The sequence below is a fragment of the Spinacia oleracea genome, chromosome 5 (genome assembly GCF_020520425.1).
Source record: "Spinacia oleracea cultivar Varoflay chromosome 5, BTI_SOV_V1, whole genome shotgun sequence".
In the NCBI taxonomy this organism is placed as follows: Eukaryota; Viridiplantae; Streptophyta; class Magnoliopsida; order Caryophyllales; family Amaranthaceae; genus Spinacia; species Spinacia oleracea.
Window position 1 is genome coordinate 36,322,525 of NC_079491.1, and position 128,269 is coordinate 36,450,793.

At 36.9% G+C, this 128,269-nt stretch overlaps 3 protein-coding genes and 1 long non-coding RNA gene across 6 annotated transcripts; 2 read left to right on the forward strand and 2 right to left on the reverse strand.

The window, feature by feature from the left end:
• Positions 1 to 27,569: 27,569 nt before the first annotated feature.
• Positions 27,570 to 30,277, forward strand: LOC130460687 (uncharacterized). The gene is made up of 4 exons (XR_008920671.1): positions 27,570 to 28,371; positions 28,466 to 28,529; positions 29,772 to 29,850; positions 30,143 to 30,277. It is a non-coding gene; the product is annotated as an uncharacterized lncRNA (long non-coding RNA).
• A 126-nt stretch (positions 30,278 to 30,403) lies between these two features.
• LOC110804975 (ras-related protein RABC2a) lies at positions 30,404 to 36,104 on the forward strand. Its single transcript, XM_022010572.2, has 6 exons — positions 30,404 to 30,913; positions 31,719 to 31,787; positions 32,016 to 32,081; positions 32,989 to 33,110; positions 33,601 to 33,729; positions 35,664 to 36,104. Exons 1-6 carry the CDS (start codon positions 30,760 to 30,762, stop codon positions 35,772 to 35,774), a joined length of 651 nt encoding a protein of 216 aa, XP_021866264.1. The 5' UTR covers positions 30,404 to 30,759; the 3' UTR covers positions 35,775 to 36,104.
• A 504-nt stretch (positions 36,105 to 36,608) lies between these two features.
• Positions 36,609 to 68,645, reverse strand: LOC110804970 (uncharacterized). Of its 3 annotated transcripts, none has more exons than XM_022010567.2 (18): positions 68,433 to 68,645; positions 68,049 to 68,241; positions 64,479 to 64,614; positions 63,906 to 64,057; positions 58,037 to 58,120; positions 57,891 to 57,953; positions 55,156 to 55,296; positions 54,866 to 55,069; positions 54,235 to 54,348; positions 50,782 to 50,831; positions 43,756 to 43,918; positions 43,510 to 43,629; positions 42,259 to 42,378; positions 42,044 to 42,142; positions 39,176 to 39,265; positions 38,814 to 38,898; positions 37,090 to 37,220; positions 36,609 to 37,001 (listed from the first exon to the last, which is right to left on the reverse strand). In XM_022010567.2, exons 2-18 carry the CDS (start codon positions 68,163 to 68,165, stop codon positions 36,852 to 36,854), a joined length of 2,019 nt encoding a protein of 672 aa, XP_021866259.1. In that variant the 5' UTR covers positions 68,166 to 68,241; positions 68,433 to 68,645; the 3' UTR covers positions 36,609 to 36,851. The 3 variants fall into 3 exon arrangements, 2 of the variants coding, with proteins under 2 accessions (XP_021866259.1, XP_021866258.1); XM_022010566.2 differs by having other exon boundaries at positions 68,049 to 68,258; positions 68,433 to 68,642; XR_008920670.1 differs by lacking the exon at positions 36,609 to 37,001 and adding an exon at positions 40,226 to 40,251 and having other exon boundaries at positions 37,103 to 37,220.
• Positions 68,646 to 73,368: 4,723 nt separating this feature from the next.
• LOC110804976 (uncharacterized) lies at positions 73,369 to 79,984 on the reverse strand. The gene is made up of 6 exons (XM_022010573.2): positions 79,751 to 79,984; positions 74,426 to 74,517; positions 74,260 to 74,338; positions 74,058 to 74,152; positions 73,782 to 73,877; positions 73,369 to 73,693 (listed from the first exon to the last, which is right to left on the reverse strand). Exons 1-6 carry the CDS (start codon positions 79,929 to 79,931, stop codon positions 73,616 to 73,618), a joined length of 621 nt encoding a protein of 206 aa, XP_021866265.1. The 5' UTR covers positions 79,932 to 79,984; the 3' UTR covers positions 73,369 to 73,615.
• Between the last annotated feature and the right edge of the window lie 48,285 nt (positions 79,985 to 128,269).

Below are 128,269 nucleotides of genomic sequence, written 5' to 3' on the forward strand. Positions count from 1 at the left end.
TTAATGTCATAAAAATTCATGCTTTATTAAATAAACAAATCCGAAAATTCATTCTTTAATAATTAAAACAAACCTAATGAATCACAACACACAAATCCTCAAACCACGGTATTCATAACCGGTTCCCAGCATTTTAATTACTCAAAACAATATTAATATAATAATTTAAAATACGGAATTTAAATAGAATAGGTAAGGAAGAAGAGAATTATACCAATCCGGCCTATAGCACGGAACAATCACGAATTAGGGTGATTGGGCGAAAAGAGATTGGAAAACGAACACGAACAATCGACACACACACACGCACAATCGACGTGCGTGCGCGCGGGCGAGGGGCAGGCTCAGCAACGCGCTGGGGCGCGCGGGATGGATGGGCGAGGGCGCGAGCGCTGGGCGCTGTGCGCGAGAGGGAGAGAGAGAGCAGGGGTGTGCGGTGCACACGAGCAACAACAACACAACAGCTATACGTGCTGGCTGGGCGGGCTGCGAGAGAAAGAGCGAGAGACAAGGGGTGTGGGCTCTGGGCGCGCGCGAAGAGGGAGCGAGGGCGAGAGCGAGTGCTGGGGCGTGAGGCCGAGCAGCACGAGGCACAGCCGCACGAGCACGGGCTGCGTGCGTGCGGGCGTGCGGACGAGAGGAAAAGAGAGGAGAGGAGTGTTGGGCAAGAAATAAAAAAGGGGCTTTATGAAATTTTAGGGGTTTATTTAATGATGGGGAGTCCTATTTATAGGCTCCCTAATCCCTTGATGGGCTAGGCTTAGGACTTTTAAGTTGGGCTTAGGAATTAAATGAATTGGGCTAGCTTAGGACTTGAATTAAATACTTTTGATTGGGCTCGTTTAATAAAACGAATTGGACTTTTTATTCAAAACCCGAAGCTTTAAAAATCATTTGCAACTCATTTAATTTCCCGACTCAAGAATTAAATTCGTTTCGTAATTAATTAAAATAAAAAATATTCTAATTAATTAAATACATTAAATACATTTAAATATTATTTAAATGCTAATAAATCATAAAATGCTTTATAAATATAATAAAATATATTTATAAATATTATAAAAAATACGAGGTATTACAGTCTACCCTCCTTAAAAGAAGTTTCGTCCCGAAACTTGGGTTCGGAAATCCAAAATTCAACTCAACTTGAGACTTTCTGAGACTTTTTAATACGTTCCTTTACAAAAGTTTTAAGTTGTTGTACTCTTTACATGATTAAACAGGACAATAATAAGTGCAAATTCAATAGAAAGCACTAAATTAAGTATAAAATAGGGGAAAACAAGGTAAAAAGCGCGAAATTCTACCGCACTCTACCCCCCTTAAAAGACACGAGTTACGACCCTATAACTCAACTAACCTCGGGAAAAAGCTCGGGATATTTCTTTCTCATTTCGTCCTCCGCTTCCCAAGTGGCTTCCTCAGATTCTTGATTAGACCATAACACTTTGACAATTTTCACATCTTTAGTACGCGTACTACGCACTTTGCTATCAAGGATTTTGACAGGTCTTTCCTCAAAGGTTAGACTTTGGTCTAATTCTATGGTCTCCGGTTGCAACACATGCGATTTATCCGGGATATATTTCCTTAATTGAGATATGTGGAACACATTATGCACTCTATGCAAGTCCATAGGCAAGGCTAGTCTATAAGCTACCTTTCCGATTCTCTCTAAGATCTCATATGGGCCTATGTACTTAGGGCTTAACTTCCCTTTCTTCCCAAATCTCATGACACCTTTCATTGGTGACACTTTAAGCAACACTTTATCACCTATGTTGAACTCTTCATCCCTACGTTTCAAGTCTGCATAACTCTTTTGGCGATCCTGCGCCGCTTGAATCTTTGATTGGATGGTTCGGATTTGGTTCATGGTGTCCTCTATCATTTGAGGTCCCAATACTACGGTTTCACTAATATCGTTCCAACAAAGTGGACTTCTACACTTTCGTCCATACAAAGCCTCAAACGGTGCCATTCCAATGCTAGCATGATAGCTATTGTTATAGGAAAACTCAATCAAATCTAGGCTATCTTCCCAACTTCCTTGGAAATCAATAACGCATGCTCGAAGCATGTCCTCCAGGGTTTGGATAGTCCTTTCAGTTTGGCCATCCGTGGCTGGGTGGAAGGCTGTACTCATTTTCAATGTCGTACCAAAGCTCTTCTGCACACTTTTCCAGAAATTCGAAAGAAACCTTGAATCTCTATCTGATACGATATCCTTAGGAACTCCATGTAACCTCACCACATTCTTAATGTAGGCTTTAGCAAGTTGTTCCATTTTCCAGGTTTCCTTCATTGGTATAAACACTGCTGACTTGGTCAACCTATCTACCACAACCCAAATTGCATCATTCCTAGTCTTTGACTTAGGTAAACAAGTGACAAAGTCCAAAGAAATACAGTCCCATTTCCAGCTTGGAATCTCTAAAGGTTGGACCTTCCGTTGAGGTCTCCTGTGCTCAATTTTAACCTTCTGACAAGTCAAACATCTAGCCACAAATTCAGCCACTTCGTTCTTCATCCTTGGCCACCAATAGACCTTTTTCAAGTCCTTATACAACTTATGGCGTATTATGCCCTTCTTTCATCAATCTCTCTTTCAGTTCTCCACACTTTTGAGGCACGCACCACCTGCCTTTGTACCTCAAACTTCCATCATCATGGATTCGGAATTCTAATTCCTTACCTTGCGAAATCTTTTCCTTGATTCGCTCCAACTTTACATCACCAACTTGGTTCTCTCTAATCTTATCAAATATTGACGGCTGGATGGTTAAGGCATTCATTATTCCCACAAGGCTTTCACCACTTACTATTTCAAGGTTCAAACGCTGCATGTCCTTACACAGCTCGTTAGCAACTACTAACGCATTGACACTATGACTTGATTTCCTACTCAAGGCATCCGCAAGTACATTGGCTTTTCCCTCATGGTACTGGATATCCAAATCATAGTCCTTAATTAACTCCAACCACCTTCGTTGGCGCATATTCAAATCCTTCTGTGTGAAGATGTACTTCAAACTCTTGTGGTCCGTAAATATCCTACACTTCACACCATAAAGATAGTGTCTCCATATCTTCAATGCAAATACTGTAGCCGCTAGTTCTAAATCATGGGTAGGGTAATTGGATTCATATGGCTTCAATTGCCTTGACGTATACGCAATAACTTTCCCGTTTTGCATCAATACACACCCCAAACCATTCTTAGAGGAATCACTATACACATCGTATGCACCACTCTCATCTGGTAAGGTTAACACTGGCGCGGTTGTCAATCGCGTCTTTAAGGCTTGGAATGCTTCTTCACACTGGTCACTCCATTCGAACTTGGTTTCCTTCTTCATCAAGGTAGTCATGGGCTTGGCCATCCTAGAGAAGTCTTGAACAAATCGTCTATAATAGCCAGCTAATCCCAGAAAACTACGAATGTCAGTCACACTCTTGGGTGTAGGCCATTCACTGACAGGTTTGATCTTGGCAGGGTCGACTGCCACTCCTTCTTTTGACACAAAATGTCCCAAAAATGCAACTCTTTCTAACCAAAACTCACATTTTGAGAATTTGGCATATAACTGGTTATCTCTCAGGGTACTCAACACCGATCTCAAGTGTTCCGAGTGATCTTCTTCACTCTTCGAATACACTAGGACGTCATCTATGAAAACCACTACGAACTTGCCCAAATAGGCATGGAATACATGGTTCATTAAGTCCATAAATATTGCAGGGGCATTGGTTAACCCAAAAGGCATAACAGTGAACTCATAATGTCCGTATCTAGTTCTGAATGCGGTCTTTGGTATGTCATGGTCAGTGATTCTCAATTGATGATAACCCGAACGCAAATCGATCTTTGAAAAGATTTCTGCTCCTTTTAGTTGGTCAAATAGGTCTTCTATCCTAGGTAATGGATATTTGTTCTTGATTGTGACCTTATTGAGCTCCCTGTAGTCTATACAGAGCCTCATACTTCCATCCTTTTTCTTCACAAACAACACTGGTGCTCCCCAAGGCGATGCACTGGGCCTAATATAACCTTTCTTCAATAGATCCTCTAGTTGGCCTTTTAACTCATTCATTTCTGCTGGAGCCATTCTATAAGGTGCTTTTGAAATAGGGGCGGTTCCAGGCACTAAATCTATGGTAAAGTCAATAGGTCGATTGGGAGGCATCCCCGGGATCTTTTCTGGAAATACATCAAGGAATTCATTGACTACTGCAATATCCTCAGGCTGATCCTTGGTCACATGCTCTAGGTTCCTCACATTACATAAGAAGGCTGGGTTCCCTTTACTGACTAGCTTCACGAGTTCCATTGCCGTGATGATTCCTATGATCTTAGGCTTACCAAAACGACGATATGACACTACTTTGCCTAGGTTAGACCTCAAGTGAACCTTCTGCTTCTCACAATCTATTTTGGCTTTGAACTTGGCCAACCAATCCATTCCTAGAATTACATCTAGCTCTCCTAACTCGAATTCGATTAGGTTAGATAAGAATACGGTCTTGGCTATGGTCATAGGCACATCTCTATGGATTTTGGTACACTTCACTATACTACCAGTAGGTATGACTATAGGTACTTCAATCGATTCAGGCTCTTTCAACCCTAATTTCCCCAAAGCATCTACTGATATAAAAGAATAAGTCGCACCAGAATCAAATAGAACTTTAACTGACACGGAATTAATAGAAAAAGTACCCGCTATGACGTCAGAGGAAGTCTCCGCTTCTTGCCTAGATATCACATTCAACTTTCCTTGGGCAACTCCTTTGTTATAGCCACCTCCGTTGGAGTTCCCATTGTTGTTTCGGTTCCCATTCTGCTGTTGGTTCCCTCCAGGCTTTCCATGGTTCTGGTGATTGCCATTGCTATTGCCATTGTTACCACTTTGGTAGTTCCTTTGATTTCCACCTCCATTTCCCCCATTCCTGTTCTGATTATTCCGGTTATTGCCTTGGTGGTTACCTTGGTTAGGCTTTCCATTCTTTGAATAGCATTCATACTCCCTATGGCCTAACTTCTGACAGAATCTACAAGTCACCAAGTTCCCATCATAATCCTTTCCAGGGTGATTCATGTTACAGCGCCTACACTCGTAGGTCCGTACTCCATTCCTTCCAGACTGATTTCCACCACCTTGGTTGTTGCGATTACTACCATTGTTAGCCCTAAACTGGAAATTCCCATTTCCTTTGTGCTTCTTAAAATTCCCCTGATTCTGATGGTTATTTCCTTGATTTGAGTTTCCACCATCCTTTCTCTTTTCAGCACTACCATTCTTCCTTTGCTGTAACCCATACAGGTGAGCAGCTTTTCCGTACAGGGTGTCTAATGAGGTAAAGGTCTCTCCAGACAACAACAGCTGTAAGTCCATGGTCAAACCATTCTCAAATCTTTGAGCCCTGAGCTCTTCCGTTGCCACCACTTCAGGTGCAAACCTAGACAGCTCTATAAACTTAGAATAGTATTCCGTCACAGACAAACTTCCCATTTTGAGTTCAATGAACTCCTGCGCCTTTTGCTTCTTCAGGTAGGGTGGGTAAAACTTGTTCCTTAGTGCAGTTTTGAATGCTTCCCATCCAAAGTTAGGTGTGGCTCTAAGGGTATTTTCACATCGTTGCCACCACAGATCAGCTTCACCTCTCAAGTAGTACACAACACTATTCACCCTAAGGTTTTCGGGGCAATTCACAGCTACAATGAGTTTATCAAACTCTCTCAACCAGTTCTCCAACACACTTGGTTCAATCTCTCCGCTATAGAGTGGAGGCTTGCTTTGAGCTATTTTCTTAAACATTTCCCCAACCGGGTCATGCATTGGGTTTGCTCTGGTTTGAGCTAGGTCACGAACTACCTCTGCTAGTTGTCTAACCACTTCAGAAATCTCTTGGTTAGCCATATCCCTTCTCCTGAATAAATAAAAAGGCTAACTTCAATATTGGTTGGACACGACATTACTAAGGTACTGGTCCTACAACGAACCTACTCACAACAATAACACACTTAGGCGCCACCTAGGGGAAGAGTTGGTGCCACTTTCGGGCCTTCTCACCCCACTATTCGATGCAAGTAAATTTAGATGGTTGCTACTAAACCACCTTGCACATAAAATTTCATTGAAGAAATAACAAATAATCCCTTTACGATACCCACACGACTTAGAATTGAGAATTAAACTTAAAGGATAACGAAAAAGAAAATTCTATTCTTTTATTAAACTCCAATGAATAAGTCTTACATCCACTAATGCCATAACATTTATTCTCCAACTATAATAGACTAAAACCATAAATAGTAGCTTTGCCACTTTATTACTTCAACGGAAAGAAAGAAACAAAAGAAATAAAACTAAGGATTACATTTCTCTAGAGACTAACGTCATCTCGACGATCATTTCTTTCCTTGTATTGCTCTGGAGTAAAGTCTTGATCATTAGGATCATCCAAGTCTTCTTCCGGATCTGAGTCTTCATCCATAGCCTCATTATTTTGTTGTGGTTCACTATCCACCACATTATTCTCTTCAAGCTCATCTTCAGATCCACTGGATATCTCAATGGTTGGTTCAGGAACTATAAGGTTAGGGTTCTCAATCTCTACCACATCATCATCACTATCCTCCTCCACATCACTAGCTTGCTCATCATGGATCATATCATCCTCACCATCACTTTCTATTCCTCCATAGCCCATACCTAGACCCGCAGAATACTTTCCATCCTCATAGCTATTTTCCGCAATCTCTAGTATAGTAGCAAGAACCTCAGAATCATACTTCCACCTAGCATCACTAGTCCCATATTTGTACCAATTAGGGGTACCATCACTATAATGCATGTCACTGAACCTATTCTTGAGGTCTATGTAAGGGTTCTTATGGGGTAAACAACGTATAATCATACTAGCCATCATATCTTTGTGCCTAAGGTGGGGCATGTTCTTGGTCGAAGCCAAATAGTCACAAGCAAACAAGATCTTCTGAACATACGTGCGAGGAGTCTCATTATCCATCTTCTCTAAGTATCCTAAACTGGTGAACTTAGAAGGTAGCATCCTTAATTCCTGAAAATTCACAACTCAAAAGTCTTACTAACGCGTTTCCATAGAAATTCCAACCCCAAAAGGATACAATAAATAGTTCGTGGAGCCATACAATTTCAATGCACAAATATATGCTCAACATGAAATATGATGCAATTAATCACATAAAGCAAGATAAAACATGGTTAAAACATATACATGGCACTTAATAATCACATTGTCACATAATATGCATTCTTAGACTAATATGCCCTTCTTAGTCTACCCATTTCTCACTTGAAAATAATATTAATTTTCGAAATTAATTAAGAAATAACTCCTAACTTTGTTGAAATTATTTAAATTAAAATCGAAAATTAATAAGAATTATTGATTAATTAAATAAATAAATAAATAAATAAATTTCGGATAAATAATTAAAAGGAAAATTCCGAAAATTTTAAACATAAATTCGAAATAATATTCGAATAAAATAAATAAATAAATAAATAAATGATTAAAATAATTCGGATAATTAAATAAATTAATTTCCGAAATTAAGAAATAAATTCGAATTTAATTCGAAATTTTCGAATAAATAAATAAATAAAAAAATCGGAAAGATTAATTAAGTTAAATAATAATTCAAACTTTTCAAGTTATTTCAAATGACCCAAAATAATTGGTATTTGACCTTTAAAATATTGAGTACTCAAAATAATACGTTTTGACTTTAGGAAAATAATTTTCGAAAATCCTAAAGTTCTGCAATCGTAGTTTAAGGATTTACCACTTTGCACTATTAATTAATGCAAAGCAGCTCTCAAACTAGAGCTCTGCAAATACCACTTTGTAGTATGACTTACTACAAAGTAGCCTTAAGCTCTGATACCACTTTGTAACACCCTAATAATTCCTTGTTTTTATAAAATCATTTTCCAACTTAAAATAAAGGAATTACTAAAGTATTACTGCCATCGTGATAACGGATAAGGCTATTACCAGAATTACGCAGCGGAATTAAATGTCAACTAACTTTTAAAAACCATAATTAATAAAATATCGAGGCCTCCTACAATCTGGAACCATAATGGCCCAAAACCCAAAATATAAATAATTTAAATATTTCAAACATAATTAAAATAAAGTTAAATAAAATAGTTTCAAAGAACGAAAACATGCAAATCTCTCAATCATCACAAGCCACATGATTCCGATCGTACTTGATCTACCAACCTGCTATATTAATCTAATCCTCAACAATGCAAGTGCAAATGATGGATCATCATAGGGTCATTAAGGCAAAGGCCATGACCGGAAACACACAAAGCACGTAGTCAGCAAAAGCTGAGTACTTACAAGCATAGAGTAATGAAACTAAAGCATGCATCACTCACGAAATACTAATCAACATGCAAAAGCCATATAATAACAAATCAAACAATCATGAGATACAAGACTCGACTCTTGACTCGACTCTTGACTCACAATTTAATTAGAATAAGCTTCGAACGGGCCAAAAGAATAATCCACAAAGGGAAAAGGTGATGGGAGCCAACCAAACACCAAATATAATAATAATAAAATCGGGCCATACCGAGTGTCGGGCCATACCGACGGAATTCCTGCGCATAATATAAATGAAACAACGTCTTGTATCATTAGTAGGAGTACGAGCTTTCCGGCAAGACTCCCCCCATTGTTCATACTCAAGGTATATACGTTCCAAGAGTTTTGAAGCTTGTTCCGGTTGCACTTTACGTTTATTAATATTTTAATAAAGGCGAACTCTAGACTCGACAACATGCATACATACAATTAATAAACGACAACCAAAACAATCTTATTTTAATGTTTTATGACTTGTGATCAACCAAGCAAGACACTTGTGATATTACTACCATGTTCCTCCTCACCAAAGTGAGTCTCCACATCATGCATATTAACATGAGGGTTGTGCCCTTGCACGACAAATCCTAATTCATTTCATACATAATATTCCCAACTGAACCCTACATGTGCGGTGGCTTACGTGAGCTAACCCTTCACATGTGGTAAAATAAATAGTACAACGAGGTACAAATAAATGGCTCAAAGTATGCTAGACATCCCGTACAATAGCATACAATTAATTAATCCATCCCTTGCATGTGAATTGAACCATACATGCATAAATATTGAACAACATGATTGACAATGAAATCCATACTCATAATAATTCCAACATGCTTGTTCAACAATTAATTCAATAAATCCAACATCACAAAACACATGCTCGTTCACCAAAATAAACATGATTTCACATAACGTAATTCACATCCTCAACAATCATGTATTGTCATTGACAAAAAGGTGTGGTTGCCCTAGACTTGTACGTACCTTGAATACCTAAGCGTAGGGGCCACTTTGCAATAACGAGCACTCAACTAGAAATCACCTCCTATCATCAAAATAATGAAACTTAAATTATTTCCATGTTCATTAAATTTCCAGCAACTTTATAAAAATTAAAACTTCCTTTAGAATTTTGAATTCAATCGTTTTTCAATAATAAAGTCGTCTCAATTTGCAAAATCAATCCCTAGTACAAAAACATACTTTTTCCGCCTTTAAAATCAATAAAAATCGACACTTTAAACCTTTATTAAAATCTGAAAATATAATTGATTATCATAATTAAAATCATCACCTAATTATGCTAATCAATTGACTCATTAGGTTTAGGTTAAAACCCTAACTTGAAAATCCCAATAACACTAGTTTAATGTCATAAAAATTCATGCTTTATGAAATAAACAAATCTGAAAATTCATTCTTTAATAATTAAAACAAACCTAATGAATCACAACACACAAATCCTCAAACCACGATATTCATAACTGGTTCCCAGCATTTTAATTACTCAAAACAATATTAATATAATAATTTAAAATACGGAATTTAAATAGAATAGGTAAGGAAGAAGAGAATTATACCAATCCGGCCTATAGCACGGAACAATCACGAATTAGGGTGATTGGGCGAAAAGAGATTGGAAAACGAACACGAACAATCGACACACACACACGCACAATCGACGTGCGTGCGCGCGGGCGAGGGGCAGGCTCAGCAGCGCGCTGGGGCGCGCGGGACGGATGGGCGAGGGCGCGAGCGCTGGGCGCTGTGCGCGAGAGGGAGAGAGAGAGAGAGAGAGAGCAGGGGTGTGCGGTGCACACGAGCAACAACAACACAGCAGCACAGCACCAGCAGCTATGCGTGCTGGCTGGGCGGGCTGCGAGAGAAAGAGCGAGAGACAAGGGGTGTGGGCTCTGGGCGCGCGCGAAGATTGAGCGAGGGCGAGAGCGAGTGCTGGGGCGTGAGGCCGAGCAGCACGAGGCACAGCCGCACGAGCACGGGCTGCATGCGTGCGGGCGTGCGGACGAGAGGAAAAGAGAGGAGAGGAGTGTTGGGCAAGAAATAAAAAAGGGGCTTTATGAAATTTTAGGGGTTTATTTAATGATGGGGAGTCCTATTTATAGGCTCCATAATCCCTTGATGGGCTAGGCTTAGGAATTTTAAGTTGGACTTAGGAATTAAATGAATTGGGCTAGCTTAGGACTTGAATTAAATACTTTTGATTGGGCTCGTTTAATAAAACGAATTGGACTTTTTATTTAAAACCCGAAGCTTTAAAAATCATTTGCAACTCATTTAATTTCCCAACTCAAGAATTAAATTCGTTTCGTAATTAATTAAAATAATAAATATTCTAATTAATTAAATACATTAAATACATTTAAATATTATTTAAATGCTAATAAATCGTAAAATGCTTTATAAATATAATAAAATATATTTATAAATATTATAAAAATACGAGGTATTACAACGAGCCTCTTATTATTTTCATAATCTAAATTGCATGAACATAGTTAAATTTTACAAATTTGCAAAGAATTAAAGGGGTGATTAATTTTCGTAATTAATTGCAAATTGCGTTTATTTAATTATATGTACGCAGTTTTTCGGTAGTTTCTTCGTTACTCATCCAAATCGAGTGATTTTTGTGTCAATTCCGCATGTAAAAGGCATTCTAAAATTTTGACAAAAATATTCTTTTTCGGCCGAACCCAGAATTCCCAAATTCGAAGCTTAACTATGACTTTTCAGAGGTTTTAGTTTTTCGAACGCAAAAGTTTGTAGATTTAAGATGTTAAATTAAGTATTTGCGATTCATGTTGATAAATCTTGAGTTTTTTATTGACCTACAGTATATGTTTAACAATTATGAATGCCTAGACTTGTTAATTATACAACCTAATTTGTAATTATGATTAATTTGTTGAAATTCGAATAATTTAGAATTGATTTGTTTTTCATAATTAATTAATAATTTAATTAGGTATCCATGATTAAAATCCACCATAAAAATTGTTAATTTATGTTAAATTTTTAATTTTTATGACCTAGATTTGAATCCATGTTAATTGGAAATTAATTGATTAATAAATTTTCGATTTTTCGCCCTAAAATTATGAAATTAATATGTTTTATTAATTTGTCATTAATTTTGAATTAAAAATTTTAAATTTTTATGAAAACGCTCATGAATGTTGCACGCACAAAGCAATGGAAGCTACGTGTTACCCTTTAGGGGTGTTGTATAGTGCGGGCACGCGACGACGAGCAAGGGAGCTCGTCGCCCATGCGGTACGAATGCAGCGAGCAACCTAGCGCATGGCGCACGCACGAGGCAAGGGAGCCTGTGCGTGTGTGCTGTGTGCTATGGGCGATGGGCGAAGGGCGATGGCGTGGCACATGAAGAGGCGCGCGCGCGAGGGCGAGAGCTGGGTCGCCCAGCGATCGCTGCTTCGCGCACCAACACGCGAGGCCTCGAGGGCTTGCTTGCGCGCGAGCGAGCGAGCAGTCCTTCCGTAGCTGCTGTGATGCATTCAGGCAAGCAGGCTGCGCGCAAGCGTGGCTTGGCTTGCTGCGTTTGCGTGTGGTTGCTGCTGCGATGTGCCATGGGCCAGCGATTGGTCATGCACTCGACGGGCTTGGGCGCAAGCCCAAGTGCTCGTCGTGTTACGATTGTCGCGTTTTAAATTTTAATTTGAGATTTTCAGTTCGAGTAATTTTAATTAATTTTAAAATTAATAATTTAAATTGTTTTCTCGGGATTTAATTTTGATTATTATAATTATTATAAATTTTAATTTATACTAATTATTTTACTAAAATTAAACCTTGAATTAATTTAAATTCGTTATATTCAACTGAAATAAATTAAATAAGTGGATTCAATTATAAATTTATATGTGTTTTAAATTTTAATTAAATTTGTATGTTTCCGGTTAGACTAGAAATACATTTTTATGTTTGAAATTAGTAAAGCATATGAATTTATTGGTTTAAGTGGGAGCAATTTTAGTCATAAACTCTTGATTAGGTCTACAAATCCTTTAAGGTTAAACAACTTGATTAAAATTAATAAGGACTGAATAATTGGTAGATTATTGGTGCCCTTAATTAATTGCTGCAAATATTTATGTGATGCATACAATGTGTTTTAACTAACCAATTATGTGGGCCATTCATGATAATGAATGGATGAATGGTATATATATTGTATATGTACTGTTTTGCAGGTTATGAAGTGACTAGTATGGCCCAAATAGGATAGAAAATATGGTCTGCGTACCATTAATTTGAATGTAATTGGTCTAAAGCACCAAATTTGTTTTTCAATTCAAATATGGTCTGCGTACCATCAAATAGTTGTAATTAGTTAAATTATAGCTTATCCTACTTGAAGAAAATGGCGCATCCCACGGTGAAATTCAAGACAGAGTTTCAAATCCATTTTCAAGACGGACTTTGAAGTTGAAGCTTCAAGATGAAGTCGGGCCATACTAGATCACATTTATCTTATGCATGCTTTAAGTTCTTTATTGCTTTTAAATATGTCTTAAATATGCATGAGATTGTGGCTTGATTATGTTGCATGATTAAGGATTTTAGTTCACTTAAAATCTAACCAACATAGTAAGAGCCTTAAGTTCCAAACTTAAAAATTGAGTTAAAAGGTGCCATGCCAAAATAACACTTACTTGGATATCCTTTACATCGATCTTAGTAATAGTTTTCCGCCATAGCGAGGTGTTACTTATCGATACTAAAGGGGTAAGGTACACAAATAATTGTGAGTACAAGTTAGTTTTGGTGAAACTCAACGATATAAGTAAGGAGTCCTTTTATGTCGTGGCAAAATCGATAGGTTTACCTAATAAGTTCTTAGACGTACCTATCAACCAAGAGTAGTTTCTAGACTATTAGAAAAAGGCTTTTGCTTACCTAAAATGTTTTAGAATTGAGTCAAAATACATAATGTGCTTAATTCTTCAATGGTTTTAGGGTCTTGGAATCATTTTATTCACACCTGCCGGAACATTAAATTCGAATAAAATGCTAATAACTTGTTTAAATTGCATGAATGCTTTAATTTTCAAGTTATTACTCATGATAAATGTTTAGACTTTGCATGCTTCAATGTATGTTTTAATTATTGTTTATAATTAAATATCTTGCACTGCAGTAAACCCTTTTAGAAAGGTAACAGTAAATTTCCTCGATTGGTAGTGAATCCAAGAACGATTCATGGAAATGAGAGAAAATGAGCAATTTAAAATGTACGTTTCTTATAGAGACTTTTATGGTTGTTTTCGTGTATCAAAAGCGAATGGCAAACCAATTGGTGCTTGTGAATTCAAAATACACTGTAGTTTTGAGATCATAAAGCATTGAGCTTAAACGCTCAGCTTTACCAATGGTTAACAACCTAACATCTTTGTCCATTTAATTCTCGAATGAGTCTAGTCCCTAGACATTCGAATAGATCGATGCTTAGAGAACTTTAGAAGCTTCTGGTAAGATCATCTAGTTGAAACAAAATATTCAACATAAATTAAAATGGTAAGAACCTTGTTGGAGTGACATTGGACATGTCTAAACAAAATATAAAAGTCAACACTAAAGAATACAATTCTTAAGACTATAAGAAAGGGTACAAAAACAAGGAACAAATGAAAGAAATTTTACGATTTCGTTTCTACCTATAAGTTTATGTTTAAAGAGAAGTGACCTAGCAATCAAACTTCCTTGGTATCATATACCGCTTGAGGTTCTTACTTCGGTAATAACTCAAACTATGGAAGCTAAGCTACACTAATGGCCTACAAGTGGGAAATGAAGCATGGCAATGCTACATTAGTTGTAGGGTCATCTAGTTTGTTTTAAGTCCTTTCAAAGGCTGGAACTTAATGGCTATTTTGTTCCACAATCAGCATACCTAAATTTCTGTTTTCAAACACAGAAAGACTCACATTCAGAAGAACAAAAACAATGTTTGTTTGTTTGTTTGAATGAAATGGTCATTTACGGGTTGAGTCAATATGCTTGATTAAAACAAACAACTCTTTAACAATAAAAACTTTACTAGGTTCAAATCAAACCTTTGATTTGAGTTCCACTAAACTTTGGCATTGTTTCTTAGACCATATAAACAAGTTAACATTCATAAGCTCTATTTTGATGGACTTTTGAAAGTTGATTGATTTCTAGATCAATTCAAGACAAGCTAGTCTTACTTGTTGAAAGTAACAAAAGATATGAACTATTGTTAGAACGCCTAGACGATAGAGTTCAAACCTAAAGAAAGGTTTTATGACTTTATTATTTCACATAGATTTGAGTGAATATAGGTTTATTTACTCAAATGTGATATAAGTTTGAATCTGTTTGACTAGTTCAAAGATTCAGAAGTATAAAATCCACTTGGCAAGAAATCATAAAGATCTAAGTTAGATCGTGTCGATGATTACTTTAAGACCAAATATGATCAATGATTGTGTGTTGTAATTTCACGATCTAGCTCCATAAGATATGGCATATCTAAGTTGGAATGATCGAAGTCAATTAGTACTTGATTCGATCAATGATGAATCATAAAGAACTTTCCTATAATTTCTAAAAACAAAATGCTCAACTACCACCAAACTAAACCAAATTCGTCAAAGCTATTGAAAAGTAATTTCAGAATATCTTTTCATAATATATATCTAGAGAGTTGCTAAACTCAGTGGGAGCTTAGTGTTTGTCATTCGACAAACTAAGGCCGAAGTATAGATATATGTTTCATTGTGATTTATTCAAATGAGACACAAGGTATTGTTTCTACCACGAATTTTTGAGAACATAATGTTTGTTTGCTCGAAATAATGTCCTTTTGGAGATTCGTTTCCAAAATGACAAGTGGGAGAAAATAGACCTCGAAAGTCTTCGAGGCGAACAACAAACATAAAACGGACATTCCGGAGGCTTTTCGAAGTGCTTCAGAAAATCCGAACTTATTCTTTAAGGACTTTAGAAGTGGCTTTAAAGAATAGACATCTCTTAGAGGACTTACAAGTGCTTCAAGGAGAATAGAATATTCAAAGGACTCTCAAAGTGCCTGTTGATATTCTATTGTTTGATGTTCTATGCCCAAGTGGGCATAGAGTTCAAGTCACTGAAACTATGAGATTCTTCTGTTAGATAGTGAAGAAACATAGAGTTCAGGTCAATGAAACTATGAGATTCTTCTATTAGATAGTAAAGAAACCTACAACTTGCAATCGAACTATTATCACGTAGATTAATGAGTTTGTGACTTGTAAGAAAGCTTTGACGAAACCCAGATTCCCTAAAATGGTTAGAGGCCATATATAGACTTAATGTTTAATTGGTTAAAGGCCATAAAAACATACTCAATGTTTTGATGACAAAATTAATTTTTTTGTTGATTTGCAAGAATGGTTTACACCAATTGGTTGCAAATTGGTTTTAAGGATAAAAACCATCAAACACAAAGCTAGATTAGTTGCTAAAGGTTACAAGAAAATTCACGGCGTGGATTGTGTTGAAACCTCATGCATAATCGTAATGCTCAAGTCTATAATTCAAGCAATGATTGGATATTGGTAAATATGGCAATTGGATGAAAAAACGTATTCCTCAATCAAATGTTGGAATAAACTATGTACATGGTATGTCATAGGATTTATGGATCCAAATAAATGCTTGAAAAGGAAAGCTAGCTTATGAAATCTAAGTACAGATTTAAGCAAGCAATTGGGAATTGGAACTATATTTTAGTGTAACTAATAAGTATTTTAGTTTCATAAAATATACATGATTCTTATGGATATATAAGAAGTTTAGTGGGAGCACATAAAAACTTAATAGGTCCTATGTGTATCACACACATATCTCTCTATTGTGAAATAAAATTCAAATGCTAATAACTTAGGTTTGAAATTATTCATCAATGACGGACCAAGGCGAAACTTAGTGCATACTGGGTATTAAGATCCATTCACAAAGATCTTATGATATTGTTTTAGATTAAATAATGACATTTACAAAATAAAACACGAAAGACTCCATTGGAGATATTCGACCCATGTGAATAAATCTAAGTAATGAATGTTTGAACTATGTATAAGCATTTACTAAGTTAAACATCAAAGGATCCAAGTGAGATTCTTAAACCTATATTATATGTCAAATAATTTAGCTGGATTCAGTATCTGCTGAAATTGAATGAGCTAAAGTTACATGAATAGAATTCAATTGAGAATAATTCTGCAAAAGAATTTATCATGTATGATATAATATGAGGATCGCCAAAAATGTACCGTATGGCTTTAGGCATAACGAACATATACCAATCTCTATTGATCTAAGTGAAGATCAACTAGATTGAGATCAAGAAAAACTTATGGTACTTGAAAATGTACATAGGAATAGTTCTTGATTCAAGGAAATAAAGATATGCTAAATATTGATGCTACACGCATAAACACTGGCAAAGGATCAAGCAAGATTCCTTTGGAGTTAACCATTGACAAGGACGAGCTAAAGAGCATCGTGTTTTGAAATGGCAACATGGATTGGAGACCGTGAGTTGTTGCGTGGGAAATTAAAAATAATAATTTCTATGTTCCAAGATATAGTTGGAAAGTCTTCCCCATATCTGTGAACTGCTTGGATAAGTAAATCCAAACAAAGCATCACTAGCAACCTAAACAGTTGAAGTAAAAGTACTTATTGCCTAAGAAGCAATAAAACAGGGTTGTTTTAAAGAGTTCTTCACTGAACTTGTGTAGATCACCTGTCTGCTGACTTGATGGTTCTTCATTACAAAATGCGTAGAACCACTATCGAAGTAAGAAAGACTAGATCACATAATAAACAAACTCAAACGATCTTATCATTCTATCTCGAAGAACATTCGATGAAAAGGATATTAAAATTGGCAAAGCATGATAACTAAACCTATGCAACAAGTGAGAAACAACACTCACGTTGTAGCACTGGAAATCAAGCACAGCTTTGAATTCCATGAACTGTTTTAAAGATGGGTTTGAGGCCCATGGTTGTAAAACATTGGGGTTGAACATTTATCATATATGAAATGTATTTTCATATTCTATTTAATCTTGGTTTAGTATTAAATGATGAGTCCCTTCAATTTGACGATATATTCAAGATAGACTGTTAGGACCAGTCCTGTGACTAAGAAATGTCTATCAAGTGAACTTGAATGTCAAAAGTTGAAAATGGTCCCTGGTCGGAGTTTTCTATAAAGATGGACGCATAGAAAACGTTAGACGACTAGAATGCAAGATGACTAGTAGTTCTGTTTCTTGAACTATGTGGACATGGCAATGTCATAATCATTTGCATAGATACTTACTTTGGGAAGACTAGTATCGGACAGACCTATGAAACTTTACTGTAAGAGATGAAAATCTGTCATAAGTAAATTTCATTAAAATTATTAGACACTAAATCCTCAATACCTGATTTATTTGGGATTACTTGTTTGAGAACTGGTTACTTTGACGTTGACCAACCGTCGCACCGTAAAAGGAGGCTATAAAGGCAACGCTCAGGTAATCACCTATCAAACGAAGTCTAATCTCAAGGTCGCAAGATTGGGATTGTCCTCCCATAAATCGGGAGGAGATGCTTAAAAGTTGTACAAGGCCACTCGGAGAGCTAGAAACTGTAAAATGCATGGCCGTGCTCGGATGAATCATAGGCTATGATTATCTGTTTATTTGATCAGTTGAACTCTGAAACCGAGAAACACCTCTGGACATAATAACGATGACAACTCTTACCTTATGTTCAAGAGCAAGCATCGAGCGACAAAGGAATTAGGTAATGCACACTTGTCCCTAAGGACAAGTGGGAGACTGAAGGAAATAATTCCCTTGGTTCAAGTATGCATATAATATTAAGTCTAATAAATGCGGTTCAGTATTAATTAACAAGTTAATAATTCAGTGAGATCAAGTGAGCTGAATGCCTAGCTAGAGGGCGCTTCAGTTCAAGTGGAATTAATAATATTAATCCACAGCTTACTCTTGACTGAACCCGTAGGGTCACACAAATAGTACGTAAACGGATCAAGTATTTAATGGCATTAAATACTCCATCTATGGATATTCGGAATCGACGGATCTTGTTTTCAGTGGGAGCTGAGATCGTCAAAGGCAAGAAATGAATACTCCGGAAACGATGATATTGCCGGAAACGGAAATATGGATCGTATCGAAAATATAAATATTATCCAAGTCGTAGATGTTGCCGGAAACGGAAACATGGTACGTATCGGAAAATATTATTGGAAATGGAAATATTGTCGGAATCGGAAATATTGCCGGAAACGAAAATATTGTCAGAATCGGAAATATTATCGGAATCGGAAAATAATTCCGGAAATGGAAATATTAAATATTTGTTCGAAACGGAAATTAATTCCGGAATCGGAAATATTAAATATTGTTCGTATCGGAAATGAATTCCGGAACCGGGAATTTAATCGGAAGCGCATCGTACGAATTAGCATCGGACGAGGCTTGCTAGACGAAGGCCCCGCACGAAGCCAGGCCCACGCCCAGCAAGCCGAGCGCCCAACACGAAGGCCACAAGCCTCGCCAGGCCTAGCGCAAGGCCAGGCCCAACAAGGCTGCTAGCGCGCGCGCTGAGCGTGCTCGTGGGCTGCGAGGCAGCGCTCATGCGTGTGGGCCGCAAGGCCTGCGCGGTGCGTGCTTCCCTCGTGGTCGTGCGACGCTCGTGTTCGTAACGAATCCTAATCCTATCGGAATTCGTGCATTGATTAAATCCTAATCCTAAAAGATTAAATTTATTATTTAGAGTTCTAACAAGATTCTAATGAATAAATCCATATCCTAGTAGGATTATAATTCCTTTCCATAAACTCTATAAATAGGTGCCTAGGGTCACATATTTTACATCGAGATTATTGAAGTATTCAAGGTAAGATTTTAAGCAAAAATCAGCCAAACACTTGCACCCAAATAGCCGAAAATCTAAGAACCTTAAGGGCGATTCTAGTTGGTCAATCTTAAGGCGGATCCGGACGTGATGTGTACTATCTACGGAGGGACGACACTTGGAGTCCTAAAAACTTGTTCTTGTTTGGTTCGGGCGTAGCTAGGGAGGGCACGCTACAAAGTGTATGCATCTAAATTATGGTATATGATTATGTGTAAATAATATGTTTCCTGGCATTATGGTTTTTCCGCATGATTTATGTTTATTCATATGTATCATAACCTAACACCGAGGGCCAAGCATGCGGAGCATGGCAAGGACAAGGCCCAATCGAAGAGGGACGGTCGTGACGGAGGTAAGTCGTTTAGGCCTTTGAAATGTTATCTTTGCGAAGGTGAACATTTTGCAAGGAACTGCCCCGTCCGACAAAAGTTGGAGAAGATGAGTGCCATGGTCGGCACTACGGAGTAGGAGCCAACTGCCGAGAGAAGGCTAGGGGCGATGCAAGTGGACGAGGAGGTCCAGCTCTCCAACTTGAGGCTCCGTAATGTTGGGGTCGTGGACAGCAGGCCGCGGGACATGGTCGTGCCACGGGAGATGGAACCCACAACAACGAAGGGAGCGGGCATCAAGTCGGGTGGAAACTTGATGGTCGTACATGGAGAAGTGAACGAGGAACCGTGTCGGGTGCTCGTTGATACAGGGGCAACCCACAATTTTCTTGCGCGGGGAGCAGCCAAGAAGTTAGGGGTGAAGTTCACTCGGGTCTGCGGCGAGATGAAGGCCGTGAATTCAAAGGCAACGCCAGTGTATGGCAAGGCATGGGATGTCCCAATCTGCTTGGGGAAGTGGAGGGGGAAGGTCGACTTTATGGTGGTCGACATGGATGATGAGGACGCGGTGCTAGGCATGGAGTTCCTAGGCCTGGTCCTACCATTTTGAGTGAGTGATGGGGTGTTGACCATCACACACAAGGATCGTGAGGTGGACATTAGGCTCGCACGGGACAAGGAGGAATGTCCAAGGATTTCTTGCTTGAAGGCTCGTGCAACGGCAACCAAGGGGCGTCGAAGGAAAAGGGACGTGTGGTTCGGGTCGTGGGCACGAGAGATAGCTGATCGTGTGAGGATCCGGGGGAGGATTAAGGAAGGTAGGCATGGTGCCTATCATATGGGCGAGGTGCCCAAGGTTGGGGTCGTGCAGCGACAAAGTATTGGACGAGGTGCATGGTACGGGTCGTGTGCACGCACAACGGGACGTCTTGACGAGGGAGTCAAGAACTTAGGTGGGGGAGAATGTCACGGGTGGCCTCCCACACCATCGCATGTGGCAGCATGCAAGGCAACAAGCATCGCAAGGCAACGCGGTGCACCGCCAAGGGTGGCGGCAAGGTCGTTGGACACCATCAGGCAACGTGATGGTCCATCGGATAGTGGGTCGTTTGGGGGACCAAACGATATCCAAATGGGATGAAACTTGGGGGTCCCATTTTTGTTGGCCCAATGAAGACAATGGTCGGTTCATATTTTGGGTTTGAGGCCCAGAAGGCCCGGTTTTGCAGCAGGTATGCACGGTTGTGCACCGGAAGGTTCTAGAGTGCTCCGGATGGGTCTTGGACACTCTATCTTGGTTGTTTCTTGAAGGTTCTAGCTAGGAAGAGTGTAGAACCTTGCTGTACAGATATCTCTAGATACCTCCTTGTATAGAGGGTTCCCTTGGAGGTGGGAACATTCTAGAGAATTGTAGGGCATTCTTTGTAGGATATGTGTGGAATGTTCTAGAGTAGGAAGTCTCTAGGCACTTGGGAGCCTATAAATAGGCTTGCCCATTCATTTGTACAAATAAGCCAACACAAGTGTATTCATTCTCAAGCAATAAAAAAAACCTTTCCAAACTCTCTTGCTTACAAAGTTTCCTTACTTAGCCATTTTCGTAGCACACTTAGCCTAGCTAAAACATCGGGTAGCCTTGACTAGTGATCCGACGGGACTGTGACGCTAGTGGGCAGCGTGCATAAGGCTTGGAAATAGTCAGCACGTGACATCTCGCTCAACTTATTATTTTAAAAATTCAGACAAATTCAGACATTCTTTTTCTCTTAGAAACAATGACAAACTACTCTAATAGCACTTTGATTATTAAAGCACTAAAATTCCAACACAAACTCATTATAGACCCTACAAATTATTGTGAGGGAATGTGGATTTTATGGAATGAAAATAACGTTAAAGTTACAAATTCACACTCACTTATAGATGTGCACACTGCACACCTAACTGTCTATCATAAACAAACGAATAAATTAGTATTAATAACAAGTGCTTATTGTCCGGCTCAAGAAAATCGCAAAGACAGTTTCTCGGTGCACTAATTACCTTTTATAAAAAATGTATATCCCTTGGCTTCTTATTGGAGACTTAAATTAACTTCTCGTACCTGACAACAAAGTTGGGGGCAACCCCATCTCCCGGCAATGTAAACGATTACCATCTTTTCTCACATATTTGAATGCTATTGACATTCAATGTGTACAAAAACCATTCTCCTAGAAATCTAATTCAGATGAACTTATTTTATAACACATTGACAGGGCGCTTGCTAGCAACCAATTTTTCCTCACCTTCCCGGGCGTCTTTACATCATATAGAATCTTCTCAGTCTCTGACCATGCACGTGTTATTTTCTACTCTTCTTCACCCCCAGTTAATAAAATACCTTATTCAGATTCCAAACCTATGGACTCTGGATACCGAATCCCATTATGTAGTTAAAACCTATGGAATACCAGAAAACAAGGGTCAAGATTCTTCCGGATAAGAGAAAAACTCAAGACATAAAATCTAAATTACTACAATGGACAAGAAACAAGTACGGGAATAATAAATATAAACTCCTAGTCATTTAGAACGTATGATTGAACAAAGGGAGAAATTACTTCTTTTTGGCTAGGCAAGTTGGAAGAAATTCGGAAAAAAAGGAATCGCTAACGCATGGCGATAGAAGCACCAGATTCTTTCACTCAAGAAGCAAACACCTTAATGCCCGAAACACAATCTTCCGTCTTAAAACGAACGATCAACCAACAATTGCGGATACCCTGATACAAGCCTTTAAACAACGCTTCTCCTCTAGCGTCCAACCAAATAGAAACATTGACCTCTCTTCTCTCCCACAATTGTTTACTACACAGGAAAAAGAGGATCTCATTAAACCTTTTTCTGATGAAGAAATTAAGAATGGCTTTTTTGATATGAATCCTCTTAAATCTCTAGGCTCTGACAGATTTGGCCATAAATTATTTCAAGCATATTGGCCAATAGTCGGAACAGAAATTACAACGACCATCAAGGATTTCTTCTATCATGGGAAGATATCAAAAGCTCTTAATCACACTATCATAGCTCTAATACCAAAACCTAATAATCTTGAGAACTCGAATAACTTTAGACCAATTAGTCTTTGTAACATCATTTATAAAGCAATTTCTAAACTCTTAGTTCTAAGACTTAGACATGTCCTTCAAATCCATATTATCCTATTTCAGAATACTTACATACCCGAGCGCTCTATCCACGATAACTTACTTATTGTCCAAGAAATCCTAAACACTTTCCAAATTTGAACTCTAAAATAGGTTGGTGCGCCCTTAAATTAGATATGGAAAACGCTTATGACAAAATAGAATGAGATTTTCTCTGAGCAACTCTTTCAGCCTTTGGGTTCCCTCGATAATGGATTACGTACATGGGTTCAAGCTTATGTCGCAACAATTTCTTATTCACTCGAAATAAATGGATCTACAACTGACCACTTCTCTCCCTCTAAAGGAGTACGACAAGGAGACCTCTTGTATCCTTACCTTTTTCTCCTTTTTATGGAAGTGTTTATAATCACGTTAATCAACAAAACAACAAACCCAAAAGCAGGAGTTGGCCTTAGCCTAACATCAAGGAAAACTAAAGTAGCTCGCCTCTTATTTGCAGATGATATTATGGTTTCTATAAAGCAACTTCAACCTCTTGTAACAACCTCAAAGCTAATGTAGAGGAATTTTGTACCAAGGCGGGCCAACTAGTCCATTTTCACAAATCGAAAATTATTTTCTCCAAAAAGTTCCAAACGCTAAGGAAGACACCTTGGCATGTCTCTTTTCTATGACTAAATTCTTATCCCTGGTAAGATACTCGGGGGCTTTCTTCTCTTCGTACAAACCCACCAATTCTGATTATAATACTATCATGCAAATAAATAAGTAGCATATTAATTAATTCTCGGCATGAAAACTACCTTTCTAAAGAAGGTATGGATGTCCTGATTCAAAGTAATCTAGAAGCTCTTCCAGGTTACGTTTTTTCATCTTTCCTATTCCCTGGCAAAAATTTCTACCAATTAGACAACATACACAATTTTTTTTTCCTAGAATCACACACCACACACCAGCTCCACTCTTTTGATTTCTTGGAGTAAAATATGTCAACCCAAGTCAATAGGAGGACTTGGATTCTGTAAAACTAGGCCACTCAATAAAGCTTTCATAGCAAAATTGGGGTGGAAAATTCTCACTAATAATAATAATAACATATGGGTGTCTCTGATACGAAGTAAGTATCCGAGGAATACAAATTTCTTCTAGTGCAAACCTAAACAAAAGGACTCCAAAATGTGGCATGATATTTTAAACCAAAGAGAAATGCTAAGAAAAGAAATCTGCTGGAAACTAGGAAATGGCAAAACAATCAACTTCTGTATAGATAATTGGAATTTTTCATGAAAATCTTCTCATTCGTTGCAATCTCAATTATGAAACATTTGATATAAACCTGATAGTATCCGAATTCTTCCTCCTTGACAAAACCTGAAATATTCACAAATTTAACGATTTTCCCCCTCACATTTATCCTGAAAAATACAAGAAATTCCATCCCAATATCGAACTTGGAAGATACACAAATTTGGGATCCCACCTCACCAGTCAAGTTCTCGGTAAAATCTGCCACCCGGGTTTCCCATGATTTAATTCCTAATACCTCTAAATGGGAGTTTCATTGGATCTGGAAATTCGAACCCCCCCCCCCAGAATTTCTTCTTTATTTGGAATCTACTCCCTCCGTCCCAACATTATAGTCTTGTATTCCAAATCGGGTGTCCATAATTACAGTCTTGTTTCCTTATTTGAACATAGAATACTTCCCATATTATCCTCATTCGAGACCATAAAAAAATTGCATTGAAAACCTCCCCATGTAATATATTCCCCTTCCCCGTTTACTTTATTTCTTTTTACATGTATTATATTCTCATACAAATTAATCATCAATGTACTATATTTCAATTTCCCACACACTATATTCCACTTTTGTTAAAATCCGTGTTTTAAGTCAAACAAGACTATAATTTTTGGACGGATGGAGTATGTCACATGAGCATTCCAGTTAGAGACATTCTCCTCAAAAGAAATATTCCCCCTTTCGTTGTCTGCCCTTTGTGTGATATATACATCGAAAGCATAAACCACATCTTTATTCAATGCCCATACAACTTCCACCTTTTAGGGCATGTCCCTTACAAAAACCTGGTTCCATTTCTCCTTAACCTCCCATAATTTACATGATATCATCATGACTCTTAAAAAATTTCCACCCCAACTATGCAAATTCATATTTTCTATTTGGGCCATCTGGAAATAAAGAAATAACTTCATTTTCAACAATACCACTTTTAATCTTATAAAGATTTTAAATCGGTCTCTCTCAGTTTACAATGAGTGGGAATTTCGTACACTTCTTGAATTACACCACCTTAAGGGCACCCCTCTCACTTCACACACGCACACAGATCAACCACAACAACAATCAATCTTAGTTCATTGGCTACCTCCTATTTCTGGCGCAATTAAACTTAAATTTGACGGATCGTGCAAAAACAACTCTGCAAGTGCTGGAATCATGACCAGAGACAGTCATGGCATAGTGATCTCGACATGCACCTACAAGCTTGCTGGACCCAAGCATTTATGGAGGAAACCAGTGTCCTACGCAAGGGTATTCAAGAAGAAGTAGCAAGAAACATCTCCAAAATTCACATCGAAGGTGATAATCTCCTTATTGTCAACACTACAAAAGGAATATGGCCTACTCCATGGAAACTACAGAATATCATAACCGACATTCTGACCCTACTACAAGACTTTGAAGAGTGGGACATTAAACACATTTATAGAGAGGCAAATAGAGTTGCGGATTGGGTTGCCAATGTTGGCCACCTAGCTACTTCTTGTATGTACATAGATCATATCATTTTAATAGCCCTCGGTTAGTTTCTATTCTCCAAAGGGACTACTTAGGAGAATCCCTAGTGCAGAGGGGCACCTAAAGTAATTCTCCTTATATTTAAATAAAAATCATGGTAATGAACCCACAATATATAAGCGTGAGAATGAAATATATACCTAATATTCAAAAACCAAAATCACAAAGGCCACGTGGCACTGCCTCTTTTCATCCTTCTTTTTAACCTTTCAAACTTTTTTCCATGACCTTCTATTGCCTATTTAACGCGGATTTTTCTAGGGTCGTCAATGTGACAACCACCATAAACAATCAATGCGATCCACATATTTTATCTTTAAATTTAAATTATTTAACATATTTTAATGGATTAAATGTTTTTATTTTTAAACTTAAATGCCCAAATTTGTTATTGAAAATAGTTATTGTAATTTCTGAATTTTCTCAACTCATGATTATGGTCATTCATTAACACACAATGACATCCTGAAAACAGACCAACTAGTTGTGAATATCGGAAACCCATATCCTGGAAGATCGAATATGGAGGCACAAGGAGGTAACTCGTGGGTCAATGTTGTCTGAGGTAACCAACTCACTGTGAAAGGTAGCCCTTTTACTTTTATTGCTTATGTGTTGAATGATGGTAAGGCTATTGCTCAACTTGATAAAATAGAGATTGGTAAGATGTGTGTTGTTTGGGAAAATTCCATTGTTATGTATGTTGTGAGTGATTTACCTTCAATTGGTGTTAGCAAGTTAGCAAGCCCCATGTGTACCTTCATGATGAAGGTTTCTTCGTTATCAAGTTTTCTTCGAAGGAGGACAAGAACTGTATTCTAGCTGTTAGCCCTCACTCCTTGAATGGAAGGCCTATGATTGTTTAATCATGGAAACCTGATTTCAATTTCCACAAGGAAATACTGAGAATAGTTCCTTTATGGGTAAAGCTTCCCAATCTGCCCTTAAACTGCTGGGGCGATGACTCTCTAAGAAAAATTGGAAGTCTGTTGGGGGTTCCTGTTTGTGCTGACGAGTGCACTTCTAAGAAATTAAGGGTTTCATATGCAAGGTTGCTAGTTGAGGTTGATGTAACAAAGGAAATATCTAGTTTTGTACTGATTTAAGATCCCAATGGTACTGTTGTGAACCGGAAGGTGGTGTTTGATTGGCTGCCACCCTACTGCAATAAAGGCAAGGTAGTGCGGCATTATTCTGCTAAAATTAGCAAGGAGAACACTGTCAGGTACTAGTCTGCACCATCTAAGAATGTAAAGAAATGGGTCCCTAAACAAGCTCAAAAAACTACCACTTAGGTGATATCTCAACAGGTTGCTCCTACCTCTAAGGAAGTTGTTTCTCACAACAGAATGAAGAGGGAGGAGGGGTGGATAGATGGAGGGTGATCAATATATAGAAAGAAGAATCATAGACCACTCACTACTTCTTTGTCTACTATATATCATCAAACCTACATGCCTTGCACAAGTGAATAACTAGGAGATAAATGGAGATGGTAGGCATGTAGAAGTTTGGGGGGGAGCCTCCTGATCATGTCACATGAATATCTGTAGTGACCCCTATAAGATGGTGGAGGTGAGGGAGCTTTTGAGCAATAATAAAGTAAGTGTAGCTTCTTTAGTGGGAGATTAAAGTTAAGCATAAGAATAGTAGTAAAATAATGAAGAAATTTGGGTCATTTTGGTCCTGGGTTAACAACTATACTGACTCCCCTAGGGGGAGAATTTGCTTAGGATGGCATCACAGTGACATTAGTAATCAGATATTTAATAACACTGAATTCATGATTCATTGTTTACTGCAAGCTAAAAATGGTTAGTTCACTACTTACCTCACTGTGGTGTATGGCTTGCACACCGTGGACACACAGAGGCCAATGTGGGGTTATTTAGAGGCTCTTGATAGTTCTATGATTGAGACATGGTGTGTGATTGGTGACTTTAATGCAGTCTTATATGCAGGGGTTATAATCAATGGTAACCCTATTACTGTAGGGGAAACTAGAGATTTTGAGCATCTGCTGGACTTTACTGATCTGTTGGAGCTTAAATCTAGTGGCTCTTACTTTTCATGAAGCAACAAGGGGGAGGGTGACTGTAGAATTGAATCCAGAATTGGCAGATGTTTTGGTAATTCAAGGTGGCTTGGCTAGTACACCACTGCTTCGGTGGAACACTTGACTCCAGGGCTCTCTGATCACTCACCTCTAGTGATTAGGTGTAACATTGAGACTAGACAAGGGGGTAAACCTTTTAAAATAATATAAGAAAAAGAACATTAAAAAGAAATACTACATCTTATATAATAATTAAAATGTCATTGGCTATTGTGAGGCCTCCAAAATCCCAATGAAGCATTTCTATACACTCCCTCCAAAACCAATCAATCCAAAATTTAAATGGATTTTAATTATTAAAGAAAAAAAAACACAAATCAAAACCCACGTAATACACTACTCCTCCTCTCCACCTAATATCGTATCAGTAACCTCCCAGTAAAATAAGCTACTCTCTCCCGGCAAAATAAACTAATCCTCCTATTTTCATGGAACATGAACAACAATTACACCATAACAAATCAACCTCACGCCGCCGTTTCCCTTCATTGTTGTACCCTGTTTCTCCTCACAACTAAGGTACGTATAACTTCAATTTCATTTTCAATAGTTTAAAATTTATTTTTGTGATAATGATATTAGTACTTTTTCAATGGTTTATGATGATGACTAGGTTTCTTAACTGTTGTTCGTTGCTTCAATTCGTGCGGTGTTGTTTCTGCTCTTTGAAACTAGAGGTATATCTCTGCTCTTAGATTTCGTTTCCGAGTTTGTATTGGCCAAATTTTGTATGGAAAAGGACTAGGTCATCCTCAAAATTTCTTAATAGTTAAGTAAGAGTGATATATATCGTCCATTCCATTGTTGTTACTGATGAGTCTGATCCTCCTACTAATAAGTCTTGTTCAACATTATTCATTTATGTACTCAATTAGCTTTCTATCTAATTTTCTTTTTGTCAAACTAAAACCTAGTTCAATTTTTTTTTCATTACAAAAAATTAACTACTACGTAGTAGAAGAGCGTCATATACTTGTTGTTCTTTAAAACAAATAAATTTATGAATAAATTATAATACTTTAATTAGAAGAGCGAAGTATTGAACTTTAATTAGGGGAAAAGTGAGATAACTAATTTTTACGGTTTGTCGGAGGATCAGATTAAAAGGCTCATATTAATATAAGATCAATATCGGGATTAAATGGGTTATAGTTTGTAAACGGGTAGGATTAAAAGGGTTACAGGTTGTAAACAGTTCGGGTTGTAAAGGTAGCCCTAATTGATGGTCGTTATTTTGGCAGTTGTGTTCTCCGTTTGATAGAGAGAAGGCTTTAAAAAGGTTTCTGAAGTCCTAACCTTTTTATTATGTTCCACTGGTCTCTTTAACGTTGCTAATAAACAATAGCGATTATGGTAAAATTTGTTTCAATTTTATATAGGATTTTTTATTTGGTTCCGGTTTAGGTTTGTTAAGAAAGAGAATGCAAGATGGGTAGGAATTAATCATTAGCACCAGAAGAAATTGATTGACATTAATAGGTCCAGACTCAATTTGGTTTGTTCATCGACCTGAGCCTATATTGGGGTTTTCCCCCTATAGTCTGATGAATATTGTGGGTAGTCTGTGTGTTGTGTGTTTATGCTGCAATTTGCAGGTATGAAGGGATTCCACTTCTATGGAGGGTGTTGTGTGAGAAGTTATAGGCGGAGGTCCGTCGCAGATTTTGATGAGGATGAAGACAGATTTAGTATTCATGAGAGGATGAGAGGGAAGGAAGGGGTACGTGTGGGAGGAGATTATAAGGGAGAATAGTTTGGTGCTTATAAAGTTGGAGGAGTTGGTCACTTGGTGGTTTTTGGATAAATCTTTTGTTGTGGAATGGTATTTGGATAATATGAATAAGAGCAAGGAACATGTAATTATATTGCAATAACTTAATATTCCGACCTATAATTAATTTGTTGTATTTGTTGTACAGGTGCATGTCTTTCTAAAGTTGGACGCAGTGGACTCTTTATTGATCCAAATATTGATGAAACTGGAGATATTCATGGATGGTAAGTCTTACGTACTTCAAACAAACCATTAGAATATTATGTTACAAGTAATAATTTTTTATATTCAATTTACACAAGTATGTCGATGATGGATACGTGCAGAAGCATATAAACTAGACTCAAACATTAGCAAATGACATCATCTAGATGAAAATGATGTTTAATGACAGAAGAAACAAATTACACCAATATTCACCATTTCCTAATGTGTGCTTTTTACTACATATATCCTTTTAAGAAAATAAATTGATTACTGTCCAAAACTTTAATAATTACATTTATTATCTTTCAGGTGAAATACTTTTAAGTACTCAAGGATACTAGATATTGATTTTTCAGAGCCTCTTTGGTATGAATCATATGTTGGACACTCAAAGAGAATCGATCTATGCTCGTAATGTTTATACACGGGCACATTCTAATACTTAAAGAATAAAAAAGGATGAAAAGAGTAAGAAACATGAATCCAAAAAAAGCGAGGAAACTGAATAGTAGAGCAAACGTCACATTCATAACAAGTAAACAAATAGTGGTGACCAAATTCAAGACCCCGCCTCGAAAATAACGGGTTTTGAACTTGTAAACTTAAAACAAGCCGTAAGTTTCACGCGCCAACACTTCCTGAGTTCCTTCTTCTCTTCATCTTCCTCCTCAGGGTGCCAGGTGCTTGTTTCTGTATCACGACACGTCATCCAAACGGTATTCGAAGTTTCTCTCTCCTCCATTACAGAATCAGTACAGAGGAAGAAAGCCACCCAACAATTCCCTTACTTTCTCGCCGTTTTCTCTCAACTATAAAATAAGATATTCGTTTTCCCGTTAGTTAGCTCATCTTTTTGCTGGAATAAAAAGCAGCAATTACAGAGAGAAAGAAAGAAAGGAAGGAAGAAAGTGTAGGAGAGAGAAAAGATGGTTTCGAGCTCGAATAATAGTAATAATACAACTAACTATGATCTATCATTCAAGGTGTTGTTAATCGGTGATTCTGGAGTTGGCAAGAGTAGTTTGCTTGTTAGCTTCATTTCTAACGCCGTTAATCATGATGATCTTTCTCCTACTATTGGTAATTTCATCCCTTTTTTATTTTATTTTTTAAGATCATACTTGCCGACAATTCTACTTTCTGTCATTTACTGATTTTTAGTCTTGTGTTTCTATTAATTGGATTGCTGTTGAATTACCTTGATTTTCGATGTAGATTTCGATATCGAATTCCACTTTGTGGATCTGGATTTTGTGTTTCTGGATGAATTGCTTGCTTGTTTGTTGGTATAATTTGAGATAAAGTGGGTTAATACAATAGTACACTTTCCGTTACCGGGTTGGTTATCGTCAAGTTAAAGGAACTGACTAAAATAGAAAGCCTGACCAACTTAGGGGAACGGATTCTTAGCAATTTTGCGTTTTTGTTACTGACATATTATGTGTTAGCACTTAAGAGGTTGTATTTGGGTTACTTATAGGTTTAGAAATCTTCCTCCTGGAGTAGTTTTAGTAACTTATGTTGATGAGTTGACAAATTCTATGCTTTTGTAATTCTTGTTTTGTTATTTAAGGATTTGTTGTAATTTATTTGTATATAAAGAATTTGCTTAAGATTTCTCTGTTTCCCAAACTAAGAGTGTTGTGGAATTAAAACATCGATGTAAGCTTGCTTGCTTGGTAAAATACTGATTGCTGATTTTCTTTACTCGAATTAAGCTCTCGGGATGAGCAAAAAATACCTTGGGTTTTAGAAAATTGGTGCTAGGTATCTTGTTTCTAGAATATAAACTTCTGAGCTACAATCGCATCCACTGTCTTTGGTGCCTTTCTTTTTACTCAATTTGACATTAAGCTTGGTTTTTTAATCTTAATATGTTGTGTAGGGGTTGATTTTAAGATCAAGACGTTCACTGTTGGTGGGAAGAGGTTAAAACTTACAATATGGGATACTGGTAAGTGGGATACCTTAATTAGTTAATTGTATGTTGTGGTATCTGGTATCATTTGTGTCCTTGATAGTCACCCCTGAGCATAATGGTCCAGATCTTTAAAAATTCACCGCAAACAAACATCTAAACCTATAGTTATACTGTTAGACTGTTAGTGTATTGAATATATTGCCAACTCTTACGATAAACTAATCCCAAGAGCAGTCATAATTTATGTGTTCTCTGTTGCAGCTGGACAGGAGAGGTTCAGAACACTAACAAGTTCGTACTACAGAGGTGCCCAAGGGATAATTCTTGGTATGTTCTGTTGTTTCTGAATATTATCATTTTTCCGAAATATTTAAGCTCCTAGTTCAATGATATTAAAGGTTCATTTGTATACATACTTAAAAGAGGTCAATCATAAGACTGGTTTTATTTCTTTTCTGGATCAAACCATTTCAGATCCTTGTCGAGGCTATTCTGAGATAGAATTATGCCAATCTCTGCCAGTACTCATAAAGCTTCCTTTACCAATGTTATTGATGTACATCATCATTTTTGCCAAATTTACCATCTTAGTACTCCTTCCGTCCTTTATAGATTACCCAATATACTATTTTTTGATATCCCTATGAGTTTACCCCATATCTATATTGGTATGCTTTTCCACTTGCTCTCTCTCTCTCTACCGGGCGCCACATGTTCACACTTTTATCAACCCACGTGCAATTTTTTTTCCAAATCTTAATAAAGTGAAATTGGGGCATGGGGCCTAGTTTGATTGACGGAGGGAGTAGTTAGCTTGTTATGAAACTTGTTCTTTAGTTAGCATCATTACTTGTGGAAACAAAAGAAATGGTGGAATATTGTATCAAATTAGGCGAATCAATATAGGAAAACTTGCTTCTAATTCCTGTCCTCTATGGGCTCTATTTTCATCATTCATGGAGATGCTAACTTATTCCTCAAATATCTTATGTTCACCCATTCATATGTTGCCATAGCGAGCATGCAAAAGGTTCATAACTAAATAGCACATACTTGATAGTTGATACTCCCAGCATGAGTTGGCCGTTCAATCTAGCGTCACCAATTTCACGGGCATTACTCTACAGATTAAAACCATTTCTAATCACCACTGGCTAAATTTATGAAGGACAGTTTCAGATCCTCGATTTTGACTTTTCCTCGTACTCTTGTATTTTCCTTGTTGTCATTGTAGTGTATGATGTCACAAGAAGAGAAACTTTTACCAACTTGTCTGATGTTTGGGCTAAAGAGGTTGAGCTTTACTCTACCAATCAAGATTGTGTCAAGATGCTTGTGGGAAATAAAGTTGATAAGGTATATCTAAATTTATTTATTTATTTCAAATATTTGGGCTTGAACTGCAACATTTACATACTGTAGATTATTCGTTTTCTAATTTAAGAGCTTGAGTATTAGATTAACCCTTCCTAGCCAAGACTCGAGATTCTGAGTAATCTTATTTCAGTTAGGTAACATAATTAGATAGATCCTTCCTAGCCTTCATCCTTTAATGCTAACATAGTGGTCTCTTGTACTGTAATAAGGCTGGTATGGTAGTTGATTACGTTATTCACTTGGTGTTCATAACCATCATTAGTAATCTGAATTTTGGATAATATTTAAAAAAAAAATATAAAATAACAAGTCAAAGGAGGATTTCTGAATTTAGTGTTAAGACGGACAAAAAGGCCTTATAACTTGCATCCAAGACGGTTATTTTTGCTTTACACTCTTCTAGTATTATAATTCCTTTAAAAAGATTGATGCTTGTCAGATATAAATAACTCAATGTGCTTGATTTTAGGATTCTGAAAGAGCTGTGACTAGGGAAGAAGGGGTGGCTCTTGCACAACAGTTGGGTAGTTTATTTCTTGAATGCAGCGCCAAAACTCGAGAAAACGTGGAACAGTGCTTTGAAGAGCTTGCTTTGAAGGTAATTATGTTCTCTCCACCCTTGAGTGTTGCTGTTATATATATGTGCAAGGTGTTTTTAACTTTTGAAGCATCTTTAGGACTTCAATGTGTGTCTCAAAACTTTGGAATTATTAGTTTATGCTTACTATTATAAAATGTTAAGGTGGCCAACAATTAGGTTTCATACAAAGCAATTGCTCATTCAATTACGGTTGGTTCCACTCATATATGATATTTCATGGTTACAGATCAAGCTTGAGAATTTTAGGGGTCTAGTCATAAAATGATCTTGTTTAGTGTTTGTTTCGTTGGATACTTGAAATTATTCATCTTAGAAAGTCTCACATTCCATGGGATTTTTCCAAGACTACTCTGGTAGGGTCTTTGAAGTATACTTTTACTTTCTCTGTTTAATTGGGCAACTTCACACACCTTTTTTTTTTTGTAAGTAGAACTTCCTGAAAAGTTATAATGTTTGCATTGGAAGCTGAGCTTCTTTCTTTGCCATTTAATCTCAGAAGTTTCATTTTAAAAGATTTCAAAATAAAATATTGCTAAATCGATCGTAAAAAAAAAAAATCCATGTATACTTATTGGGCGTACATGTAGCCTTAACTAGCTCAAAAATTAGCTTGTAACACAGTAAATTGACCCTAAGGACTTGAAACGAATGTGCAATCTTGCACTTGCCTTTTGTAGCAAATTTACTGCTAATGTTGATTTTCTTGTCAAATAACTATTGAATCTGGTAACTAAAATAAAATCCATTTCAATATTTCAATCAATTATGGATAAAGAATGAACAATGATAGTTAGGGGATTGAGAGAGAAAACAACAAAACTAATGATTATTTCTAGGGAACTTTTTGGCTTTGCATAATAGTACTTTACAAAGAAACTCCGAATATAACTTTTGCTTTAATCTTCTGCGCGGAACCACCTATACAGCATTGCAATACTAGATACTCCTCGACTTAATTTCTTTCTCTTTAAAATGTTTAAACTTAAAAATGTCCAAAATAGCCTCATGTGATTCTCTGTGCAACTATATAAGCATTTCAAAGTCATAACTCCATCAAAATTGTCACTGGAAATGTCCCTGAAAAGAATCATAGTGCTAGTCTGCTAGAATGATCCAGCTTTCCGTTAAAAACTTGAAATAATTACTGAGTAGAAGAAGCTGGTCAGTGAAGGCATTTGAAGTTGTAATTTCATTTGCGATTAGTATGTCAATATAGAAAAGTAATATAAGGTGGTTTTGTTGAAAAATGTCTTTAATTAAACTTAAAAATCCGCCATGGTAATTAATCGATACCATTCAGAAAAACAATGAATAGCCTGATAGGGGGTATGTTGGGAAGAGTGTATTTTTTAATCTGATAGGGAACATTAATCTGTATTTTTTTAGTCCTCTTTCCATAATCCGCATGTTTAGACACTCGACTGCCCAACCCTTGACTTTAGCATTTTACAAAACTTATCATAGTACGAAGTATAATACTTTAAGTTGATACTTATATATATTTTGTGTACATTTTTAGTAGCTTACAAGATTATCCCTAGCTTTTGGTTTATTTTACAAGTATATTACTTGGTATTAGTAAAATACCATTTTGCGTTGAAAATGTTCATGTAAAAGTTGATCCCACGTATAGCAGTTAAATAGGCAATGTGTTGGGAGTCAAAAGACAAGAAGATGAATAACTCAAAGACCTTGTTATTCCTAGGAAATACTAGAATTGTTGTTAGTCATGTCGATGACCAAATCAAATTAACAATGTGTAAGTGGAGAGAAGGGGTGGGTGGGGTCTGTGGGGAAAGTAGGAGAGGGAAGGGAAGGAAAGGAAAAGGAAAAGGATTATATAAACCAGTATGTGTATGTTACAAATTTACATCAACTGTTTAAAACTAATGAAACTGTGATAGATTTGACTTTTAGCTGACTGTTTACAGACTATGGAAGTTCCGAGTCTCTTGGAAGAAGGGTCTACTGTGGGAAAAAGGAATATCTTGAAACAGAAACAAGATCAAAGGGCGTCTCCTCAAGGTGGTTGTTGTGCTTGATCAGTTGCAACTTCATTATTGGCGGAATGTTGCGGTCAAATTATGTACATGATAATTCATTTTTCACTTTTCACTTTTCTGCTGTTCTGGTTTGGTTTTTACTCGGCTTCTTTAGTTGTGTATCGTGATTTATAGCAGTTAAATAACAATGGTTACAAGTTTGTGTATATACCAACGAAGGTTTTTACGTATCCTTGGTAATTCAAGGGTTATATGATGGTCATTCGGTCCATGTATGATTGATCCTCATATGAAAGGAACGCACCAAACATGCTAAATATGAATATGTTTATGATAAATATGTTAGGGTAAATACTTATTTTGTCCTAATTGTACTCACCAATACCAGATACTTTTCCCATCTCCTTTTCCTTCGTATCCTATATCTCTCTCATGCCAGTAGAAATTTTATCTTTCGCTCTTCATCCCTGTTTGACTAGTGTTGGTAAGGATAGATGCCAAGGTTTTGGGCAAGGGAATTACAAGTGGAGTACAACAAGTGGTGGTGGAATTTGTGATTTTAAGGATGATTTGGTTGGAGTGGACCGGCGGCAATAGTGGCTAGAAATATTCAGGTGGGTTACTTCTGGTGGTTGGGTGGGAGGAAGATGTGACATTGAAGTAGGAATTAGCAATGGCAACAGGATCCCTAAATTTTACAACTTAATTCAATATCTGCAAATATAAACAGCTATATCAAAAAAAAACTAGGGATTCTGCCTCTACTTTGTACTCTCAACACATTCTTGTGTATACAAGAATTTATTTATTTTTTAACCTTCTCAAATGGTCTCGACTCTCGAGATACTTGCATTATTTAGACAGACGGGAACGAGAGAGAAGGGAAGATAGACAACTTATGATAATATACACAAATAACCTATCACTACATCTCCTAATATATTTTCTTCAAGGACTAAAATTTCTAATCTAACTATCAAGACTTTAAATCCCTTGGCTAACAATTATGTGATGATAATATACAAGCTACCAATATGCCTAATTACACAACCAATTGCTGCACTAAATGCGTGTTGCTGTTAACACAAACACAGACAGATAACCGATTCACCTCACTCACATCTTTCTCTGTGCTGGCTGTTTCCCTTTCTTCATGGCTCTGCTATCACTTTGAATCCTATCAGCATACATGGGTAAGCGTATGATCTCCCCTATCTCGTTCAACAACACCTCCTCAGTTATATTGTCTGTTATACTTTTCATAACCTGCAAAATACCAGTAAAATGGCATCACGCCAACTTCGAAAAGCATAACCACGATATAACATAATTAACTTAAGCTTTTGTGCTGGACCTTCCTGTAGGTGTTGAATTCATTGGGAGTTGTCTTATCAGTCCTCACTCGCATGCAAACCCACATGTTTTCCTCTGAATCAAACGAGCATTCAACAATCTTACCAGCGTAAGCAGAGGGATCTATACCATCTGCAAATATTCAAATTTCACAAGCATTAAACATTTGCAAGAAGCTCGTGGGAGAAGAAATAAAATCGCAAAATCATAATAGCACCTTATTAACTCCCAAGATTCACCAAATAACAAATGAAAAGTATGTATATATAGGGAAACAACACCTGATAATAGAATTATGTCTGGGTCACCAGCAGCTAAGATGAAATTGGCTGGACTATAAGCTCGATAACTACACCAGTAAATGTTCTTGCCACTAATATTCTGTTCTATGTTTCAGATATTATTTGAAACTAATAAACATCTTTTTTCAAATAGTCACATAGCCAGTCCACGTAATACATATCGTAAGCTCATATTTAAAGCGGAGTCCATAAGATTGCGATATTTGGTGTCCTTATTTAACCCCATTTATTGTCCCACCTAAGATGTCATCTAAATCATTATGCCACCAAAGAAGCTAAGCAAGAATTGGAGAATAATGATGAGTTCAGGTATTTCTTCTCTCCATCACCCAACAAAACCAAAAGACAGGGACACTATAAGCCAACTGTCAAATGCACGACCTAGTAATAGCAGAGCCAACACGTGGAAATGAACTATAACCAGATTCTGATACGAACTCTATTCATATATTTGATTCCTGATGGCAGAGCCAACAAGTAAAAATGAACTATAACCAGCTTCTGACAGGACCTCTTTATTCATACATTTGATTGCTGATAAAGAACGGCCCAGAAGGAATCTTGTCTCCATCATCATATACAAAAACTCACCAAGAAATTGCCAGGCACAATAGGTTATCAAACTCTCCACTCCCTACAAGTAAAAATAAACCACAGGCTCTCACATTCCACTCGGTTAAATTGACTTCCACATACTGCTTCCCAGTTTATAGTCATCATGCTAACTCAACAAGTCAACAGGTGAGGGTAGGAAAAAGGAGAAAACTGACAGAATACGGAAGGGCTCCAACTTTGAACATCCTTCTAACACATCTCTCCACCAGAAGAGCTCCTACTTTGAAGATTCTTTTAACACATCCTCTCCACCAGAATCAACTAGTAATAGGTAAAGCCGAGGCCTCATCTGACAGCAGAACCCATCAAGGGCTGTTGTATGGAGGGTTCCTCATCTTCCTACCCGATTCCCGTCTCTTCATCCCACAACTGCTATACCTTGTTACAACGACTAGGTTTTTTGAAAAACCCAAGATGGAGATATCACAAACTGAAGCATCTAAACAAGTAAAAGTTTACAAAAATCCTCAATCATATCTGCTCCAAACACGGCTCTAAACACTACTGCATTGCAAGTAACAGCCCCAAAAAGAAGGCCATTGTGTTACATTGCATGGAATTAGAATCCAACATAATTATGGTAGAATACTCAACATATACCAGAAACACCTGAGCAAAACTTAACATACTTTATTCATTATTTAGTAGTTTGGCTAGTTGCAAACAACAGATATGAATAAAGTACGTCAGGTTAATACCGCTGTGTGCAAAAATATGGGAAAAAGGAAGGAACTTTTAATGTTTCACAAAGTAATTTTTACAAGTGACTATTTATAAAGCTTATATAGAAAAAGATGAAGTTGTTGACCTCCAAATTTAACCCTGTTGTTGTCCATCAATCGCTTTTTCCCTCGATCATATAGACAAAGATTTTCAGCGCCATCTTCTCCTATCTGCCAACAAAAGTTATTAAGCAATTTTCTAGGTCACTAGCTCATTCCATATGAAAATTTACTCTGTTAAGGAACTGGAATTCAGATGTGCCCTTTTTCAACTCAGAGTAAAATCAAGTTATAGTCGGTGTTGAAGAGAAGGCTCACCTTGCATCAACAAGTATGACACTGTTTAAATGTGTGATTAGTTCTGTTTAGAGAGCTATTTTATGCGCATAATTTCCCCAATTACAAATGTTTCCTTTATTAAGAGAGAAAACAAGGCTCTAAACATTACCTCAAAGAGAAAATCAACTGAGTTCATTTCAGGATATTTCCACTTTAAGAGGCCTTGATGTGTCCTAGGAACGTAGGGATCATCCCAGCCCTGATTCATAGAAGAACAGACATGCCAGGTTATCAAGGAGAGAAGTTATCAGAAATTTGAAGAAAAAAATGCTGAAATAGCACCAATATATGTGCCAGAAGCTAGTGAGGCTAAATATTAAATGGTCCTAAAACCACCACCCCTGACATATAAGCATGGAAATCGAAACGCACATGGAAACATAAAACTGAAATTTCAAAAAAAAGAAATTTAGAAACTGAATAGGATCAATTATAAACTACTTCCGTTCATAAATGTTCTTTACGTTACTATTTGCACGGTAATTAAGGAACTTTGATGAGCATGTGACGGTGGGGGTAACAAATGGGGAAATGAGTGGCTATAAATTTTCGAACAATATAAGTGGATGAAAATTAGTATTAAAGTACTATGAGTGGGTAAGTTATGGTGGACTCCCATAATAAAATATTGCAAGTTGTATGTTATGGTGGGCCAAATGAAGATATAAATGTCAAATTTATATGCCAAAAATGGAATAACGTACAGCGTAAAGAATTTAGGAACGGACTAAAACGGAAAGTGTAAAAGAACTTTTAGGAACGGAGGTAGTATTTTAAAGCCTACCGTTAGATTATTTAATTATTTTCCGAAACAAATTGTTTTACAAAGGAAACTTAGTTTTGCAGTTCGTATAGACAAATGTGCCTCAAAACCATAAGTTAAGCAGCCCGCTCTTTCCACGGGTCAGAAACTCAGAATATATATAGCGACAAAATTGATATCCACTTCCTAAGGCCCAGAATTAGCACATATGCACAAAAGTGCACGTAGTTACTAGCTCCAATAAACAAACCCCGCCCTGAAATAAAAGGACCTTCTTTTCTTTGATAATTTCAGGACCTAGCCATGGCCACAATACAGAGACAGTTTCAGGATCTATGCTCTTGAAAAACAGTCCAATGAAAATGCAACCACATGCCAATTTTCTAAATGACATACCTCAACCTTCCCAACCAGCCAGTCAACTGGAATAAAACGGGAATTGAAAAGTCAGAGAAGGTTTATTTGAATCACTTCTTCAAGAAAGACAGCACCAGTAAACATAAGCCACTGGTGGAGAGAGAGAGAGAGAGAGAGAGAGAGAGAGAGAGATGTAAAATGGTGAAATAAATCAGAGAGAGATGTGAAATGGTGAAATAAATCAGAGAGAGGGGTGCTTTGTAGATTTCAGAAGAATAAAGTGTACTTAGACATGACAACTATCTTCCCCTCAAAAAAAAAAAAAAAGAGACATGACAACTATCTGGTAAATCTGTGTCAACATGACACGACCTACAGAAATATATTTTCTAGTTTGAAATAAGACACAATTGCGCATATAACCCAGAAATAGATGAGCTATTGCTTGAGAAAAAAATTGAAACATACATTGATCTTTTCTTTGTAAAGAAATAAACAAATTTAAGATTTGGGGTTTGAAGTAGGAGCAATAACGTACAATACCAACCAGAGGCGTCCGAGAATGGCGTCGACACCAATGTGTGGGTGTCATTCACCGACAAGGTGGTGGCCCGAACAACGGACGCCCCTTGATTTATTCTATTGATTTTCGTTTTTGGACTGGTGACTGGCAGTGGTGCTGCATGGGGTGCTGGTTGGTGCTCATGTGATGGATGGTTCAATGGTCAAGTAACAGTCAGGTGGTTCGGTTAAGTGAGGTGGTGTAAGGGAGAGGAGAGAGGAGAGAGGAAAAAGAAGGGGGGAGGAGAGAGAAAACGGATGGTGGTGGATGGTTGTGGGTGGGTGCAGGTCGGTGATGGGGGGTTAGGTGGTTCTGTCAAGTATAGTGGTGGTCCAATAAAAATTACAAACAAAATGAAAGAAAGAGAAGGCATGGGGGCGTCTGCTAATGGCGTCCACGCCTAGGCGAAAGCATCCGCAAATAGCACTTCCACCTAGGTGAGGGCACCATCTACAGACGTCCATGCCCTGGTGGAGGCGCCATTCGTGGACGCCTCCGCCTGGACACCATGAGTAGACGCTCCTTACCAGGTGAAGGAAGGAGGTAGTGGTGGAAGCTGGTCAGGCGGGCGGTGTGAAGGTTGGTCAGGTGGTCAATGGTGGATGGCTAGGTGCTCAATGGTAAGTGGTCTGACGATTTTTGGTACTGCTGGTCCAGTAGGTGATTTGGTGGTGGCACTCCTGATGGGGCTTCTCAAAGGGAATGGAGAGCTGGAACTGAGGATGAGAGGAGAGACAAAAAAGGTAAAAATGTAAAATAAATTAGAGGGAGGGGAAAACATGGTACTTCCTCCCTTCCTTAAATATTGCACCACGGTTGACTTCTACTCCTCCAAAAAACTACTTTGACTCTTAATATCTCAAATAATGTACAAGTAAAAGTTACAAAAAATTGATATTTAGAAAATATAGATACGAATCTAACATGATCACACATGACTACAATTTTTCTTACGTATGAATCACAAAAAATGGCCAAAGGCGTAGTATGAATGTTGTAAAAATCAAAATGGTACGATATTTAAGGAACGGCAGTATTTAATATTGCGATTGCTAGTAAATTTTTGCGGCATTTAACAAATCATTTTAATTAATGAGCAAAAAATAACATAATGTGAAAGCGATAGAAGAAAATGGAAAACAAGTAAACTGTATTCCATTTACCTGTGGAATGTGCACGAGAATGGTAATAACATGAAAATATGTGAGGAAGCTGAAACATTTCTAATCCTACCCTTGCATTCTTAAACATTAAAAACAGGCGTATCACTGCAAAAAATACTAGCATATGAGTACCTGAAAAACAAGGCCATCAGCTTCATGTGAAAGGTTAGGGATAAATTCCTTCAAAAGTTTGCCAACAGTTGACAGCAACCAAAAGTCCTTCCTTCTAACCTGAAACATTGGTCTAGTTCCATTATTGACAGAACAGGCACGAAAACAAGAAGCCATATACTAAAGATACTGTATTTTCTAATAGGAGCATCTTAAATATAAATTGAACAGCATACCCTAAATGGTTCAAGATCATATCTGTATGGCTTGCCATTTAAGTCCATACTCCGCCGCTCTAGATTACGGGGCTCAACCACCTCTTTCTCAATCAGTTTCCAACGCTCATGGAAAGGCCTCTGCAAGGCATACAATAATGAGAACCTTGCCGAAACCATTAAAAGATGAAGATTTACAAGAAGAAAACCCATTTAATCAAACCCTTTATCACTACATTTCAAAGCTTTAGATATCAAAAAGCTGCAACAAGTTATTAGACATAATACCAATTAATAAATCTTAATGCATTGCAGATTAGCATGCTAAACAAAAAGTGAATTTTACATCTAGACAAAAAGTTAATGGGTGGTTTGGGCGGGTCAACTGCCGGTCACTCAAAATTGTTTGCGGGTAGTGTCTGGTCATGCATGTCAGGGCTAGGGCCAATCTGAAGCAGGTTGTCATGAATAGGATAAAAAATGCAGGTTATAAAAATATTAATGCAGTAAGATGCATTCGAAATTTCATCGCTGCTTTCCGTAGTTAACATATTAAGCATAAACGGATTTCAAATTTTAAAGCAAACAGAAGATTTGAAATCCAAACCCTGTTAATTATGATCAAGAAAAAATTGAGCTGAAATCATTGTTGCATGATTGTTCAAGCTAAGTTGGGAAGTTGAAGAAAAACGTTTGAGATGAGAGAGATAGGAGAGAGAAGCAAAACGTCGCCATAGATTTGTACTGAGAGAGGAGCAGAGAAAGGAATGATCACTGACCCATTTAAAAGTTATTGGGTTCCTTGATAAAAACAGAGTTATTAGGTTACCCAGTAAGGCCTTGTATTGACCCTTTAATTTTAGGTCCAGGAGAGAGACCTTGTCCCAGTAAGTGAGAAATCCTGTCCAACCCCTTTAAGCTTGACCCAACCCTGGTGCCCAATGGGCAACCCTGTCCAGTAATGTATTCCAAATTCTTTTAACATTTTCAGTTACCAAAACAAGAGCAACCTTGCAGAATTTCCCTCTCATCTATTTCCTTTTTACATAAAGTGAAAATAAGAATTTCATAAAGTTTTTTTTCTTCTAAAACCTATCAAATTCTATGCAGCAAAATGTCAAATACTGACACTCACAGCACCCAAATACATATGTATGCTGTACCTCCATGCTTCTTAAACTGTACAGCTTAACTTGTCCTCTCATAAAAACATAATCAACATAAAAATTAATAGAAGGGTGAAATTTAACATAGCACTATCGAATATCCAACCTCAGCAAGGGACACACGATTGATAGCAATCAAGTCATAGATCAGGTATCTCCTCTCCTGCCTCTCGGAACTAATAGTATCAATAATCATTTCTCCATCAAGCAACGTATACTGGTGAAGCTGAGAGTCGCATAAAAAAAGAAAAAAGCAACATCAGCCAACACAATAATAAACAAAGCCATATAAGCTCAAACGTTTAAGTACTACAATGAAATAACATATTCTTCTGATCTTCTCTAGACATACATCTGTCATATTTTTGCATGGAAACCGCATCTGGACCCTCCGAAATTTAAAGCTTCTATCAACTAGGTAAGCCCCATCGGGACAAAGGAGGAGCATATATCTTGTGCCATCAGCTTTCCATGTAGCATAATAATATCGCTGCCTTAACAGTTGTAAATTGTCCCTGTAAAAAAAACGGCTAATAAAATACATATATACTCCATAATAATAAACTGTAACGATTCCACATTTCCACCAGTTTAACTGATATGTTAACAAACATTTAAAATGCAATGACACAATGGCTTTTTCTCAATACTATTATAAAATGCTCAAACATCAACCTCCCTTCTCCAAAGAACTTTCTATATGTCAGTGCCATTGTTTCTCCATTGGCACCAATGAGTTAAGAAAAAAGCATACGCTTACATCCTGCAGAAAATTACAATTCACTTTCCACTAAATCCTGATCTATGTGCTTTCAGGATATGATATAAAACATTATCAGGATGAATTTATCCTTATAGCTCTAATGAGCGGGTAGGACTTTTTTCCGTGAATCAAGGTCAGTAAACTCAAATTACTCTCATCTTGAATCCATCTAATTGTACTGAGAAGGATCAAAGTCATTTCCATGCAAAGAAAGATGATGCAAAACACAATTGCAGTGAAGGGAACTATTAAACATATTATACATGTCTAAAGAGCTACTACTTACTAGTACAATGGATTCCAAGAACAGGGTGATGTCTGCCATTAGCGGGATTTTTAAATGAAGGAACACCAAAACTTTATCCGACTTGGTAGAAATTTTCCTTCCTCTAATTCCAAATTGAAAATGAAATAACTCCTTCCAATAAATCAATTAATATTCTTTCTAGTACAGAGACAACACGTCTTCACAGAACACCAGAGCAAAAAATCTAGGTACATAATGTCCAAGGCCAGTATAGTGCACCTTGCACCTAATGACTAATGTACAGTTCAAATAACAGATATATCTCTGTTCATTTAACGGAAGATCGTCATATAAGAAGCACCAGCTCATTTTCAGACAAAATAAACCACCGATGGGGAAGCTCCATTTTAGTGGCCTCCTTCTATCATTAATCTCCCTACAATTCCATTTTGTTTCTTAGATAAAAGAAAATAGCTTTGACCAGATCAATGCAATCAAGGAATAACAGGTGGTAAGAAAATCTACTCCAAACATGTAAGAGATGAGCCTTACTTTTCTAAAGGAACGTAGCTACAAAGACTTCAATTATACATGGGTATTGAAAATCTTAAAAACCCGCATTTTACCAATTTCAAAAGAATTCCTGCCAAGATAACAGTTTCCTGATACTCCCTCCGTCCCAAAATTATAGTCCTGTTTTCCAAATCGAGCGTCCCAAAATTATAGTCCTGTTTCTAATTTTGGCTATTAAGGTGCTCACTTTCTTATGTACTATATTAATTAAAAATGCATTTAAAACCCCACCCATGTACTATATTCCACTTTCCTATGTGCTATATTCTCTTTCCCGTGTACTTTATTCCACTTTTCCATTCAACTCAATCATCATTTGTACTTTATTCCACTTTTCCATGTACTATAATCCATTTTCTTAAAACTCGTGCTTTTGGTCAAACGAGACTATAAATATGGGACGGTGGGAGTAGTACTATTCCAAGTCCACTCTGAGTCTGTATGGCATAAAGACTACCTCAGCCGAACAACTCTTTTGTGCCCTGAGAATTAGTATGCATGGAGTAACAGTTTTTATATTTATATTTACCAGCTCCTCTTACTAAAGAACCCAGTGGAGAGCATTTTTTGAATAGGTGATTCCTATGTTACTCGGACTCTTCGTTTTACTTCAAGTACCCGTGTCGGATCCTCGACACTTGGACATGGGTATGGACACTCCGACACTTCATTTTGGTCTAAAATCAAGGAAATTTTCCACAATTTAGCCGTGTCGGACACTTGGACACCGTATCCGACACTCGTACCCGAGTCTGAGTAACATAGGGTGATTCAGAATATATCAGAAAGACGTCAAGGGTGTTGTCTTTGATGCACGGACACGGAAAACGCCAAAACACATTTCGAAACGCCTAAAATACATGTCCTTCATTTGCAAAACGTTTTATCAATTTCTGAGTTCAAGAAATGTAAGGAAACGTAATTTAGGGATTCTCAAATACGTTTCCCTATTACAAATTAACCTATGCTTGCCTTCTGCAAACTCTAAGCAGTAGGAGAGAGAGTGAAGTGAAGATGTATTGCAAAGGAGGAGGAGGAGGAAGAAGACCGTTCCTGTAATAAAAATGGAGGACGAAGGTCTGGTAGTTGGTACTCTGGCTCAAGTTACGTGGTTATAGGGAGCTTTTCAACTTTAACATACATAGAGCTATGGGCTTGGCAGACAGTTGTACACAATAAAAATATAAGTAGTTTACAAGCTTTCGATGGTTCTACCTATTTAAATTGATTTTTCTGCTTGTGTAGTTGGGTTATCTTAATGATTTTAATTATTTAATTCTAGTTAGGCACTAAAATATGACCCTAAAACATTAAGTCATTTTTATGTATTTTGATTATTTAAAATCCGTGTCCCCATTTCCGAACGTGTGAGAATTTCCCATTTCTCCGTTTTCCCATATCCATTTCACGTTTCCGTGCAACCTGGGTTGTTAGACTTGCCACCCATGCTAGAAAGGAGGACTAGGAACAAAGCAACTCAAGCCCCTTGAACTATAATGAAGCACTTTGTCTTCATGATCACCAAACCCAAAGTAATGAAAATCGGAACCTAATACATGACTCCAGCTATACAAAAGCCTAAATGTAGGAGCTTGAAACATTGGTGAGGGAAAAGATATACCATCAAAATCTGTTACTTACTCTCTTTTCAACTACACAAATTGCCAATGGTCTGGAACACATGAGCTAATACATAATAACACTCAATCAATTTTATTAGATAAAACATTGGAGGAAGAGTTCTCCAAGAGACAAATTGTCCAAAAGTCCCTACCAATTCCACTGCATATTCCAAAGAAAGGCATAATAATCAGCTACACCTAGAGCTAAAGCTTCTCGAAAATGTTGACGACGAAATCTTCTCTTGTTACGTTTCATTTAAATTCAGCCAGATTACATCACAATTGTTCTGACAAACCTTTAAGCTTGCCCCTAAGCAAGTAGCTATGGTGTTCCTTCTAAATCCTACTTCCCTGTATTTTTCATTTTTTTTTGGTACTGCCACACCTATTATTGCGTGTTCTTGCATCCTACACAATTTTGGATGTAAAACACAGAATTGGCAACAGCTTACTTGTGAAAAAGAGACCTAAAAAAGCAAGTAACTCGGGACAAAAAAACAAAGATGATTCCAATTTATAAAAAGAAAATTTGGTAATATTAATCCAACCTTTGGCCGACTTTCTTTTATTAAGCCCACCTACGACATATTTTTTAATAATCCTACCGTTACTACCTAATGACTTTTATTGGGCCCAACGGGGTCATAAACCTGTTGTAGGCGGCAATATGTCCCTACGTGGCAGTACTCTCTCTCTCTTCTCACTCGATATATTCAGTCATCGTCATCAATTCATCACTATCTCGTTGACTTTTTCACCGGTTACCGATCACTCTCTCTCTTCTCCCTCGATATATTCAGTCATCGTCATCAATTCATCACTATCTCGTTGACTTTTTCACCGATTACCGTTCACCTAAGCCCAATAAAAGTCGTTGGGTAGTAAAGGCGGGATCATTAAAAAATATATCGTACGTGGAATTAATAAAAGAAAACCTGCCAAAGGTTGGATTAATATTACGAAACTTTCCTTTATAAAAATAATATTACTACTTTGTCCGTTCCTTAAATATTGCATCATGGTTGACTTAACGCTTTCTAACACTCTTAATATCTCGAATTATGTATAACTAAAAATTATTAAAAAAAAATTGATATTTAGAAAATATATGTCAATACGAATCTAACAAGATCTCACATGACTATAATTTTTCTTAGGCGATCATAAAAGATGTCCAAATGTCTAATGTGAATGTGTAAAAAACAAGATGATGCGATATTTATGCAATGGAGGAAATATATGCTTTCGTGTATGAAACATAATTCATAGCTATTTGATATTATAATTTACAAATATTAATGGTTTTGCACACTAAATCCAAATTACATATTTTACACGTAATAGCGTAGAAAGGAAACAGTTAAAAATCAAGTCAACTTTTTATCTTAGAAAACAAAGTCTCCTTTTCAAAAGAAAAGACAAAAATATAACTCTTCAGCTTCATTTTTTATTAAAGGCATCTCATGACTCTCCATTATTATTGTCAAAGTAACTTATAAAAGAAGACCAGTTAAAATAATTTAAATGTGGATAGGAATATATAAACTAGACAAAGTTAGGAAAAACTTCCACGTAGCCTTTTAACTTCTTCCCTCCCCTTCCTTCCCACCCACCCACCCACCCACCCCAAGTCCCAACCCCAACTCCGGAGAAAGAAAGAGAGAACAAAGACAAAGTAAGTATGCTATTCAGAGAAGACAGAAGAGAATGGCTAAAGCGAAAACAGACAGTTATTGATGCGACCAACATGTTCAGTCTACCATTCAAACTAAAATTTCCTTAACAGAGGTGGTTCTCTTTCCATTCTATATACAAAATGTGGACAGAAATTGGCGTTAAACAATAGCTAATAAACAATATGAGATGTGGTTTGTGGGGTAAGAGTCAAACTAGGAGTCTCTAGTCTAACCCTCTAAGTCTCTAACATTCTTAATAGATAATAAACTATGATTAAATTCAAGAGACCTAGTGAATCCTAAAACAATATACTGGAACAAGTAGCATAAACGATATACTAATTTAATAACTATTTAAAAAAAATCCTAATATAACGTCATTTTTCGGTCTTCATCATTCATTACCCGAGAACTAACAGATGCATCCTCGTGTAGAGATGTAGACAATCTAACATGAAGAAGGAAACCAGCGGCAAATAAACATCTACTAACCAAGTTAACTTCACTACTTCCTTTATTTTTCCCTCACTGGAATTAAATGCTCCTCTAATAAGCATCACAGTGTCCTAGCAATAAACAGAGGTATTCTGACATAGAGCTGAAGATGCTCCATCAGCCTCAGAAAAGAAACTTTCTTTAATGAGTAAGCTCTATTTTAACCGCAGCCGAAGAGCAGATACAAGCTTTCCTAGAACCAAAGAGAGCATGCAAAAAAAATTCCTCTTTCAGTATTCACCCTATGTTCTTTGAGTTTTTATGCTAACCCAAGTAGTCGGTGCTTGGTTGTGGTCAAGAGATATAGTACAAGGGCTTCACCAGAACCACCAGCAGCAGCTAGTATGGATCCCGCTCCAGGTAAGTTTCCGTTGGATCAACTCTTTCTGCTGAGTTTGAATGAGTCCAAAACATACAGTCATACAGCTACCTCAACAAGGGCAGCAAGCCAGCAAATATGTAAACATGGGTGTTTATTCTATAAGGAACTGGAATAGAGAATCAAAAAGGGTTTTACTATTAGAGTTTCTGGTATCTTGTTTCTCTAGTCTTGCTCTGTTTTAGGACATCTTGTCCTTAAGTTTGTATCTTTTCCTCTCACTTAAAATTTCTGTTTCTTACTAAAAATATGGAAGCATGTGTGAAAATTACAAAGTTGTTCATGCTGGAAGATTATCTAACTTCACAATACAATTACCTATAACGTCCAAGTGCAAAGACCTCCCTGCTACTCTTTTAAGTTTTACAGCTCTATTTATCAACATGAGAGAAACTTGAACAATTTTAACTGAGCAATCTCTGAATTATAATAATGAATGGCTTATATTTATATACTCGCTCCGTCCAACCATAGCTTTCCACATTTTGGCACACAATTCTAGGAGTGAAATAAAAACTAAGTGGAATTTGTTTATTATTTTGAAATTAGAAACATATTGGATGAGTGGGTGGGAAAAGAGGAGAGAAAGAGGAATAATAAAAATAAGAAAAAAGGGAGGAAAGGATTGATAGCTTTTACGACCCATACCAAATAGGGAAAACAGAAGACCAATTAGGACAGGCGAAAATGGAAAAATGGGAAGCTATTGTGGGATGGAGAGAGTATGGAGAGCAAGGAGCAAATTGGCAATATCTGAAAACTACAATCAAAACAAAAAAAACCTGTAGAATACAGCATCACAATGAACCATTTCACTATATAGTACATGCAAAGCTACTTGGTCACTATCGCAACCACATGTATAACAATGCATTAAGAAGCAGAGGAAAAGAAAACTTAATGAAGGTATCATATCTCACATAACAATGACTCAACCCATTTGAATGAAGAGAAAACCACATATACTGAAGCAATTATTATAGAAAAAGGTGTGCGGCAGCGAGAAAGAGAGAGAGTCAGAGAGGTGAGGTGAGGTGAGGTGAGGTGAGGTGAGAGTGTGAGAAATGAGTTGTGCGGCTGGGATGTGAAGTTAAAACCCTACAAAGGAGACATCAGTAGCACAAACCACACACGCATAATTTTTTTAACCGGGTACACGGGTACCCGTTTAATGAAAAGAACGGCCCTTGCCCCGACCCGGATACCCGATTAATATCCCGGGTCGGGTACCCGGCCCATTTATTTTTCAAAAATCAGAAAATTACCCGGTTTATTTGTATCGGGTCAGCGAGTTAGTGGGTCGGGTAATCCGGGTCGGGTAATTTTGAACACCCCTAGAAAAAGCGAACTTGAACAAATTACACATACCAAATACGTGATGGATAGAACTCATATGTCGAAGGCTATCCAATGTATTGCACATCTTATAACCAATGTAAAAGTAAAATGATGTGCTGACAGCCTGACACTAGTAACAAACTCACGACTAAAATTCCACACTTCAACTTAACTTCAAGCAGTCTAAGCAGAGAACAATTACGGTGTTACATGATACACCAAAGTAAAGAAGAAACTCAATCTGTTCTACATAATAGAACCAAACAAGAATGGTGTAAATGTCACCTGTCAAGAGACACTGGATGTGACCCTGGAAATTGTACAGTTCCCCTCCCCTGCGCACAGAACATTGTGATAAATAACACGGGGAAAAAAATCAGGAGTAAACATGCATTCCAGGCTATACAGGCACAAAATTGAGCATGCATAGCAGAAATATAGATCTGTATCATGTATGGAAGTTAAACGTGAGCACAACATATAGTAAGGATCATGTAACTTGAGATCATACAGATACAGGAAGAAATAGATGTACAACACTCACACGCCAAAATATTTAAGTCTTAGTTCTCAGAAAACATTACAGCAGAAAGATAGCATAGATTCTAAGGAGCCAAGGGCAATCTTGGGAAACAAGCAAAGAGATACAAACAACACAAAAATGCATATCTTACACGCATGTGAATGGAAATTCTGAACAAGCAGTCACAAAAGCAAAGTCCATCTAATCTATAAACAGAAGAAAGAGGAGGGCAAGAGGTTCTCCACAAACAAAATCAAGAGCAACACTGAAACGAAAAGTAAATCAACATGTTAAAGCTCCAAAGTTATAATGAGTTAAATAAGAACTGACTTGAAAGTCGATACAACTATAAGCTGAAAAGTAGAGAAGCATTATCATGTTTCTCAAACCATCGACAAAAGTACCTATGTTTAGTTCACTCGCAATAAGAATATCCACTTCCAAATTTTTGTAAGGTTAATCTGATTTTTCTAGTTTTTCATTAACTTCTTTTTATAAATTGTTTTTAATAGATTCTTTATTATCATATTATAAATATTTTACTACAGAACATTAACAGTTATCCCAAATTTGGTCACTCTTCTCAAACAGTCTAACTCTGAATATTCTCATGTTTGGTGATATCTTATCAAAACAGTCTATAGTTAACAACATTTCTTTATCCACCAGAAAAGTAGTGGTAATTTTTTGTATAGATTTTTTTGTAATTGAAATTATATAGATTTTTATAGGGTACCTTTCTTTTCCTAAATTTAATTAAAAATTAAAATAAATATACATGAAATAAGTGCAGTGTTAAATCTAGTCAATTTGAAGAAGATACCCACCAAAGTTAGGATTTTCATATGTCGCATTTTTTCATAAGGTCAAACCAGTAGTTTTTTACCTTCACCAACTATGTTTTTGTTTAACTAATGTTTGGTCTAACGAAAAAGAACTCGTCAACCCGTCTTATATAAACATTTGCCAAAGGAAAATTGAGATTATTTTACGAAGACGGACAAAATCATGATTGTTCCTGAAAAATAAAATTGTTATTATTAGTATTATTACTCGTAAAGGTGGAAAAGGTTAGAGCGATGTAGTATAAAGGTGGGTGGGTTTTAAAAAAGAGTGGATAATAGAAGAGATGTGCGTGGAATTCATACTGTAGGGAAAGGGGGACAAGATTGTAAAAGGTGTTTGTCGTAGAAGAAAGTAAAAGTGAGTAGAATATTACAAAACACCCCAAGACGAAAACATTAAGAAACGAAGGTAATAATCATTATAGTTGTCTAAGGTAAAATAATGTAATAATAACAAGAAGAAATATTATTTTTGTTCTTATTTTAATCATCATCACCACTACGACCATCATCATTATTATTACTCCCTTCACAAAGAAAAAATTGGCGACACTTTCCGTATCATCCTTTTTTGTCACACTTTTACTTTATTCCTATTTTGGGCAAACTTATATTCCAACCTTAGTACCTTACACCACATGCTACACTATATTTCCTATACTTTCCTTGCACAAACTCAACCTACAACACTCACTCTCCGACTTTTGTTACACAATCCCCACTTGCTTTTATCTCTCCTACACACTCCTTGGTTTCTTTTGAGCTAGGACAATTGTAACCAACAAAAAAAAAGGCAGTGCAATTATGTATCCAACAAAAGTGTATAACCTTTCAAAGACAGAGGAAATAATAAGGTTTCTAAAATGAAGAGAGGATGTATACTTTGTCAGCATTAACCTACTCTTTTTTCTGGCCAGATGTGATACAGACAAAGAACAAATTATTAAGTTCTGAAAAAAGGTGAGAGGAGCTTAGAAAAGGCATTCCTTCAAAAAAAAAATAAGATTGCAGTTAGCCAAACACACATAATAACTACCAAAACAGAACACTTCCAAAGAGTTGCTCATTCCTTTTTATGAATAAGAAATGCCAAGCATTGGTATTAAAAGGTATACCAAAGTACAAAGTATAAATGCAAATTCAATTGTTTAATTCTCTCCAAAACACTAAAATGCAGATTCAACGCATTGTAATATGACAATAACGTACGAGGCATCTTAAGCTTAATTACCTATTACCACAAAAAAAATTACTCCGTACAATCAGAGAAAAGGAATTTAAAAGTCCTTTCTCGCTCATAATCCTAGCCCAATCCTATGGTGATTGTAGATACCACGGGAATTTTACAAACAGCAAACACCAATTGGAAAGAATTTTACATCACCTACTAGTATATTTTCAACTTTGCTTTCAATAAAGTTCATCTCTCCATTAGTACAATTAAGTTATTCCATCTGTTGATGGATTGATGATCTCACTCTCATTAAAAGCTATAAACATCTGAATAATTTAAGTTCTTGAAAAGAATAGTACTTGATGATGTTCAATGCAGTTATGCTATGGATACTGTTTCTTAGGTTACACCTTAATCAAAGTAGATAAGCTAAATCTGAAATATTTTTCCAATAGGTACATGAATTTTATGAATGCAAACAGAAGCATTTAAAAACAGTTGTTCAGGACGATTGATTCATTTTGACCACAAATATAAACAGTTTTCCCCACCATCTAACACACACACACAAAAACTCATAATATTCAGAGGCAAATATTTTACTTGCTCTACAGAGAGCAAATAAAACTATGAGGTCTATGCAATGTATAAAAAAGCTCAAGGCACACCTAGGCGATTTGGGATTCCCTGCACCTTAGGCGCACGTAATAAAAAGCAAAAGAACTGTGAAAATTGGTTTGCGTCTCAATGGATACGCCTTAGGGCGCCCCAGCGCCTTAGTTGCGCCTCATTGAAATCGCCTCGCCCAGACCATAAAAGGCACAGGCACCATCACCTTGCGCCTCAGGCGCGCCTTTTAATACTAAGGGAACTCAACTTCCCCAACTAAAGAGGACAGAAAAATTGTGAACAAGTGAGAAATGACCAAACAAAAGAAAGATCTACAAGGGACAGCCCCCCAAAACAACTACACCAGTCACATCCTTGGAACCAAACAAGATGAAAGATAATACAAAAGGATCTTCCACATCCCCCACACATCTTGTACAACAAAACAGAAAGTCCACACAAATAGATTTCCCTAAGAATATAGGAAAAATAAAGAGGATAGCTATGCACCCACAACAAAATCTTAAACCAAAACAAATTCACATATTTTGGAACTATATTTTGCAACATCGAAATAAGACAGGTACCACAGTTTTAAGGATTTCGCAGCAAAATCTCTGCAATTGATATTCTTGCTGATCAGGTACTTTATCCCCCAAGACATCATCATTGGTCAATCTTACAACATTCTCTGGTTTTTCCTGAAGAAAGAAACGGCACATCAAAATGCAATTATAAAAAACCAGCACAGAAACCAGATTTAACTTTTTGACTAACGTTCCAGTTTGCTAATCTAATAAAGCATTGTAGCGAAACCATTTAACCAGCAAGATTACCAGAGAACGCAAGTGCAAAGCTAAGTCATAGGATATGGCATAATTCATGAATGACCACTGAAGAAGTCCAGTACACATTAGTTAGACTGCACTACATTCCAGTTACAAGTGAAAATCAAGTCAGTAAGTCAAAGAGCTGATGCTTAAAAGTCATTTACAAAATCCAAATGGAACATAATATCATTTTGTGCCACTTAAGAGCATCATCTTGCAGGTCTGGAACAAAACTTAGGCGTTCAGCCTTAAGGGAGGGACAACAAAAAAAGCATCGAAGTGTTGCCTGCTAGGACTATGGAAATACTATCTAACAGAGCTCCAACTCAAGACTAAATTAATAGTAGTGTGCTGCAGATATAATTTCCCAGACAAGCAAAAAACATACATTGGTAGAAGCGTATGGAACACCATCATCATCTTCGGGAAGAGCTTCACCATTTAGATCAAAATCAGAGGACCTCTTCCACTCTGGGGTATCAGGGCATACTACTAAGTCACTTCTAGTTTCATGATAAAACGCATATAATGCATCAATGTAGTCTTGTTTATAGATCCCTGGAGGCCGAGCTTTTGCAAATCTTTCTATAGCCTGCCCATAAGAAAATAATGTATGAAAAAGATTTAATTTAGATGTGAAAATATCAAAGACCAACTGAGAACAAAAAAAGGACTGACCTCAGTAACAGAACTAGCTTGCTGTGTACGCATCAAATAATGAACTATCATGTAACCAGTTCGATTGTGCCCATGAGTGCAATGGACAAATACATACTTCCTGGGCTGTCTCTCACTTTGATTGAATATAAATTGTGCAACCTGAAATATGTCAATGAATGTAAGATCCTAGAATACGAGATAATATAAAAGTTGGTAAGAGGTAATGTGCCTACACCCAAATACATTCTCCCTCCGAAATAATGTTTCAAGCCACACGTAAATTGTTAAGAAAACTACCATATTTCGACCGTTCTCTTTCAATTGCAATAATTTTCCTTTCACACTTGTAATTCAGGATATGTATCAATATCCTGAATTATCTAATAGAGAAATTATAAAAGTTATAGCAAAAAAATATGCATTGAGATTTGAGACTAGACCAACAACCTTATACATAACACTCCTCTGTTTTTTTAGGTGTTACTTACAGTTTGAACAGCACAAAGTTTTAGATGGTTGAGTTGAATTTGTTAAAATAATGTGCAAGTGAATAAGTGGGTTAAATCTTTATTGGAGGAAATCGGTAGTGGATTAATTATTTAATGTGAGAAAAAGACAGTGTGAGTTTGTTTAAGGACCATAGAAGAAAAAGAGATCAATATAATTAGGAGTGGGGACCATTAGTGAAAAAGGATATAATTAAATACGGAGTAGTACTCCCTCAGTCCCTTTTTAATCTTTACGCTTGGTATCATGCATGTGATTTAACGACTAATTAATGTGAATAAAAGATTCCTTCTTTTTTTATTTAAGCAATGAAAATTATGTTCGTTAATAATGTTTCACTATTATCCAAAATATGACATTGGGAAAGTGTGAGAGATTGAATACCCCAATGGGAAAGTGTGAGAGATATAATGCCCTAATGAAATTTGATTGATTAAAATGATCACTTGGCACAATTTTTGACAGAATATTAGGGGAATTTACGTTACAAATTTAAAGAATATATTCCAAACGTAAAGATTAAAAAGAGACTACCAAAAACGGAATACGTAAAAAATAAAAAGGTATGGATTGGAGTATTGTATAAATTCCCATAAATAGAAGTGTTAACACTTTAAGAAAAATGGTCGTTCTAGGCATATGTAACGATTACAAAACGGAGGGAGTAACATTTGTTTTTCTGGGGTATGTAAAAACAATAGGTCATAATTAGTATACGAATGACTTGTAATCTTATGATGTACAGTACAAAATCAAAAGAGAATGGAGGAACTATTTAAGGAGTATAAATGCAAAACTGCATTTATTTCTTATAATTGATTATCCCTAGAATCTGTAGAATTGCTTCTAAATGACTTGTAATCTATGATGTACAGAAACGACTACTTTCTGTGATCGGCCGTTTTGGAGACGTTTCGGAAACGTGAAATGCTGAAACGCATTTCGAAACGGCAGACAACCGTGTCCTCTAATGGCAATATGTTTCACCAACTTATCAGATATAGGGATATGTGTTCTAGGTTACATAAACACGTTTCCAACATGGAGATTCGAAAGAATTGCAGGTGGTCTCCCAAACACAGATTTGACGAAGCCATGAATGTTTGTTTAGATTTAAAGAAAAGCAAGCAGGGAAGGGGGAAGGAGGCACGACAAACATGAATTGGGTATGGGTGTAGGGACCACTAAAACCTTTATTTTATTTTTTGATAAAGTGGGACAACTCAAATTTACCACCTATTAGTGATTAATATTGTTTCCACTTATTTTATTCCGTATTTTATTTGTTTATTTTTGGTTTGATAAAGAAAGAAAGTAAACATTTTATTTTGTTTTGGAAATATTTCATTTAATTATATATTTTGATTTAATTAAATCCGTGTCCCCGTTTTTCACAGTTTGTGAATTTGTCGTTTCTCCGTTTCCATGCAAACTAGCTTGTACGGAGTAATTGATAAGGCTAACGGTGGAAAGCAACATATTAACCACATCAGAAGAGTATAAACCATACAAAACACTCTAAGGCACACAAGTAACAAAAAGGCTGCAATAACTATAAAAGAATTTTGAGAACAAGAATTTTGTTTTTGTTTACTGAAATGCTTTAAAAAAATAAAAAATAAAAACAAAAAAACAAAAAAAAAACAAGAACTACACTTACTTCCACATTTAAAAAATGTACTTCAAATGAAATATCTACAGCGGTAGGAAAGGCTTGGGATCTTTTGAGAAATCTTTGCATGGACAGATTTATGTAGTAGCTAAAAGCCAACCGATTTCGGTATAGATGAAATTTATAAACAAGACTGCAACCAGCTACACCTTGCCCCAGATCATGTGGATTAGGCAATGCATAACAGGAATCAAGTCGACGAAAAAGACAATATACATGTTAAAAGCGTCAGTGATCAGAAGACTTTGAAAACTCGCTGCTGAGTTGAACCAACTAGATAGGGACAAATGATGTCAACCTGATGAGAAATAAAAATAAAATTGACAAAGTATTACTAGCATGGTCACAAATCTCCACTATATACATTTTCTGTCCAGGTAGGTGGTCAGGACATGTTCCCTCCTCTCTCTTTGCCAATCTTTGAGCATTGCACCATCTTATTTAGCCCAATAAAAAAAGGATAAAATATTTTACACCAAAAACAAAGGAAATAGTATTTGGCAATGTTCCAAATATCAGAACTTAAGGAAGCAGTATATTATTTACATTATAAAACATCCTAAATTCTACTCACCTCAAAGACAAAGATGTTTACAGACTCGTTATCTGGTACAGAATCACGCCCCTGGCACCGAATCTACAAGAAATTTTATAGATCAAATGATACACCTAATAAACCAAGGAAATTAGATCTTTAAGGGAAACTTTGAGCAAAGGTACCTTTAAATATTTAAGACCTTCTTTCTTAAAATCACTCGATGAATAATACCGATCTGTATTTGTCAAATCAACTATCATACCAATCTGAAAAATAAGTATCTACGTCAGTCATTTACTACGACAGTTTACCATTCATTTTTCACACTGAAGGGAAGACAGGATGACGACTTAATAATTATGTAATGTGGAGAAAAATTCCAATTTAAATCCAGAAAACTAATTCATACTAGGTCCTGAGTCAAGGACCTCATAAGAAGAGCATCAGGAAACATCAATTAGATTCCTGCAATCAACATGAGTCTCTCAACAAGCTTGATCAGCAATTCTATCTTTGTAAGTGTTTAAAATAGATCTAATTTTTGCCCACTTTCAAGAAAGCACAGAACCACAGAAAATCCAAGAGACAAAAAGTTGCAATCTTTCCTTAGAAGTTCAAGCCAAAAATATCGCAAAATGCCACTTGTTCAGTTATCAACTAAACTAAGCTTTTTGAACTTCTGAAGATGTTTGTGGTCTGCGGACTCAGCCTCATCTCCCATTTTCCAGAAACAATAAAGAATACCACGAGAAGCACACCAAGTGGGTATTTCCCACATGCAATAGGTGAAACATGGAAAAAAACAACATGCCCACTAATGCATTGAATTACCAATCAATCAGGCAATGAATTTAGAAGAATTAAGCATGATCTATCTACCGGCGGGGAAAAGAAGTGACACTCATCCCTAACCCTTCTCAAATTGAGCTAAATTAAAAACAAATTTGAGCCGTGCTGAGTCGGTCTTTCATATTACAATGTTCTCTTCACCTTATTTCAGAAATTTATTCTTTATACTTGTAAGAACCAGAGTCAGATCATACCACACAAAAGAGATTCAGACCAAATGTACTTATTACAAAATGCCTTTAATTACGTATTACTCCCTCCTTCCCAGAATATGTTCAAACTTTCCTTTTCCATAAGTCCCTTCACACTTCCACTTTAGGAATGACCACACCAGAATGTTCATATTCTCTCTTACCACTACAAAACATGTTTGGACCCACACCCTATCTTATCAATACTAAAAAAATACCCCACTAACTATTACCGTATCTACTTTTTCAACAAAACAAGAGGGCGTTTTTTCAGGGCCTTTAGGAAAGGGAAACAGAAACAACCCCCTTCATTTCCTCTTTTATTGTTTGTTTTCCAATTTAAATCATTCCCTTTACCCCTCTTCTTCCCCCAATTTCCTCTACCATGATTCCACACCAAACCCCCCCCCCCCCCCACAAGGTAATCAACCATTATCCCAAAGTCCCCTAAACTCAAGACGAAATAAAACACCACAACCCACAAAACAACCTCCAACACCCGAAAACAACCCCCCAACACCGAAAACTTCACCCAGGTCTAAAAGTTTCCTTCGATTGAGCGAGAGGGGAAGGGCGATGGGTGCGGTGGAGTTGTGTGGCAACGACGGATTAGTGGAATGGGGTGGCGCTGGTCAAATAGGTGGCGTAGGCGTGCAGCGGTGCAAGGTCGAGGTTGTGCCTATGGGGTGGAGTGTCAATCGAGGCGGTGGTCAGGAGGTGGTGGTTGCAGGTTGGGAGAGAGAGAAGGATGCTTTTTTTTTGTTTCCCTTTTCCTCTGTAAACAAACACCTTGCAGATTTGGGGTGATTTTCATTCCTTTCTCCCTCGATCCCTTTCTTGATTTCACTCCCTTTACCTTATGCAAACCAAACGCCCCCTAACAATTGACACCCTAAACAACACTAAAAATTTGTGCAAATATGAACGGTAAACACCTTTCCAAGATGGAGAGAGAAGTATATTATATAAATTAAACATTTAAGAAATACATATTGAGACAATTAAACAAGTTCCATACGATAATGATCTTTCTTATAGCGTAACTGAATTATTCATAGTCTGCTTTATTTTAGGTGAAGAGAACTTACCCTATATGACTCAAAAAAGACATACTTCCTATGTTCACATAATCTACTTTGACTATCAATTGTGATTTATACTTAAGAAAAAATATAGTTATGTGGGGTCTTGTTATAACCGTCTCATTGTAAAGATTTATAATATCACATTTTTACAACTTTTTTACCCATTGATAATTAAAGATATTAATGATTGAAATATTGTATTGGAAAACGTGATAAACTAAATGTGTCAACTAAAAAAGAACGGGGGAGTATTATATTGTCTAGTTGTACTAGATCTCCTCTCTTCTAAACTCCATGCCTTTCACTTTTGTCTCTACTACTACCATAGATCAAAGCCGCGGTATCAGTCGCGGTCGCGATATCAATCGCGGAGTTTCGATAACGGAAATGATACGTTAGTCGTGGATCGTTCGCGGATTACGCCTAGGAATTTGAAATCTGAAGAAAAAAAAGCCCCATGTCAGCCCCACTCACTACCTAGTACCTACCCTAGTCCCCCTCCCCTAAACCGTAAACGTGACATAATTAAATGAATTCCTTTGTCCACCTTTTCTTTCCTCTCTTGTTTTAGATCTGAAAATGGAGTTCTCTACTCTATTTTAGTGAAGTACTGAAGTTTCTCCATTTCTTACGTTTTTCCCTTTCTTTTTGTCGAAAACATAGGGAATTCAGATGAAAACTGAAACGATGTGAGGCTAATAACATTTGATGCAGACAAAATTGGTTCGGATCGGTTGAACCGGTCGAGATCTCGCTGTTTTTAAAAACACCTTTACAACTCGGGATATCTCGTATCGCCAGCCTCCAAAACCTAGTTAACAAGGGCGATACGAGTTAACTCGGGCAAGTTTTTACACCATGGCTACTACAGACAAAGGACATCCAGAATAGGCAAGACAATGAGATAAACAACATGAAGTGCTAGTCGCCGAAAAAATACGACCTCCAAAATGTCGAAGGATAAGTGGGTATTCTAATGGTTCAAATAATAGAACCATATTGGCACATGGTAGGACTCAGACACCAGTAGGCAAAGAGTGGAGTGTATAAAAAGGCTCCCTTCCAACAAAATAGAAGGGTCTAAGCCTCTAAGCGCACCAAAGCCATATGGATTTTGCTTGCGCCCCGTGAAATGAGCACACTTAATAAAATGTACAAATTTGGTGAAAAAGAAGAACTTGTGTGCCCAAGTGCATCTTTTGGTATGACTCGCAAATTCACCTTGGCTTATTGGCTAGACCAAAAAAGGCACATGACCTATGTCGCTTTGCGCCTCATCTATACACTGACCCATGCCTTTTACTTTTTGTCTCTACTACTACCATAGATCAAAACCGCGGTGTCAGTCACGGACGCTATATCAATCGCGGAGTTTTGATAACGGAAACGATGTGTTAGTCGTGGATCGTGTCGCGGATGTCGCGTAGGAATTTGAAATCTGAAGAAGAAAAAAGCCCCATGTCAGCCCCACTCACTACCTAGTACCTACCCTAGTCCCCCTCGCCTAAACCGTAAATGTGACATAATTAAATGAATTCCTTTGTCCACCTTCTCTCTCCTCTCTTGTTTTAGATCTGAAAATGCAGTTCTCTACTCTATTTTAGTGAAGTTTCTTACGTTTTTCCCTTTCTTTTTGTCGAAAATATGGGGAACTCAGATGAAAACTGAATAGATGTGAGGCTAATAAAGTTTAATGCAGACAAAATTGGTTCGGATCGATTGAACCGGTCGAGATCTCGCCGTTTTTAAAAATACCTTTACAACTCGGGATATCTCGTATCTCCAGCCAGCAGACAAAATTGGTTCGGATCGGTTGAACCGGTCGAGATCTCGCCGTTTTTAAAAACACCTTTACAACTCAGGATATCTCGTATCGCCAGCCTCCAAAACCTAGTTAACAAGGGCGATACGAGTTAACTTGGGCGAGTTTTTACACCATGGCTACTACAGACAAAAGACATCTAGTTTTTACACCATGGCTACTACAGACAGTGAAATAAACAACATGAAGTGCTAGTCGCTGAAAAATACGACCTCCAAAATGTCGAATGATAAGCGGGTATTCTAATGATTCGAATAATAGAACCATATTGGCACATGGTAGGACTCAGACACCAGTAGGAAAAAAGTGGAGTGTATAAAAAGGCTCTGTTCCAACAACATAAAAGGGTAAGCCTCTAAGCGCACCAAAGCCATATGGATTTTTCTTGCGTCCCGTGAAATGAGCGCACTTAATAAAATGTACAAATTTGGTGAAAAAGAAGAACTTGTGTGCCCAAGTGCATCTTTTGGTATGACTCGCAAGTTCGCCTTGGCTTATTGGCTAGACCAAAAAAGGCACATGGCCTATGTCGCTTTGCGCCTCATCTATACACTGACCCCTCCCCCCATACACCACCACCCCCCACCACCACCACCATGGTTGTTAAATAAGGAACTTTGAGGAACAACTTATGCATTTTCATTAATCTTCATAAGAGCACCTTGGTTAAATATTCAAGGGTGAAATTGCTAAAGCATGTCAATATTTATGTTATGCAACATTTGACTTTTGTTAGAGGTTGTGGAGATTTTACAACCTTCTGATCTGATACTGATCTCTTGTTTTGTTACTAGTTTATGAAACAACTCAATTTTTTCTAAAAAACAATGAGCTGCAAGCCTACTGGGAAAATTTAAGAGAGATTGCTAAAGATATTGTGAATAAACACTCATTAACCCAGCCAAAAGTCCGGTCACTTGATCAATTGGGTACTTGATACAGCCCCAATTCTCTACGGTTGTTCAAGCAACCACCAAACAAATATAATAACAAAGAAAAATAACAATTGCATCTATCTATTGTCTGAATAACCCTAGAAAATAGTTGGAGCTACCCGGTCTGTTATGGAACAGTCTTCACCAAAAAAGTAATTACTATTGAAGCCCACAACAACGTTCTTGGAACTACTACAATAATTTCCCCTACATATGCACCCATTTGGATATCCTCCATCACACTTCCAATCATCATGTGCTTCTTAAGCCTTAATCAGAAAGAACATGACCCTACAAGAATCACAATTTGCAGATTGGAGACCGGATGGGATCACAAACCAGCGCATGCCATTCAAATATTATTAAAGGACGCATCATACTTATAACATGTAAAAGGACAATAGGGGGGAAACTAAAATACTCAATGATTTTATTGAACAGGGGTTCTTTAAACAAATTGACAAGAGCTTCCACAAGTAAACTTGTACAGTTAAGTAACAAACTAACAATATTTGAATTAGCTCCACCACAACTCAAAAGACATAAACGACAGAAAGAAGACCCAAGTATGTATACTAAAAAATTATGCATTGATTATGGGCCAAAAACATAAAAAGAAACCCAACCTCTTCAGACAAAAAATTAGTAATTCCCCACGGCCCCATCAAAACTCTAGTAAAGGACTTTCAAAACACTTCATAATCAATGCTCAAACTTGGGAGTAATTTAACAAGATAAAGACACTGTTACTTAAGTACCTAACCACCCCTCCCCAACACACACACACGAGGTGATCCGAAAAAAGATATAAGATAAATGTGGTCCATTTTTTGCCTATTTAACAACCCCATTCCTATACTAGAGAATTAGGTAACTGCTTGAAACTAATAAGTTAACATATACGCTTCTAATTGACAAAGTATAGATGCTAAGCAAGAAATTCAAAGAAGGAAATGCAGACTCCACTAAGTCCAGATCACAATTTTGCAAACCAAAAAAAACAAAATTAAATTGTAACTATATCCATAAAACTAATCAAAATTTAAAACAAGGCATCCAATGCTACCTTATTGGGTAATATCTCTCATCAGATAAAGCACTCTGACAGACTGACATGATCACCAAATAGGAGAAGTAAAATATTATGTACTTTAGTTCGAATTGCTTACTTTAAAAGTCTTCACTCTTAGCAAATGAACCACTTGACGGAAGGAATATCTTTTGCCGGGACCAACACAGTCATTAAAACTTTCATCAAGTGGAACTTTAGATGGGATAATAAAACCAACTTCGTGCCCAAAGTTTGGACAATCCAACCAACCTGAATATCACAACAAAATGTATTCCAAAAATGTGTCATACAAAGGGGAAAATACCATAGAAAGCCAGATTTATAGGTCATGCAGGGAAGTGTTTCCAGTATCCATTAAACATATTGCCAGCCAAAATTTCTAAAAGGTTCATTTAATCTTGCTCTGTATACACCTTAGCCGGGTGCCTTAATTGTTTACAAAAACCTACAAATAACAAATGTGTTCTCGACATTAGCCAGGACAACAAGTGTAGCACTTCTGTTTTTGTTATAAAAAAAAGGACAAGAGTAAATGGACCACATTAAAATTTCACCACAAAAAAATATAAAAAAATATAGCCCAGGTTAGAACTAAGACATAACATAAGCTCCTAAACAGTGATTCTAACAGAATCCAGTTGATAACCTAAAAGCTCAGTCAGAAGCTTACCAGGGGGTAGCCTGTTTCTTTCAGTTTTGAACTTCTTCAAGACAGGCCCTTCATCACGCTCCAAGGGACGGGTTACCCGCATTGGTCTTTCATCTATTGGATCTCTTTTAATTCGATCCCTTCTTTCTTCTCGCTCCTAAATAATAATGGTTGAACCCAATTTATCATAGCATTTCAAAGTCAAACAAATTTACAAGGCTGAATCATCAATCAAGTATCATGCTAGACACATTAAGAATATGACTCATCTTTTTAGACAATTGTAAAACCGTCACACAAATGGCACTCCATTCTAGAAGAAGAAAATCGAAAACAAAATCTCATCACAACATTGCTTCTGTTTTTTATGAGTAGCTACAACATCAAAGTTTTCATGAAATATTTTCAGCTTAAGCTCTTTACTTTTTCCTGTCACTAGGAACTGAAACTTCAAAAAGCAATAATTTCTACCAAGTCCCCAGGATGAGGAAGGATAATTTAGCTACCACCACCAAGTGAAGATCCTGCTAACGTCAGGTGGTGGGAAGGACAAGATGCAGACAACCTTGCCTTCTATATGATTCTTTAAGAAAGCCTTTGAAGGGAAGTACAACAACAATAAAGACCAAAAAAGCAAAGAAAATTCCTAGACCCACAAAATGTACATAAAGAAAAAGTAGACTCAAAGCTAATCCCCATTCCCATGAATTTCAGTGTCCCTCCACAATTAGTAAATTACAAAGCATAATGTAAGATTCTTTAGTTTTCCCTCATGCTGCCAGTGATTTGAATCATTTGACTTCAACAATCATGACTTTTACAAGAAATCTGGGTCTAAACAGCGAGGACCTATGTTACTCAGACACGGGTGTCGGTGTCGTGTCCGACACGGGTGTCGGAGTATCCGACACTTCGATCTAAATATTTGCAGACACTCCGACACGGTCAAAGGAGTGTCTTGACTTGTTTTTTAGACACCGCTCTAATACAAAGTGTCGGATAAAAACACGACACTTTTTTTTTAAAATATAAAATAATTGTTAAATTAAAAAAATGAATATTAAAATATTAATAAAAGCTACTTAAATATTAAATGCAAAATTTATTAAAGTAAACTAACAATAAATGAAATACAGGAAAAAAAAAAAAAAACTAAAAAAAATGAATGGGAAACATACTCCCAGGCACGTGTGTTTGTCACCACTCTATAATAAATGAAAAACAACAAAAAACTAAAATAAAACATTGAGTGGGGAAGGTAGGCAGAGGCACGTGGGTTTGTCTACTTCCCACACCACACCTTCACTTTATTAAAAAAAAAAGGTAAAAAAAAGAGATAAAGTTAGAAACTGTCCACCGTCCCACCCAGGCAAAATTGCAGAAACAACTCAAACCCCAAAACGACGGGATTGAAGCCATGGCTGTGGTTTCTCAAAGAGTTAGTTTTCAACGAAAAACAAAATTGAAGAGGGCATTCAAATCGTTTTTTCTTCTACAATAAAAGCCCCAACAATATTTTTCTTATCTCGCCTTCTCCGACCGTCAATTACGAGAGCTAGGGTTTCGAATTCTTCAAGATCTAGTGTCTTTGGTTATTGGTAAGACAAATTTAGCACCTATGATGTACTTTCTTTTTTCTCCTTCCGATTCCGACACTGTATTCCGGACACTTTTCCGACATCGGTGTCGACACCTCCCCGGACATGTGTCGCGGGTCGGGTCGTGTCGACACCGACACCAGCCGTCCGAGGGAGTGTCGGAGTAACATAGGCGAGGACAATAACAAGAAGAAGGTTACTTCTCAAGTGAGATTAAACGAACAAATGGCTCAACAAAAAGTCTGCTATTTTTCATCGGACCACATGGATTTCCTGTACATTTCCGGAAAGGGTTAGTAGATTAATTTTCTTCAATTTCAATCTTTTGGATTGCTGAGGCTGATACCTACATAGCAAGAGTCTTTTACGTGACTTCGTGTCAAATGCTTTAACGCCAAATCATGTGGCACACTCTTCACTATATGGGAGCAAGGGGGCAAGCCTAGTGCCGAAGGGGTCTGTGTGCCCTTAGCAAGCACAAGAAAAGCTTCAATTAGAAAGGGGGTTGCCGACAAGAGTGAGGGACGAGGGTTGATTAGGGCGTCTATATGCGTAGCAGACACAAGCAAGCACACGGTAATAGTTTGTATTTGCAAGCGTTTAGAATGGCAAGGGTTGAGGGGGTGGATACAGTCAACAACAAAAAACTTTCATCATCGCCCTCTAAACAACCTTAATTTTAAAGTCACTGGGATTAGGGATTATAAGTCAGTAATATAATAATAGAATCCAAAGACATAAAAACTTAAAGAAAAGTCCTTAAAAGATATGTTACTGGAACTCTTCATTTTACCTCAAGTACCCGTGGTTCCTCGACACTCTGACATGGGTACACACACTTCGACACTTCATTTTCGACTTAAATTATGGACAATTTTCACAATTTCGCCGAGTTGGACACTTGGACATGTACCGATGTTTGACACTAGTACCCGCGTCCAAGTAACATAGCTTAAAAGCATTAAATATGGAAAATACTAGTAAATAAAAGGTTGGTTTCTAACACTCCACGTCCCCGGCACTGTTCTCAACATTTAAAGTCCTAAACTCCTAAATTTTAGACCACAATCATACCGGCAACAATAGAACTCGGACTTCTCTCCAACATGAGTTTAGTGTTGTGGAATGATAGAAAGAAATATTTGGCTAAAGAATTTGATCCGAATAACTTATTTTGGGTTTGAAATATTTGAATTGTCTGGAAAAAACTTATTCCGACAAAACTTATCTATCTTAAATTATTTTGTCTAAGTAAGTCAAAATAAGTTGAAGAGAACATGGACTAAGGGGGAGGAAGTTTGGAGTCATATAGTAACGTTTATGCAGCGCAAACAATACCAACTTGGTTCTTTTACAATAGTCCATTGCACAATGTAATCTATATCACGTCAGATCATTTGTATAACACATATTGGCCATCAAACTCAATTCTAGTTAAACCACATTTTTTTGGAAGATCCATATTTTAATTTCGAATAACAAAACGAAGCATTACCCACAAAGTTATTGTACCAAGGGATCTCAGTACACAAGACAAACCTCAGCCAACACTCATATGGTAAAACAAAACTTTTTTCACATTTTAGCCTGTAACCTTGAAGGATTAAATAATCAAAATCATACCAGCATTTCCCAAGTAATGAGAAATCTCATGATTTCATGAAAGACAAAGAAAAAACCGGGGGTCATAAAATTAAACAATATCATAGTCCATAAATGCTTTGGCAAAAACACATTGCCTTAAGAAGCTGATCTTACAACTAGTAGCATTTATTGTATAGAAGACCTCGCAAGTATCTCGAGTCCATAGTATAGTAAACAGTATAGTAAACACTATCACTATCATAGAAGCATCAAATGGGGTGTGAGTGTGTGACAAGTTATTTCAACAAGTACATATACAAGAATTGTGTATTTTCCTCAAAAGATGTTTAATTTCCTCAAAAGCAACCAAAGAAAATATCAATCAATCGACTTATGAATTTGAACATACCCGCCGCATGGTTTGAACAGCAGTCTCTATGTTATCATTCCGAGGCACATCTTCACCAAAATGATTTTCACAATACTCTTCATCGTCTTCCGGCAACGGTGAGACATTCAAGTCCATTACAGTAATAAATCAACACCAAGCATGAACTGAGAAACAGGCCCGTCCTTGAGCCAGGTCAGGAGGGGCGCCCACCCTGGGCCCAAGTACACACTAATTAGACATACAACACCATCAAAACAAAGCCAATAAATATCCCACAGAATATACTTAACAATTTGAAACCATCACATCAGGCAAAATCCGATCTTCAAATACAAATAAAATAAACAGAAATTCCAAAGAAAAAAAATCGATACAAAATTGAGAAGCGAAGAAAATACATACCAAGAATAGCAGCGGCAGATAAGTATGGGTGGTTGGCAGAGACACCGCCGACTGGAGGTGCTGATACAACTAGAAGATGGTGGTTTTGTCGGAGGAGAGTAGTTAGGGTTCTAAGAGGAGGAAGGAGATGCAGGGAGATGGAGCTAATTGGAGTTCGAAGAAAGAGAATTTTCAAATGGTTATTTTCTCCTTTTTTTTTCAGAAAATAGTCCTAGCACACTAGCACGCAAGGTGTCCTAAGATATTAAAATCAATCAACAAAATAAAATCAGCAAATTAGCAGAGTGACGAAAATACACCTGGTAAAAGAAAATTAGCAAAAACAGTATAACAATTAGCATGCTATAATACGATATATGTGTAATTGTGTATAAGTACAAGAAAAGAAATAGGGAAAAATACAAGCAATGAGATTTGAATCCTAAATGGCTTACAATACCAATATAAACTTATAACTAGATTAGATATCGTACACGCACGACTTTGACAATTTTTTCACAAAATATTTAACTGAATATCTCTCAAACTACTGCATAATTATAAGAGCAAGATTAGCGTTAGTATAAGCTAAGACTTCCACATCATCTTTTTATTAATCAGATTCTTGTCGAGACCCTTTCAAATTTACTTAATTTTTCCACTTCACCCCTCGTACTCATTCAAGACTCCTAAAATAAAAAATAAAAAATAATAATAATTGAGATTGAATTTACAATTTAAACGTCTTAAGTAGAGTCTTGGAATTCCAAGACTCTTGCTCAGACTTTTGTCATACTCTTCTACTTAAATGGGAGGTCTTAAGTTAATACTCATTAAGACTATTGCTCAGACTATTGCTCAGACCGGCGCTAATCTTGCTCTAACATTTTTAACATACTCGTTTAAATTTATTCATATAATATGCATATTTAAAATGCTAATATGGTAATTTGATCAAAATATTGAGTGATATATTTTCTATTATTAATATAGCGATTAGTCTAAAATATTACTAACTTAGAACAATTATTATTACGTCGTAGCTATTATTGTCATAATTTATAAACTTAATTTTGTTTCCATACATAAATAGTTAATAAAAAAAGGTAGAGAATAAAAATAAATAGATACACTTTTTTGGGAAAGTGGTTTTGGCGAGAAAAAATCGCACCAGGAATTGACACGTGTCATTCCTGGTGTCTCTTTTAGTATATAGTAATAGATGGTAGGCTTTGGAATATTTCCTATATAGAGAGAGAGAGTTTAGCCCGTGTGATGCAAGGATTCTATTAAATTGTTAACTTCAAATAAAACTCTTATATATATACCAACTGCTATATAGATTAGATTAGTGTTTGATTTTGGATTGAATTTCATTTTAGATTTTTTTTTTTTAGGAAATTCTCAATGGTAACCCTATCTTATTGCTCTTTCTCAATGGTAACCAATTTTTTTTAAAATTATCAAGGGTGATCTCGAGTTTTTGAATTTTATCAAACGTAACATTAATGTGAGTTTCTAATTTAAATTCCTGTTAAAATGAACTTTTAATAACCACGCTCAACTTATCCTACCTTTTTCCATTATAATACCTTTATTATACTAATTTTATCAAATTAGTATAGTACCCGTGCGATGCACGGTTTATAAGTATTTAAATTTATATAAAATATGGTAAACAGTTATCATCAAATAGAGTTTGTACTTTGTAGATATTATCCAAATTAAAATTAATGATGGCTAAATTTGTTATTGTTTATTCGGTGACTTATTAAACAATTAAAACAATTAAAAGAAATAAGGGTACATAGATAAAAAAATAAATTCCATTCTCATTCACCACTTGTGTCAAGCATAAAGTTATCTCATCCACCCTTAACTTCGATAGTAAGACCCACCTAATACTCGCACGATCGTCTCATCAATCTCATTACCCGATCACATAACACCTACCTACACCATATACTTTATTCAGTTAGAGATGACTTTGCGGCGGGGTGAAGCCTGCACACAGCACACACGTACCCACCTATAATTCTCATCCCCATCTTCTCCATCCACGATAGAGATGATACCTACTCCTCCCAGTCCCTGTCTTGAGAGGTACAAAATAAAATGCATCCTCTCTTCATCACCCTCCCGTATCCAGACCCGCCTGAAACCCACCCTAGACTCAACTTTTTTCTTGTAAGAGAGTTTGAATTTTAAAACTCTATTAAGGGGTCTCTAGCAATTCGTTTGTCTGATTAGAGTAATTGAGTAAATAAAAAAACATTATAATATATAAGTTAGTAGTATTTTTTTTATATATTCATAATCAAGTATATGTAGGATTACCTATGTGTGCGGGTCCAATCTAATTAAATTCATCCTCGTCCCGTCACCCGCAAAAAATACAAATTTTAAACCCATCAATTACAAAACTTTCCTCCATCCCCGCCCACTTAGGGAGGATGCACAGGGAGATCTCCCAGAAAATCTCCCCCTTAAACTTTCAACTAACTTTTTTTTGCTTTCAACTAACTTCTAAAATCTTGACATAAGTTTATTACGAAGTATTAAAATTGATTGTATTAGCTATAATATTGATAGAAAAAAATATTTTAAAGTAACATACATAATTATGAGTGAGTATTCTCAAATCCAATCAATTCAAACTCGCCCCCACCAAAGTGGGTACATGTTATCCTTATACCCGTCCACCAACAAAAAATTAATCTCTACATGTTAGTCAACATTAGTCAATCATCTACGTTTATATTTGTTGTCAGCCCAATCTAAAATACAAACTCGCCCTAACATCAAATGTGATACACCATTTACATATATAAATTTAATATTGCAATCATTTACATTAATATATAAAAAATATTTAGTTGTTGCAAACATATTAATAATAAGGAAACTTAATCATAGACCTGATGATTTCGGAAATAGTTAATTACAATATATTATTCAAAATTTCAACTCATATGTCTTTAGGACTTCAATAATATGAGCGAATAAATTATTATCCGTGCCCCGTATAAAAATATTACAATAATGAGAATGTAGCCAAAGTTCTTTTTGATATTTAAGATTAAGATAGGCTACTGGTTAGGGCCCAACATAAAAAAAGTACATGGTTAGGGGTCTCATTTTGTTAGTTAACATTGGGCATATAGTAATTTGTTTTTCCACCCTTATTCATATTTTATTGATTTTCTAATTTATTTGTATTCTAATTAGGTTAAATTGTTTTTTACCATCTAAAAAAATTGATAAACTATTTTTTAGCACCTAAAAAAAGTAAAACTTGTTTTTTACCACCTAAAAGTAAAAACAATTGTCTTAAGTTTACCATCTCTTAACTACAAGATGGACGAAAACTTTATGTGAATTAATAGGAAGCAAGGGAAAATGGTGGCTTATCTACATGAAAATCGTGGGAGAAGAGAAGGAAATAAAAAATATAGTGGTTGAAATGGGTTCATATAATGTTTTCGTCCATCTTTCCGGGTAAGAGGTGTTAAAAAAACAATTTTTAATTTATTTTTAGGTGGTAAAAAATAATTTTTATTTTTTAGGTTGTAAAAAACAATTTGTCAATTTTTTTAGGTGGTAAAAAATAATTTATCCTTCTGATTATGTAAGTACAAATCTGTATACTACTCTTACATTTTTAAAAATATCCTACTATGTACTCCTTATATGGATTAATTTTTTTGTAAAGTTATAATCCTATATTGGTTATATGCGTTACCAAAATATATAAAATATAATTTACAAAATATTCCCATTTGTAGAATGTAATCTGTTTTTTAGGAAAATAAAATCAAATATTTTATGAGGTGAAAGTTAACAAAATAAATTTAGGATCAAATATTTTACTTCCTCCATTTTTTTTTATAATTGCACCAACTTAGGTTTAATCACTATTCACATATTCTTATATAGTTAGTTTATGTGATTTATATGTAAAGAAAAATATATTCATGTGGAATCTTGTTAGATTCGTCTCGAAATATACTTTCAAATTATCAAAATTTTATAATTTTTTCAAATGTATAATCAGAGATATTAATGGTTAAAATAGTGCATTGGCAAGCGTCAAATCTAAGATGGTGCAATTAAAAAAAATGGAGAAAGTATTTGTTATAATTTTTTGTATATCTATAAGAGAGGCAAGTTAGAGAACGTCATTTGTCTGTTCTTTTTCTCTTTTAGTATAATATGTAGATAGCTAGAACTATATTAGAATAGGGTTATAGTTTGAAACGCTGCGTATACTTTGTATTGGCTGCACAGTTGTGCTCCAATCCGTTAATTACTTATGGGCTGTGTATTTTATTAAACAATCTAATACGAAGTATTAGTTTTCTCAAATCAGTTAATATGGCCATTTATGTATTTTATATATTCTAAAAAGAACACACACCGTGGGCAATATTCTCAGCCTTTTTTGTTGCAATGTTAACATAAATTGCGTGATATTACTGGGTTGTGAAAGATTAATTGCTTTAATTTTTTTAAAACTTAATTGTTTTGTATTACGAGATTAGTTGCTTTACTTTATGAGATGGGCAATATTCGTAGCCTTTTTTATTTGGAATGTGAACATAAATTGCCTGATATTACTGGATTGTGAAAGATTAGTTGCTTTATTTTAAAAAAAAAAATTAATTATTTTATATTAAAAGAGAGGCCAATCAATGAGTGACATTTGTCATCACCACATTGATTTCCTCTCTTTTAGTATATTATATATATAGATAGATAGATGCTATTTTCTCTTATTAATTTGTCATCCAAAAGCTATCAAATTTCAAGCAAAAAGACGATTCAAGTTGTCAGTCTTCTTTTGGGGAAAAAAAAAATCATAGTATTACATCAATACACCTAAAGCATGAGGAATTGATGTTCTCAAAGGCAAGCAAGACAGATTAAAAAGACATAAAATAAAATTTTATTTAAAAAAAAAAAAAAAGGTTACAAGCTCTCAATGGTTCTTAATGATATAAACAAAAATATGAGAATTGGTTAATCGGGACTTTCCACTGCCACGAAAAAACGACTATTCTGTTGGGGGAAACCCACCATCAAAAACTTCCTCCGCCAAAAATCTAGAGTACTGCTCTAGTTGGTCATCAAACAAGAAACATGTCTAGTACACAGGAAACGAAACCCAGATGTCACTACGAATTCAGGGAACTGATCAGCAATAACTAGTATGCTATAGTGTTTGCAGCAGCTTCTAGTAATCTCTTTGCTTCTGTATCTGGTTCAGCTAGTTCAGCTGGAATCTGTCAAGTAAGATAACAAGAATATCAGCGCTTCACATCAAATGAAAGACATACTCAAAGTAAAATCAATCATTTAACTGCAACTTACTTTGTCAAAGATGTTTTTCTTAATAGGAGAAGCCCCATGTGCCAACAGCAACCTTATAACATCCAGATGTTCACCTCGTGCTGCATGGTGAAGAGGCTGCAGAATTCAAAGGGCGGTTAAAAAGTGTTATAAGATTTGTTAAGAATCTGATCTGTTTGAAATGAAGTGTTAACAGTTAACACAGTAGATGTACCTCTTCATACACCTAAACAATACTCCGTAACAGAGGATCAAAGAAAAGCAAAAGGCTTACAAGTATTATTCAGTGTTACTTACAGTGTCACCTTCAACATCAATTGTTTCAAGCATTCTTCTCAAACATTCTGAATCAGAGGCCCTGCTAATGAGAAGTTGGACTATCTCAGTATATCCTGCGATCAAGTTCAAGAAATTATGACACATGATTACATGAATAGTAAAGATTAATAAAAGATGCATTTCTTGCCAATCAAATTCAAATTGAGTGTTTCGGACTCACCCCCTGCACAAGCATCATGCAGAGGAAGTGCTCCATCTTCATCTTTGGCCTCCACGGAAGCTCCTCTTTCCAAAAGGAGCTGAGCAAGTGCAACAAAAATGCATAAGCAATGAACTAACAATATTAGGTTCGGAGAAGAAAAAAAAACCCAGTAATAATAAGCAACCTGAACACAGGCCAAATGTCCATACAGACAGGTAAGGTGGAGAGCAGTATCCCCGTCTTCGACTGGCTCGTCAATGTTGCCATCCAAGTTATCTATACATCCATCACATAGAGGAAAAGATCAATATGAATAGCACTCACATTATCCAGCAAGAACTCTCTTGATGACATGAAAATATCGTCAACATACCTTCAATTTCCAATTACAGATAAAAGGTGCCAAAGAATCAAATTAGCATTACAGACAAACATATAAACCCAACTGCCTTGAAGATGATATAAATATCAAAAACATGGTATGGTTATGATTCTTTCTTTCCCCCACTCTTCCGATTTCAAACCCATAGCTTCGCAAAAAGAGTTCTTAGAGTTTCTAAGTAAAAGAGCAAAACTCACAACATACTCAAAAAGTAAATTATAATCCAGCCATGATATTTAGAACTATCTCCGTTTAGTACTTGTAACATTCAGGGTCCTTTTGTTCATCATAAAAAAACAAAGAAAAACTATAATAGCAAACTACAAAGACAACAAGTATTAAAACTTACATTTTAATCACTTAATACGTAATCAGTCTATTTATTAGAGGGAAGAAACACTCACACTTGATTTATATCACAAGTCAAAAGAAGGTTTCGGAAAATAAAAACATATACACATTGATACGTGACATTTATGTCACTCCTATAAGTAGTTTTTAGTTATTTTTCTACGTCTTTTCCTATACTTTTACCTATTTTTATCTATTTTAACCTTAATTTCTTATTTTTATATAATTTTTTGTAATTTAATTAGCATAATTAGTGGATTTTGCTAGTTATTAGGTCTTAATTTCGTAGTTTATTTATTTTATTTGTTTTAATAGTTTCATACGGAGTAGGTTTTAATTTAGTTTTTGTAATTAATTTTCTATTTCAATTTCTTTTAGCTTCTCGTTTTTATTATTTCTCTTCGCTTTATTTGCTTTTATTTTTTTATTTTTTTATTTTTTATATTTTCGATTCTTCCCTCGTCTTTATTCTAATTGTGTAGGTGAATGTGTTTTTAGTCCCGAGACACGAGGCCAAGCCAATCGCATTATACATGGTCAACAAAAGTTAACTCCGACTTTCAGAATCACAAAACAAGAAATGAGGCTTATCATACACCACACCATCTGCACCAGCTCCAACAAGCTTCCGTACTCCACTTCTACCCGCTGCAACCCCGTTTAGCCAGCCACCTAAACAGCCACGCAATTGCAACATCCCAGCCACTCCGCAAATAGCCACTAAAACCGCAACCAACATTACTGCCCTGCGCCTCCAACATTACCGAACAACATCAGCTCGCCAACACCATGGAAGCCACCTTCTCACCTCCACCACAACAAGCCCAAAATCGCAGCCAAGAACAGCCCAAATACAGAGAAAAACAGAGTAATTCGGTTTGGTCCAACCCAAATTTTGAGTTCGACTACAGAAGTTTCTCCAAATTTGAGGATTTGAGGTCCGATCGAACGTCCCTTGAGTTTGATCAAACATTTGTGCGGTTGATTCTGGTATGTAATTAATGAAATTCGACGGCTGCGATTTGATGACGGTGAGCTGCCATTTAGGTCGTGCAATTGAAGTAGAGAAAGATGATGATGGAGATCAGACGGCCATGATTATGACTGATTGAAGATCGGCGATGTTGATGATTGATGGCGGACAATTATGATGGAGATGATGATGGTGAGAAAGGGGTGCAACGAGGAAGAAGGAAAGGCACAAGGGGGGTCTCATTGTTGGATTTTCGGGGGTTTTATATTCACTTTTCTTTTTCCTTTTTTTAAAAAAAAATCGCCGCTTTTTATTACTTCATTTTATTTTATTTTGAGCTCATTCTTTTTTTAGTACTATAAATACACTCCTACTCTCATTTTTGTATGGGGCGCAATCAATTTCTAGGGTTTAAGGTTTTAGTTAGTTTAGAGAGAGAAACTAAGAAAATTCAAAGAGTGATTGGGGATTTTGATGTTCAAGGGTGACACTTGTATTGAAGTTTCCATAATCGATTAATGAGCATTTATTACTCTATCTCTCCTCATTTATTGCTTTAACTGGTTTAATTATTTTTGCTTAGTTTAATGATTTATGTTTTAAATTAGTTGTTTTAATCTTTATATTAGCTGTTATATTGGTTAGTTTCATGTTCTTTGTTGTTAATTTCTGTAAATTTCCTATTTTTATGTTGATGGGTGTATTGTTTAGGGTTTGGGTGAAAATCTAACCACTACTGATTTAGGTGCTTAAGGTTGATTTTAGGGAGTTAACTTGATTAAATTATTAGTTGATTACTTGATTGATGGCTTAGTCAAAGTCGTTGCATTCAATTTGATCATTTGGGTGGTGATTGACTCTTTGGTGTGGATTTTACTTGACAAACATGAGAGTGAATGTTACGTACTTACTTACGTAGATTCCATTGGTTGGCTAGTGCTTAATTTCACTTGATTGCATGATTTTGTGTGCAAGAGTAACTTGATTATGTGATTGGGGTAGGTCTTGGATTGTCGAAAGAATGTGAAGATGGTTATTTGTCAACTTGCCTCGATTAACTAGTTTTCTTGTTTTAACCTTTGATTTCACTTGCTTACACCTATTTCATGATTGCTTGGTGTTAAATTCCAAACATTAATCTTGATTATCTTGATTTATAATTTAATTTATTTTAGTCACTAGTTATTAGTTGACTTTCCCGAACCCTCTTCGACCTAGCTTATCGTTTGATTAACATAAAGACATAAACTAGTGTGTCCTTGTGGAAGAATAAACCTTGCTATTATATTTGGAATAGTGGTTAGTTAGGTTTTGTTTGATTAGGAGAGGTTAGTAACGACCTAGTTTTCCCCATATCACACATAGGGGTGCTTATGAGCTCCCCGAACTCGCGAGCTACTCGAACCCGACTCGGTCAAAGCTCGGTCAAAACTCGACTCGAATCAACTGTTACGGTCGTTATTCGATTCAAAGAATCTCCGGCTAAGTTCACGAGTTGGAGATAAGCGGACTCGAACCGCTGACATCCGCCACAGGGTAAACCACCGTCTCTCAGGCCGTCCGCCCTGCACCCACCCCCCTAGTATATGCTTCAACAGGAATCGCACAAGGGGAGATTGATACAATCGAAACCTCTGGTAAAATGCCTCGTCACCCCAAAATGAATGAAAGGGGTGATCTCGTAGTTCTTGGTCTGTGAAGATGCGTTGTTAGGTGCTGTAAAGACGGTTTTCAGTGCTGGTTATCCAATTACAGAAGCGACCCACACTAGTGGAAGAATAAACCTTGCTATTATATTTGGAATAGTGGTTAGTTAGGTTTTGTTTGATTAGGAGAGGTTAGTAACGACCTAGTTTTCCCCATATCACACATAGGGGTGCTTATGAGCTCCCCGAACTCGCGAGCTACTCGAACCCGACTCGGTCAAAGCTCGGTCAAAACTCGACTCGAATCAACTCGACTCGAGCTCGAGATCGACTCGAAAATTTAACGAGTCGAGTCGAGCAACTTGATACTCGACTCGAAAAGCTCGAGAAGCTCGAATTATATATACATAATAAAAACTGTTATAAAAATATAAATATTTTATTTTATCATTTTTATTCATCATTTTATGTTTTTTAATTCTTTAATAAAAATATTTTTTTTCTTCCTAAAATGGATGAATAAGTTATTAAGGACAAAAAAAAAATCTAATTCGTCCATATGGATTACACTATTTGGCAGTCAAAATTTCTTCTACCGTTACTCCAACGTTGGTACATAAATAAGGGAGGAAAGAAGGAAATAAGTATATTCATTTTGTCCCACATGGGTAAATAAGTGAGGGAGGAAAGAAGAAAGTGTTATATTAACTTTGTCCCACATTGGTAAATAAGTGAGGGAGGAAAGGGGAAAAGGGTTATAAGTATTACTTTTGAGTATGAAAGTGTACAAATCACTTCCATTGGGCTTTCATTTGGGCTAATGGATATATTGATTTGGGGTATAAACTTACTTTTTATAAGATTTAAATTTGATTTAAGTCGAATTTAAGCTCAATTTTGGGTTTTCAAGTCGATTACGAGTTGAGTTTTAGCTCGAGTGCTTGTGTTTTCGAGCCGAGTTCGAGCTTGAGTTTAGTTTTGGAGCTCGGCTTTGAGTTTTCGAGCTGATTTCGAGCCGATTTCGAGTCGAGGTCGAGCTCGGGTTTAGTTTTCGAGTTCGAGTCGAGTTTGAAAATTTTAGGCTCGCGAGTTTTCGAGTCGAGTCGAGTTTGACTATGAGTTTTCGAGTTCGAGTCGAGCTTAGCCAAACTCGAGCTCGACTCGGCTCATTAGCATCCCTAATTCACACATACTAGAAGACATTGCTAGAGGTTTGCAAAAGAAGAAACATGCAATAGTGAAAAACTTCAATTTCAGTAATTTTATCAACCTTGGCAGGGACAATATTATCAGAGTTTTAATCTTGATCACCAGTATACAAAGAACGTGGTTTGTATTTCTTAGAAAAGAAAGAAAAAAGAAAGTGATGTCTCTTGGTTCCCTTTTGTTACTGCACATGATGCAAACGAATTATGTATACTCCCCGTAATCAAATTTACTTATTCAGCTTTAACAAATTGTTACATACAGAATATCTCCAGAGTGACAAAGAACAACAGTCTAATTTTAGCAAAATGACTATTATAATTACTATTTCTGTTATTAGAACCTTTTTTAGGGGAACTGTTGTTTTAACTTCATTGAAGACCTACCCACTTATCCCGCAAAATACACTGAAAAAACCTAAAATTCTTTTGTAAAGCAATCAGATTTCTGCAATTTCCCTATTTTTTATGTAATTACTTAAAATGTAGTTGGACTACTCTCAAATTTTCATAATTTTTTTTTTCTACCGACAGAAGATTAAACATATTAATGGTAGAAAAGTTGTGCGTTAATTAGCTTGAAATCAAGGTGTCACAACTAAGCTAACGTTAAATACATATCCAGAAAGTAAGTCTCAGGTCAATAACAAATACAAATATGAACTGAATTCCAGTTAGCAAATGCTGCAAAGCTCGGATAATCGCAAATAAACCCAAATGAAGCATATAATTGAAAAAAGAGAAACAACACAAATATGATTACTATTTCAGAAATTCTCCTTGAATCAATACAATCTTGACAAATTAAACTTTCAAATTTTTTATACAGGACAAAAGATTAAAAGCGGGAACATAAACCCTAGAGAGAGATAATTGAAACTGAAAGAGCGAAAATAAAAGAAAGAAGAAGAGGAGACAGAGAGAGAGAGAGAGAGAGAGAGAGAGTTAGTACCGAGAGCGAGGCGGAGGGCAGGGAGGTCGCCGGACTGAGAGACGGCGGCGAGTTGGCGGAGGTGGGGAGGAGTGTCGTCGAATTGAGCGTCAACGACAAGACCATCTTCTTCGAAGAGGCCTTCTTCAACGTCGTTGTCCTCGTCTTCCCGCATCCCATTTCTTCGCCCTGGAACTGCCATCTCTGATATTTTCTCTCTCTCTCCAAAACTTTTACAGTGGCTGCTTCGAACTTATTATGGAGTTTTTAGTTTTAACATAGTACCCGAAAAATCATACGGGGTTTGGACCGGGCTTGAGTAGCAGAGTAGCGCAGCAAATGAAAAGTCAAGCCCATTATAAAGACCTCGTCCGGTATCAATTCCAGGTTTAAGTTTTTGGTTTTATAAAGATCAAAAACTGATTTTAATTTTAATTTACAATATTTTCAAAACTAAGGCCTCGTTCGATATCAATTCCAGTTTTAAAGTTTTGGTTTTATAAAATCAAAACTGATTTTAGTTTTGATTTTCAATTTTTTCAAAACTAAAATAAAACTAATTTGATTTTAGTATTAATTATGCTTGTCAGCTAGTCACTTTGTATTGATGCTCAGTTGCACCCTCCCTTCACCTTTGTACCCATTTTCTTTAGTAATTGGGAAATCTTCATCTCTCCTCAACCGACACTCCTCTCTCTCTCCTTCCACTTTCGAACTCTCTCTCCACTGCACGGCACCGATGTCGCCCCATCGCCGACGATCTTCGTTGATATTCTCTCGCCAACGATATTGATCAGGTTGTTGTTATTTGTTGGTGATATCATTGCCTCTTTTCCTCTACTGTCTCTCTTCTTTCTCTCATCCTTATGTTGTGCCGCCGTCGACGGTGGTCGTGGGACTGATGACCACCTATCTATACTTTTAGCAATTGGTAATTTAATTATTTCAACTCTTTCTTTTGATTTAATTGGATTAATCATTTAAAAGTCCCAAACCCCAACTTATGGATTTCCTCTCTCCTTTGTGGTGGACTGCTGGTGTGTCACCCTCCTCCGTCACCGGAGTTGTTACTGTGGCGAATGGCGATGTCTCTCTTGCTCGTTGATGTTGTTGGTACTTGGTAGTGTTGGAATTTAAAGATGGAAAAGCGCTCAAAACCTGCCTGCCAGGTTTTGGAAAACCGGCAGGTTTCTCAAAACCTGCCTGCCAGGTTTTCCGAAACCGGCAGGTTTCGAGTGTAAGTTGAAAATCGGACTTAAAAGGCATTTTTTGAAGTGAACCGAAAACCGGCCGGTTTTGGAAAACCGGCAGGTTTCGAGATCGGTTCTTGGTGTTGTCCGTTTTTGATCTTCTCTTTGGATTCCTCCTTTATGATAACCTTTTAAGTATTATTTATGGACAATTATCATTCTGATTATGGTGATTAAGTTGGTCCATTATTTCTCTTGATTATGGGGGTTATCAACTCTTCATTATCATGGGTTTATGGTTGATTAATATCATTGAATTCCTTTGAAACCTTTGATTTCTTTGGATTGTTTTGTCTCCTCCACACATCCTATAAGTACTCTTCATTTTCTGAGTTGTTGGTACACACATATATTGATCTCTTCCTCTCCTCCTCCTTTCCCTTTTGTTTTGGATGGAAGAATTTTGGTTCATGATTAAGTCATGAATATTTGTATCTCTTCAAACCTTTTCCTTCGTATTCTTTTGGGCATAAGTTTATGTGGCTCCATCTCATCACCCAAAAGTGCCTTTGTGTGTTGAGAGTTGTGTAAACCTTAGGGAACGCATCGGTGGATACAATTGTGCACCCCGGTTGCACCGAATCTCGTTTTCAAGGCAGTGGTTTGGTTACCACGGCGCAACGATTTCCTAAACTCGTTCTTATTCTTATTCTAGTATTTGCCTTGAAAACCCAATTATTACAACAATTTGAAAACGAGATATATTTCAATGGCTAAATACTTCTTATGATTTTTGAGGAAATTTATATTTGTGAGTTTGAGTGAAAGATAAAGGGAATTTAGAGGGTTTCCAAAGATGTTTTTCATTCACGTTTTTCTGGGAGAAGTCTCAAAGATTGATCCGGATCGAGGGTCATCCGTGGTCCGATTGTCCTGAAATTTTGACACAATATCCGGGACATCTTGGGCTTGATTTTCAACGGTCGGATTGTCATTGGATGATCGCGATCGTCAGTTTCAACTTCAACAACGAACCTGATTTTTCTGGATACGGAAAGTCAAAAGTAACGTCTTGGAAGAAGATGATTGATGAATGGTGGTCATGATATCGTGATGGAGGATTGATTGAAGATTTTGGAATGTCTTACAATACACATACTTGATTTAATATCAAGGGAGGTTCATTCTAAACTACTTCTTTTAATAAGATATTATTCTAACATGTTCATTTCTAATAGTCATTTCAACAAATTATATTTTGTGAAGATGACAATATTAAAATTGATTTTTATATTGTCAAATGATGTTTGTTGGAATGATTACTAGAAAGTAGAGTATTTGAATTATTTATGATGTATGAACATGTTATTGCACTCTACAGTTTACTTTGGTTTCATGCATGTTTAATTTCATGAGGAGACCTTAGTTTTATTAAAGTTATGTTTTTAGTCTTTCAAAGACTAATGTGAATTATTTGTGCATTGTCATATTTTCCTTGGTAGAGGAATTTTGGGCTTGTGACTTTGTGTACTTGCTTTACTAAGGGTATTTAATAAGTAGTTTTATTCTAATAGTGATTAGATTATTAGCCTTGTACGTTGTCATTTCAAGCGCTAACTTGTCATAGTAATATTGGTGTATACGTATGATTCCAAGTTCTTGTTTATCACCATGAATATTGGGTATGTAACTTCATAATCAATGGTTTCTTATGCATTGTTGGAAATATGCATATTTAATTCCTTGGAGTTTTTTGTGTACCCATTGGAGCAAGTTATCATAAGCTTGTGATGACCCCCTAGAACATAAGTGTTTGAGTTTGTGGAAGCAAACTATGTTAACCCTTTTCCTTGGAATATGTTGAGTGAGTTTTTACGTATAATATTTTCCTTGGATGCATACCTGATTATTCGAGTCACTACACTTTTGGGAATTTGACCATTAATCTTGTCATGATTGGTATGGTGTTGTTTAATGAATTTTCTATGGTTGAGACTAAATAGCCTTTTTATTTGTGTTGGTGTTGGAATTTCATTAAAGTTGGCCAAAAGTTTTGAGACTTGAGTTTTAAGGGTTTATTGATCTTAAAATGGTTTTATGGGAATTGTTGAGTACATAATTTTATTATGGCATTTCTCATAGTTTAACCTTGTTGAGTGATCATTTTATGATCTTAATTTTTGGGCTTATTATTTCCATGTGGGGGTTGTTTTTGAATGCTCATGTATTTTTGAGAGTTTCTCTTGGGAAACCTTTAGACCCCGGTGTTTTTTGGAAAGTGGTTGTGAGTCCAAATATTCGAGATTCGAAATTTTTAGGTGTCATGTAAAAGAGACTTTTAAGTCCACTATATGGGAAGTGCCTAATATTTCAATGTTGGACTTGTTTTCTTGGTCCTTGTATTATTTGAGTGTACTCTTTTTATTATGCATGTAATTCCATGACTTCTTGGGATGTTCATCTTATTGATGAGTTTTGGTATGTACTTTTTTGAGTATTCTCATTTTAACGGTAATTCTTCTTTTAGCATGTTTGTGCATGATGCAATTAATTGTTTGGCTATGCATGTTGGGTTTAAAGTGTCTCTTGCTTGATTGTTCTATTTTCTTCTAATTCTTTTGTTAGTAGTGAACAAGTTGAATTTAGAAGAGACTTGAAGTCAGAGTTTTCAAGGCATGAGAATTGCCCGTTATGCTAAAGGACGTTTTTATGTATGCCTTGAATTTGTGTTGTGTTTTCAATTCCTATGAGTAAGACCTTAATTCCGTGATTTGTCAATGGAGACTTTTTGTCGTTAACCTTTGAGGGGAAGCTTTTGGGAGTAAGTTAAGCTTACTTGTGAGTTTCGCAACCTACCTAAGGAATATGAATATCTAGATGTTTTCTTGAAAGGGTTTGATGACTATTCACCGGATGGTTATTAGGAGTTTCAAGGCTATACTTGAATTGGGAGAACCTTATCAACGTAAGGGAGTGAGATTTTCTTATTCTTATTATTTTGGGAACAAGTTTTATATCACTTAGATTTTTGAGCAGTTTAATTTTCATTCCTATATTGCATGCTCTTTTATCATAGGTATGTAAAGTGATTGTTCTAAGTGGTAAAACCATGAGTGATGAGTTCCCATGCTTGAGGATAAGAATTATGTGTTTATGGAATTCATTATGTGTGTTGGAGTTATCACCATTGTAATGGTACATGTACCTTATCGATATCTTGATGCATATTGATTGTGTAGAATTTGAATTCTCATAGTTGTTTAGATTAATAACTTGGGTGGAGAATTTCAATTCTTATTTTTCCAAGGTGATAATTATGTGTGGTTATTTTACTCGATATGTGGATGATGTGCTCAAGTTATATTTACATCACATGTTGAATATTGAGTTTTAAACCTTCATTGAATTCTATGTCTTCTCCCTTGAAAGTTGAAAGTGTTATTTAAGTAAATGGTTTTGAGTAATATATGAAAACAAATGTTTGGTTTTCATAGTAAGTCATTTTCTTAATTTTTGAGAAGATTTGTGGAAATATAAAATCATATCATTTGTGGGTATGTGTGGAATGTAATTTTTAGCTTCAACCTTTAAAAGGACCTAAAACATGATTTAGGTTGTGGACGCTAGTATATTTTCCGCTATGATAATGATATGTATTGTTGGTATTTTGACATAGCTATTATTTGTGAATTTACTGTGAAATAATTGAGTTGTTTTTAATTTCACAAATTTTTAGTGAACGAGGGTTTGCTTCATTTTAAAGGTATCATGGATAAGGTCGAATGGTATTTATTTGCTATGTTTTCAAAGTATGTCGCTTTGAAGTTTTCGATGCAAATTATAGAAGTTTAATATTGATGAAGTACTTTCACTAAAGTGGCTATGTTGATTTGAGGATCATACTTTATGAAGAACTTTTTGTAAAATTGAGTTTTACAAAATTGTCCCATCAAATTTAATTGGTGTTAGTTGAACCAAGAACAAAGCATCTTATAATTTCTTTACCATGTGTGCTTTTGAGTGAGCATATACCATTTAAATGTCCTTGCTTATGGTTATACTTTCTAACGGAAAATCTTAATGCAAGGTACGCTATGCACTATGGTACGAAGATTGAATTGGGACATGTAATGATCCTTGATGGTTGAAATGTCGAGGGGGATAGGCTTCATGCCCATTTGAGTAAAGTAATAAGCATTACTTGCTTATCCCTATGGCATGTGTTGTAATGCTTGAATGAGGTTGAGTCTTTGAACTCTTAATGGTAGAGTGCTAGTTGAGATGCACTTTAAAGAGAACCACCGCTTGTATGAGGGTTGAGTTGTATAAACTCTTAATGAATCTAACATATTGAAATGGACGCATTCAACTTGTGGATTCACCAACCAAATTATTTGAGAGGTTGAACATTATATTATGTTCTTAATGAATCTATGGTCTTGTGGGTGTTAATATAGTTGCGAGGTAGCTCTTGATGGTTCACTAAAAGTGAACATAATTTAACCCTATTGACTAAGTGCTATTTTGAGAAGCACTTGAGGATTCACCTACGTGGTTGTGAAGACTCGCCATCTTCTATGGAAACTTGGGCAGTTTCCTAGAGCTTCCATGAGAACTAAGGTAAACGCATGGCTTAAAACGCGTACACTTTGCGGAGTCCACATAATCTTTGGAGTGAGGTATGTGTTGTGGGGGCGTGACTTAAATCTTAGAGTTTCAAGGTTAGTCACTCTTTGATCAAGGACTTAAGGGTTTCAAGGTTCGTCCACCCTTGGGTTTATAAGTCATAATTCACTTCACTAAGCATTTGGTTTCAATTTACTTTATGTAACACCAAGTGTTATGTATTAAGCTCCTCTTATGCCCAATATCTTCCTCTTTCATTTGGTATCTTTTCTCATCTTTAGTGGGGGATTGTTGGAATTTAAAGATGGAAAAGCGCTCAAAACCTGCCTGCCAGGTTTTGGAAAACCGGCAGGTTTCTCAAAACCTGCCTGCCAGGTTTTCCGAAACCGGCAGGTTTCGAGTGTAAGTTGAAAATCGGACTTAAAAGGCATTTTTTGAAGTGAACCGAAAACCGGCCGGTTTTGGAAAACCGGCAGGTTTCGAGATCGGTTCTTGGTGTTGTCCGTTTTTGATCTTCTCTTTGGATTCCTCCTTTATGATAACCTTTTAAGTATTATTTATGGACAATTATCATTCTGATTATGGTGATTAAGTTGGTCCATTATTTCTCTTGATTATGGGGGTTATCAACTCTTCATTATCATGGGTTTATGGTTGATTAATATCATTGAATTCCTTTGAAACCTTTGATTTCTTTGGATTGTTTTGTCTCCTCCACACATCCTATAAGTACTCTTCATTTTCTGAGTTGTTGGTACACACATATATTGATCTCTTCCTCTCCTCCTCCTTTCCCTTTTGTTTTGGATGGAAGAATTTTGGTTCATGATTAAGTCATGAATATTTGTATCTCTTCAAACCTTTTCCTTCGTATTCTTTTGGGCATAAGTTTATGTGGCTCCATCTCATCACCCAAAAGTGCCTTTGTGTGTTGAGAGTTGTGTAAACCTTAGGGAACGCATCGGTGGATACAATTGTGCACCCCGGTTGCACCGAATCTCGTTTTCAAGGCAGTGGTTTGGTTACCACGGCGCAACGATTTCCTAAACTCGTTCTTATTCTTATTCTAGTATTTGCCTTGAAAACCCAATTATTACAACAGGTAGTGTTTGGAATTATCAACAATGAAAAATCATGAGAGAGAAAATTTATGGAAGAAGGAAGAAGAAGGAAGAAGAAAGTCCGAAACAACAAGAAAGGGGGGACGAGAGAGGAAGAGGAGAGAGAGTGACTAAGACATAACAAAAAATACTTTTAAAAAAAATCAAAATCTTGAAACCACTAAAACTAGTTTTCATATTTACGTTTATTTTTTAAGAAAACTAGGAAGAATTGAAGTTGTATTTTCAACCGATTTATTCAAACAGTTGTGTTTCGATTTTCAAGAACAAGAACGAAAAAAACAAAACGGCAACATTTCCGAACAAACCCTAATATTTTTGAGATAAATTTCTAAGAAATACTGTGAGAATTCTAAGGTGATCCTATCGAGGACCACCTTAGTGTTTTTTATTTTATCTTTTTTTCTATTACTAAAAATTCTTTTTCTTATTTGTTAAATGATTTGTAATATTTGTAAATAATTTCCTAAATCCATATACTTCTGTAAAAAAAATAATTTCCCAAAATTTAAAAACACTAATTAAGTTAATTTTATATAAAAAAAAAACACAAAACCCACCCGCCAGCCCCGGAACACCACCTCTACCGCCGCCAACCGAAAATTTTGGTGTTTGCGTGAGGGCGGGCGGGTGATTTGTTATCCGACAAGGAGTAATTAGTACGTAAGTAATAATTAATAATTAATCATTCGAGTTGACGTTCGAATGCGTGACTTGGGTACATAACTTGGATCTCGAGTATAAGATAAAAACGAGGGGAGAATCAACTCAAGTAATTAGAATCTTACGGCATAAATTATTGTCGGTTTTCTGTTATGAAACAATTCTGTTTATTAAGATTAAATTACGTAGGCGATAATAGTTAATGTGATTTCGGTGTCAGTTATGGTGAAAGAGCTGGGAACTATTTCATGATTAACTAGCTTTTGAGCCCGTTCAAAGAACGGGCGGTTGTATAGTGGTTATTTAGTGTATTTTTTTAAGTTCTAATTTTATTGAGTTTGTGATTTTAGAGAGTATATATGATTTAAATAGAGGTAAATTTTGAAGGTTGAAAAAACATATGTAAATTAAATAGTGTATTAATATTGAGTGTTAATCGGGAAGATGGAGTGGAAGATGCAAAATTAATAGATTGGTGAATTGATGGTGTATGAGGGAGGCGGTTGGAGTTGCATAATATATCAAACAACAAAGAAAAAATAAAATTAAAAAACCAATTGATGGAGGAAACAATGGATAACACGTGTCATCTAATCAAATGTGGTGACACGTGTCATCTAATAAAATGTGGTTTTGCTTTTTACATACTAGGTATAGATGAGATTGACCAATGTCAATTATATACATATTGATTTTGATAATCATATATATATATATATATGACATATATGACTTATATTCCATCACGTTTATCTTTTGATTTTTTTTGTGAAGACCATGAGACTCCATGTCGCTACTATTACCTTACGGGGGTGTACCTTGAAGACTCAAGATATAATCCATGGTATCGAGTATTTGAGTTACCAATTATGATTAACAACAGAAAATCTAATCCTATTCTTCATTACCCGCACAATGAAGAGTTAATTTCTTTTCTTGAGGGAATAATGTTTTGAGGTGGTGTTGACCAGGGAAAAGATCAAGGAGACATGAAGTCATCATACTATCTCATAATGACAATTGCCTATATTTTGCAATGGGCATGACCATCACAATGGCGGATCTTAGCTCTCGTAATTTAGTGAATTTGATGAAGTATAATGCTATTTGTGCATATATATCATTATTGCTCAAATGCATATTCTGGGAAATGATGGAAATGAATTTTCTTGTTTGGATGATATATTCACTCATATCAATGATCAACTTTCTATGTATGAGCTAAAATCATTGGTGACCAAGCTCGTAATTACAAGCTTAGCACTCTAACAATTTTGCGCTACAAAAGGGAAGTTCCTCCTCGATTTTGTTATTATCAAGTTTTAACTTATTTACATATTTTAGTAAATGTACTTTCTCATAGTCTTATGTTAGATATTTTATTAAATACTCTAGCAGGGAATGTGGGGGTTGAGGTTAAAATTTGAACACTAAGAGTAAGTTGTGGTACGAAATTGGTTGCTAGTAAGGTTGTGCAGGTGTGTCACTCACATTTGATACGACTATTTTTCGTGTGATGCTAGCAATACCAATGAGATTTTTTGTGTACTACTTGGCGAGCAGGTGCAGTGATGGTAGTGTATCCATCAGGCACAGTAATAAGGAATTTTTTAATTGCTTTATAACATATTAATGTTTTTTATTATTCATATATGTTTTACGTGTGCTCCGTTTATGCATAATGTTTATTTTGATAAATAGTTGTGTAATGTGGGGGTTAGCTAGTGTTTGAGACTAACGAAATAAGTTAGTTGCAAAATTGGTTATGGTGAGTATGTTTGAAAAGTTACGAAAGATTCGTTTCAAGCACTTACGTACATAGTGGTATGAGAAGTTTTTATTAAAAACTACTCTTTTTCTTGGCTTGTAATGTTTGAGATTTATTGCATGTGTGTAGCCTAAACTATTAGCCTTGAGTGTGCAGTATGTATTGTGGTAATTAAGCATATGTTGTTGGTTCTCACACGCTATAATGATGTTGGTGAGACAAATGTTTGTATATTGTAATGTCTTAAGTCAAGATGAAGGTTCAAGGTCAATTATATGACACTTGATGGCTTGGTAAGGTTAATGAGTTGGTATATGCACATTTAATCTTATTATCACTGCATGGAGAATGTTTTGTAAATCGTCAATTACCTAATGTACACTCGTTGTGGTTCTAGCATATTATTATTCTTGAGAAAGAACCCTCAAAATATTATGGTAATGTGTTTGTAAGTATAATGCGGTGATCACTTACACTCGATTTGTTGTTGCTTTGCAGTTAGGACGATCATATCATTACTAGTTAATTTGTTCTTCACTAGGTGATAGTGTGTAATGTTATGAAAAGATGCAAAGCTATATTGCACTTTACACTATGAAGCTGAGCTCATAGGATTGAATCTAAGATGTCAAGAGAACAAGGTATGTAAGTTGGCTAAGTCGTAGTTGAAGGACTTAAGAAAGCTCTAAATGACGCATTACAAGTTTGACAAGACTATGTCTGGTAACGTTTTTCATGTCATTGAAGTGACATACTATTATGTTTATTCTAAGCATGATTCTCTTGATTGTGTGATCGTTTGTATTTATGTGGATGATATGATAATGTTTGATATTAACTTGGATCGAATTTATGAGATAAAAGAATTTCTAAATTCAGAATTTTAAAATGATAAACTACATGGATAAGGCTAATGTGATTTTGGGAGTAAAATCCATAAGGACTCCAAATGACATTTGTCTTAGTCTGTCTAACCAAGCTGAAAATTTTGCTTATAATATTTTTCTCATTTAATTAATGTCGATCAAGTTACAACTCTTTTTTGATCCAAACGCCCACTTAAAGATAAAGGTGATCTAGTTTGTCAATCCGAATATACTAAAATCATTGGCAGTGTTATATGAACTACACTACGCTTGACATTGATTATTTTGTGAAGTGGATTGAGCAGGTACAATCATAGCCCAAGTAATAATTATTGGGATGCTATAAGGTGATTGCTTCAGGTACCATAGGGGTACCATGGATTGGAGTTTGCACTACTTCGAATTTCCAGGAATGTTGGAGGGATTATGTGATCCGTATTTGGTATGTGTAAATTATAAAGTTTACTCCAACGATGGTTATGTCTTCGCCCTAGGAGATGGAGTTGTATATTGTAATACCTCGTATTTTTATAATATTTATAAATATATTTTATTATATTTATAGAGCATTTTACGATTTATTAGCATTTAAATAATATTTAAATGTATTTATGTATTTTAATTAATTAGAATATTTATTATTTAATTAATTACGAAACGAATTTAATTCTTGAGTCGGGAAATTAAATGAGTTGCAAATGATTTTTAAAGCTTCGGGTTTTAAATAAAAAGTCCAATTCGTTTTATTAAACGAGCCCAATCAAAAGTATTTAATTCAAGTCCTAAGCTAGCCCAATTCATTTAATTCCTAAGCCCAACTTAAATATCCTAAGCCTAGCCCATCAAGGGATTAGGGAGCCTATAAATAGGACTCCCCATCATTAAATAAACCCCTAAAATTTCATAAACCCCTTTTTGATTTCTTGCACCTCACTCCTCTCCCTCTCTCCTCTCGTCCGCACGCACGCACACCCGTGCTCGTGCCCTTCGTGCGCTCGGCCTCACGCCCCGCACACTGCTCGTGCTCTCGTGCCTCGGTGTAACACCCCGACAATTCTCTCTTTTCTAAAATAATCTTTTAATATAAAACGTAGAGAATTATCAAGGCATTATCGCCCGTGTGAAAACGTAACGGCTTATTCAGAATTTTGCAGCGGAAAACATAAAACTAACTTTAGGTTTATAAATAATCGATTACAAGTTTAATCCCAAAAACCAATCAACGAAAATAAGGAAATATAAATAGTACGACAAGTTTAAAGTCCAAATTAACAAACCAAGTCACTTAGCAAAACAAAACTAAATACAAGCTCTCTAATCCTGATCCCCATGATGCATCATCTTCAAACCTGTAGATGGACAATGCTTATTGATCCTTAGAGACTGCTCACCAAAGATTAGGTCATCACAGGATCAATAAGGCATAGCCATGATCAACATGCACAAGCAAAAACACGTAATCAGCAAAGCTGAGTACTACATACTAAAACAAAAACAATCTTAACATGATACTAATAAACGATAAGTAAGGGCAAACAACACATATTAATTTGAATACCACACTTGACTACACTAGGCTAGACTGGACTAGACTTTTATAACAATAACATTATTTTAATTGAAATAGTCAATGGACCGAGTTGCTACTAGAAACTTCTTCTTCTTCACTAAGGAAGACGAGGTACGGGCGCGACTCCGTAAACCCCAATGACCTGCGATATCGAGGGACTTTTGAATAAAATAGAACCGGTGATCAATCCGGCCCCAGAAAAAGCCATAGGCTACCCATGACCCCAACTCCTGATTGTTCGTCACTTTAGACGTGCACAGCCTAAAGCTATTGCTACTCAGTTTCACTTTACATGATTTACAAATTAAACTCTGTTATGACTCAACAATCACATAAGTCATACAATCCACGATTATTCACAACTGTTTTTATCTTGGAATTAAGTATGTGATCACAAGGCATCAAGCATGACTCATTCCAATTAAATCCAACCTTTCCTTTAATACTGATCAACCCCTCTATATGGGTATAAGGTTTCAACTTACTAAACAAGGTCCACGGCCCTCATAAAGTAGTGAAAAACTAAAAGGGGACAATGAACAATCGATCTGAATTAATATATATAATAATCTAATGTTACCAACCAACATGTTCGCATCAATCATCCATACTAACATGTTATAATTCTCATAACGAAATATATATGCTTAACATGTCCATCCAACAATATTAAACATGCAAATTCAACATGACCAAGTTCATCAATAATATCAACGTAACCAAGTTCAACAACAATCTCAACATAACCAAGTTCATCAACGATTTCAACATGGTTTCAACAAATAACACACATTCCAAGCACACAGGTATGTACGTACCTTGTGTAAACAAACTGATAGGCCACTTTAACGAGTTCAAAAGTCGCCTACAAAGAATTCTCCGCCTAAAAACAACCAATACAATTCCCAATCAATATCCACAATTTACAGCAATACTAAAGTACTCTAAATACACCCTAAACATATTTTGAACCATCCCCAATATCGAAACTTAACTAAATAACCTCCAAGCATAATAACTATTAAACTAATGATCCCAAATCGTTCTAAACTCCAATAAAACATCCCTTTTAAAATTTCCAGCAATATAAAATAATTTCAAACGTCCACAAAACATAATCAACGTTCTTAAAATCATAAAAATAATAGCTTTAATGACGTATAATCATTAAAACCTTAAAAATTCATACTTTAATAATTAAAACTCTTATTTTAATCAAATTATATAATCTGAAAATTAAACCATAAAACTATAAATCTAATCCAAGAAAACATGAATTAACTTAATAAACATAATTAAAACCCTAACTTAAACATGATTAACAAATCTGAAAATAAATTAGTTTATAATATCAATTTATAATTTGAATTCTAAATATAAATTATCAAAACTAATAATTTAAACTATGAAAACCTTAATTAAATTATTATAACATAATATTGCATTAATTAAATAAAAGGTTAAAGGATTAACCAAAAAGAGACAAAAGGGGGTGGCTGGCCGGCGACAAGGGGCGGCGGCAGCAGGAACAGGTGCTCGCGGAGGTTGGCGGTGCGACGGCGGTTCAGGTGGCAGGAAGGTCGTCGCACGACGTGAGGAAGGGAAGACGAACGCGCAGGGAAGAAGAAGAGTGCTGCTGTGCGTGGAGGGCGCGGCAGTAGAAGGGCGGCGCGGTGGTTGCGCGGCTGTTGGTGGTGGTGTGGCTGGCGCAGCAACGACTGTTCGAACGCAATGCCACGAGAGGAAGAGAGTAAGAAATCAAATCAGGAAGAAAAGAAACGAAAAAAGAGAAGGGAGGAGGAAGGGACGAAGAAGAAGGGGTGAGACGCCTTACCGGCGGCGACGGGTGATGGTGGTCCGACGGCTGGAGCAACGAACGTGAAGGAGGAGGATCTTGGGGTTTCACGTGAGTGCAAGGGGAGAGGATGAGGGTTTTTGATTTTTACGTGAACTTGTTTGGGTGAGGGTTTGAGTGTTGGGTCTTGTTTATTTCCACGTGAATTAGAGGTGGAGAGGGAGTATGGGTTTCTTGTTTGGGCTTGCAACAATGGGCTAGAGATAGGATTTGGCTTTTATAATTCGAATTCAAAACTGAATAGGATCGTTTTCTAAATTCAATCGATTTTCGTAATTCAAATTCTTTTCAACTTAAAATCCTAAAATTATTTTTGATTTCGTAAATCATTAAAAAATAATTAAAATAATTAAAATATAATAAATAAATACACGTTAATTATATATTTATTTCTAAAATTCATAAATTCTTATTTAAATATAAATAATATACGTTAAAATATATTAATAAAATTTATAAATTTACGGGGGATTACAATCTACCCCTCTTAAAAGAAGTTTCGTCCCGAAACTTGACACGAAATTTCCCACATTTTCCCCAAAAGATTTTAACTTATTCTTACTAGAGAAGTACTTGTGCCGTCTATGTGCACTCTTTTGCCAACTCAAAGCTGTTTGTGTTACTCATGAACACCTTTTCTTGTGCGGAGAATCTATTTGCTTGCATCAACTTGTAAAATTTGCTAAAATAAGCAATAAAATGCATAAAAATGCCATAAAATAGGTAAAAAGCGCGAATTTCTATCGCATTCTACCCCCCTTAAAGAAAACGAGTTACGCCCTCGTAACTCACCTCAGGGAATAGCTAACCAAAATTCTCTTTCGACGAATTCTATCCTCAAAATTCATATTTCACTAAAACTACTAACTTTAGTCTTTTCACAACAGATGACGAAACAAAAGAACAAGTCACCACGAATTAAATAATGCTTAACTTGCGCGGAGTTAATAGAAAAGTACCAGAATCTATATCGGCAGATCGTTCATCCTCATTCTGATTCATCATGTACAACTTTCCTGGAGCCTTATTCGGGTTGTTGTTATCATTTGCAGGCTTATTATAGTTCTCTTGATTGCTTTGTGCCCCTCCAGGCTTTGAATTTTGACCTCCAGATTGGTTAAACCTCACTTGGTTTCCACTTCCATTACTATTTTGTTCCTTTCTGTGCTTAGTGAAGCACTCATACTCCCTATGTCCCCTTTTCTGACAATAGTTGCAGGTCACTAATTCTCCTTTGCAGTTCTTACCAGGGTGATTGTTACTGCACATCTTGCAATGATGCACTCTCTTAGATTGGTTCGAGTTGTTGTGGTGCCCCTGATTGTTTCCTCCTTGGAAATTTCCATCTCCATTTCCGTTCCTATTCCTTTTAGAGATCTCTTGGTTTCCCCCAGTATTAAAATCTTTTCTCTTTTCCCCAATTACCACAGTTTTCTTGTCCCTTCTAGACTGCAGACCATAAATATGAGCAGCTCTCCCATACACTATGTCTAAGGATGTAAAAGTTTCCCCACCTAATCCCAATTGAATTTCATCAGTCAGCCCTTGTTCAAACCTTTGAGCCTTTAGCTCCTCAGTAGCTACCACCTCAGGTGCAAACCTCGATAAAGCTATAAACTTGCTATAGTATTCAGCAATAGTCATATTCCCCATCCTAAGGTTGATGAACTCCTGCGCTTTCTGCTTTCTCATAAAAGGAGGATAAAACTTCCCCCTCAAGGCAACTATGAATGAATCCCAATTGAATCCCTCAACAGCACTTAGTCTATTTCCATTTTCCCTCCACCAAAGGTCGGCCTCATCTTTCAGATAAAGGACAGCTTGACTTACTCTCATACTCCCAGGGCAACTCACAGCCTCAAATAGTTTCTCAAACTCCCTAATCCAATTTTTCAGGAAGGTTGGGTCGGCTTGCCCCTTGAAATACGGTGGCTTAACCTTAGAAAGTCTTTCAAACATTTCCCCTGCAGAGTCGGGGCGCTCAGTTCTCTCTTGGGTTAGCTTTTCCGCCAAGAGGCGAATCGCAGCAGCTAGATCATTGTTGTTGGCCATTCTAGAACGCGACCTGCAATTAGTATACTCTACTTTAGGTTCGAAACATCACCTATACGTCATCCCATACAATTTAATACTTGAATTGACCATAAAGATCGCCTCAACCAACAATGTTCACATTAATACACATCATTTATGAAGGCACGACAATCGTTTACGAAGGTGCAACGATCGTCTACAAGATGCAATAATCATTGAAAAATAATCATCCTCAATAATTTACGAAAGACATTCACACACTGCACATAAGGCATAACATTTTGAATCATATTGGTCATGAGGGTCTAGATTGGCCCTCACTTCCTTTAGTACTCAAATCATTTAATATTATTGTGGCAATTAAATTGATCCACAATTCACACTGAGTATGCAACCAATAGAAAAATTAATCCATGACGTGTTACCTAAAGGTTGGGGTATTATGGAATCCTAAAAATAGAATAAAGAACAATTCCTTGAAAACTTTAACTTTTATTGCTAACTCCATAAAGGTTTATTACATCCTTCAAAATAATAAAGAACATTTCAAACTTCAATAAACTTTAACCTTAAACTGTTGTAGCTTTGCTACTTATTCTTTAAAACATAAAAGAGCTAATTAACTATTTATGACTTCAAAATATTTGTGGCCTCTTGCCTATCTATCGCTCCTAAAAGCTTTCGGAGTGAACTCTAGATCTCAAGATCATCGAACTCTTCTCCAGGGTCTTCATCGGGGTCTTCCTCAGGGTTTGCATCTTCTTCCATGTCTTCATCTTGATTAGGCTCACTTGCCATCTCTTGTTCACTTTCGAGCTCTTCATCTGAATCACTAGAAATCTCAATGGTTGGCTCATGGGCCGCTGGGTTAGGATTCTCTGCCTCAACATCTACATTCTCATTCTCCACAGCTACATCATTTTCCTCTAGGTCATTATTTACACTTACTCCCATCGGTTCTTCTGTAAATATCCAACATGACTCCCTACGATTTTACCGTCTCTAAACCCACTTTCTGCCGCCTCAATAATGGTGGTCAGAATTTCTGAATCATATTTCCATCTACCATCCCAAGTCCCATACTTAGCCAAGTTTGGAGTTCCATTATCAGAATGCATGTCTTTAAACTTTTCCTTGAGTTCTAGGTATGAAAATTTGTTAGGTAAGCAATTAATGATAGTGGCTGCTATGGTATCCTTTCTCATTAAGATAGGTTGCCCTTGAACTTTAGCATGATATTCACATCCAAACACAATTTTCTTCACGTAAATGTCAGGGGTTTCTATATCAAGTTTCTCGAAGGATCCTAGGTTGGTATACTTGGAAAGAAACATTTTATTCCTGAAATAAACAATTACATGTCTCACTAACGATTTTCCAACCGAATCATAATCAAAATTCGATAACACAATGAGTTTGGTGGAAGCAAACAATTTCTATTATGCACATATAATTACAACATTTAAACAATAAACACTTGCACGTACATAACAATTAATTTCTTATGCTAGCATTAACTAGCTACTAATGCACATGTAATTCATCTTATATGTCCTTCTTATACTACCCATCTCTCATAAACTAAAGCATTGAAATAATTTAAATGACAAAGTAAAAGAACGATAATATAAGAAAATTATAACATAAAATAATAACATAAATATAAATATTAAATAAATAAAGTAAAATAAATTAAGGAAATGCGTAGCGAATAAATTCGAAAAAGATTTATATTTCCTAAATAACGAATTGTAACTCTTGAAATAACTTTAAAAAAAAAAAAAATTTTGAACTTCTAAAAAAATTGTACTCATTTTTGAATAATAAATAATAAGAAAAAGAATAAAAATTTCGAAAGTCACCTTAATTCGAATAAATAATTTGATTTCGAACTTAAATAAGAAATATTATATACTTTCAAACAAGATAAAAGGAAATCGGCCCCCCAAAAAAAAGTACCAATTTTTGAACACTATAATACATAGAAGCTCGATTTTTAAGAAATTTATTTTAAATAACTAGATAGTGTAGACACCTACTTTTGTCCCCATTCCCGCAAGGGAAAGATTCGATGATGAAAGCATAAAAACTCCACTTGACAACGCATCTCCTATAAAATAAACGAATCTCGATTCCCCATTTCATTTCACCCGAAACTTGCTATTTATGGAAACCTGCTAAAAATAGTAACTGCCGTAAAAGGTAGCTTCTAAAAGTGGCAAATCATAAAAGATAGAAACCTGTCAGAATTAGGTGTTGCATTCCAACATAAATCCTAAATGAGATAGAAAACTGCTAGAATCCTATTCCTAATATGATTCGGAAATAAGAGTTACGTATTAATTTAAATCCTAACGAGCCTAGAGTTCGTAACGGGCCCGGATGCATTCCGTCACAAAATTGATACGCGCTAAAAGACTCGAATTAATCTCAAACTCTACGGATTTCAGGAATCCGAATCTGACTAAAGAAAACAGCCCAGACCCTATTTTCAACGCCTGGCTCTGGGCGCCGAAATCTTCGGCGCCCAGGCCTGGGCGCTGAAAATACATGGGTACGTGTTTTTTCCTAATTCTTTGTGGATTAGAACTCTGCAATTCTATCTTTCCACGAACTCTTCCCTATAAATAGGCCCCTAAATTCGACGTGAAAAAGACAACAACAACACACAATTATATTCTGAGTATTGACTCCAACCCTTAGCCTAAGCCTCTCGCTGCGAAACTGTTCACGCGTTCTGTCGCAATCGATCCATAAATCGAACAGAACGTATCCTGTCCCATAATCGAGATTCGTTAAATAAAAAGGAGAAATAGCAAAGTCAAAGTGGTTAGTTTTCTGAGAACCGTGACGCACCTCTCAAGGGTGCGTCGTAATGTGTCCCTTTTCGATGATTTAACTGCTTTCCTCGCCCTTTTTATGAACGGTTAAACTAACCTAATCTGATTGCTCTATCACGCCTAACAAATATATTATTTTTGGGAAATCGGATTATCATGCTAGGTCCCTTAATACTATTTAAATCAGATAATCACGATCGTTCTAGTATTATATGTTGCATATTGCTAAAATCAACTCAGATTAGTTTAGTAGTTAACGCATGTCCCTTCAATTATTTATGCTGAGCTAGTAAGGATATCCTGCCTCTGGAGTTATCGACGAGCGAATTACTCCTCTCGGTAGTTACAGTCCCCCGAACCCTCAATCTCTACCTTGCGGGTGTATGTTGAGAGATCCCCACACCAGGGATCACAAGGGAACCTACGGCCGTCGTGGTCAAACATAATTGCACTCCCTTTATGTCACGATAACCGGGTTTTGTCAGTTTTTCTCATTGTCGTTAAAAACTGAATGGCGACTCCTATATTACTAGTCAATTGGGTGTATACTCACAGGAAATCCAATTACACTTGATTGAATAAAAAGAATCGTCACACCCACGAGGGATGAGGTCACGCAGTAGCCTCGTGCTTTTTCGACCCCCTCACAGTGGCGACTCCACTGGGGATAGTGAAGGAAATACTCGTGCTTGTAGGTAATCAAAATAGCCGAAGGGTGAAACGATCCTACCCCGCGTTTATTTCCCCATCAAGTTGGGACGACCTGAAAATCAGCATATTAATGTGAACGGGCAGAACCGCATAACGAATCTCGGCTCCCTCGGGAGTTGGGACTAAGGATACCTTTTTTCGCCAATAGGGGGTGCATACGCCGCCCATGTTTCCCACTCGGTACTTGTGCAGGTAGTACACCTATCCCGAACCCAATCGCTCGCTCATTAGGTCCCTCTCGCCTGCATGCCCCCTTGGCTTGCACTTGCGGGTTGGCCTCTTGAGCGAAATTCGTCTGTTGAAGACACTACCTCGACCGGGGCATGTGTTGGATCTACGATAGAAGCGGTACCAAGCCAGACGCAAATAAACTACCCATAGAAGCCTATCATAAACTACGTGGCATATTTAATTTTCAAATCTTTGTTTGTAATGTAGTTATGTGTAGCGAAATATGTGATTGTGTGTGACAAACTATCCTAGAAAACCAACGACCTTAAAAACTGCCCAAACATTCATAGACTAATTTGCCAAAGAGTTATACCGAAACACGTGTTCCGCAAACCCAAATGATCGCCACAAAATAAGCGACGCTCGGGATGGCCTGTAACGAATCCCACAAACGCTGTTACGCGTAAAGGACGTTATTAGGCAAGCACGCAAGTCGAAGTCGCATAAACAGAAGACAGAAAACGAGAACCAGCCAGGGACGCATTTTCAACGCCCCTGGCTGGGCGCCAGAATTTCTCACGCCCCTAGCTGGGCGCTGAAGTTGCTGCTTGGCCTTCTGGTCAGGCGCAGCAGCCTCGGTGCCCGAACGAAAGGAAAATACGTAGCACAAAAAAAAATGTTCATCAAAAGAATTGCTACGAGGGCGTAAGAAAAGCACTCGATTTCAAAGGCGACTCGTGAAAAAATTAATAACTCTTTGTGTCGTTGTTGGGCCTCCTACGACGGCAATGCTCGGCACCAAAACCGAACATGCTAACAACTATGAATATCACACGGGCAAGTGTTTCGAAAATCCAAAGAATGACCAAAATAAAAAAAAACCCAAAAAGTGTACTGACAAAAGAAAAAGTGAAAAACCAATTTAGAGAGTCGAGGTCTAGACTAAGTAATGCTTGAAACTTTGGGAACCTAAACTTTAGCTTATCTTATGCCTAGGACTGGTCCTGCCACTTGGTGCCGATCAGGGAATCAACGGTTAGTGCGTCTCGAAGATACATCGCCAACACCAGGTTTAGTAACTCCAAGCTCCGTCCGTCGTCCCTCATTTCAAGGATCTCCGCTTCCCCAACCTCGATTCGCACCTTCAAACATGTCCATCGAAGATTTGCGAGACCAGATGGTCCAAATGACCCAACTTATGGGCCAACTGAAAATGGAAAATGGAGCTTTAGCGGCTGCGCAAGCCAAAAATGACCTCGATAACGAGAAGAGGATCGAAAAAATGGTCCTACAGCAAACCATGGGGAGCAAATACTTCTCTCTCGATCCTGAACCTTTTCCTGGCAAATTACTAGAAAAGTTCAGTTCATCTGACTTACCAAAGTTCAAAGCCACGGACAACCCCCGTGATCATCTACTGAGCTTTGTGAATACCATGAACTTGAAAGGCGTGGACAAGTCCATGTACTTACCTGCCTTTCCTTTGTCCTTGGAACCTGTGCCGCTCAAATGGTACTACCACCAGGACCCTAAGCTCTTCCCCACTTGGGAAGACTTTGTCAATGTCTTCATCAAGCAATACTCGTCGAACATGGACTTCCAAGTCACCATGCGCGAGCTGGAAGTTCTCTTCCAAAAGAAAAATGAGGGTTTCACAACCTACTTTGCTAGATGGAGGGACCAGGCGGCCCAGCTAATCAATAGGCCTCCCGAAACAGAATTGGTCCAAAAATTCATTGACAACCTGGACCCGGCTTACAGACAACACCTTAGGTACCTGGGACTCGACACTTTCAAAAGAGTTTATGATGTGGGAATAAAGATCGAGGACGACCTCGCCAAAACCATACAGAGAAAACCCACATATAAGACCAACACCTATAATCGGGGTAACACATCCCAAGCCCAAGAAGTCCATGCTGTAGAAGAGACTCCCGCCCGAAGAAACCCTGCAAGATGGGTCCGAGACCGAAAGTTTGCCCCACTCGGGTCAACTTTGGTACAAGCCTTTGAAAGACTAACCAGTTAAGGAAAGTTGAGAGCTATAGGCCCCACCCGTGACCCTCCTGTCAAAAGCAAATATTGGGTCGAAGGTACTTACTGCAAATTCCATCAAGGAAATGGGCATGACACTGAAAACTGCTGGAGTCTAAAACATACGATCCAGGACATGATAGAGGATGAAGTGATACCTCTCCCTAACGTTGGCAAACCCAACAACAACAAGATCCCACTCGGCTCTTGTCACATCTCTCTCGACCAACCAGAGAATTTCGACCCCACGGTGTATATTACACCTCAAGGTGCACCACTCGCTGTGGTCCCTATGGATCGAATCGAGAGGGAAGTGTGCGGTGTGTGGAACGATGATGCTGAAGATATTTACCTATCTCAAGTCTCGGGCCAGGACTTCTTCACTGAAACTTGGTCCGGGTATGCTCTCATTGACACCACCCCTCAGGAGCCCGAGGTCGACAACCTCACCCGATCCGGAAGAATATACCAACCGGATATTCACCCACCTCCTATGGACGACGTCCCGGTTAGGCAAACTCCTGAGAATGGACGGCACGCTACCGTCGCGGAAGTCATTTAAAATCCTCTCCTGAAACAACTAAAAAGAACCAAGGCCAAGATTACCATCTGGGATCTTATGTGTACTTCAAAGGAACATCGCGAAAAGCTTATTCGCTCACTTGACCTCATCTCAATACCTACAGATATCACACCTGACTCATTGGTTAGCCATGTCACGAGAGATGCCGGAGAAAAGGCCATAGTTTTCACTGATAAAGACTTACCCAAAGAGGGGGGTGCTCACAATAAAGCCCTTTACCTAGTGGTCGGATGCAAAGGACAAAACATCCCCCTAGCGCTCGTAGATAATGGTTCGGCGGTTAATGTCTGCCCATTGCGAACCGCCCATTGCTTGGGGCTAGGAAGCAATGACTTCCAAACCTCCACGCAAGGGGTACGAGCTTATGATAACTCCCGAAGGCCTGTATTGGGGAAAATCAACCTTACCATACAAACCGGGCCTGTGGCACGCACCACGGAGTTTCAGATAATCGACATCAAACCCACTTTCAACCTCCTCTTGGGGCGACCTTGGCTCCATGACTTAGGAGGTGTGGCTTCTACCTTGCACCAAATGGTTAAACTTACCCATAACGGGGTAATACTAGAAATCCGCGCCCCTCCTCTCGACGTCAGTTGTACTATGGTTGGAACGGCTGAAGCTGCAGAAGACCTTTATGGGTTTCAAATGGAAGAAATAATCCAGTTCATCGAAGATTATGATCCAGCATTCCTAGACCCGCATGCATCCCGAGTCATCCCTAGAATGCTGTTAGCTCAAGGCTATTTTCCAGGAACCCCATTGGGCATAAGGAAGAAGGAATGCACATTCCATCCTTTTCCCGACAAATCTACTCCCTTTGGCTTAGGTTATGAACCAACGGAGGAAGATATTGCTGATCGCCTATCTAGGCTACGCCTTAACAAAACCAAACAAACCACCCTCCTTCCCCCATATGTAATCCCCCGCAAATTTATAAATTTTATTAATATATTTTAACGTATAGTTATTTATATTTAAATAGAATTTACGAATTTTAGTAATAAATATATAATTAACATATATTTATTTTATTTAATTACATACTAAATATTTTAACGATTTATGCAATCAAAATGATTTTAGAATTTCATGTTGTAAAGAATTTGAATTGCGAAAATACATTTGAATTTGGAAAACAATCCTAATCAGTTTTGATTCAAACACTAAAGCTCAATCCTAATCCTAGCCCAACTTGGTAAAGCCCAAAGTAAATAAGCCCATAATTTTCCTACCCTTGTTTCAACATTCACGTGAAAACAAAAGAAAACTCCCAAACCCTCCTTATTTCTCCTCCTTCTTCTTTCACGTACATTTACTCAGCCTCCTCTTCTCCTTGCTCTCGAACACCAACCACCACCACCACCTGGTCGACGTCCCCTGCGCCCCTTGCCGCACCGTCAGCAACCACCGCACGTCAGCGTCGTCCAACACAGCAGCCATCGCTCCTCCTCCTCCTTCTTCCCTCTCGTTTTTCTTTTTCTTTCTTTTCGTTCCTCTGTTCATTTTCTCTCCAATTGAAATTGTTGGTTTTGTTTGCTCACACAGCCGCCGCCGCGCAACCACCGGCGAGTACACCTGACCGCCGTCGACCGTGCCTGCGGTCGTGCCCAGCCGCCGGCAACCCTTGCTTCTCGCACTCCCCTATTCGTTGCTTCTTGCTTTCTGCCTCACAAGCAAAACAGTCCCTGCACAACCACCGCGGCCACCAACACTGTGGCCCATTCCCGCGACCACCTGCCTTGTCGCCGCCGTCCCTCCTCCGGCCAGCACCCTTACTCCTCCTCTTTTTGGTTATTTCTTTAACCCTAAAACTATTTAATGCTTTAATTTTTGTTTTAGTAGTTTAATTAATGTTTTCATATTCTAAATTTATGGTTTTAATTATCTAAATATAGAATTCAAATTTATATGTTTGCATAGTGAGTTTATTAAATTTCAGATTTATTGATTTGGATTGAAATAAGAATTTTAATTATTAAAACATGAATTTTTAAGATTTTAATAGTTTTAAAATCATGATAGAATGGTTATGAATAATTAAAATTATTATTTTTATGTTCTAAGCATGATAATTTGGTTTTGGGAAAGCTTTAAACGATTTGATATTGCTGAAAATTTAAAGTATGACGTTTGCGAAGAGTTTTCAACGAATTTCAATCATTGATTCAATAATTATGATGCTAGGAAATCAAATGTTCAAGTTTTAATGTTAGGGAATGTCCTAAATATGTTTAGGATGTAGTTAGAATGTGTTATTATAGCTGTGAACGATTAGAAGTTGATTGGGAATCCTTGTTGGTTGTTTTTAGGCGGAGAATTCTTTGTAGGCGACTTTTGAATTATTAAAGTGGTCTTGCAGTTTGTTTACACAAGGTACGTACATACCTGCGTGCTTGGAATGTGTGCTAATTGTTGAAATCATGTTGATATTATTGTTGAACTTGGTGATGTTGATATTATAGACAAACTTGGTTATATGGAATGTGCATGTTTAATACTGTTGGACAAACTTATTGAACTTATTTTGCACTATAGGAACTGTAACATGTTAGTATGGATGTTTGATACAAACATGTTGGTTGGGAACACTAGATTATTCTATATGATTGGGTTGGATCAATTGGTTGTTGTTCCCTTTCTATCTTTTCACTACTTTATAAGGGCGGAGGACCTTGTTTAGTAAGTTGAAACTCTATGCCCATATACAGGGTTGCTCATGGTTAAAGGAAAGGTTGGTTAAGTTGGAATGAGTCTTGATTGATGCTTTTATGATCACTCACTTAATTCCAAGATAAAAACAGTTGTGAACAAATGTGAATTGTCTGTCTTATGTAATGGTTGAGTCATAACGGAATCTCAATTTGTAAATCATGTAAAGTGAAACTGAATAGCAATAGCTTTAGACTGTGCACGTCTGAAGTGACGGACAAACAGGAGTTGGGGTTCATGGTGGTAGCCCATGGCCTTTTCTGGGACCGGATTGATCACCGTGTCCTATTTTTATTTAAACGTTCCTCGATATCGCAGGTCACTGAGGTTACGGAGTCGCGCCCGTACCTCGTCTTCCTTAGTGAAGACTTCTGGATGGTCAACTCGGTCCATTGTCTATTTCAACTAAAATAATATTATGGTTATTAAGCCTAGCTTAGTCTAGTCAAGTATAATCGTCAATTTATTATGTTTTGTCTGTCCTTACTTATATTTATTAGTATCATGTTAGGGTTGTTGGTTTGATAGTATCATGCTAGGATTGTTGTTGTTTTAGTATGTAGTACTCAGCTTTGCTGATTACGTGCTTGTTTGTGTGTGTTGATCATGGCTATGCCTTATTGATCCTGTGATGACCCATCTTTGGTGAGCAGTCTTTAAGGATCAATAAGCGTTGACCATCTACAGGTTTGAAGATGATGCATCATTGGGATCGGGATTAGAGAGCTTGTAGTTCTATTCGTTTAATTAAGTGATTTAATTTGTTAACTTGGATTTGAAATTTGTCGTACCATTCGTATTTCCTTAATTCAGTTAAATGGGTTTGGACCTAATATGTAATAGATTATTTATGAACCTAAAAGTTAGTTTTATGTTTTCCGCTGCAAAATTCTGAATAAGCCGATACGTTTTCACACGGGCGATAATGCCTTGATAATTCTCTACGTTTTATATTAAAAGGTTATTTTAGAAAAGAGGGAATTGTCGGGGTGTTACAAAGTGGTATCTAGAAGCTAAGGTTTTATTTTAATAAATTTCTAGGCGCCTAACCATCTAGTTATTCAAAATAAATTTCTTAAAAATCGAGTTTCTACGGATTATAGTGTTCAAAAATTGGTACTTTTTTTTTGGGGGGCCGATTTCCTTTTATCTTGTTTGAAAGTATACGATATTCCTTATTTACGTTCGAAATCAAATTATTTTTCCAAGTTAAAGTGATACTTTGGACATTTTTATTTTTTTTATTATTTATTATTCAAACAAATAAATAAAAATAATATAAATACAATTTATTTATTTTTTTAAAAATGGAGTTCAATTTTTTTTTTAGTTGGTTTAAAAGTTAGAATTCGTTAGTTAGGAAATATAAAATCTTTTTCGAATTAATAACTTTATTTTCGAATTTATTCGCTACGCATTTACTTAATTCATTTTACTTAATTTATTTTATTTTATATTTTTATTTATGTTATTATTCTATGTTATAATTTTCTTATATTATCGTTCTTTTACTTCGTCATTTAAATTATTTCAATGATTTACTTTATTTATTTTATATTTTTATTTATGTTATTATTCTATGTTATAATTTTCTTATATTATCGTTCTTTTACTTCGTCATTTAAATTATTTCAATGATTTAGTTTATGAGAGATGGGTAGTATAAGAAGGGCATATAAGATAGAATTATATGTGCATTAGTAGCTAGTCAACGCTAGCATTAGAAATGGATTGTTATGTACGTGCGTGTGCTAATTGTTTAAGTGTTACATTTACATGTGCATAAAGAATTGTTTGATTCCACCAAACTTATTGATTACTGAACCTTGTTTATGTTTTGGCTGGAAAATCGTTAGTGAGACCTTGAATTGTTTATTTCAGGAATAAAATGTTTCTTTCCAAGTATACCAATATAGGATCCTTCGAGAAACTTGATATAGAAACCCCAGATATTTATGTGAAGAAAATTGTGTTTGGATGTGAATATTATGCTAAGGTTCAAGGGCAACCTATCTTAATGAGAAAGGATATCATAGCAGCCACTATCATTAATTGCTTACCTAACAAATTTCCATACCTAGAACTCAAGGAAAGGTTTAGAGACATGCATTCTGATAATGGAACTCCAAACTTGACTAAGTATGGAACTTGGGATGGTAGATGGAAATATGATTCAGAAATTCTGACCACCATTATTGAAGCGGCAGAAAGTGGGTTTAGAGACGGTAAAATCGTAGGGAGTCATGTTGGAAATTCAGTTACAGAAGAACCTATGGGAATTAGTGTAAATAATGACCTAGAGGAAAATGATGTAGCTGTGGAGAATGAGAATGTAGGTGTTGAGGCAGAGTATCCTAACCCAGCGGCTCATGAGCCAACCATTGAGATCTCTAGTGATTCGGATGCAGAGCTCGAAAGTGAACAGGAGATGGCAAGTGAGCCTAATCAAGATGAAGACATGGGTGAAGATGCAAACCCTGAGGAAGACCCCGATGAAGACCCTGAAGAAGAGTTCGATAATCTTGAGATCTAAATTTCACTTCGCAAGTTTCAGGAGCAATGGATAGGCAAGAGGCCACAAATATTTTGAAGTCATAAATAGTTAATTTAACTCTTTTATGTTTTAGAGAATAAGTAGCGAAGCTACAATAGTTTAAAGTTAAAGTTTATTGAAGTTTGAAATGTTCTTTATTATTTTGAAGGATGTAATAAATATTTATGGAGTTAGCAATAAAAGTTAAAGTTTTCAAGGAATTGTTCTTTATTCTATTTTGAGGATTCCATAATACCCCAACCTTTAGGTAACACGTCATGGATTAATTTTCCATTGGTTGCATACTCAGTGTGAATTGTGGATCAATTTAATTGCCACAATAATATTAAATGATTTGAGTACATAAAGAAAGTAAGGGCCAATCTAGACCCTCATGACCAATATGATTCAAAAGGTTATGCCCTATGTGCAGTGTGTGAATGTCTTTCGTGAATTATCGAGGATGATTATTTTTCAATGATTATTGCATCTTGTAGACGATCGTTGCACCTTCATAAACGATTGTCGTGCCTTCATAAATGATGTGTATTAATGTGAACATTGTTGGTTGAGGCGAACTTTATGGTCAATTCAAGTATTAAATTGTATGGGATAACGTATAGGTGATGTTTCAAACCTAAAGTAGAGTATACTAATTGCAGGCCGCGTTCTAGAATGGCCAACAATAATGACTTAGTTGTTGCTATTCGCCTCTTGGCGGAAAAGATGACCCCACCTTTTTAGAAAACCAGATTGGAGAGTTTGAGAAATTGTTTGGGGATTTGAATTGTCTTGAGAATATGAGAGTGGGTCAAGTTGTCATGTATTTGAAAGATGAAGCCGATTTACAGTGGAGAGAAATAGAGTTAGGCTTAGCGCTGCTGAAAGATTCAATTAGGATTCAATTGTTACTGCCTTAAGGGAAAGGTTTACCCTACCTTTTATGAGAAAGCAGAAAGTTTAGGAATTCATAAACATTAGTATGGGGAGCATGACCATCGATGAATACTATTGCAGATTTATAGCATGACCACCTTAGGATTAGGTGGGGAAACCTCTACATCTTTGGATTTTGTGTATGGGGGAGATGCTCATATTTATGGGTTGCAGTCTAGAATGGACAAGAAAAATATTGTCGTTGGGGAGAAAAGAAAAGAGTTTAATGCTGGGGAAAACCAAGGAAATTTCAAGAGAAATATGAATGAAAATAATAATGGGAGTGGTAACCAGGTAAAGTAGGGATTTAACCAGTCAGGAAATTAGGGTCGAAGCCTTTAGGGGCGTAGAACAACTAAGAGAACTTCCATAAGTCTGCTAATGAGAATAACAACCAGGATAAGGCTCCGGATAAACTATTCGTTATGAGTAGAAGTGAAGCTGAACGTTTTGCAGATGTAGTTTATGGTACTTTTCTGTTAACTCCGTGCCAGTTAAAACATTGTTTGATTCAGGGGCAACTTGCTCTTTTATTTCGTGCTCTATTGTTAAAAGTTGAAGTTAGTAGATTTTGAGGCGATTGATTTACCTGTTAGTCTACCTACTGGTGTAACCATAAAGTGTACCAAGTTGTTTAAGAACTTGCCTTTGAAGACAAAAGATTGTGTTTTTCCTTCTGATTTGATAAAGTTTAGTCTGAGGGACCTAGATGTAATTTCGGGGATGGACTAGCTAAGTGTGTACAAGGCTAAGGTAGATTGTGAAGTTCAGAAAGTAAGTTTAAGGAACCTTATTGGAAAATTGACCTCATATAGATGTTTTGAAAAGTCCAAGAACCTTTACTTATTTCTGTAATGCAAGTGAGGAAATTGATGAATAGGGAGTACGAACTATTTTCTGTAGTGTGTCAGAGGTGATTAAAGAAGTTAGTGACAATCGAGGATGTTGCCATTGTGAGTGGATTCATTGATGTGTTTCCGAGTGAAATTACAAGTATGTTACCTGTTAGAGCTTTTGAGTTCACTATAGACTTAGATCCTGAAACGACACCTATATCCAAAGCACCTTATAGCATGACACCTCCTGAAATGAGCGAATTAAGACACAATTGCAAGAGTTGTTTGTTAAGGAGAAAGATAAGAGTATGGGAACCATGCATCGATTTTAGGGAGCTAAACACCATCAAGAACGAGTATCAAGAACCTTTGCCTAGGATAGATGACATATTTGATCAATTGAATTGGGCGAGTGTGTTCTCAAAGTCTGATTTGTGTTGAAGTACCACCAATTGAGGATAGATGATAAGGGCCTAGACCTCATTAGGACTCGTAATTGTCATTATGGGTTTAGAGTAATGTCTTTTGGGTTAACCAATGCACCTGCCATAAATATGGAATTGATGAATGAGATTTCCCACGAATTCCGAATTAAGTTTGTTATTATATTACTGATGGTATCCTGATTTATTCAAAGAATGCAAAAAGAGCATAATGAAATCTTGAGGATTACTTTGGAAACGCTTAGAAAGAATCTAGTTTTTTTTGTTTCTTAAATGAAGTATACAAATCTTGAAGTCATGTGTGTATAAGTGACACCAGTGGAAAAGTGAAGGGCTAACTTGATTGAGAACTATGTTACGTAAGGGAATAAATCTAAGAGACGATTTGAGTGGTCCAGGATCGTTAGAAATCATTGTTGTCTGGAAAAGATGTAAAGAAATACATGAATTGGCGCAAGAGCTAAGAGAAAAGCCCAAAAGTTATACACCCATGAAAAGCGTAATGAGGTTCGGTAACAAGGAAAAGTTGAACAGAAGGAATTTCTGTAGATCCTGCTAAGATTCAAGCTGTGAGTGAGCGACTTACTCCAAAGAACGTGTCCGATACTTGAAGTTTTCTAAGCCTAGATGACCATTATAGGAGTTGTGAAACACTTTCCGAAGAGAGCAAAACCATTGACCAACTTGTTGAAAGAGGAATCAAAATTCGAGTGGAGTGAGAAATGGGAGAAAGCTTTCTAGATTTTAAAAGAGCGTGTAACCTCCGCACCTGTTGTCGCATCAATTGAAACCTTATAAGGCCAATTACCCTACCCATGACCTAAAGCTAACTGCTATTGTGTTATTTGCGAATATTTGGAGACATTGCCTTTATAGGGAAACATGTAAGATCCTTACCGAGCACAAAAGTTTGAAATTTTGGCAGTAAGGTCCAGTTGAATCTTGGGGACGACATTGAAAATGAGTACTGCTTTCCACCCTGCAATTGATGGTCATCCTGAGAGGACTAACCAAACTATGGAATATATGTTGAGATCCTATGCTACTGACTTTAAGGGTAGTCGAGTACCACATAGGTTTGATTGAATCTTCTTACAAATAGTACCCATGCGAGCATTAAAATAGCACCTTTTGAGGCGTTGTATGGAAATAAGTGTAGAAATCCCACTTACTGGAATAACTTCCGTGAAAATGTTGTATTGGGAACAGGATTCGTTGAATTAGGAATATCCAGAATCATTCCCTGAGATGAGTTACGAGGGCGTAACTCGTTTTCTTTAAGGGGGTAGAATGCGATAGAAATTCGCGCTTTTTACCTATTTTTATGGTATTTTTATGCATTTTATGCTCATTTTTAGCAACTTATACATGTTGGTGCAAAGTAAATAGATTCTCCGCGTAAGGAAATATTCGTGAATATTACAAGTAACTTTTAGTTGGCAAAAGAGTGCACAAGAGTGGCACAAAGTACTTCTCCAGTAAGAATAAGTTGAAAAGTTGGAAAGATATGTGAATTTTCGTGCCAAGTTTCGGGACGAAACTTCTTTTAAGAGGGGTAGATTGTAATCCCCCGCAAATTTATAAATTTTATTAATATATTTTAACGTATAGTTATTTATATTTAAATAGAATTTACGAATTTTAGTAATAAATATATAATTAACATATATTTATTTTATTTAATTACATACTAAATATTTTAACGATTTATGCAATCAAAATGATTTTAGAATTTCATGTTGTAAAGAATTTGAATTGCGAAAATACATTTGAATTTGGAAAACAATCCTAATCAGTTTTGATTCAAACACTAAAGCTCAATCCTAATCCTAGCCCAACTTGGTAAAGCCCAAAGTAAATAAGCCCATAATTTTCCTACCCTTGTTTCAACATTCACGTGAAAACAAAAGAAAACTCCCAAACCCTCCTTATTTCTCCTCCTTCTTCTTTCACGTACATTTACTCAGCCTCCTCTTCTCCTTGCTCTCGAACACCAACCACCACCACCACCTGGTCGACGTCCCCTGCGCCCCTTGCCGCACCGTCAGCAACCACCGCACGTCAGCGTCGTCCAACACAGCAGCCATCGCTCCTCCTCCTCCTTCTTCCCTCTCGTTTTTCTTTTTCTTTCTTTTCGTTCCTCTGTTCATTTTCTCTCCAATTGAAATTGTTGGTTTTGTTTGCTCACACAGCCGCCGCCGCGCAACCACCGGCGAGTACACCTGACCGCCGTCGACCGTGCCTGCGGTCGTGCCCAGCCGCCGGCAACCCTTGCTTCTCGCACTCCCCTATTCGTTGCTTCTTGCTTTCTGCCTCACAAGCAAAACAGTCCCTGCACAACCACCGCGGCCACCAACACTGTGGCCCATTCCCGCGACCACCTGCCTTGTCGCCGCCGTCCCTCCTCCGGCCAGCACCCTTACTCCTCCTCTTTTTGGTTATTTCTTTAACCCTAAAACTATTTAATGCTTTAATTTTTGTTTTAGTAGTTTAATTAATGTTTTCATATTCTAAATTTATGGTTTTAATTATCTAAATATAGAATTCAAATTTATATGTTTGCATAGTGAGTTTATTAAATTTCAGATTTATTGATTTGGATTGAAATAAGAATTTTAATTATTAAAACATGAATTTTTAAGATTTTAATAGTTTTAAAATCATGATAGAATGGTTATGAATAATTAAAATTATTATTTTTATGTTCTAAGCATGATAATTTGGTTTTGGGAAAGCTTTAAACGATTTGATATTGCTGAAAATTTAAAGTATGACGTTTGCGAAGAGTTTTCAACGAATTTCAATCATTGATTCAATAATTATGATGCTAGGAAATCAAATGTTCAAGTTTTAATGTTAGGGAATGTCCTAAATATGTTTAGGATGTAGTTAGAATGTGTTATTATAGCTGTGAACGATTAGAAGTTGATTGGGAATCCTTGTTGGTTGTTTTTAGGCGGAGAATTCTTTGTAGGCGACTTTTGAATTATTAAAGTGGTCTTGCAGTTTGTTTACACAAGGTACGTACATACCTGCGTGCTTGGAATGTGTGCTAATTGTTGAAATCATGTTGATATTATTGTTGAACTTGGTGATGTTGATATTATAGACAAACTTGGTTATATGGAATGTGCATGTTTAATACTGTTGGACAAACTTATTGAACTTATTTTGCACTATAGGAACTGTAACATGTTAGTATGGATGTTTGATACAAACATGTTGGTTGGGAACACTAGATTATTCTATATGATTGGGTTGGATCAATTGGTTGTTGTTCCCTTTCTATCTTTTCACTACTTTATAAGGGCGGAGGACCTTGTTTAGTAAGTTGAAACTCTATGCCCATATACAGGGTTGCTCATGGTTAAAGGAAAGGTTGGTTAAGTTGGAATGAGTCTTGATTGATGCTTTTATGATCACTCACTTAATTCCAAGATAAAAACAGTTGTGAACAAATGTGAATTGTCTGTCTTATGTAATGGTTGAGTCATAACGGAATCTCAATTTGTAAATCATGTAAAGTGAAACTGAATAGCAATAGCTTTAGACTGTGCACGTCTGAAGTGACGGACAAACAGGAGTTGGGGTTCATGGTGGTAGCCCATGGCCTTTTCTGGGACCGGATTGATCACCGTGTCCTATTTTTATTTAAACGTTCCTCGATATCGCAGGTCACTGAGGTTACGGAGTCGCGCCCGTACCTCGTCTTCCTTAGTGAAGACTTCTGGATGGTCAACTCGGTCCATTGTCTATTTCAACTAAAATAATATTATGGTTATTAAGCCTAGCTTAGTCTAGTCAAGTATAATCGTCAATTTATTATGTTTTGTCTGTCCTTACTTATATTTATTAGTATCATGTTAGGGTTGTTGGTTTGATAGTATCATGCTAGGATTGTTGTTGTTTTAGTATGTAGTACTCAGCTTTGCTGATTACGTGCTTGTTTGTGTGTGTTGATCATGGCTATGCCTTATTGATCCTGTGATGACCCATCTTTGGTGAGCAGTCTTTAAGGATCAATAAGCGTTGACCATCTACAGGTTTGAAGATGATGCATCATTGGGATCGGGATTAGAGAGCTTGTAGTTCTATTCGTTTAATTAAGTGATTTAATTTGTTAACTTGGATTTGAAATTTGTCGTACCATTCGTATTTCCTTAATTCAGTTAAATGGGTTTGGACCTAATATGTAATAGATTATTTATGAACCTAAAAGTTAGTTTTATGTTTTCCGCTGCAAAATTCTGAATAAGCCGATACGTTTTCACACGGGCGATAATGCCTTGATAATTCTCTACGTTTTATATTAAAAGGTTATTTTAGAAAAGAGGGAATTGTCGGGGTGTTACACCATATCAAAGGACCCTTAACGGGATGTTCATTCGGGAAGGAGAAGAACACCAATGCTGTGATTTCCCTGAACCCTTCGTTCAGGATGGCTTGCTAAAACCCGGATTTGAAATTTTCCATGACTGCCACACCTTGGATGAGGCACCCCACCTCACCAAGACTAAAACAACTGAAATATTGGAAAACCAGGCTCTATGGACATTGTTTAACGAATCGAGGCCTATGGAGGACGAGACCGTGATGACTACCCTAGCTTTACAAGATGAAGGTTTCGATCCAACCCGGTTAATCTCTCCTGCATCAACACTAGAAGAGGTCGAGAACGGATGGGTGAAGACATATCAGTGGGTCAACGCAAAAGGAATGGAATTCAAGATGAGTACCGGTGAAGGACCGAAGTTTTATGAGACTAAACCCCAGGCTTGAGCCACATAGAGCACCATTAGTAAAAAGCGCCTAGTAGTTCTTTAGATTGATAGAAAAAAAAATAATAGAGACTTTAGATGGTCCTAAGGCCCTTTAGAATATGGGTCAGTTTTATTTCAGTGTGTTTTCCTTACTTTCCGAATCAATAAAGGCGTAATATTTCTCCTAAAATTTTTATTCTAACACTAAATAAACACCAAATGTACTTGCAAAATACAAAAATAAAGAGGCGGCCCACTCTAGGCCCAACAAACAAAGCCCACTCGGTTTGAAATAGTGCCATGGGAACCAATTCCCGAAACCCACAAAATAAACCACACTATCCCATTCATATCCCCAAAACCTAAAAAGCCAACCAGTGTCATCATAAGAGCCAATCCATGCAACCCAAAATTAAAGGAAATCAAAAATTTAAAACAATGCAAATGTTACCAAAAAAACAGATTCATAAAACATAGATTCCATCATACCCTTCACTAACAACCCACCTCCAAAGCCTACACAAAGATCTTCATAACTTCCGCACCCTAACTCCATTTTCAAAACTGTTTCAAGTCACCAATAGAAAAAATTAATCCAAACAAAAGTACATTTCACGCTAACAGTAAAAAAGGCCTCCAAAATAGCCTCAAAATTAACTTTAAATACGAAGCACAATATCAAGGCACAAAAAAAGGGGAATAGAAATAAACGCAAGAACACGTGAAGCAAAGCGTCAAAAATTGACCGCCCAAGTCATTTTCAGCGCCCAGGGCTGGGCGCCGAAATTTCTGACGCCCCAGCCTGGGCGTTGAAACTCTCTGCCTGCCAAAAATTTTCTTTTTGAAAGTGCTCCTCATTTTATCCGCACACAACGGAAAAATAACGAACACTTGGGCGGTACCGTACGTATCCAAATAGGTTTACCAAGAATATAGCTATACAAATTAGTCGAATTTTACTCAACCTATGGCAAAAAACGGCAGATGAAAATAATGATAAATACTTCACTCATTTGACCAATTAAGTAATATGTTTCCACTTCAGGACATATCTACCGAAATCCGGCATACTAGAACTTATTCTAAAGCTAGAACTACGCGCGACCTGATTCTGACAAGATACGTAGGCAATCCTTACCAAGGATTCGGTCCAAATAAAAAAATAATATATTCTTTGCAAAAAAAGTGTTAGACATATAAAATACATAAAAAAGAGGAGAAACAAAAATAAATGAAAACTAAAAATACGTCTTTATTAAAATATAATAAGAAGGAAAACAGAGTGCTAAAAATAAAAACAAACACGATTGAAATAAATAGAGGGCACCTACACCCTAGCAAGAACTACACTACTCTAGTTCTTCTGGATCATCAAATAAAGTCTTGTAGAGGGCAATATTCGTAGGATCCACTCCCACAGTCCTCTGCGCTGCCCCAATGTCAATCTCCATAAGAACCGGCTCCTGGACACTAGCTTCCAAAGATGCCAAGGCTTCAGAAACGTTCTCAGTTATAGCCCGCTCAGCCTCGAGGGCACAGGCAATGATGGGAGAAGGATTATTATCATCAACTAGACTAGCCGCTGTTTCTACAGGCGGCTGAGCCTTCCTAACCCATACATTGTTCCGACGACGATCTCCGCGAGAGCTTGCATTTCTTTTAACAACAGCAGGCCCCTTCATGTTAGGCATCTTTTTAGGCCTGAAACTGGAACGGGGAGGAACTTCCTTTCGCTTTCGATCAGGACGAGCTTTCACAGTCTTAACACTATAGGTACGAGGTTTGGCAGAATCAGGACCCTCATACTTAACACGAATACGAGGTATCAAAATCTTAGCCGGCTCCCCATTACGAGCCTCGGTCCTCACATCTTTGTCATCGGAGCTCATCCACAACTTGTAGTTTTCAGAAAGACCCACAAAGCCATTTGTAGCTACGACCCAACGCGGGAGACCATCATAATACTTGGCCCACGCTAGGACCCGTGTTTGTGAAAAGGCCGCTACCTTAGGTGGTACCGTATCAGAAAAGGGGATAGTCTGCCTTAAACCATATTGACGCATGACTCGGTAAGGGAAAATATAAATGGGACGAGATAGCCCCAACAAAGAAACATAAACCGATACATCAGACCCCCCTGTCATAGTAGTCAAACCCCACCATGGTACTACCCACTTAATAGAACAAATGCCATAAGTAAAAAAGGAGGTCCATTCGGCCTCGTCCTGGCCTTGGTGCAAGTATTTTCGGTTACCCAAAGCTATAGGGCGATAATGTTTAGGATCGGCAGGAGCTTCCAAAAGTCTAAGCCGTTCCGCAAGCCAAATCTGCAAAAACAGGTACGATCGAATCAAAAGAATGAAAAGAAAGAAAAAACGGTTCCTGGGGCGCAGTTTCAACGCCCAGGACCAGGCGCCGAATATTCCAGCGCCCAGCCCTGGGCGCTGAAACTCAGCCCCAGGCAAAAAGAAATATATGCAAAAAAAATATACATGTGCGCAAGGAAAAGATCGATTACCTGCAGCAATAGGGGGCTCCCCTTAAAATATTCAGATTTGGCGCCCTTCTTCAGTTCATCCGCACTCAGCAAAGTCTTAGCAACAACCAACGGCATAATAGAATAGCAACTTTCCATCTGGCTAATCAAGGGGATCAACCTTATGTCACCGAACTCACCATTATTATTCGACAGCAAATAATGATTCAACAAGCAAAATACAAGGGCTCGAATGTTCAATTTTTGTTCGGTCATATTCTTACTAGGCCTAAAGTGATGTTTTACAAGTTTCGCCAAGTTAACCTTATCATCTACAATAATTTCAGCAAACATGTTATCATCTAGCCCTAGGGAAGCCCTTATGGTTGTTTTACCCTCTTCAATAGTGCCAGGGGTAACAGGAGTAGCATTAGTAGGATAACCAAGGATCGCAGCAAATTCATCAGGCAAAGGACATATTTCATTGCCTCGAAAGTCAAAAACATGATGATCGGAGTCCCAAAAGCTTAGGGCAGCATGCAGAAAGTTATAATCAATATTAATTTGTTGTAAACCTAAAAGTGCCTCTAAGTGGTATTCTTTTAACAAAGCTTTTTCTGTGGGAGTAAGCGCCCGCAGCCAACGCCTAACAGTCCGTTGGAGTGAGAAAGTAGGGATCGACATGACAAAAGCAATGAATAATTAAAGCACAACAAAAGGAAAAGAAAGAATTTGAGAGTGGTGGAAAATAAGGACGTATCTAGCCCCTATATATAGCTGAACGCACCCAATGACATCCTGATCCCATTCGGAAACGTGTTAGGAAATCCGAAAATCAAATATTACCAGGAAAGGACTTTCAGCGCCCACGCCTGGGCGCCGAAATGTTTAACGCCTGAACTTGGGCGCTGAAAATGCAGCCCAAGGCCCATATTTCACAAAACACGGAACAGAAAAGGACTTAAGACCGTGTTGCTAAAACACGAGGCCCTATTGCAAGTAGGATCAAGCCCAAAGCACCTTTAGCTCCCAAATAAGCAAGAAAAAAATAATAACATTAAAACTTGGTCGAAACTTAGACTCGTCTCAGAAAATGCTTATGTACACTTTCAAAAAAAAGCAAGTTAAATATCATGGTCATTCTTCGAAACACCAAAAATATGTGTCGTCAAGTCATTGGTTTTCCAAATAAAAAATGTTTCTCTGTCAAAGGGTTAATCCGGGCCAAGCTAAAACCGGATGTCGCCTGAAAACTAAAGTCGCACTCCACGGCTTCGCTAAAGTAGCACACTACTATAGAAGATCGCTCGCACATACGAGCATGACCCCAAACATGATTACAAGATGCGAAAAACAACCGACGAGCCCCAGTGCTTGGGGGCTCGCTAAAAAAATAGACTCCAACGAGGAGCGCGCGATCAAAATCACATTCCCGGACTGCGCCATACACCATATCATGTTTGGATATCTCAAAAAAAAAGAACAACAATAGGTTCGACCTCATCGAAAGGACATCACTGACACTTGTACACGGTCCTCTGATCAAAGACCAAGTCGAGCCGTAAAGACTAGCTCAAAATCACGAAAACGGACGGTCGCAAGACAAAGATCCATCTGAACACGTTGTCAGCCCACGTTCAGGTTACAACTAAATTCGAGCACCCCTCGAAAGAATTCTCTCTTGCAAGAAGGAATAAAAAGAGATTCTCAAAAGAAATCACAAAGAGCCAAAGAAATAGGAACTTGCCCATCTTCAGTCGGCAAGATCGCGTCACAAACCGCGCGAGTTCCCAAATCAAAAAGAAAACGAATTCAGGGACGTCCACCCTCAGCGGACAGGGCTCGCCCACCCTCAGCGGGCGGGGTCTGCGTCACTAGCCGCGCAGGTCCTCAGTTTTCGACAAAAATAAAGTATTCAAATTTAAAATAGGCTCGCCATCTTCAGCCGGCGGGGTCTACGGCGCAAACCACGTAGGTCCTTATTTTCAAAAAAGCAAAATAAATTTCAAAATAGATTCGTCCACTTCTATCGGACGGGGTGTCCACCCTTAGCGGACAAGGTTCGCCATCTTCAGCCGGCGGGGTCTACGTCACAGACCGCGTAGGTCCTTATTTTCAAAATTTCAAAAAACAGATTCGTCCACTTCTATCGGACGGGGTGTCCACCCTTAGCGGACAAGGTTCGCCATCTTCAGCCGGCGGGGTCTACGTCACAAACCGCGTAGGTCCTTATTTTCAAAATTTCAAAAAACAAATTCGTCCACTTCTATCAGACGGGGTGTCCACCCTTAGCGGACAGGCTCGCCATCGTTAGCCGGCGGGGTCTGCGCCATTAAACCGCGCAGGTCCTTAGTCGCTGCAGCGATAACTTTTGCTGGATTTTCCTTCGTTTTACGTCCTATAAAAACAAGGGTGCTGGATTTTCCTTCGTTTTACATCCTATAAAAACAAGGGGGTTTTCTCGTTTAGCTAGCCCTGAAAATGAGAACCTTCAAAAAACATTTTTACCTCGTGATTGGGCTTGGCCAGGCCAAATTACACTTTATAGCTTTGATTTCGAAAACATCTGTAGTTACTCCCAATGACAAAGTGAGGGAGTTCCTACGCACCTTTAGATCCTTCCAATGACAAAGTGAGGAAGTTTCTATACTATCAGTTGACAAATTCCAATGACACATGAGGGATATGTCGACACTTCAAAGTGATGACCCTTAAGTCAAATGTTATCACTCGGGGGCTCGTGAGACCCTCGAAAAACAGGTCACATACACCATGGCTTGTGTGACGCACTCCGTCTAATACTTTGACCATCGTCTTGCTCCAAGACTCGGTCAAAGTGGGGGCTAACTGTAGACACCTACTTTTGTCCCCATTCCCGCAAGGGAAAGGTTCGATGATGAAAGCATAAAAACTCCACTTGACAACGCATCTCCTATAAAATAAACGAATCTCGATTCCCCATTTCATTTCACCCGAAACCTGCTATTTATGGAAACCTGCTAAAAATAGTAACTGCCGTAAAAGGTAGCTTCTAAAAGTGGCAAATCATAAAAGATAGAAACCTGTCAGAATTAGGTGTTGCATTCCAACATAAATCCTAATTGAGATAGAAAACTGCGAGAATCCTATTCCTAATATGATTCGGAAATAAGAGTTACGTATTAATTGAAATCCTAACGAGCCTAGAGTTCGTAACGGGCCCGGATGCATTCCGTCACAAAATTGATACGCGCTAAAAGACTCGAATTAATCTCAAACTCTACGGATTTCAGGAATCCGAATCTGACTAAAGAAAACAGCCCAGACCCTATTTTCAACGCCTGGCTCTGGGCGCCGAAATCTTCGGCGCCCAGGCCTGGGCGCTGAAAATACCTGGGTACGTGTTTTTTCCTAATTCTTTGTGGATTAGAACTCTGCAATTCTATCTTTCCACGAACTCTTCCCTATAAATAGGCCCCTAAATTCGACGTGAAAAAGACAACAACAACACACAATTATATTCTGAGTATTGACTCCAACCCTTAGCCTAAGCCTCTCGCTGCGAAACTGTTCACGCGTTCTGTCGCAATCGATCCATAAATCGAACAGAACGTATCCTGTCCCATAATCGAGATTCGTTAAATAAAAAGGAGAAATAGCAAAGTCAAAGTGGCTAGTTTTCTGAGAACCGTGACGCACCTCTCAAGGGTGCGTCGTAATGTGTCCCTTTTCGATGATTTAACTGCTTTCCTCGCCCTTTTTATGAACGGTTAAACTAACCTAATCTGATTGCTCTATCACGCCTAACAAATATAATATTTTTGGGAAATCGGATTATCATGCTAGGTCCCTTAATACTATTTAAATCAGATAATCACGATCGTTCTAGTATTATATGTTGCATATTGCTAAAATCAACTCAGATTAGTTTAGTAGTTAACGCATGTCCCTTCAATTATTTATGCTGAGCTAGTAAGGATATCCTGCCTCTGGAGTTATCGACGAGCGAAGTACTCCTCTCGGTAGTTACAGTCCCCCGAACCCTCAATCTCTACCTTGCGGGTGTATGTTGAGAGATCCCCACACCAGGGATCACAAGGGAACCTACGGCCGTCGTGGTCAAACATAATTGCACTCCCTTTATGTCACGATAACCGGGTTTTGTCAGTTTTTCTCATTGTCGTTAAAAACTGAATGGCGACTCCTATATTACTAGTCAATTGGGTGTATACTCACAGGAAATCCAATTACACTTGATTGAATAAAAAGAATCGTCACACCCACGAGGGATGAGGTCACACATTAGCCTTGTGCTTTTTCGACCCCCTCACAGATAGTTAGGCGCCTAAAAATTTATTAAAGTAAAACCTTAGCTTCTAGATACCACTTTGTAACACCCCGACAATTCTCTCTTTTCTAAAATAATCTTTTAATATAAAACGTAGAGAATTATCAAGGCATTATCGCCCGTGTGAAAACGTAACGGCTTATTCAGAATTTTGCAGCGGAAAACATAAAACTAACTTTAGGTTTATAAATAATCGACTACAGGTTTAATCCCAAAAACCAATCAACGAAAATAAGGAAATATAAATAGTACGACAAGTTTAAAGTCCAAATTAACAAACCAAGTCACTTAGCAAAACGAAACTAAATACAAGCTCTCTAATCCCGATCCCCATGTTGCATCATCTTCAAACCTGTAGATGGACAATTCTTATTGATCCTTAGAGACTGCTCACCAAAGATTGGGTCATCACAGGATCAATAAGACATAGCCATGATCAACATGCACAAGCAAAAGCACGTAATCAGCAAAGCTGAGTACTACATACTAAAACAAAAACAATCTTAACATGATACTAATAAACGATAAGTAAGGGCAAACAACACATATTAATTTGAATACCACACTTGACTACACTAGGCTAGACTGGACTAGACTTTTATAACAATAACATTATTTTAATTGAAATAGTCAATGGACCGAGTTGCTACTAGAAACTTCTTCTTCTTCACTAAGGAAGACGAGGTACGGGCGCGACTCCGTAAACCCCAATGACCTGCGATATCGAGGGACTTTTGAATAAAATAGAACCGGTGATCAATCCGGCCCCAGAAAAAGCCATAGGCTACCCATGACCCCAACTCCTGATTGTTCGTCACTTTAGACGTGCACAGTCTAAAGCTATTGCTACTCAGTTTCACTTTACATGATTTACAAATTAAACTCTGTTATGACTCAACAATCACATAAGTCATACAATCCACGATTATTCACAACTGTTTTTATCTTGGAATTAAGTATGTATCACAAGGCATCAAGCATGACTCATTCCAATTAAATCCAACCTTTCCTTTAATACTGATCAACCCCTCTATATGGGTATAAGGTTTCAACTTACTAAACAAGGTCCACGGCCCTCATAAAGTAGTGAAAAACTAAAAGGGGACAATGAACAATCGATCTGAATTAATATATATAATAATCTAATGTTACCAACCAACATGTTCGCATCAATCATCCATACTAACATGTTATAATTCTCATAACGAAATATATATGCTTAACATGTCCATCCAACAATATTAAACATGCAAATTCAACATGACCAAGTTCATCAATAATATCAACGTAACCAAGTTCAACAACAATCTCAACATAACCAAGTTCATCAACGATTTCAACATGGTTTCAACAAATAACACACATTCCAAGCACACAGGTATGTACGTACCTTGTGTAAACAAACTGATAGGCCACTTTAACGAGTTCAAAAGTCGCCTACAAAGAATTCTCCGCCTAAAAACAACCAATACAATTCCCAATCAATATCCACAATTTACAGCAATACTAAAGTACTCTAAATACACCCTAAACATATTTTGAACCATCCCCAATATCGAAACTTAACTAAATAACCTCCAAGCATAATAACTATTAAACTAATGATCCCAAATCGTTCTAAACTCCAATAAAACATCCCTTTTAAAATTTCCAGCAATATAAAATAATTTCAAACGTCCACAAAACATAATCAACGTTCTTAAAATCATAAAAATAATAGCTTTAATGACGTATAATCATTAAAACCTTAAAAATTCATACTTTAATAATTAAAACTCTTATTTTAATCAAATTATATAATCTGAAAATTAACAACTTAATTATATAAAACATATAATCCGAAAATTATAATTAAACCATAAAACTATAAATCTAATCCAAGAAAACATGAATTAACTTAATAAACATAATTAAAACCCTAACTTAAACATGATTAACAAATCTGAAAATAAATTAGTTTATAATATCAACATATAATTTGAATTCTAAATACTTCCTCCGTTCCGTTAATATCGCACCATTTGGTTTTTTACACTATTCACACTACGACTTTGGCCATTTTTTGTGATTCACACGTAAGAAAATTGTAGTCATGTGGGGTCACGTTAGATTCGTATTGATATATATTTTCTAATTGTCAATTTTATATAATTTTTACTTACACGTAATTTGTGATATTAAGAGTCAAAGTAATGTGTTAGAGGAGTAAAAGTCAACCATGGTGCGATATATATGGAACGGAGGAAGTATAAATTATCAAAACTAATAATTTAAACTATGAAAACCTTAATTAAATTATTATAACATAATATTGCATTAATTAAATAAAAGGTTAAAGGATTAACCAAAAAGAGACAAAAGGGGGTGGATGGCCGGCGACAAGGGCGGCGGCAGCAGGAACAGGTGCTCGCGGAGGTTGGCGGCGCGACGGCGGTTCAGGTGGCAGGAAGGTCGTCGCACGACGTGAGGAAGGGAAGACGAACGCGCAGGGAAGAAGAAGAGTGCTGCTGTACGTGGAGGGCGCGGCAGCAGAAGGGCGGCGCGGTGGTTGCACGGCTGTTGGTGGTGGTGTGGCTGGCGCAGCAACGACTGTTCGAACACAATGCCACGAGAGGAAGAGAGTAAGAAATCAAATCAGGAAGAAAAGAAACGAAAAAAGAGAAGGGAGGAGGAAGGGACGAAGAAGAAGGGGTGAGACGCCTTACCGGCGGCGACGGGTGATGGTGGTCCGACGGCTGGAGCAACGAACGTGAAGGAGGAGGATCTTGGGGTTTCACGTGAGTGCAAGGGGAGAGGATGAGGGTTTTTGATTTTTACGTGAACTTGTTTGGGTGAGGGTTTGAGTGTTGGGTCTTGTTTATTTCCACGTGAATTAGAGGTGGAGAGGGAGTATGGGTTTCTTGTTTGGGCTTGCAACAATGGGCTAGAGATAGGATTTGGCTTTTATAATTCGAATCCAAAACTGAATAGGATCGTTTTCTAAATTCAATCGATTTTCGTAATTCAAATTCTTTTCAACTTAAAATCCTAAAATTATTTTTGATTTCGTAAATCATTAAAAAATAATTAAAATATAGTAAATAAATACACGTTAATTATATATTTATTTCTAAAATTCATAAATTCTTATTTAAATATAAATAATATACGTTAAAATATATTAATAAAATTTATAAATTTACGGGGGATTACACTCGGTCTCACGCCCCGCACACTCGCACGCCCCTCTCCCTCTCCTCGCGTCCAGCGCGCCCCTTGCTCTCTCTTGCTCGCACACCAGCGCACCCCTTGCCCTCTCTTGCTCGCGCACCAGCGGGCCCCTGCTCTCTCTCCCTCGCGTACGCAGCGCGCTCCTTGCCCTCTCTTCCTCGCGCACATCAGCGCGCCCCTGCTGCCTCTCCCTCGCGCAGCGCACGCCTGTGCCTCGTCCCTCGTCGCTGCGCTCACACCCACACACGGTTGGTGCGTGTGTGGGTGTGTGTGTTGTTCGTGTTCGTTCTTGTTCAATTTTTCGCCCAATCACCCTAATTCGTGATTGTTCCGTGCTATAGGCCGGATTGGTATAATTCTCTTCTTCCTTACCTATTCTATTTAAATTCCATATTTTAAATTATTATATTAATATTGTTTTGAGTAATTAAAATGCTGGGAACCGGTTATGAATACCGTGGTTTGAGGATTTGTGTGTTGTGATTCATTAGGTTTGTTTTAATTATTAAAGGATGAATTTTCAGATTTGTTTATTTAATAAAGCATGGATTTTTATGATATTAAACTAGTGTTATTGGGATTTTCAATTTAGGGTTTTAACCTAGACCTAATGAGTCAATTGATTAGCATAATTAGGTGATGATTTTAATTATGATAATCAATTATATTTTCAGATTTGAATAAAGGTTTAAAGTGTCGATTTTTATTGATTTTAAAGGCGAAAAAAGTATGTTTTTGTACTAGGGATTGATTTTGCAAATTGAGACGACTTTATTATTGAAAAACGATTGAATTCTAAAGTCTAAAGGAAGTTTTAATTTTTATAAAGTTGCTGGAAATTTAATGAACATGGAAATAATTTAAGTTTCATTATTTTGATGATAGGAGGTGATTTCTAGTTGAGTGCTCGTTATTGTAAAGTGGCCCCTACGCTTAGGTATTCAAGGTACGTACAAGTCTAGGGCGACCACACCTTTTTGTCAATGACATTACATGATTGTTGATGATGTGAATTACATTATGTGAAATCATGTTATTTTGGTGAACGAGCATGTGTTTTGTGATGTTGGATTTATTGAATTAATTGTTGAACAAGCATGTTGAAATTATTATGAGTATGGATTTCATTGTCAATCATGTTGTTCAATATTTATGCATGTATAGTTAAATTCACATGCAAGGGTTGGATTAATTATTTGTATGCTATTGTACGGGATGTCTAGCATACTTTGAGCCATTTATTTGTACTTCGTTGTACTATTTATTTTACCACATGTGAAGGGTTAGCTCGCGTAAGCCACCGCACATGTAGGGTTCAGTTGGGAATGTTATGTATGAAATGAATTAGGATTTGTCGTGCAAGGGCACAACCCTCATATTAATATGCATGATGTGGAGTCTCACTTTGGTGAGGAGGAACATGGTAGTAATATCACAAGTGTCTTGCTTGGTTGATCACAAGTCTTAAAGCATTAAAATAAGATTGTTTTGGTTGTTGTTTATTAATTGTATGTATGCATGTTGTCGAGTCTTGAGTTCGCCTTTAATAAAATATTAATAAACGTAAAGTGCAACCAGAACAAGCTTCAAAACTCTTGGAACGTATATACCTTGAGTATGAACAATGGGGGGAGTCTTGCCGGAAAGCTCGTACTCCTACTAATGATACAAGACGTTGTTTCATTCATATTATGCGCAGGAATTCCGTCGGTATGGCCCGACACTCGGTATGGCCCGATCTTATTATTATTATTATTATTATATTTGGTGTTTGGTTGGCTCCCATCACCTTTTTCCCTTTGTGGATTATTCTTTTGGCCCGTTCGAAGCTTATTCTAATTAAATTGTGAGTCAAGAGTCGAGTCAAGAGTCGAGTCTTGTATCTCATGATTGTTTGAATTGTTATTATATGGCTTTTGCATGTCGATTAGTATTTAGTGAGTGATGCATGTTTTAGTTTCATTTACTCTATGCTTGTAAGTACTCAGCTTTTGCTGACTACGTGCTTTGTGTGTTTCTGGTCATGGCCTTTGCCTTAATGACCCTATGATGATCCATCATTTGCACTTGCATTGTTGGGGAGTAGATTAATATAGCAGGTTGGTAGATCAAGTACGATCGAAATCATGTGGCTTGGGATGATTGAGAGAGTTGCATGTTTTCGTTCTTTGAAACTATTTTATTTAATATTTTAATTATGTTTGAAATGTTTGAATTATTTATACTTTGGGTTTTGGGCCATTATGGTTCCAAATTGTAGGAGGCCTCAACATTAAATTTATTATGTTTTTAAAAGTTAGTTGACATTTAATTCCGCTGCGTAATTCTGGTAATAGCCTTAACCGTTATCACGGTAGCGGTAATGCTTTAGTAATTCCTTTATTTTAAGTTGGAAAATGGTTTTATAAAAGCAAGGAATTATTAGGGTGTTACATATATTGGAGCAATCTTGTACTAACTGCTATGACTAATATAGAATACAAATTTATTGCTATTGAGTTGGCAGGTTATGAGGCAACATGGTTGAGGGATGTGCTTGCAGATATTCCATTGTGGGGGAAGTCGGCTCCTTCAATTGCAATTGTTTCTGCAAACAACCATGCATATAATGGAAGAATGACACATTCGTTTTGAGGCATAAGGCCGTCAAAGGTATGTTGTCTATTGCGTAAATCTTTAGATTGTGTAAAGTCTGAAATGAATAAAGCGGATCCGTAAACCAAAGGCCTATAATGAAAACTAGTTTTGGAAACATTGGAAGGGATGGGCTTGAGCCCCATTGGATGAATTGTAAAATAATGAACTCCTACTCTCAGAGTTCAAAGGACGACATTATGATACAATTCGGAAGCACAAAATCTTAGTTTTGTCCATCCCCTAAATGTTATTATGTGTGCTTGCTACAATCGGAAAGAGGTTGAGAATACGGCTCTTAATGAACCCATACCATATGTTTGGTGGTGTGAAGGTAGCTCACACTTGATGGGATTCACCTACGTAGGTGTGGAAGTGTGGCCGCTTCCTATGAGAATTGCGATATGGGTTATTCACTAGAGCATCTATGAGCATAACCAGGTCGGACGTATGACCAGTATAAGGCGTCACTTTCTTCGCGGAGTCAGAATAACATACATATTCAGTTGCGTGCTTTAAGTGACGGGTTTCTAACTTCCTATCAAGTTCAATACGAAAGTCACTTGGTAGGAAAGAGATCATAGCTTAAATGTCACTAAGTGTTAATTCAAGTCAAAAGACATTGACACCTATTCAATTGTTTGTTTTGCCCAAAATCAACATCATTCTCTTCTTTCTTTCTTTTCCACATATTCGAACCTGTGGGGGATTGTTGGAAGTTCTCATTTGAAAACACAAAAGAAAAGAGAGTGAAAATTAGAGAGTCCCGCATTGGAAAAACTCTTCATATTCTCTTTGTTTATTAATTGGGGAATGGGTGTAACTCTTGTTTAAGAATGTGTGAGAATGGTATGGGTGGACACATAACACACACGTGCGCGCCGGGCTCGGGCCGTGGGCCTTGGGCTCTTGGGAATGTGATGTGCGGGCGTGGGGTGGGTTTTATGGGCCTTACATATTCTTTTGGTACCGGACTGTTTTGGTTAAGTCCTTGTTACGGGAATCTGTATTGGTTACGTAACCGATGGATTAATTAACATTCATTGAGTCTGTTACAACCATAATTGTTTCAACGCGTCTCTTGTGTGACCGGTCACACCATCAACTTGATGGTGTGACACATTCACATTGAAGATTTGCTAATTTCAGATCAGTAGGTGTAAGCTTCTTTTCCACGATTAACTTGGCATCACTCACATCTTTAAACTCCATATTATTGGTGTTGTTGTGTTGACGCAATAGTTCCAACACTTGATTATCTGAATGACGACGATCTTGTTATGTTTTTAATTTCTTGGGGATGGAACGTCTAATGGGCGGATTATAAAAGGAAGTAACTGAAATTATAAAAAGAAGTAGTCACTTAGTAACTCTACTAACATTTTCTAAAGCTATTAAAGTAATTACTACTAATATTACTATAAAAAAAGTAACAGATCTAAACTATAGAAGTAACATGCCAAAACTAAAAAAATACCTCCTCTAAAATTATATAAAAAAAGTAACATTCTATAGAAGTAACATACCTAAACTTAAAAGGTACCTCCCCTAAAACTACTCCGTATAAAAAAAGTAACATGTCTAAACTATAAAAGTAACATACTTAAATTAAAAAGGTAGCTCCCCTAAAATTACTTCGTA

Coding starts and splice junctions, on each gene's coding strand:
- LOC110804976 (XM_022010573.2), bottom strand. CDS start 79,931: ATGGCAGTTCCAGGGCGAAGAAATGGGATGCGGGAAGACGAGGACAAC. Junction 74,518..79,750: donor TGCCCTCCGCCTCGCTCTCG/GTACTAACTCTC, acceptor ATGGATGTATAG/ATAACTTGGATGGCAACATT. Junction 73,878..74,057: donor TTGATGTTGAAGGTGACACT/GTAAGTAACACT, acceptor TGAATTCTGCAG/CCTCTTCACCATGCAGCACG.
- LOC110804975 (XM_022010572.2), top strand. CDS start 30,760: ATGGTTTCGAGCTCGAATAATAGTAATAATACAACTAACTATGATCTA. Junction 30,914..31,718: donor TGATCTTTCTCCTACTATTG/GTAATTTCATCC, acceptor TATGTTGTGTAG/GGGTTGATTTTAAGATCAAG. Junction 33,730..35,663: donor TTGAAGAGCTTGCTTTGAAG/GTAATTATGTTC, acceptor GACTGTTTACAG/ACTATGGAAGTTCCGAGTCT.
- LOC110804970 (XM_022010567.2), bottom strand. CDS start 68,165: ATGGACTTGAATGTCTCACCGTTGCCGGAAGACGATGAAGAGTATTGT. Junction 55,297..57,890: donor TAAACATCTTTGTCTTTGAG/GTGAGTAGAATT, acceptor GACATATTTCAG/GTTGCACAATTTATATTCAA. Junction 50,832..54,234: donor GCGAAATCCTTAAAACTGTG/GTACCTGTCTTA, acceptor TTCTGTGCGCAG/GGGAGGGGAACTGTACAATT.